Source organism: Chrysemys picta, chromosome 14 (genome assembly GCF_011386835.1).
Source record: "Chrysemys picta bellii isolate R12L10 chromosome 14, ASM1138683v2, whole genome shotgun sequence".
Classification (NCBI taxonomy): domain Eukaryota; kingdom Metazoa; phylum Chordata; order Testudines; family Emydidae; genus Chrysemys; species Chrysemys picta.
In genome coordinates this window covers 31,829,733-31,973,911 of record NC_088804.1, presented here as the reverse complement: position 1 = coordinate 31,973,911, position 144,179 = coordinate 31,829,733, and the positions used below count along the sequence as shown (strand labels likewise).

At 41.0% G+C, this 144,179-nt stretch overlaps 1 protein-coding gene across 3 annotated transcripts; it reads left to right on the top strand.

Moving 5' to 3' along the window:
* Positions 1–24,994: 24,994 nt before the first annotated feature.
* On the top strand, positions 24,995–129,208 carry ADAMTS18 (ADAM metallopeptidase with thrombospondin type 1 motif 18). 3 transcript variants are annotated; one of them, XM_065567260.1, is made up of 23 exons: positions 24,995–25,341; positions 25,486–25,573; positions 27,420–27,736; positions 63,673–63,955; positions 69,053–69,252; positions 70,290–70,373; positions 71,235–71,394; positions 72,413–72,518; positions 77,603–77,740; positions 79,102–79,255; positions 80,344–80,439; positions 81,385–81,533; positions 88,157–88,329; positions 93,804–93,934; positions 94,067–94,190; positions 95,895–96,139; positions 110,343–110,484; positions 111,871–111,997; positions 115,796–116,000; positions 119,624–119,815; positions 120,420–120,632; positions 122,562–122,709; positions 127,155–129,208. In XM_065567260.1, exons 1-23 carry the CDS (start codon positions 25,219–25,221, stop codon positions 127,268–127,270), a joined length of 3,714 nt encoding a protein of 1,237 aa, XP_065423332.1. In that variant the 5' UTR covers positions 24,995–25,218; the 3' UTR covers positions 127,271–129,208. The 3 variants fall into 3 exon arrangements, with proteins under 3 accessions (XP_065423332.1, XP_065423331.1, XP_008168703.1); XM_065567259.1 differs by having other exon boundaries at positions 24,995–25,392; XM_008170481.4 differs by lacking the exons at positions 24,995–25,341; positions 25,486–25,573; positions 27,420–27,736 and having other exon boundaries at positions 63,753–63,959.
* The last annotated feature ends 14,971 nt before the right edge of the window (positions 129,209–144,179 follow it).

The following is a 144,179-nucleotide window of genomic DNA, read 5'->3' as shown; positions in this document are numbered from 1 at the left end:
TACTATATGATTCTATGATTCTATATGTCTGTTTGACATCGCTACAAGATTAGTGAAGACAAATTCATAGAATGATTGTGTTTATATGTGAGTTACACTGGAATGAACCAAGTTGTGGACTCTGTACTAAGACTCGTTAGGTTTCCCATTATGATTTTAATACCCCAATAAGAATATTACACTGTATTAATTATTTTTCTAACTATGCATTTTATGTAAAATCCTTTAAAAAAAATCCTTTGAATTTATCTCCAGTCATTTGCAGGGGGATTTTAATGGCGAATGAGACATCATTTTAAATCTCCTTTTGTGGTTCTATTACCTAGGGCACAAGGAGGCAGTGTGCTCTTTGCCAAAAAGCAGAGAACAATGCCCCAGGGAGGCAGGAACAGACTGTTATTCCTAGGGATGGTATTTTAAATAAAAGGCTTTTATTGTACTGCATTTTCTGATTGTGTGAGAATGGATTGTGTATTGTGTGAATCTGGTTTTCTGCTATTATTTTCTCAGCAATGAGTATTTTCTTTAGTGTCCTGCAGGAATAAGTAGATCATGCATGGTGCCTAAAGCTAGGAAGAGTTGAATGTGGCTTGGAGAGAGACAGGGTGGAAATGGAGTGCATGAAAGCCTACTTGTCTTCTAATGTGGGTTAAGGGGCAAAGTAGAGTGGGAAAAGAGTCTTCCCCACTATTATGTTATATAAGACTATTTGGTGAAAGACTGTTCCTTTTCCTTTTCTCTTTTTCTGTTGCCCACCCAAAAATTGAAACATGTAAAACCTCAGTTTGAATAGCAAAATGTGCATTGCATTCTTCTCCTGCCTGGTGGGACAATATGTGGGATTGCTGTGGTAATTATTTATTGACCTTGAGTAGCTCTGGGAGCTTATTGTAGGAAATTCCAATGTAATGTATTGTGTCAAAACTTTGGTTAATTTATTATTTAACTTATCAGTTTCTACCCCTCTATCAGTATTGAAGAAGGCTAAGGAAACACTTGATACCAGCACATGTATTGTGAGGACCACTCTTTTCCTCCAGTGTTTTAATAGAACTTTAAATCATGATTTTTGTTTCAGAGACAAGAGTTTTCCCCTGCAGCAAAAGCAAGTCTCAGAAATGATGGCTCATTATAATACTAGGAAATTAAATTAAGAGATAGTATATTGCCAAGCATAGCTGCTGCTTCTGTTGTGTTCCTTTATTGTAAATGCATAACTATCTTTTAATTTTTTCTTTACTGTGACTAAAAAACAAAAACAAACCCTAATCGAACACCCATTTGTGTAGAAAACATCTTTGGCTGGAGTTTGTTCAAATTTCAATTTTCCAACATTTTTCATCAAATTTTTGAACTTTGATGGAAAAAAGGAAAAACAATGTTGCCATAATTGTCTTGAAATATTTTCCTGTTTTTGTCACCAGTTATAGAATCACAGAAATGTAGGGTTGGAATGAACCTTGAGAGGTCATCAAAGTCCAGTCCCCATGGCAGGACCAAGTAGACCTAGACTAGCCCAGAAAGGTGTTTGTCGAATCTATTCTTAAAAACCTCCAGTGATGGAGATTCCACAACCTCACATGGAAGCTAGTCCAGTACTTAACTATCCTTATAGTTAGAAAGGTTTTCCTAATATCTAACCTACATTCCCCTTGCTGCAGATTCAGCTGATTACTTCTTGTCCTACCTTCAGCGGACATGGAGAATAATTGATCACTGTATTCCTTTTAACAGCCCCCATGCTTGTGGCTGATGTTTTTCAAATTTCAAAAATTGGATTAAAATATCAATATTTCAAAATTTGATGAAAAAATGAAGATAAAACAAGAGAAAATAGTCCAGCATTTCAAGACTTCCCCCCGCACGCTATACATTTCTCCCCCACCCTGGCAATACATCTGACTGATGCAGCAGAACCCTCAGACAATTCCACAATAGCGCCACATTCTGCTTTGCAGTGGACACACCTGGTGTCCATTGAAATAAGTGAGAATTCCCTCATTCCTATTGCTCTTCTGTAACAAAGTCTCCTCCAACCTGCCTGCCTTAGTTTCCACACTCTCATGTAAGGTGGTGAGTCAACTCACTGGCCAGTGTGCCATTGACGTTCTCACCAGTACCAGTATTTCATTTTCTTCTCCAAGGGGTGCATTTACTGTTCAAATAGAACTCAGTACCAGTCAAGACATGTCCTGCTCCTTCGGTCACTTTCTCCTAAAGACTCTGCCCCTGCATATCCCACTCAGGACTTTCACCTACCTCTTAAGGCAAGCCCACTTTAAGATCCTTTCCTTGACTCAGGGTCTCCTGCAAGAGCATTCCCACTCCCTGAAGCTGTCACCATTAAGTGAGCTGCTTGTTGGCCTTCTATCTCACCAGCTGATCAGTTACAGGTGGAGGCTAAGCCCATCTGCCTTAAAAGGCTGTTCTTTATTGTGGCACTTTCCAACAGTTATCTGCAGTTGTAAACTTCATTCTCTTGAGATGAAATCTACTGTGCCTACACTTGGAAGAAGGGGGTCAGAGAAGAGAGTTAGGGGACACCAATTTCACAATCTATCCCAAAGTTGACAGGTTGGGAATCACTAAGAATGGTCAAGCAGAGAAATTTGCTGTGATCAAATTATTGATGATTTTGCAAATGTATGTAGTCAGATTTTTTTTTATTATACAAATTAGACATGATTTTCATTCGCTGTACTAGAGCAAAAAAGTAATTTAATGATTCATATGCATGCAAACATTACATAAATGATGTAGAAATTACATCCACATATCTCAAAGATGTACAACTTCTGTAGTACATGTGGTCAAATTTGGTAGATAATTTAATTCATATGTTTTGTGGTCATTCTTAAACAAACAAAGACCACAAACAGGGAGAGGGGTCTAAATATACCCTCATGATTTATAAGGAAAACTTTGAGCCTACATAAGCAATACTATAAATTTGACACAATAGACGTACGCAAAAACAGACATTTTTGTCTTTCAGTTTAACGTAACTGTATCCTATAGCAACAATCTGAAAACTCAAGCAGCTGTTCTTCAAATAAATTATTTCATGAAATCTGCTTCTCAATTCTTTTTAGTCTTTGGAGGGGAAATGTCCATGTTGGCTTGATTCAGAAGGAATTCCTGCTGAGGAATACACACATGGTCCCAATGGAGTCGAGAGAGCGGTTTACGGAATAAGGTGCTACCCGTCATGTGAAAGGGGATCAGAATCTGGCACTTTATCTCTAGAGGAAAAGGAGAAATCGACTTGTGAACTGGAAATCTGAACTTCTGTTTTGTAGGTTACCCTGTTCCATGCCAATGTTTCCTCTAGGTAGAAAACAAGCGCCTTTTAGCTAAAGAGGCTAAGTCATCGCTGCTGTTAGACATATTAACCTAGGGGTGGATATCAGCTACCTCTGCAGAAAAGCACACCCAGATATCCCTTTGGACCTATCCCCTTAAATACTTTGAGTCCCGTCTTGTAATGTAGAGCTCATACAGATGGATTTGCAAGGGTTACGAGGCAGATGGTTACACTGCAGCAGAGCCAACATTCTCCCCTACTGCATCCCTCTCCTCCCGGCCACATACAATAGATTTAGATCTCCTCTCCACCTGCAGACACAGAGGGAACAATCACACTTGGATTTTAGTTTCATTACTAGCTGAATATTAGATGTTCAGGTGAGTAGTGCAGCATTTTGTTTGAATATTGGAGTCAGTGTGCCAAATTCTGCTCTTAGTTACAACTGACTTCAGAGAGGTTGCAAGGAGGGGCAGAAAGCAGAGCCACTGTGGTTAAGGGGGACATTTTCTGCACAAAAATAAAAAAGAATGAATTAGATCTGAAGACTCCAGGCTAGACAGATTAAAATTAGCTTCAGAGCTTCTCATCAGCAGAGCTCCACAACCCTCCTTTGTTCCACAGCTATAACTGTGACAAGCAGTAAACCATTTTCCCATTCTTTGGTGGCTCAGAATGCAGTCCTCCAAGCCTCCAATACTAAAAAAAAATCGAGCCATTACCAGTGGATTTAGGGCAATCCCCCAGGATATTCCTCAATGTCCTAACACTGTGCTTTGATTGTTGCTAGATAATTTGATAGGTGTGTCTTAAATGGCACCATACATGGAAAGATACATATCCATGTCTGCCTCTCTGATTTCATAGTAGCAGTCAAGGCACAACAGTAGGATATACAGATCACCCTGGATATTTTCAGGGAAATATATAACAGCGAAAAAAGGAAACATGAAGTGGCCTAAGCCACCGCCCTTTGAAGTCGAAGGAAAGAATCTAATTGATGTCAATGAGCTCAGGTCCTAAGGGATCAATGGTCCTGAACATTGAATAAAAATAACAAAGAGCTTTAGATTGTTTTATGGATTGAAGGAAAGGAGGTGGTAAATAACCCCTTAAACCAGGAGGTTTTTTGTTCCATGCCCACTGAAAGACAATCCTCCCTTGTTAACAAAAATTCACAGGACAAGATGGAGTTAACACAGTCTGTAAAGTTCTGTGTTGCGAGCCATAGATCCACTCAACACCTTTCCATGCCTCCAACATTTTTTTTGAAAAGCCTCTGTGGGCAGGTGGATTTCAAGCTGAATCAGCCAGCTGTGCATGAAGCCAATTTTTTAAGACCTTGCACACCACTGAAGCTGCAAAATACTTTTGTCTGGGTAAAACTCTTAGAGTCTAGTGAAGGTTTTGTTTTTTATGTTTTTTTAACCTCAAAAATTAATAAAATGTTTACAGACTCCTAAGATTATTGGCATGTTGAGACAAGTAAGGAGTTATTTAAGCAGTCAAATTGCAGAAAATGTTTAGCTTAATCCACCTGTTGCTTAATTACAGCCCCTTCAAATATCAAGTGCAAATACTTTTGGGAAAGATTGTGCAGTTAAATGTTTTTTTCATTATATGCACGTACTGGGCTTAGCACCATGTGAACCTCATCCTTGATCAGGAACTCTAGGTGCTACCAAAATGCCAATAATAATAGTGACAAAGAGTCCTGTGGCACCTTATAGCCTAGCAGATGTATTGGAGCATAAGCTTTCGTGGGTGAATACCCACTTCGTCAGATGAATATTGTAGCTATGTTGGTCCCAGGACATTAGAGGGACAAGGTGGGTGAGGATACTTTTACTGGACCAACTTCTGTTGGTCAGAGAGGCAGGCTTGAAGAAGCCTGAAGAAGAGCTCTGTATCTCTCACCAACAGAAGTTAGTCTAATGAAAGATATTACCTCACCCAACTTGTCTCAATAATAAACAATGTAGTATTAATTACTAAATAATATTTAATGATTGTTTGTCAGCCACTGCAATCCCCATACTGGAAATATGGGAAATATTCAGCTTACTCTAAAAGAGTGAAACTCACCCCTGTTATGAGGACTTAAATGGGACATAAATGGGATGCAGCCCTTAGCCTGGGTCTCTGTGAAGGGGTGAATTTCATCTGGATTGTGTTAATGGCTAAGCAAACCTCTTGCATTACTGTTTCTGGGAGAGTCTGACAGATACTATTTGTTAAGAGCTGTGTGATCTCAAAGGTATTTGCAGTGCACAACAACAACTTTATTGATCCTACAAACTATTCAAATGACTGGGCCCTAGCTGGGGGAGAAAAAACATAGGAAAATTGATTTGTTGATAGACTCTCAGGTTCAAGCAGAGAGAATTTCAGAGATCCCTGGCCTGATTCTTGACAAGTAACAATGCGATTGCTAAATGGTAAATTTATATTTAGTCTTTCCAAAATATCAACTTGTGGGAAAAAATTCAGAAAACTCTAAATCCGGAAAAAACAAAACTAAACAAAAACCCAAGTTTTTTTTCTTTAGAAATGATTGTCTGTTTGGAGGACATGTTTGTTTAATTATCAGCATCAGACATCTCTTTCCTGTTTGGCAAATGGGTACCATTTTTGATTCATTTTGATTTGATTAATTAGACCACAATGAAGACCCTGGAATAAAATGGACTAGTTACTTCTTTTTCTCTTATTTGAAAAATAAACATTTGGTTTGAGTCCACATTCTTCCACTAGAGCACATGAGACTATATTTTCATAAGCTTTGATTTTTGAAGATTTATTTGTGAAATGTCAAGCATGTTTCTGCTTAGCTTGCCTTGTTTGCAGTTATGATTTCTGTTTTATTAATGTGTATTATCAAACCATGGCTAGTTTTCTTTAGAAGTAATGACTGAACTACACTGTACATGAACTCTCAGCTCCTGAATGCTCTGTTGACGGGAATACATTCAACAATGTTAGAAGAAAAAAATAAAGAACCCATCAAAATAAAATGCTCTTCAGAGACTTTAAACTTTCACATCTTAGAAGTTATAGCTGGCATCTCTAACAATTGTTAGGGATTTTATTTGTTTTGTCTGAAGACTGATTTCATGCTCTGGATGAGAAAAATCACTTTTTTGCTGATCTAATAGGAGTCAGTTAGTTCCAATGTCAGTCCTTCCATCCAAACTTTAGGTGCTCATTCATATACCACAGTGATGATGGATGCCTAGATACTCAGATAATGGAGGGAAAATCCTGACTCTGTTGAAGTCAAGTGATTACATGAGAATCTCATTTTTCATTTAACAATGAAATTTTAAAGTTTCTAGTCCTTGTAGTTGAGGAGAAAAGCTTGAAAACATGAACCCTAAAGCTTGAAAAAGCATAAAAATATATTTTTTAAAAAATCCTATGACTTTTAGGGTTGAATGACTGATTTTTGAATGTTTGGCGAGAGTGGATAATACTATAAGATAAATGTGGCATAGACCTTATACTAGCTCTCTGCACAGCAATGAATTTCATTCATAGAGACTATGGATCTGTAGTTTGTAATAATATCAAAAATTCCTAGCACCAAAATGTACCCTACATGGAAATGAGTCATTCCCTCCATCTATGCCCCAGACGGTAGCCCCGAAAAGCTCTGTAACAACCAGCCGATGAAGTTTCCTAAGGTATCTCAGAAACATTTATTCCTAAATAAAGGAACTAGAAAGAGTGCTGATTATTTCAGCAAATGAATTGCAACTGAATAAAAATGTTACTTAGCCACAGCCCCTAGCAATTCTGCTGATATAGTGTACGAGTTCTCAATATTTGCTCTCCCAAGGGGATTTGAAAGAAAGCCAGAGCTTTGTTCTTAAGAGTTCATCTAGCTCCTGATGTTTAGTCCCCAGCAGGATGTCACAAAGCTGATTGTGACATTGCAATTGGTTTGGGGACAACTGGCCAGGCCTCCAACATACCTCCAGCCCTATATCCAGGGAAGAGAATTGCCTTAGCGTCTTCTGAATTGGACAAGGTGCTGCAGATTTCTCTAATGTGTGTCTTCAGCTGTTTTGCTCTTCCGTTCTTTAGGCTGGTGCTGGAGCTGGAGCTGGCTCTAAGTTTCAAGGTTAATCCCTTAGTTATAATACTCAGGATCCAGTCCAAATCCCAATCAGTCTTTCTGCGCTATTTCAAGAGAGTTAGATGGGGTCCTTAGAGAGAAAATATGTCCATCAGTTATCTCCATTTACTTTCAATTATTAATTTCTACTCTTCATTTATATTTCATTAGACTGAAGAAAACCTCAAATCACCACAGCAGCCACTTACATCTCTTAACAGTGTGAAAAATATTTATTAAAATCATTAAGCCCAGTGGTCCCAGTAGCTAATTACAAGAAGTAGATGTTTATGGAAATAAACCCAACCATGAAGATTTAATTTAAATGTGCTAAAACCCCCTTGCCTTTGGAGATTTTTGTTTTTCATTTTTAAAATTTGTCATGTTGGTTTGTAAAGCTTCCTCGTTATTCGGGTAATATTGGCACTGTTGATAATAACAGACACTGTTTGTCTTGGACAAAGGCCAGTATTCTAAGTATGTATATAATTTGTCCAGACAGTTTTAAATTCTCTTGAATTAAAATTATAAATTTAACATAAAGAGTTGTAATCTAATTACAGATTACAATGCCAAAGGAGAAGACTCAAAAGAAATAAACTTTGATATTAAAGGGGACTGTACAAATGTAGGTTTCAGAGTAGCAGCCGTGCCCACGAAAGCTTATGCTCAAATAAATTTGTTAGTCTCTAAGGTGCCACAAGTACTCCTGTTCTTTGTACAAATGTAGTAAGTATAAATGTATACCATAAATAAAGAGATTCAAATAGGGGTTTCAAAGAATTTGGAGAAGTTCATTGATAATTATTTACCTAGGGGAAAAGGATTCAATGTTTTTCTTAAGGAGTTCACCCAATCTAAGATCATTAATTTTGCCTACACAACACTTCAAAAAACTTGACAAGTAATGCTACTGGCTTCTTGGAACCTCAGAATGAAAATAAACTGCATACAGAACCTCATTAATTCATGACTGCAGATTGCTAGGTTTTGAAAGTTAAAGAGAGATTCTCTCTCCCGCACTGAGCAAAACTCAGCTTCACTGGAGGGGGGCTCATGTAGCCAGCTCAAACTCCTTGATCCTTGGGGCCAATTCTGAATTTGATGCCATTTAAGGCTGTTGACAAGCAGCTTTAAGTTGTCTTTGAGTTCATTAATTGAGTCCTAAACTAGTGCAGGATTGATATGGTAGAGCAGAGCTATGCAACATACCATACCTGTCTTGCTAGCTTTTCTCTCCTCTACCATTTCCACTATACTGGGAAGATATGGGCGGGGGAAGGGGAAGAAGTTGCTGGGCTTGGATCCTAGTGCATTTGTTCTAGCCTGGAGTTTCCCTCTGACAAAATAATTCTGTCCTTACAAATTGCAGCATGTCTTGGTCTTGTGCTTTCTGAATAGTGTAAAGGTTCCAAAAACTGATTAGAGAATCTAGCCCTTTGGGTGGGATTTTCCAAAGGGTCTTTGCTTTAGATGCTTTTATAAATACAATCCTAAACTCTTCACCACTGATATCAATGGTAAAACTTCCATTGATATCAGTGGTGGAGGATTGAGCACTTGAGTGAATAAACCATTACAAAAAATCAAAGGTCCTGCATCCCTCAGCTCCATTTGTTCATTTATTTTTACAAGTGTAGTTTAAAGTTCTTGTTATTTATTTGTTACAGTATTTCACAGCATCAAATGGATGCATTAGTAAATTCTGTCACAAGGTATGAGCTCTTGCCCTTCTCCAAGCCTCACAATCCAAGTACATGCATAGTGACGGTGACCTCCCACGTGTCATTAGCAGAAGTGTGGATAGGCAGCCTTTTCAAATTAAACTCTCTATTGCAGCACTTTCCCCTTTCACTATTAGAGGGAGTAGAGAGCTTTTTGCTCTTTGGAGCTGCTGGTCATCGCGCTTACAGGATATTACAGGTTGTTTGTTGGTGCAGCCAATACAAGATATCTGGGATGGATTTGAATACCCCCTTAAAGTTCTTTGCAATCCCTGGCTAAAATTATCTGCTGATTTACATTGCTCCAGCTCCATTGTTTCATCACAGACTTGAGCAAGTGTGAAATGTGACTTCAGTGGAGCTGTTCCAATTCACACCAGCAGAGAATTTGGCCCCATGATCTCAGAAAAAGGCTGCAAGGAATGAGGGCTTGTTTGGAGCTAGGGTTACAACTCCTATGGGTAGGGCTCCCTGCCCTAGGGTTTCAGTAATGTGACACTCAGCCCTGCTATGAATATCAGGCATACGGATCAACAAAACATAAATCAGGAAAATTCTCCGGCACAAGGAAACTATGTAACAAATACTGGCATCCTCTTCATACATGTATACAATCCCCGTCCATATTAGCAGATGTCATGTGACTGCAGCAAGGGTAGATTAGCATTTCCTGGGGATACTCTTAAAGTTCTCTTACATGCATCATTGCCAACTCTTGTTTGCAAATCTCATATCTGGTGTTCTTAAAGCCACAGCTCCTGGAGTCATGTTATTTCATGAGAATCTCAGCTTTCATTTATTTATATAAAAGCAAATTCCTGGCCCTTATACTTGCAGACAAAAGCTTGAAAATGTGACCAATGTGAATTTCAAAAGCTCAAAAATCAAGAGGGAAATAAAAAAGAACCCCAAATGTGTGTGTGTGTGTGTGTGGGGGGTGAGTTGTTTGTTTGTAAATCTCAGTATTTTTGAACAAATCTCTTGATTTTGAGGGCCTGAGTCATTAATTTTGAATGCTTAAGATTGGCAATACTGCACTTGCCAAATTTCATGCTGACTTCAATAGGAGTTCCAGAGTTGGAACATCTGCAGGATTGAGTCCTCAATTGCTTTGTGTTGGGTGAGACCCTAATGCCACACTTAAATGCAGGGAAGTCATACATGGTACTATAGAATTTCTATGATTCAGAGCAGTCTTATAACAGTGTGAAAACCTACAAAGCTGAACGAGTACTGAAACTATCAGCAGAACTAAGAAACAAGACATACAGAGTAAATGCTACAAGCTGAGACAGTGGTTTCAAATAGCATCCTGAGGCTTGAGAGTTTAAAGTTGGAAGACAGCCAATGAAAAGGACAAAAGGTCTTCTATATAATCACCCTTGCAGCTGAATATTTATTAATCTTTCAATAGAGCCATTTTACTTTTGATTTTTTTATTATATGTCCATCATATTTTTTTTTGGCTCCTGCCTTTTTTATAAACTAAATTTAGTGCCTTAAAAAGAAAGGCAGAACAACCAACAACATGTAACATAAAAACTAGTGTGTAAGGGTCGCCAGATGGAATTTCAGACCTGCTTAAGTGTGTGAGTGTGTCGCCCTCTAATGGCTGAATCCTAGAGAGGCCAGAAATCCCAGTACTATGGCATGTACTGGAAAGTATCCTTTAAGTGAAGCATAGTCATGTGATATCTGGATGGATGGTTGTGAGTTCTTTCCATGCTGACAACCATGAAGTCTGTAAAGCCAGAGGGTGCAGATGAGGTGATGAGCTAGGCTGGTTGGTTGGTTTTGATTGATTGGTCACGTAAGTCATGTGGTAGTGGTTCTGGTTCTCTGAACAGGTGAGCCTACCCTATATGGTTTGGAATGTTTAGTAGAAACTATTTCCACTTTGTTTTAGAAGGGAGAGAATACTCCACGTTGGGCCAGTGAGAAAAACGTATTTACGATCATGTTGTGGCTTCTGTGCTGCTCCATGCTTTGGTGTGTGTGTATGAGAGAGATTTTTTAGGAGCATCCCCTTGTCTGCACACTATGGGTAATGTTCTAATGACCATTATAACTGGAGTATAACAAATAAGTATTTATGCTAACTGTTGATGCCTATTTGAGATGGTATCCTTCAGCCACACATGGAGTATGTAGGGTTTAATTCTTTCCTTTAACTTCACTCTGGCATTATAGCAATGGCACACTCGTGAGCATAGAGTTACTGTATCATTTGATTTTACCTCTTGTTTTACAATTCACCTTTTGTGAATGGCGGTTGTACAATAGATAGAGATGTCTCAGTCTGCCAAAGATTTCAGCATATGGGACCATGGGAGACTAACTCTCACCTGTGGCATATTTCAGCTGGCTTTAGGCTGATTCTAACTATGAATTAGGTGGGGGCCATTCCTATCTTTCTTGAAAATTCAACTCTTGGGGTCCATGTTTAAGCCCAAGACTTTTAAAGTTACTAGATGTGAAGAACATCTATTTCCCAGTTTAGAAATAATAAGGCCCTTAGTTTTGATTTTTTTCATGAAACCTCCACAACACACGTTTTTGCCCAGCTCTTAAACATGAAGGAAAGTGGTGCATACTTGTAATCCTTCTGCATAGAACTCTCATTGATATAAAAGGGACTTCTCCATGGGAGACATTGTGGATTCAAACCCCTTTATTTTGATATGGTGAGATTGTCATCATCAGACTTTTCATTGGAATGGAAGAATTGTGATCATGCCTAGTCAGAACTAATAATACTTTGCACTAATGCATTAGTAAATAGGTGGAGTCCCCATCCTATTCCCAGAGCAATACATACATACTAGATTATGTCTCACTCATTCAACCCCTCTTGGTTTTCCTTTATTCTTAATTTAACAACAATGCCTAGGTCTCAACCTAAGTTTCCTCCTGAGTTTTGCTGTTAGTAGGGCTTTTCCTACAGGACCCACTGTCCCTAGTCCCTTCTGAGTCACTCCAAGCCTTCTTATACTTGTAGGTGGGCGCTAATTGGGTCCACTTGTTCTGACTGTGAGGATGAATCAACAAAAATGTATGTAAATTTCAGTGTAGGGTCTTGCATCTGACTCCCTGTTGAAAGCAACTTTCTCAAAACTGGGCACAGATTTCCCATTCTAATACTCTGTCACCTTTTGTAGGAAATTTGCTTTGGTGTAAGAAAGTCTTAAACATACAGTATTTAAATGAATCTAACACTTGTTCAGCAGTTTCAGATCACCACATGTGAGAGAATGGATCCAAAGGGAATTTTCTTTTGTCATATGTTGTAATAAATATTGGTCAGTTCATTCTTTCTGGTCTATTTTAATTATACAATGTTTGCAGTCACAATGAGGCTACAGGACTCAAAGAAAGTTTTTTTCTTTTTTGTGGCACCTTGGGTGCCACAAGTACTCCTGTTCTTTTTGCGGATACAGACTAACATGGCTGCTACTCTGAAACCTGTCAATTTTTCTTTTTTGCATTTGAAGCTTTGGTCTGTAAGTATGTCTGACATGGTATTCTGAAAAGGCCAGCAGTCTTGAAGTCCTGTAATAGTTTAGTTTCTGAGCAGACCATAAGCAATAGATTAGAATAATCTGATTTAAATATGAAAGCCTGAACTTTAATAAGCATTATGATAATTCAGGGGCTAGCATATACAAGCCATATTTTTTACTTAATAAAAAAGCAAGTTTTAGCCATTACTACCTGGTTGCTCCCTTTACATCTATAAAGATAGTTGCCTTAAAAGTTTAGTGTTACAGACACTTTATGAAATCTTTGAATCCACAGAAAATGTATCCTGATGTGTTTTGTCAGCAACAAAAAAGCTATTACAAAAAACCTCTGAAGAACAACAAAACTCACATACTAATAAAGAGTTAAGCTCTACGTAGTGAATTGTTCTAGCAGGTTTTTCCTCAACCTAACAGGGCAAGTGTCTGCAGCTCCAAAATAAAGTGGGAAACCGAAGAAAGCTTTGGATTTCAAACATCTTTCAGTAAGGAATTAGTTTAAAAAGACATGCAACAATAAGCCATGAAATGAGTCCAGACACCATAATTCAGGGATGGAATATGCTATAAAACTGGCAGGCTTCCAGCCCAGAGCCAGGTGCCTATTTTGGATTAGATTCAAGTGGCCTTAGGCCACCTAGCGAGCTTTCAGGTAGAATCTGGAAGCTGCTCACCTCAGTATGCCCTACTTTAGTTCTCTTTCAGGTAGTTGTAAAGGATTCCCAGATGGCTGGGCCCCCATCCAAAATAATATGCTTTCAAATCGCATCATCTATATACTGTGATGAGGCAGGGTTGAGAAAGAATGTATCTGGAAAAGAAATACTGAACATGATGCTTTCTTTCTGCAGTTTGTAGTGTAGCTGGGAATGGTATTGTTTACACATGATTACAGTATTTGTAACTCATTATGCCTGATACACTTATCATTGAGGATTGCAAAAGAAGTGCAGTTCCAGGGGGGAAAATATAACTAAATGGACACTGATGTTAAAAAAGTAACATTGTTTAGAAACAAGTATCTCTAATTTTGTTACTTATACTGCCATAGATTATTAAAAGGAAAAAACATTTTTACAATCTAATTCACATTTTACATTTGTGCTCTTTGTTTACCTGTTGCATTTCAGTCCCCTTTGGACAATGAAATTAGGCTAGTCAGTTTCATGTTTGTATCTAGTCAATTTAAATTTCTGGTTTTCAGAACTTTCCACAATGCTGTAATGCTTGCATTGTCAATGCTACAGAGAAAGGTTTTTTGCTTAGTTTTAATCCTGTCTTTGTTAAAAATAAAATGATTGAAAAGATAATGAAATCACTTCTATTAATATTAGGCTTGAACACAATTCATCAACAGAGTAGAACAGTAGTGGTTCCACTGCTTTTTGGCTTTGCATGTTTGCAAAGGAGAGGGGCAGGATTAGGCTATTAGGACTCCCCAACCCAGCAAAACATTTATGCACGTGCTTAAATTTAACCACGTGCATAAGCATTTGCACAATTAGGGGTCTCATGCTGTGAGGCTGGGGTTTTCAAAAGGAGCCTAAAGGAATCCATTTGAGCCTAATTCCCTTAAGCACTTTTAAAAGATAAGTGCTGAATGGAATACTTATCTTAACATGTAAGGTCCTGAACTATCACTATGCGACCCATTCTGCTCCCATTGAACTCATTTGGAGTGCTGCTGTTAATTTCAGTGTTGTAGGACTGGGCTCTTAATAGCGGAAACTAATTTTATTTCTTATTCTTCTACCCTCTGCTTCTTATGAATATTAAGATCTCAGGCTTGTTGAAACAAACATTCACCACCGAATGCCCATGCACTAAGAAATTACTAAATACACCTCTACCCCGATATAACGCTGTCCTTGGGAGCCAAAAAATCTTACCGTGTTATAGGTGAAACTGCGTTATATCGAACTTGCTTTGATCCGCCGGAATGCACAGCCCCCCCCCCCCCCCCAGAGCGCTGCTTTACCATGTTATATCCGAATTCGTGTTATATTGGGTCGCGTTATATCGGGGTAGAGGTGTACTGCCATTGCAACACTGAGTTGACAAAATAACTGCTCCAGTCATCAACATGCCCAAAAAAATCACTTTGGAAATCAGCAGTGCACAGTCAGGCGATAGTTTTGTTTGCAAATTAGGAATTTAAAGAAATGCTGTGGTAAATTAGAAGCTCTTTGGGGGCAGGGGCCATCTTTTGTTCAGTGTTTCTAAAGTAACTAGCCCAATCAGGTTCTGGTCCTTGACATGGACTCCTAGATACTACAGTAATGCAAATAAATTAGTAATAATAAAATAATAAACAATAATTAGTACTACTACTAATAACATCCACAGCAAAGCAAACGTTGGCAAGACACTCTCCTCTCTCACGGAAACTAAAAATGAGCCTGAGTTAATGTAAGGTCACATAGCATTATTATTATTTTGATGGAAAAGGACCAAACTAAACATTTAAAGGCTGATTCTCATTTATAGTTGGGCCCTAAAGTGAGTGTGTAGTGGGGCAAAGGGGCCGTAGTGAAAATGACAATCAGTCTTCAATTCAAAACAATTCTGCCTTTCCAATGGCCAATGCAAGTTCCTCTCCATCCTAGTAGTGAAAGGGTGTGACTCTTTCGGCACATGACCAATGGAACGTCTATGCAGTTGCACCAGAAAAACTCCCTCTCCATGTAGTAGAGGCCTAGAATCCATGTGAGCTGTTGTAACTCATGGGATATAGTAGCAATTGGGGAACAGCTCTGTGCTATGATTCATTCCCCCGCCCCTTGTGAGATTAGGATTTGACTCACGATCCTTAGTTAGCCAGAACTCTTCTGAAAGGATTGGGAGTTTTTCCTGTGTAAAGAATGAGAATGGAGAGTGCAGTCAAAATCATTGTCCAAAAAGGACACACTAAGAACACATCAAGGCAACAGAGGGGGAATCGCATTCCTATAGGAAACAGACTGCTACTTAACTGAAAAGGGATATTACAGATTATTTGTGGTTACAGCCACTAACAAGTATCTGGGCTGGCCTGAATAGACTCATGAACTTCTTTGCAATCTATGTTCCCAGCGAGAAGTCTGGAAGTAACAAAGATTCATTGATGTGAAAGAGAGGGAAATTTTTAATAGAAGAATCTCAGGAGCCAGCCAAAGAAGCATTATATTGTATTTATTAAAAAAAAATCCGCAAATGATGAATTCAGAGGAGAGAGAGAGAAGCGAATTTTCTTCTTTGTCTGGCCTGTGAAACTAGTAACAAATAGAAGAAAAAACACATGTAAAAATGTTTGGAGACGAATCCAAATGGTGCTGCAGATTTTCAGTGCTCCTGAAAATCAAGCCGTCTCAGGACACTGAACTTTTCATCCTAGAATTCAGACACCCACACCGCTACTCAATAGATACAAGCGATCCCCTGCAAGAGAGCACATCAGGCATTCCGGTGTGATTCTAGAACTCCAGTATTTAGTGATACTAGGCACTAGACCACATGGCTGTTACAAATGGAGCAGGATTGTATAAACTTTGGACAGATCAGGTTAGCAAAAGTGGACTTTCCAATCTGGAAATGCAATTGAATAGCAAGATAACAGCTCAGCCATGAGCAAGAAGCAACAAAAAGACTGGCAGAAATTGGTGGGAGAAGAAACACTTTGGGCTTCTGTTTGTAGGAAGCAAGTACTGTATATGGGCTACTCAGGGAGGATAGCCGTGCCCCCTTCCTGCCTAGTACCACCCATTTTGGGGCCTGGGCTGGCCTCGTACATTCAGAAAGCTCTCCTGGGGTTTTCTGTCTGGGGTGTCCTTGTCCAGGGTTTATACTAGTGTAGATACTGGGTGAATGTAACTGAGACATTGTGCCTTCTTTCTGGCCACCTTACGCTGAAGCATTTTTGGAAATTATACCAGTGTCTTATAAGTAAATTGCAATGTTTGAGCTGTATCTTTGTGACTCCTGACGCTGAAGAGCCTTCAGTATATGGTGCAAATCAGTATTTAGGAAAGGTGTTTTCAAAGCGGATCTTTCAACCTGCTGGACCACGTGATTTCTCCTGTGCCATTTGGATCCATTATATAAATACGGAATTTGGCGTGTGCACGACACTATAAACCATATAATTGTTTTTATTAGAGTTCTGAGAGTTTGGAGGTACCTGTTCTTTAATTACACTTGGCAAACTTCCAAGAAAACTCTGCTAAAATGTACTACTTGCAAAGCCTTAACGTGGACCACCCACAATGACAGCTTTTATTTTCCTCCTATTAGTGATGGACATTTTTATTTAATTTTTGTCTGCATGTATGACACAGCCCGCGTGTACTGAAGCGCAGCTTCTCCCCTGTGCCTTTTCTGTCTATGGGTTGTGTCAGTATGCTACGGCAGCAACTTGTGATATTTGGCACTAGTCCAAATGAATGGTATTTGCCCACTTTCTAGGTTGTCTTTTTTGCTTCCTTGGTTTGGAATTCCCCTTTTAAAAAAAGGTGGTGACACTGGAAATGCAAGTCAGTTAATCTCTTCTAAAATCTAAGCATTAGCCTTCAGCAATCACTGAAAGAAAACTCCAGACGATTGCTTTGTGAAGATTCTGTTTATCAGCCACAAGTACCTAGAGGTACAGTCTTAGTTCTGGTCCTGAGCTCAGATCTCCTGTGTATCAGGCCATAGCAAGTACAATACTAACATATCAGCAGGATGACTGGATCTTTTCTCTCAATGCCAGAAAGCGGGATATCCAACAAGCACAAATAAATGTGTAGAACTAATCAAATTAGGATGGACATGCTGTGCAATACAGTGAAATTCATGGAAGCAGAAAATTGCTTTTAATATTTGTAATCAAAAGCTTTTATTCTGGACAGTAACAGCCGAGTGCTACGTGCTAGTTAGACGAAGGAAAAATGTAAACACAATCTCTTTGATTCCACTGGGAGTTTGGGGTGCAGTGGGAATGTGGAATCAAGTCCCTTTCCCGGTCACCATGATTCAAAAAATATGCAAAATTAATTTAGGGGTTTATTTACAGAAACTACTACAGTAAATGGTGGTGAAAGCCTATTCCACAGAGATTGCTCTTTGCTGCTTGGAGTTTGTCAGGATTCATAGGATGCAATCCTAGAATTGTGGGTTTAGAGCTCATTCGAGGAAATAGATTCACTTCTAACATGACGTTTTTGAGATTCTGCAGAGTGTAGAATTTAATACAGAGACTGGGGAAACAGTGGAATTTTATTCTAGGAATCTTCTGGCCCATCAGGCTCATAAATTAATAGAGGAACCATATTAATTCAACCAGTAGATGTTTTTGTTACTTATCTGGTTTCCGTGTCAGCTGAAATATAGTTATCTGTAAACAGAATAGCCAGTGCCATATTGTAGCCCGTGCCATATGTCACTAAAGAATGCAATTAGCCATAATGCAAAAACAACATTAATACAGTGGCTCATGTTATAAATGGCACAATGGCAAGGACTCTTGAAATATGCTTTTTTTGTGCTTTTGTCAATACACCAGGCTACCTTTTCCCTTTCTCGAGATTTTCATAGATAGATTCAGACTCCATGAAAGTAAACAAACAAACTGAAAAACGCATCGCTCTCACTAAGAAGTACCTCTCTTTTAAAATTCAGGGTGGGAATACAGACTAGAAGTGGATGTGCTCATAACAAAGAGCAGTAGAACCGAGGGTAGAGGAGTGGGGGGGTCTACTGCAACTTCTGTACTTTGGGATCATCTGGGGATCATTTGAGCTTGCCTGGTGGAAGTTAGAGCAACTTTAGTGTTAATCTGACCTTGGCTGGAGGTGTCCAAAGCCTCTGGGGATATGTCTACACTGCAGTTAAAAATCTGTGGCTGGCCTGTGCCAGCTGACTCAGGCTCGCAGGGCTCCGCCTGCGGGGCTCTTTAATTGCAGTGTCGACGTCTGGGCTTGGGCTGGAGCCCAGGCTCTAGGACCTTGCGAGGTGGGAGGGTCTCAGGGCTTGGGCTGCAACCCGAGCCAGAACGTCTGCACCGCAATTAAATAGCCCCACAGCCCAAGCCAGCTGACACAGGCCAGCGGCAGGCATCTAATTGCAGTGTAGACATACCCACTAAAGGCCATGGCAGCCAAGAATAGCCAAAATGCAGCATGTTCCAGCCACGCCCCCCTTCATATCTAGTGTGTGCCCTCTATGTCTGGGGCTGAGAGGGAGGCCAGCATCTCTCTCTCTCTCTGCTGGTGGAGGAACCCCCTTATTTTGGGGACATTCCCCAATGGAATATGCCTTAGGCCAGATCCTCAGCGGGTATAAATCAGCACAACAATGGAGCTACATTGATTTATATCCATTGAGCATCTGGTCTCCTGCCTTTAAAGTGTGGTATGAAATGGCCTTAGGTAACACTGACTGTATTCCTGGCACTAGCGTTACATCACTGTGTAGCTTTCCTTTCACCTCTGTGCACCTCAGCTTACTCATCTGTTGCTGGAGTCGAATAATATTTACCTGCCTTGCAGCAGTTTTGTGTGAATAAACTACATAAAGTTTACAAATTGCCTTGAGATTCTTGCGTGAAGGGTGCGACAGAAGGGCAAAGGATTGTGATTAGCTGTAGTGTGTGTGACTGTGACTGTGTCTCTTCCGAGCTTGTGACACAATACTACAAGGACTCCGGAGGCAGCCCAGCAGAGGTTTATTGAGGGTGGTCATCCCTGTTGGTAGGGGAGTGGGGGGAAGAGCATTGACTGCAGTAATCCCATTCAGACCAGCAGCAAGTCTGAGGTAGAAAAAATGCCCCAGGTCAAAAAAGAAACACAATAGTCTTAGGTAACAGAGTAAACACAATAATCCCACCTTCCCTCAGGGAGGCTCTGACATCTAGCACAGTGATTCTTAATTAAGGGTCTGGGGCTACCTGGAGGGCCGCGACCAGGTTTAATGGGGTCCGTCAAGCAGGGCTGACATTAGACTTGCTGGGGCCAGGGCAGAAAGCCAAAGCCCAAACACATGGGGCTGAAGCTCAGGGCCCAAGGTCTGCCACCCAGTGCTGAAGCCGAAGCCTGAGCAGCTTAGCTTCACGGAGCCCCCTGTGGCATGGGACCCAGGGCAATTGCTCTGCTTGCTACCCCCTAACGCTGGCCCTGGCTTTGATTTGCAGGAAAAAAGAAAAAGGTTGAGAACTCTTGATCTAGCAGTCTTTGGTTGGGTCCTGGCCCCAGCCAGGCCTTCTTTCAGTGAGCTAGCACAAGAAATCTGCTCTCCCTCACAGCCTCCTCTCAACTGAGCTGTCTCTCTTCTTTTAATGCCCCCCTCCAAGCCTGACAGCTCTTGCAGATGAAGCAGGATGGGGCTAATTGAGCCCAGAGCATCACATTAACCCTTCCCTGGCCAGTGTGGGGTTTGTACACTCTTATATCACACACTTTCCCCCTCATAAAAGTTCCCAGGGTCAGTTCTCTTCCCCGCACTCCTGGGTGAAATTCTCTGTCCTGTGTCATGCTGGAGGACAGACCAGATTATCAGAATGGTCCCTTCTGGCCTTAAAATCTATTAATCTATGAATTGATTATAAAGAGAATACTTTTCAAAGCCTTCACTTTTCAGGATGCCTAAGAGGGTCTTGACTAAGACGCTGCTCTGTGCAAAGGGCTTGATTCTGCAAGAGTCTGGAGCCAAAGAGTGCTTAGCACTTCATGAAAGCGCCCCAAGCCCTGAAGCATCAAGCCCAAAGAGCTCTTAGAGAAACACCTGGGAGAATACCTCAAAAAGTTCTCCCAGTATATTGCCCTTTTGAATACAAAGCCCACTTGCTTTATCATTGCTCATGCCCTGGTTGTGTTTGACTACCAGGAATATTCCAGCCAATGTGTTTCCTAATAGGAAATGATCATGGAAACAGCTGATTGTAAGTAAAATTTGCAGAAAACAAATGCTGAATTAGCAAATGCCAGTCTTTGCTGTGATTCTAATAATTACAGTCCTCCATTCAGGAAACAGAAACAATACTATGTGACTTATGTGTCCAATCATAAGTAGCCATCATTGCCCCATTTTCAAATTTCATCACATCAAACTAATCACAAACAAGAAGAACAAAAATTAATGGTACAAGTAATCCAGACAGATTCTGAACAACAAATACACACATGAAAAAAATCAAACTCCTAGATAAACTGCTGAAAGAGGAAGAGGCTAAGACTGTAAAATAATGTAGTGCTATGAATTATCACTCAGCTCCACTCAGTGGCAATGCATGTGTTGTATGATAAAGAATTTGGTCTAACAAAGAAGCCAAAGCAAACACAATGGCACTTATAGTCAGGGCATATTTGTTCTGCATGCTTGTCAGTCCTGTTCCTGTTAATGTGAGTTCTGAATGTGTTTACAGCCCGTTATCATTACCCGACTGCTAGCACTCATGCATTCTTAGGGGAAGCGTTAAATAAGCAAAAAGTCAAGAAAAAGGAATATTTAAAAACGAGGAAAAAAGAACCAATCGTTTAAAACCAACCAACCAGTCCAATGGACTAGACGGTGACTTGAACTTCCTTTGTACACTAGGAAATATTTGTGAGTAAGAATCCCCTTACATCTCTGCATTGGCTACCCAAGGTATTGGGTGTGTGTGTGTGCGTGCAAGAGTAGACAGAAGAGCAATTTGGAAAATTTTCATCAAAACAGTTTTCTGTGGGAAAATTCCATTTTGACAAAAACAAAATTGCGCTGATTCTGATGAAATTGCATTTAGAAAAAATGTACTTTTTGAATGTCAAAATAACCTGTTTTGACATTTTCAGAATTAAAGGTTTTTTATTTGTTTAAATGACTTTTCATGGTAAAGTTTACTATATTTTATATTAGTGTGTATACATATATATATAAAATTAAAAAGTAAAATGGGTCAACTTGAAACATTTCACATTTATTGAAATGAAATGTTTTAATTTACACAAAATTATTTCTTTTAACTTTTTTGCACTTTTTTTTTAACTTCAGCTTTTAATCTGGGACAATTGTTTTCCCCCAAATTTGATTTTTTTTTTTTTTGGGTGGGATGGAAAATCCATTATCTGCCTACCTCTAATACACATAGGTAGGCATCCTCTTGCACCTGCCCAAAGCAAATAGAGGGAGAGACCATGGGGAATTGGTGGAAGCTTGGCTCTACCTCCACAAGTTGTTGACCAGAGCAGCTGAGGTGGGAGTGCGGTAGTCACTGACAGCTCGCATAGGCCATCAGTAAACTACTGCTCCCCAGAACCAGGGAGAATTGTGGTTCACTGAACTGTGGTATGTTCCAACAACACTCTTCATTATGGGCTGTATCCTTGTGACAAAATTTACCCCAAGGACAGTGTTTAATTTGTAATGAAAGAGGTACAGGCACTCAAGCAATGTTTTACATTCATAACTGATGCAACAAGCCTAGAGATGCTGGGGCTAAGCCCTGGCACAAATTAAGCCTGGCCCCAGGACAATATTGTTATTTGTATTATTGTAGTTCCTAGAGGTCATTGTACACACAGGCAACAAAAGATAGTTCCAGCCCCCAAAACACTTACAATCTAAATAAGAGACAAGAGACAACAGGTGAAGACAACAAATAGTCAGGGGGAAAGCAAGGTAATAACGAGACAAAACCAGGGAGCATGAAAAGTAGTGGTAACTCCAGCTGCCTAAACAGAATAACAAGTTCAATAACTGATTACATCAGTATATATATTATATACACCGCATATAATTCAGATATGGGGAGAATATGGGTTGACGATATGAATTGAAAATTACTGAATAGTCACTGCAAAAGTGTAGTGAAGTGATCATCAAGGGGTTAACTGAGTTACGAAGTGTATTACATGTTGGACACATGCGCCACCCTTTCCTTATTTGAACTTCCTGTTTAGTTAGTGGATGTTTGTAGTTCAATAAAGCAGCATGTTCCCAACCTGCAGTAATGTGCAATTCCTGTGCATTGGGCAGTCCCTTTACAAAATGAAACTGGTATGTGTCCTTAATTTCATGATCCCAGAAAGATGTAGGTTTAGCAAGGTGCATCATTTTGCTACCTTGAGTCACAGTGTGATGTTTTTCTTCTCTACCTTATTATATGGTAATTCTGTTTGCCCTAATTCCTCCTAATATTTGGGAAAATTGTACATACAGTCACACAATGATTGAATCAGTTCTCTTCTTTTATTACTATTACAAACTGAATGTGCTAAATCCCCAAGGTGAAATCCTGTCACCATTTATATAAATGGCAAAACTTCAATGGGGCAAAGATCTTGCACCTAGCACTAGTGGTTATAGGTTTTTATCAATTCCCCTGCCTGCTGCAAAAATTGTATTTTTTAACTCTGTAAATAAAATAAATAAAATTCACAGCAGCACAACCTACTGAAAATAACCAAACTCACCTGTACAGCCAGAAGACACAGTAGGTAATGGACAGTTGTACATAACTGGTCAAATGTATATCTTCTTCTATAGGCCACAATTCTGCAAGGCACTTAAGCATGTTTTTTAAGTGAATTTCTGAACTGGGGCCATGGAAAACTTGCATCCAATGATTTCTTTTGAATGTTCCCAGCGGGAATCACAGAAAGATCTTGAAGGTTCAGACAGAAGAAAAGATTGTGTGGTAATATATTTAGCAAGGTGATAATGCAAACCACTGGGAAATATAGAGAGGTGAAGGGGAAATTACATTCCCTGGCTGGGGAGTTATGTAATGTTTATAGACAGGAAACAGTCGGGGATATCCCCCTGGTCTGTGTGTCCAACCTCCTGCCCTCAACCAATTACAAAGAAAGCTCTGGTGAAGAGGTAGATAAAAGGCATGTCTTCTCAGATATAAGTTTTCTCCTTACTATGTATTGGTGGTACTGCCAACACTCACCTCAGACTCCATGTTGCTCCCTAGCCTGTGTGCCAACCTGAGCAGCTCTTCCTCTAGGAGTGGCACAAACTACCAACTGTTTAGTCTCACAATGTGATCTTTGAACAAGGCTTGAGTGAGATTTTGGATGTCCCAGTGAGATAGAAATTGGAAAACCATCCAGCACAAAAGGAAGGTCATGAGATGAGAGATGCTTCTCAAAGTGCAGCCAAACACATCATAAACGAGTTTTGTATCAATGACGGAAGTCAGCTTCTTTATGGAAATCAGCATTCAACATTACAGTCCTCTCTTTCAATACTCCTGTTGTGGCTATATTTCTCTTCTCCCTCCCCCCCCCCCCCCCCACCATATAGTCAAATGAATGAAAAATAAGGGTATTCGCCCTCCAAATGAAGGAGACTCAGAAAACTGGATTGTTATTACGGTGCTCTTTCTCCTAAACCAGCCAGGTTAACCGTGTGCTTGTGCACAATCCCAGCCCAATGATCTCCCCCCTCCCCTGGCTTTTTTTTTTAAATTTGGAAATAATTACAAATATTTGTGCTAATGCTGATAACAAATAGCCCAGTTACAAATCATAACTAACAATAAGGCAGAGACGGTTGTATTACCCTAGCCCAGGGGTCGGCAACGTTTGGCACGCGGCTCGCCAGGGTAAGCACCTTGGTGGGCCGGGCCAGTTTATTTACTGCTGATGCAGCAGGTTCGGCCAATCACGGCCCCCACTGGCCGTGGTTTGCCGTCCCGGGCCAATGGGGGCGGCGGGAAGCCACGGCCAGCACATCCCTCGCCTGCGCTGCTTCCCGCCGCTCCCATTGGCCCGGGACAGCGAACCGCGGTGGGTGGGGGCTGCGATCGGCCGAACCTGTCATGTCAGCAGGTAAATAAACTGGCCCGGCTCGCTAGGGTGCTTACCCTGGCGAGCCGCATGCCAAACGTTGCCGACCCCTGCCCTAGCCCCTGCGAGCCCAGTCAGGGACCCACATTGTGCTAGGTGCTGTACAAATACAGAACCAAAAGACAGTCTGGGATTTGCACTGGGTGTAGGGATAATCATGCCTCACGCTTGTGTAGTTGCCTCTGCCTGAGGCTCTCAGGGTGGGTTTGGTGGGGGCACAGCGGGGTAAGCTGGCATGGCAAGGGTAAGGATCCAGGCTAGCTCCCACCCTCGGGCCCACTGAAAATCAATGGGGGGGGGGCTTCCTGTTTATGCCAGAGCTAAATTTTTCCACCCCCTCAGTGAGTTACCGAAAGGGTCACCCAGCAGGTCAGTGCCAGACTCCAGCGGAACCCAGGTGTCCGGGGCATCCCCCCGCCTCTCCCCCTTTACCCCGGCAGCTCGGAGCACACGCGGCTCCCGCAGCTGGGGAGGGAGGCTCGCGCAGCCGCTGCTGCCTCCGGATTGGCCCGCGCCCGCGCTCCCCCTCCCGCGTCCCCCAGGTCTGAGCCGAGCGGGGGAGCTGGAGCCGGGGCTGTCATTTGTCGGCAGCAATTTAAACCCTGCGCGCCGGCCGTGGCTACCCGCGAGCCTCTCCATGGGAGCCTCCGCCCCGGGGCACGCTGCGGGCGAGGCGGTGGCTCCGCAGTAAGCGATGCGGGGCTAAGAGCCCATGTGACCATGCGGGAGACCCGGCCGCTCCTGCTGGGTATCTGTGGGAGCAGGTAACATGCGAGGTGCCCGGAGGATCATGGACTGGTTCCTGCTCTTCGTGTGGACGTTACCTGTGGCGGTTCTCAACAGCAGCTCCATGCAATTCCTGACCATCCTGTGGCTTGGCGGCATTGCAAAGGCAGGTCGAGAGCACTTTCTTTTGCAGTCGCCTGGAGTGCGTACATGCCAGGTCGCGGAGCCGTTTCTGGTGCCGTCTCCCTCCCCTTGTCCAGTGACTCTCGCCCAATACCCCCTTTTCTCTTTTTTTCTCTCTCTCTTGCAGACCCTTCAGTTGTGCTGCCTCTGTTGCGTGTCTTTTGCAGCAGCTTTAACCAGTGACAGCAGCAGCAGCCTCAATGGAGTGAATCATGGTTTGTGTCTATATCTATGTCTATTTTAAAAGTGCATGCAAGCGTCTTTGTGAAACGGAACATCCAACCTAACCCACAAATGTTGGTCCTTCTTTTCAATGAATATAAACGGAACCCAGGCATGCTGCTGTAAGCCTACATGCAGATTTAGTATCTCTGGAGCATGGGCAAAATAAATAGGGCACAAGCTGAAAAATTAACAATAACAACAGAGACTATTTTTAAATGCCAGGAAAATAAAAAAGAAATGGCAAAGAAACAAAATTTCCATTCAGTTATGGAAAAAAATAATAGAAAACCAGGGGGAAATAAACCATGCAACCCAGGCTAAGGGTTTGTAGCAATCCAGGAAGGAAAAACAAAAAAACAAAAACAACCACCTTGTATAAACAGGATTCTTTTGTTGTTGTTGTTCCCACGTGGCAAAAAATAGTGTTTTGATGTTGTTACCTTTTGGAAGCTTGCAATATCTCTCTCTATATATATGCACTTGCTGAGAGTGATAAGTACAGTGCAGTGCGCACAGGTTTCAGGAAGGGAAAATACTGCTGCAACCCATGTCTGCTGGGGGATTCCCTTCTTCCAGCAGCTGCTTGCATTTTTGGCTACCAGCCTGCTTAGTATCCTGAGCTTCTGCCATTGATTAACACCACTTAAGGAAAGTGAAAGTCCTTGATGTATTGTTTCCACTGTCTAGAGCAAAAAGAAACCTATCACTGGCTACGTTTTCAGTGTAATATGCACCCAATAAAATCAGTTCAAGGCAAGGAGATTAATAGTATGCAACATCGGCTACTATATAAGAACATATTTTTGTTCTTTATAAGGATGTATTTCAGTTTAAGAAAAAAAAATTATCATCAAAGATATGGATATCTTTAGGCATTCTGGCCAAGATACACATCAAAAGGTAAGCAGTGTTAGGAAGTAGGCTACTTAATATAGTGTTTTAATGTAAGCCATGCTGTCACTTGCAGGAGTACCTGCAGTCCTGATTCAGCAAAGAACTTAAGTATGTACCCAATTTCAAGAATGTAAGTAGTCATCACCCTGTGAGGAGATCAATGGGACTACTCATGTGTTTAAAGTTAGGCACATGCTTAAACACCTCACTGAATCAGGCTCTATATTCTTCTCTTCTCCAGATATTTTGAGTTGATCGTATTTTTCTTCTCCCAGATATGCACAGAATTTCTTTCACATAATTTAGCCAAAACAACTGAACGACTAAATAAAGGTTATGAGGTAGTATGTAATCTCTTTCGGCTGAAGGTCAGTTATGATTTGAAACCTAGTCTAATCATGACACTACAAAGAGATGAGGTCTGACTCTGTTAAGGAATTAATAAATTAATCCTTTAATCCAGTTGAACAAATGGAACAATTCTACATAATCTGTTAAACCAATACCAACACTATAATATTTGCTACACTCTTGGAAAAAAATAACAACAACATACAAAAACCCACTCTTCCCATGTGACAGCAATTAATATAGGGGGAGGGGGAAAAATCTATAGACTTGCTGGCAATGACAAATGTCTTCACAAGAGTGACTGTGGGAAAGTTCACAGCTATGATAGTCTGTCCCTCTCAGTGGGGCAGAAAGAAAACAAACACTGTATTAGAGTCTGTGTGACTTACACGGAACAGCTTGGAGTTGCTTTAGATGAATTTATGCATGCGTTAGATACATATAGCCCTTGGATCCTTGGTGCCATGCCCTAAATGAGGAAACTTCATGCCACAGTGAAAGTCTGCTGCATAAATGAGCGCTATGTTAAAAAATGACATACGCTTTATTCATTGAGTACAAAGGCTGATGGTCAACATTTTGCCATTACAGATTACGTATTTGTGACACCTGTCGAAGTGGATTCCAGTGGATCATACATCTCACATGATGTTTTGCACAGCATTAGGAAAAAGAGATCAACTCACAATTCAAAGAGTTCCTTGCACTACAAATTTTCAGCATTTGGACAGGAACTGCACTTAGAACTTAAACCTTCTACCATATTTAGCAACAACTTTATTGTCCAGGTACTTGGAAAAGATGGCGTCACAGATTCTCAGGAACGTGAAGTTGAGCGGTGTTTCTATCAGGGATTTATAAGGAACGATAACACCTCTTCAGTAGCAATATCTACATGTGTAGGCTTGGTAAGTGTTTCGTTAAAGCAAATTTAGCATTAGATTTTCATATGCAGAAAATACTGATTTTGATTAAGTTGTCAGATTCCTGAAACATACAGCATAGTTTTCATGCCATGGACTATTTTACAGATTTTCCTAACATCATTAGCTGAACTAGCAACATCATGTTTAACAAGAGAGCTTTAATTATAGATGATAAACTCTGTCTTTGTCTCATTACTGGTGGGTTTTTTTTTGGGGGGGGGTCACAATTTTAAAGAAAAAAACCCAGTTTGATGGCAGATGTGTGTAATAAATCCAGGAGAATTTTCATCCATTCCCCTAGCATGCATGATAGCTGTATACGGTGTCTAAATGCTCTGATTAAGTAAATGCCCTTCTTGCATTTGTGAGTAGTCCGTATTCTTGCTTCTGTGTTTGGACTACTTATGCAGTAAAATTTGCAAGATCAGGCCATAAAATTATGAGAAAATAATAAACATTATGTCTAGGATTGTCAGGTGCTTGAGGGAGAAATCTGGCACCCAACTCTCATTGAAATCCAATAGGAGTTAGGTGCTTAGCTCCCTTATACTACTTTTGAAAGTTTCAGCCTTCATTGATTAAAAAGTCTTAATTGGTGAACCCTGTTCTGAGTGTAAGTATTTTGCTTGCAGTATTTGCTGTTTACCACTGTGTTTTCCAAAATGATGAAAAAAATCTTACTAACAAACTTTTTTTAGACTACATTCTACATTGTTTTATCCCTAAGGAAGTCTTCATTGATTCATTGGTACAATGCAAAAGAACATCAACAGAGTTGAATAGCTCTTGTTATGTCCTAGGATAAAGGTCTTGCTTTCCATGCAATCCTCCTAGAAAAAATGGCTGGTGTGCACCATGGTAAATATTTGGATTGAAGCAATAACATTCATGGCATTAGAGTATCTGAGGGGATACATGGCTTATGAGGTCAGTTAAGATCTGAAATCCAGGTGAGGTATTGAGTGAATCTCCAATTCCTTCATTGCAAGGATACTTGGATATATGACAGTCACTAATGTATGACAAGACAGAAGAAAGATGCATTGAAAACATTCATTTACTTTGAAAATAAATACAGTTTCATTTAGCATTTTTATATTCATCTCCCTGGAAATGGTTGGTCCATAAGGAAGAACTGTAGGATGTTGTTGAGTGCTGCTTGAAATGGGCTGGATTATACTTTGAATGCCATGTTGCTTTTTCTTTGTTAGTAACAGCTACTAAAAGGAGTTAGCATCATCTATGTCATCCAAGCAGTTGGGACAGGGGCTTTTGCAGCAGGTGCTGGGAGTTGGAATGAAGTTTTCTTTGTTTTTTGTTATGTTTGTAGTGCTGATGATATCAACAATGACTGAGGTGTTGGTTTTGTTCTATTAGAGTGGCTTCATTTCTATGATCACTAACTTTCTTTATATTTCTTTGTAAACCATTTTCACTTCCCGTCATGTTTGTGGTTCCTCTGAGGTAGATCCCATATCACTGACCATTCTTACATTTTGTTATTACATTGTTACATTGGGTAGGCTTTGTATTTAACAAATGCATTATTAGAACTATGCGGAATAATGTTGAAATGTGTTGATTCTTGTCTGGAGAACCAGGGCTCAAGTCTGCCTTAGGTCACAGGGAAACTGAGTTTAGCACTTTTACCTTAGTCTGAGATAGACCTTTGGTCTTGTACCACTGTCTCGCTGTACAAAGTGTCATGACTTGCAGTCTTTGCTTAGGAGACACCCAGAATTTGAACAGAAGGGAGTAAATATTGTGATTGAATTGATTTTTATTTTGGCAGAGCATGAGGTGCTTTCCAGTACCAGGCTGTCTCCAGTCCTGTCCATGACTTTTCTGAATTACAAGGCTCACTAGATTTGCCCTAATAATAGATATTTTAAACTGACAATTGTAATTCATCTTCACTCATAACCTACTCCTAACATGTTATTAAAACTGCAACCATGCTTTTTTCCCAACCATATAATAACTTCTACACAACAAATGAATAGTAAAAATAATCAACAAAATTCTCAGTTCCTGAGTTTACTGGGCTGCTTGGCTTAGAAATATGCCATCATCTGTCTGTAATGAAAACACCAAAATCTTTGATTGCAATCCAAATTCAGTAATCATACATTACGTCTGGACGCTGTGCTGTGATCAAGGCTGCCTCGTGAATAGCCTCTATATCCTCTTTGCACCAACTACTTTTGTCACTTGGTTGCCCTTCTTTCCTATTTGCTTTGTTCACTGCAATTAAACCGAAAGTGGTGTTTCTTCTATATGGTTGGTAGCACTAATCTTTCCATTGTTCCTTTCATTAGCAGTAGCTTCCCTACAATAAAACTGCAGTGACCCATTCTTTCAAGCCTGGAACACCACAATGTGATTTGGAAGCAATTGCATTTCAATAGACTACAGGGACTCTTTGATCTAATTTTGTGGATGACCTACAGTATTCAGTCATTCAGTTGTCTGTTATGTGCCATTGCCTGCGGAGTGGCAACGGACTGTTAGGTTGAGTGACCCTAGTCGAACAGTAAAAAGGAGCAAGGATTTGTTGCTTTGCTGTAGACTTGCTAAGAGAAGTTTACATGGAACTATATGTACCTCAGCAAAACCTTGGCATATAGCTTAGCAAGTAATAAAATAGTAGACCCACATATATTTTTTTCATGTTATTTGTAGACTGTGACCAAATTTTGCCTGCTGTATTAAAGTCAACTCAGGTACATGGATGTGACAGAGGGCAGAATTTGGCCGATGCCTTTAATTTGAAAAGATGGAAACTCCTATGTTCCTAATGTCTTCCTCTTTGACCTCCCTAATACCCACATTGCCCTCATCAACCTTATGCGCGCACGTGCTCTCTCTCTCTCTCCAGCTTTGCCCAGCACTCTGATGACATCACCCTGTCTTTAATCCTCCCCCTTTGCTCCCCATTATGTATATACAGATTGTGTGTACTTGTCTGTAAGCTCGTTGGGACAGGGACTGTCTGCACTGTCTGAAGAACAGGGAGTTTAAGTGATTCATCTGAGGTCACCCAGTCAATCAGTGCAGAGTAGAAGAGAATCCAAGTGTTGTAACTCCCAGTCATGTCATTCTTAGTAATCCGCTATATTTGTCACATGTGGGTTTACAGAGTAGGACACATTCCCCAGCTACGCCAGTCCCCTTTTCCCCTATAAAGTCAAACCACCATAGAAAGTTTACGCTGTTGTCCAATACACGAGGCACTGAAAGTAGGGAAGGTTGTGAATGGCTTACTCATTTGTAATCACTTCTCATTTCTGTGGCTGTTACTTTCTCTGTTGGGAGATACTGCGTAAGAAATGCAACGTAAATGCCTCTGGAAGAGAAACCTGGAGAGAGAGATGATTTTTATATTGGTGTCTGACTAATAGGAGTTCTCCCACGATTGGTCATTTTGGCTGTTTCCCACAGCTAGTTTAAGTTAGTGAAAAGATTGCCTTTGACTTCAGTGGGCTTTGGATCAGGACCCTATCCTTGGGCCAAATTCAGCACTAAGCAAGTGTGACATCACTGAGGCCAGAGGAGTTGCACCTGCTTACGCCAGAGCTGAATGTATGCCTTTCTCTCCCTTTTATTTACGTACCTCAATTAGGGTAGCGAAGAGCCAGCTTCATGCATTAGCCAGTGCCCTCCTTTGTTTTTGGTAAGATGTGATTGAATCTTTCATTACGAGGGGCCTCTTTCTCTTGTCTCAAGTTCTGTTGTGTTTGCTGGTGTCTAGTCAAGGGAAGAGAACAAGGAGGAAAGGATGAATCATGTTACAATCACTGAGCTGTCAGCGGAGTCTGTGAATAAAAGGGTGGTTGTAACACTGAGAGATAAACAGGAGATGTATTAATTCAGTGGGAGTTGTGTGTGCATGTCTGAGGGCAGGACTTAGTTCACAGTATCAATGAAGCCACAAAATTAAAGCTTCTCAGTGCAGTCTGGCCACCAAAGAGGCTTGCAGGGAGAGTCATGCGCTTGTGCAACTGAATGACTGAGAAGAACCCCATATTAGCATTATTGAAGTGACTCCAACAACACCTGTTACTAGTAAAGGTTGCGTTTTATGTCCAATTAAATATACCAAGACAAATCCCATGGTACTTATTCAGTCAAACTGCCAGTGGAATCGATGGGCCAAATTCTGCTTTCACTTACACTGGTGTATATTGAAATTAACTGTTGATTGCATGAAGTTGCTTTAGGCTTATACAGGTGCAAAAGGACAGAATTTAGTCCAGTAAGAGGTTTGGATGATTAGAAACTGAGGAAGAAACTGAGGATTTGACTCATTCCCAATAGCATTATTAGTCTATCCACAAGTCAGTAGCATATACTATAATTATTTCTCCATTATACCAGAGCAACATGAACAATTTGAACTGCACTTGAAATGTACAATGTCCCCCTGAATTCACCCCATGCTATAATAGCATGAAAGAGGAGGAAAGAAATTTTCATTTGTCAGGGAAATCTTCCTGACATTGAATAGAAGCCGCATCCTTGGAGACATTTAAAATTGCACTGGGCAGATCACTAGACAGTGCATTGCAGGGCTGAGGGGGCTGAGCTCGATGTCTGGGCCAGTAACTGGCCTTTCCCATCTGTGTGTGCTTGACCCTGCACCCATTGATTTCAACAGTCCAGGATAAGGCACTCTGATTCTTCTACTGCTTTCACGGTGCTTATAACAAAAGTAATTGAGACTTAAGGTTTGGTAATCTGCCCTCAGTGGGCAGGAGGGAAAAATGTATACTGTAACTTCACAGTTGGGGGCACAATGGCCGGGTTACTGCTGTCATTGTACATGAATATGGCACAATTCTACATGAAGTTCCAGTTGAGTAGGTGCAGGCTCTACATAGGGCTCTACATGGACAGAGTGGTCCTTGAATGTGGCACACATTCAGAGGACTCATGCTTATAGGAACAATTTAGCCCTCTGGGCCATATCTTTTCTTCACTACCTTTGTACTGCAGAAATGGCCCAGAGAATGGAAATCTGCTGCAGCTTCTCCTACAGGGGTGTAGAGCAGGCATAACTAACTTCTGTGCCAATTCTCCTTAAGCTCCCCGAATGTAGGAGGTGTGTTGGGGCAGGGAGAGGCCACAGCTGGAGTGCACTGAGCTTCCAGCAGTCCCTGAAACATTGGGGGTAACCAGTGTAATTTAGAGAAACCCTTAGGCTGTTCTGAGTTACACCAGGGACACATTATAACTAGTTTCAGGATTAGGAAGCAGCACTGTTTTTGCCCACCGTCTCTCCCTTCAAGAGTCTGGCCCTCAGTCTTGATTTATCATTACTTCAGAATATGTGAAGGGGGTTTATATGGATCAGTTTCTCTGTCTAGCCACAAAACAGTGTTTCGCTAGCTATATCAAAGACTTCCCTTGCAACTTTGTTCCCACAGTTTTCCTAGCTAATTTCAAGGGAGATTACACTAAAATACCATACTAAAGGTCAGGAAAGGATGATATGTCTGGACAGAGACTTGACCTCCTAATGACGGGATGCCTTTGATGTAAATAAGGATTTTTATTTTAAACTGAATTTTTTTGACTTGGACTGTAGCACTTATTATCCATTGCTCCTGAGACTTGGGAGATGTTTTTATCTGCTCTTATTGTAAAAGATTTTCAGGAAAATAAAAAAAAAAAAAAAAAAAAAAGCAACAGTGTTTAATTTTAAGTGGCAATTTCTACAGCTCACACCAATAATTGACCTATACAGGATTTCATTTTTCCCACTTTCAAACAGTGAATTTAGTGCTTGAGAAGGAGCCAGATTAACAAAGCCAGAGAATAAAGCTGTCTATTTCCTCAAAACACAGAGACAGCCTGGGAAACAGTTGTTTAAGTTGCCCCTGTCACCCATTCCAACCTTGAGGGCTCTGTAAATGACACAGTGTGGTGCATTTTCTGCAGCAGCGTGTTGGAATCACGACAGAGCATTGGTTCTGCTCCGTGCTCTTAAACAGATTTAGTGGTGTCTCAGGCCTGGCCTTGGATGTAGCCCTTCCCAAAGCATAAGAGGGCAGTTCTTTCCCCAAAGGTATTAATTCCTTAACCTCTCTGTTAAGCCAGTTCATCAATTATGATGCTAGGTTTTTGTGATTTGGACACTTAATTGAACTGAGAACATGACTTGGTTTCATATATGCCACCCAAGGGAGGGCATGTCCAGTGTGTGCTGTGATTGACAGTTCATTACCAACTCCCCGAGTCATCCAGTCCTTTTGGGGACTTATTTCTTGTAGTCTTAGTCATAGTGTATGTTTAAAAAATATATACCGTTGCCATCAAATCTTTGGATACATCATTCAAAGCTATACATTGTGTGAGCTCTTTGGGACAGAAACTGTCTTCTTGTTGTGTGAACAACACTGAACATAGTGGGGCTCTGATTCCTGATTGGGGCATCTAGACACTATCTAAATAGTGTTAAATGATTTATTATTTATAAGATTTGTTTGAACTCTGCAATGTCAGGATAAATCTTGGGACGGATGCCCAGCAGGTGTAAATCTGCATAGTCCCAAAGGTGCTGTAGATTTCCTTTTCTGTGCTGCTAGTCGCACATCTGACTAGTCAAGCTGGCAGAATTCGGTGTTTCAAATTGATTTGTCATGGTTTAGGCTCATTGTTTACTGCTTCCACTGCGTTCAGTAGCGAGAGTAAACAACATACTAAGTCGTTTCCACACCCTTTATATTTAATTTCACATTCTGGTTCTCATGGGTAAACTCAATGTTGCTGGCGTTTCCATTCACAACTTCTCAGGGGATTGTTTAAATTAAAAAAAAATCTATTTTCAATTAATTTGTTTTTCATGATTGCAAGACAATATTTCTTTTATTTTTGGGCCAAATCCTTAGTTGGTGCAAATCGATATTGCTCCACTGAAGTGGAGCTTGTGTTTGCTACAGAATTAACTTGAGTGGTGCCCCAACTTGAGTTCCATCCACACAAAGACCCTTAACTTGAGTGTAGTGGCACTTTTCACTTGCATTGGCTGGCCCATCGGGGGGCATAGGCTCAACCTCAAGTTGGCACAACTCGTCAGGCGCTAACACAACCAACCTGTGGAGCTCCAGTGAGGCCTGATGGAGCTCTGCTCATTGCCATCATATGAAGATCTGACCCATTATATTTTGGATTGGGAGAGCTCCATCTACTAGAGCCTCCCCTGGGCTAGTGCTTGGGGTGTGCTAGATCACAGGGATCCGATCTGGATATGGATAGAGACCTCTTTAATGGTTTTAATGAAGTAAATACTAATGGGAATTGTGTGATCATGGGCGGGGTGAAAGTAACTGAGGACACTTACCAGTATGGGGGGGGGGTCTCAGGTGGAAGGGGCAGGACTGGGGGTCAGCATCCCCCAGCTAGCCCTTGGCCCGCGCCGCCCGGGGCTCCTGTGTTGATTTAAAGGGCCCAGAGCTCCGGACGCCGCTGCTGCAGTAGTGGCATCCAGAGCCCTGGGCTCTCTTAAATCTCCGGCCCCAGGGCAGCGGCTCCCTTTGCCCCCCCCCACCCCCCGCCCATCAGCAGCTGGGGGGAGGGGGGGGCTAAAGGGGCAGGGACGTTAAAACGCTGCAGGGTCCTGCCAACAGGGGGGGTGCAGCAACATTAAAGTGCTGCTGCGGCAAAGGACCATCCTTAAAGCACTGCTGTGACAGCACTTTAATGTCCCTGCCCCTTTTGCCTCAGGGCCCCCGACAGGGGAGGCAAAAGGGGCAGTGCTTTAATGTGGGCTGGGTATGGTAGTAATAATAGGGATCAGATTTTCCTGGATGCGATAGCTGATGGCTTCCTTCACCAAGTAGTTGCTGACCAACAAGAGGGGATGTCATTTTAGATTTGGTTTTAGTGAGGACCTCATAGAAGAAATGGTTGTAGGGGACAACCTTGGTTCGATCAATCATGAGCTAATTCAGTTCAAACTAAATGGAAAGATAAACCGAAATAGATCTGTGACTAGGGTTTTTGATTTCAAAAGGGCTAACTTTAAAAAATTAAGGATATTAGTTAGGGAAGTCAGTTGGACTGAAGAACTTGTGGATCTAAAGGCGGAGGAGGCCTGGATTTACTTCAAGCCAGGGGTCGGCAACGTTTGGCATGCAGCTCGCCAGGATAAACACCCTAGCAGGCCAGGCTAGTTTATTTACCTGCTGATGCGGCAGGTTCGGCCGATCGCTGCCCCCACTCGTCGCGGTTCACTGTCCTGGGCCAATGGGGGCAGCGAGAAGCGGCGTGGGCAAGGGATGTGCTGGCCGTGGCTTCCCGCCGCCCCCATTGGCCCGGGACGGCGAACCGCGGCCAGTGGGGGCAGCGATCGGCTGAACCTGCCGCGTCAGCAGGTAAATAAACTGGCCCGGCCCGCCAGGGTGCTTACCCTGGCGAGCCAGGTGCCAAACGTTGCCGACCCCTGCTTCAAGCCAAGGTTGCAGAAACTATCAGAAGCCTGCATCCCAAGAAACGGGGAAAAAACTCATAGGCAAGAGTTGTAGACCAAGCTGGATGAGCAAGCATCTTAGAGAGGTGATTAAGAAAAAGAAGGCCTACAAGGAGTGGAAGATGGGAGGGATCAGCAAGGAAAGCTACCTTATTGAGGTCAGAACATGTAGGGATAAAGTGAGAAAGGCCAAAAGCCATGTAGAGTTGGACCTTGCAAAGGGAATTAAACCAATAGTAAAAGGTTCTATAGCCATATAAATAAGAAGGAAAACAAAGAAAGAAGAAGTGGGACGCTAAACACTGAGGATGGAGTGGAGGTCAAGGATAATTTAGGCATGGCTCAATATCTAAACAAATACTTTGCCTCAGTCTTTAATGAGGCTAATGAGGAGCTATGGGATAATGGCAGGATGACAAATGGGAATGAGGATATGGAGGTAGATATTACCACACCCAAGGTAGAAGCCAAACTCTAATAGCTTAATGGGACTAAATCGGGGGGCCCAGATAATCTTCATCTAAGAATATTAAAGGAACTGGCCTATGAAATTGCAAGCCCATTAGCAAGAATTTTTAATGAATCTGTAAACTCAGGGGTTGTACCATATGACTCGAGAATTGCTAACGTAGTTCCTATTTTTAAGAAAGGAAAAAAACATGATCCGGGTAACTACAGGCCTGTTAGTTTGACATCTGTAGTATGCAAGGTCTTGGAAAAAATTTTGAAGGAGAAAGTAGTTAAGGACATTGAGGCCAATGGTAATTGGGACAAAAAACAAAATGGTTTTACAAAAGGTAGATCGTGCCAAACGAACTTGTTCTTCTTTGAGAAGGTAACAGATTTTTTTAGACAAAGGAAATGCAGTGGATCTAATTTACCTTGATTTCAGTAAGGCATTTGATACGGTTCCACGTGGGGAATTATTAGCTAAATTGGAAAAGATGGGGATCAATATGAAAATTGAAAGGTGGATAAGGAACTTGTTAAAGGGGAGGCTACAATGGGTCATACTGAAAGGTGAACTGTCAGGCTGAAAGGAGGTTACTAGTGGAGTTCCTCATGGATCGGTTTTGTGACCAATCTTTTTTAATCTTTGTATTACTGACCTTGGCACAAAAAGTGGGAATGTGCTAATAAAGTTTGTGGATGACACAAAGCTGGGAGGTATTGCCAATACAGAGAGGGACCGAGATATCCTACAGGAAGATCTGGATGACCTTGTAAACTGGAGTAATAGTAGTAGGATGAAATTTAATAGTGAAAAGTGCAAGGTCATGAATTTAGGGATTAATAACAAGAATTTTTGTTATAAACTGGGGACACATCACTTGGAAGTAACAGAGGAGGAGAAGGATCTCAGAGTATTGGTTGATCACAGGATGACTATGAGCTGCCAATGTGATATGGCCGTGAAAAAAGGTAATGCGGTCTTGGGATGCATCAGGCGAGGTATTTCCAAGTAGAGATAAGGAGGTGTTAGTACCGTTATACAAGGCACTGGTGGAATATTGTGTGCAATTCTGGTCTCCCATGAATTCAAACTGGAACAGGTACAGAGAAGGGCTACTAGGGTGATCTGAGGAATGGAAAACCTGTCTTATTTAGAGCTTGGCTTGTTTAGCCTAACCAAAAGAAGGCTGAGGGGAGATATAATTGCTCTTTATAAATAAATCAAAGGGATAAATATCAGGGAGGGAGAGGAATTATTTAAGCTTAGTACCAATGTGGACACAAGAACAAATGGATATAAACTGGCCATCAGGAAGTTTAGACTTGAAATTAGATGAAGGTTTCTAACCATCAGAGAGTGAAGTTCTGGAATAGCCTTCCAAGGGGAGCAGTGGAGGCAAAAGACATATCTGGCTTCAAGACTAAGCTTGATACATTTATGGAGGGGATGGTATGATGGGATAGCCTAATTTTGGCAATTAATTGATCTTTGACTATTCGTGGTAAATATGCCCAATGGCCTGTGATGGGATGTTAGATGGGGTGGGATCTGAGTTATTACAGATAATTCTTTCCTGGGTGTCTGGCTGGTGAGTCTTGCCCACATGCTCAGGGTTTAGCTGATCGCCATATTTGGGGTTGAGAAGGAATTTTCCTCCAGGGCAGATTGGCAGAGGCCCTGGGGGTTTTTCGCCTTCCTCTTCAGCATGGGTCACTTGCTGGAGGATTCTCTGCACCTTGAGGTCTTCAAACCACAAGTTGAGGACTTCAATAACTCAGACATAGGTTAGGGGTTTGTTACAGGAGGGAGTGGGTGAGATTCTGTGGCCTGCGTTGTGCAGGAGGTCAGACTAGAAGATCATAATGGTCCCTTCTGCCCTTAAAGTCCATGAGTCTAGTTGACAATACTCCTTTAAATAAAACCCTGAATCTGACTTGAACTTCTTTTGATAAATACATTACAAGCAAGGTTTTCCTCTGTCTTTCTGATTATGTCACTGGGAGCAGGAGCTTTGGTTCTTTCTTGCCTTTTCTTATCCCATTTCAATCCAAATTCTGTTGCAGCAGGTCTAGCATAAATTACGATGTGCTAAAGGCATTTTCCATTGATTTGCACTGACAGTGATTTGACCAGCTATGTGATGGGCTGATGAAAGCAAAATTATTTTTGTTTCAAACAGTAGAGCCTTTTTGAAAATTTAGATGTAGAATTTAAAGAAGCTTGAAATCATAATACTTTGCATTAATAGTGTTTGTTAAATGGAAATCTCACAGCAATTTATAAACAAATTAATTAAGCCTCAATACATGCCTATGAATTAGATGTGTTATCTAAGAAGGTAATCCTGGCATATTGTTGTTTGGAAAAAGTCATGTAACATATTGTGTGCAGTATTATAGCTGTGTCGGTCCCAGGATATTAGAGAGACAAGGTGGATGAAGTAATATCTTTTATTCGACCAGCTCCTGTTGGTGAGAGAAAGAAGCGTTCGAGCTTAGACAAAGCCATTCTTCAGGTCTGGGAAAGGTACACAGAGTGTCACAGCTAAATAGAAGATGGAACAGATTGTTTAGCACAGCGGTTCTCAAACTTTTGCACTGGTGACCCCTTTCACATAGCAAGCATCTGAGCGCGACCCCCCCCTATAAATTAAAAACACTTTTTTATATATTTAACACCATTATAAATGCTGGAGGCAAAGTGGAGTTTGGGGTGGAGGCTGACAGCTCACAACCCCCACATGTAATAACCTTGCGACCAGGGACAGCTCCAGGCACCAGCCCACCAAGCTTGTGCTTGGGGCGGCACCTGGAGGGGGGCGGCGCGGCGCTCCGGCCGCTGGGGAGAGCGGAGCCGCAGTGGGCTCGCCACCCTCCCCCCCACCCCCCGGCGCTCTGGCCGCCGGGGAGAGTGGGGCCGCGACCGGGCTCGCCGCCCTCCCTGTGGCGCTCCGGCCGCCAGGGAGAGCGGAGCCCCGGCCGGACTCGCCGCTCTCCTCCTGGGGCTCCGGCTGCCAGCGGAGCCGCGGTGGGCTCGCCACCCTAGCCCCTGTGCTCTGGCTGGGGACAGCGGCCCGCGGCCGGGCTCAGCGCCCTCCCCTGCTGCGCTGGGGGGGGGGGGGGGGCACAGCGGGAGGCTTTTTTGCCTGGGGTGGCAAAAAAGCCTGAAGCCGGCCCTGCTTGCAACCCCCTGAGGAGTCCCAACCCCCAGTTTGAGAACTCCTGGTTTAGCATAAGTAGTTGTAACAAATATGTAACAAGTTAGTAACTCTTAATTTACCTCCTCAGAAGTCATTAATATTGAGGGCTGGAGAAATGCAAGCCAATCAGATCATATATTCAAAGAAGAGACTCTTGAATGGCTGCTGCTGGAAACAATTATTACCCTATCTTGTGATTCACAATTGTTTTTCCGCATCCTGTAAGTTAATTTATCTTTTATAATATTCATCTATAAGGAGGGGAAATCTTTCCAGCAGTTTATACAGTAAGATGTAAATTCTAGTCTACCTGTTTGAATGATTACAACACTGAAATATATATATATATATATATATATATATATATATATATATAGTTTTTATAAAACAATATATATATATATTTCAGTGTTGTAATCATTAAAAACAATAATACTTTTTGTCCCTAAAGGGAAATATTGACCAAGGAGAATATCTGAGGTCAAGAAATATTAGTATTGACTTCTATAGAAGCCAGTATATACTTATTATAAAACAAATGGAATGCTGCAAGTCAAGTGTAGCATCTGAAATAGTCCACATCATACCAATTTTAATCAAAAAGTAGCTTGGCAACATGCCATTGGCTGACCTTGCAGGGCTCTTGGCTATGTAAGCTGGCGGGATGTTGTTTTTTTACCCTTTTGTGGCATTAACATTTCCTGATTCTCCATCTCTGTCATATGCACACAATTTTAGCACATGTGGCTTTATCCTTTGAGGTGTTGGGTCTCTTTGTTCACAATGGAACCACTTTAGTGCATCTGGTTGCCCTACATATGTTCAGTGAAGCTCTTCTGCATTGCAGCTGATTATTACTATTCATAGAAATGTATTTATAAGACTTTTCAATGGATTTACACAAAACACACTAGACCTACACTGTTTTCCTTTTGTTTTTGGAAACCACTGCACAGTATGGCATCCAACTAATTTAAGAGAGTAATAATACATTCTGTGCATAGCAGATACACAAACAAAATATGGATCACTCCTCAGACCTGTTATCTCTCTGCCATGAGAGAGAATTGTTTTATAAAACTGAAATAAAATTAGATTTTCAAAGACAAAATTAAAAACAGGTCTGATTTTTTTCTCTACATATATAATTATGTGAGTGAAAAATATGAGTTCTAGGCATTTAAAAATAACTATGTCTGGAACAGGCTTGTTTTATGTACCACATCTTCATTATTGGTGTGTGTTATTTTTGGGTTTTTTTGTAGGAAGTCATTATCAGACTAAGTTTTAAATTAATCTAGTCAAAACCTCAGGAAACATTTAAAGTTAATATTGTAATCGGAAATGTAGTACTGTAGGTAAAAATGAAAATGGTCACAGTGAAGGAAATCTGTGAATGATGCAAAACTTCGAGAAAGTAGAGCGGTGGGAAAGTTTGATTTAAAGGAGCAAATTTGGGTTCGCAACACTTGTTGTTTTCACTTTTGACATCTAGGAGTCCGGTGGCATTCACTGGTTCCAGTGAACATATGTATGGAGATTAGAGCTCCAGTTCTGGGATGTGGTGGAGCTGAGCTTTCTGTAGCTTAGTGGGGGTGGTAGAGGAGACAGAGAGGACTGCATACGCTTGCACTTCCCAGACTGTACCGTCTGCAATAGCTCCCTATGTAGTCCTCCTACAGCCCAGGCTAACCAGAGCACTCTCTTCCGCCATCTGGCTTCTCATTGTTAGGAGGGCAACATAGTTCTGCTGTCCCTATGTCATCAGGGATATTGCCCAGTGTAGATAATTGCTGCCTTTCTAACTCCTGTATGCCCACAGAGCTCATACTGGGTTGCAGAAGACCCCAGAATCAGGGCACTAAATGTATCAGTAATCATAATTGAATTCCTGCTTGAAAGCTGTGCCATAGTGCATCTTTGTCCAGCAGACAGGTCATGATCTAAGACATCAGAAGATGTGGGTTGTATTCCTGGCTCAGGCACAATCTTGATGAGTAAACTTGGGCAACGTGCTTAAAGCTTTATAAGCCTGATGTTCAGAAATTCTGAACACCCACGACTCCAGCTGAAGTCAGTGGGAGAGCTGCAGGCACGCTCCAAACTCAGACCCTAATCTGGCTCAGATTCTCATTTGTAACGTGGAGATAGTGATGTTTAATACTTAGTGCATTTATAAAGTGCTTTGAGAGCTACACATTCAAAACAGTCTATCATCAATGGGAATTTTTTGAAGTTTGCCATGAGATCTTGGATTCGACCAGTACTGTCAGTTTTTCCAAAAATAGGGCATTCTTATTGGGACAGTTCCTTAGATGGAAACCTCCACTAGTATGAGTTTAAGCGTAAAAATACATTAGGACACAACAAACAATTAAGCAAAGCAGTTATATTTTCTCTGCACAACAAGCAAGCATGAATTACATTTCCAGAGATAGTTTAATAATTCTATTTGCAGTCATACTGCAACTATGATGATTTGGAGGTGAATTTTTTTTAGCTTACTCCTGCACTGTACTTTAGGGAACAGTACTGCACTGACTATCTTTTCTTGAATTTTTAGAATTCTGTTTTTCTTGAGCAGGCTAATTCACTTACCAGTCACAGTTGTAAAAATATCAGTAATCAGTAATACATTTCCAAGTTATATTATATGCTATGAAATCAACATTAGCAGGGAAAGTGTGTTGGGGATATTCAGTAAAAGGTAACTACAGCCCAGCTAAATTCCACACATAAGGCAGATCCTCAGCTGACATAAATCAGTGTAGCTCCATTGGCTATCAGACTATTTGTCCATTAAATCTGATACCTGCCTCCAGCAATAATAGCCAGTACTGATCACAAGAGAGGAAGGAAATGAAAAACAAAAACAAAAAAAGCCAAACAAAAAAGTGCATCATTTTCAAAGACTAGGGTAGATACCTAAATAAGTGGTCTGATTTCTAGAGCTGCTGGACATCTACAGCTCTCGTTGATGTCACCTGATCTATAGTCCTTTCAAGTCAGTAGCAAGACTCTTGTTGATGCCATTGGATTTTTGGATCAAGGCCTACATAGGGAAGGGTTTTTCCTTCTGACCCTGCTGTGATCATGTTACACCTTGAAGCAAGAGATGTACCGTTTCTGTAGCACCGATTATTACCTGTATTATTTGGTTTAGCAGAGAGATATTGTGCACAGCTGAAAAGATTGCTGACTCATCGAGAAGGTGTGGAATGCTGGTAGAAGGACCTGACACAGGAACCTCGTAAATAATCCAAGGTAGCACCTTATTTTCAAATTTCATTGAATCAGAAGTGAGACTCAGGAAAACAGCCTACTGAAGGACAGGGAAACCCATCTTGCAGGCTGACCCCATCCTGTTCTCATGGACTGTCCTTACTGACTAACAATAGGGAGAAGTGAAACCAGGCAGGAGGTCAGCCAGCCACCCTGAGAACCAGCTGCTGCTGCTACTATTGGTAGACTACACTGAAATGCTTGGCATTTGATGCCTGGCCTTGCCAGATACACTTCAGTGCATTACTGTCAATTGTATTGATGCTGCAGCCAGAGTATAGCGAGAGGGGGAGTGAAAGGAAATGCACTGAGAACCACCAGAAACCCTAGGAAGGGAAGCCAAAGAGTAAGTATAATTGTTTACAGGGCCAGATTGTGCCCAGCTCCTGTTCAAATCCTATTGAAGTCAGCACTCCAATTCACTTCCTTGGCCTTTGGATCAAGCCACAAGTGTACCAGGGCAAGGAAGAGTTTTGCCTCTGGACAGTTGTACTCACATGAGTACAAGGACTGCACAAGGCTATTATGCCTAGCCAGCCTAATGGGAAAATGGAGGCTGCAGGACACAGCCTCAACATCTTCCTCACTGGGCAGGAGAGCTGGATGGCTGCGGAGGGGAGGGATGTTGCACCCTCTAAAGGAGTGCTGCAGATCTGGCATTCCATGCCAGGGAGCTCTGGGTGGCTATTTTACAATCTGAGGCACAATCGCTCCTGCAGCTTTCTGTGTCCTGGGCTATTTCCTTCAGCACGGTGCCATTCACAAAGAGTGCAGAAGCATTCTTGGCCAAGTAGCACACATTCAGTGCACGTGTCATTGAACATCATCTTGCACCAATCAGATCGTGACAAAGGGCTGCTCTCTCCATAAGCCCATGTGACAGAATAAATACAACTGTAAGGACAGTCTGGACTGAGTCAGCGAGAGAGGCTGACAGACTACAATGGTGAGCTGAATCTGGGGATCAATCAGACTTGGGACATGATGAGCTTTACATTGCAACCCTTATATCAACATGTTTGTGGCCTTTGGGATGAGTCACCCTGACGACTGGTTTGGTTCTTTTTTTTTGTAATTTCCCAGCCTTTTCTTGAAACCCCGTTTTATGGTATCCAAAATAATAACTTGACAGTAAACAGGATGGCAATGACTTTGGAGGAGTTGAATTTGGTTGTTGTGGCTGTTCAGATGTATCACTGAATAATTGTAAAGATTACCAAGTGAAAAAGTAAACATGACTCTTTAATAAGTGGAGAGGAAAAACAGAAGGAAAGAGAATATTATTGCTCCCTTAACACTCAGTATATGAGTGCCTTAGAGAGAAGGACTCTGCTATATAAACCAGCATATATTCACGATATAAATCAATATACAGGGCAATATCCTTTGCCCTGTTTCCAAACTGGGTTAAGTTTGGGCACATTTGTGTGCAGACAAGCACAGGGCATTTGGCTGTGGTATTATATTTCATAATCATCTCCATATACAAAAGCATCTAGAAGTCCTGCAAGATGCTACATCCTCTTAGTTAACCATGTAACTGTGTTAGTGCCTCTGGATACTCTACATATATTCAGTAAAGGTTTAAATGCTAGTCCACACACACACACACACACACACACACACACACACACACACACACACACACACACACACACACACACACACACTGCATCTGGTATGCTAATTAATATGAATGGAGATATATATTTAAATGGCACCTAGTATACCAGATCAATGCTAATCCTTTACTTTTGCAAACCACAGCAAAGTGTTGGTATCCAACCCCTTTAAGACTCTAACATGGTCTGTAGATAACTCCCATGTAATGCTTCTCAGCACTGTTATCATTTTGCCATTCAACATAATTGGTATATCACCAGAATAAAATGAATAACGTTTTTAAAAATATTTTTTCTCTACACACATAATTATATCTCAGTTAAAACAGTGATTTGCTGGGCATAAAGTGCTCCTTGTAGTAATTGAATTGATGCATAGCCTGTGTGCATATTAAAAAAAAAATTACAACTGCTATTACTACAAGGAATACTAAAAATGTATATTAAAGGAATCATAAAATGTCCATTAATTAGTCTTATAGCACAGTTAATGGAATTTATGAAGAATTAGACACATTTAGGAATGGCAAATTCATATGAATTCGTAGTGATAGAACACACTTTTAAAAAGAATGTGATTCTGTGGCCCACCCTAATTCTTTTGGTGAATTCAATGTATAAATACAAACTGGAGACAGTCAAATATGGTATCTCAGGGTGAAACTTTCAACAGGATGGGGAGTGTAGTTTAAACCCAGTCTTATCTCACTCTACTCCTACTGCATGATGGTTCTCAGCGAGGAAATTTTTGATTGATTCATAGCAACTGAAGTGCAGTTTAAAATTACACTGCTTTTAATTTCCTTGTTCCTGACAGATAAGGAGGGTGGGCATTTCCTGATTATATGGTATAAATTCAAAGCATTTCAGTTCCCCTGGGTGCTATTTGTGACTAATTTACTTCCATAGAACTTTCGCATTGCTGGTTTTATAGTGTGGGAGGAGTGTATGCTGTGAAGAGAGGAAATGTTTCACAACAAGTGGTCCTTCTGGATTTTCCTCTGTTTATATTGCCACCTGGAAAGAAGAAAAGGTGGAATAAATGACGGATGCTCCAGATGGACTGCCTGAACAGTCACATCTTTAGTCATGACACATTAAGTTGAGCAAATTCATACTGTGAAGTGGCATGATGGAACAGAATTGCACTTTAACTTCTAGCAGCGCGACTAAAGATCACAGACCAAAACACACAGGGGCAAACACTGCTTTGTCTCTCACATGCCAGCAGTCCCATTGAAGTAAATGAGAATGGAATTCACTTTAGCCAGATAAAGACTGAATAATCTGCCTTTGGGTGGGTGGTGTGTTGGGTATTAGACTGAGGAGGTGAAATCCATCCAACCACCAACCTGGGCTGCAGGGCAGCTACCTTGTTGCTACTCCAGCCTATAGCTTGGAGTAGCAGTGGTAGCTTCCTTGTAGTGTGGGAGAGCCACTGAATCTGTGCAAACATGGATCCAGTGGCCTCTCTCCCACCTTGCTCCCAACCCACCTCCATTAATACCTGTTAGGCCAGTGCAGAGACCACCACTCTCCACATCCATTCTGCTGGCATATAGCCCCTTCCACATAGTGCCACTGCAGGGCTTAACTGGGGCATTGAATCTTGACTCACAGAGCCATTGAATTAACAGGACTGCCTGTTTGTCCACAATGATTCCAGTGCCATTGAACTACAATAGAAGGCTTGACATTGTTTTGTTACCTCAGCAATGTTGTGCAGGCACAAAGGCTGGTATTTTCAAAGGTGCCTGAGGGACTCTACTCCTAGACTATTACTATGAACACAATAGGTTAAATAGTTATGTTATAATATGTATTTGAGGTTAATATTCAGTTTCTCCAACAAGAAATGTTACGGAAGTGTAGTATTTAGTACACATCCAAAGAAGGATGCACAAATAAAAATGCTGGGGTAAATTTTCAGCTAGGCCTCTCCGAGGTCCCCACATTTGTGAAATTAGGCACACACATACTGGCACCCACATTTTGCAGGTGCATATACCCACTATAAAGCCAAACTCTTGCACACTTTAAATATTCTAGCATTTGCACACATAGAAATACTGGACTGACACCTGCAAAACATAGGGATGGCAAAGGGTTTTGTGAGTACACATAGGTTATTAATGGACTTAAAGTACACGTGAAAGTCTTAGACCCTGTCTATATAGAGTTTCTTGCAGCACAGTTTGAAACCAGAATGAGTCACACCAATGCAAGTTCTTTTTAACTCTAGTGTAGCACTCCCACCATGGGAGTTTGCATTGAAGCAGCTGATTATGCAGATGTGAGTACATCAGTGCACAAAGCCTATGTATGGACAGAGCCTTAGTCAATGCAGATGTTGGAACCTGTAAAGGGTGGATGCAAATATGATGTTGTTGTTCAAGTGATCTTTGCAGGTGACAAGCTGAGCAGAGCCTTTTTCACCTTTAAAGTTGGACATGCAATGTTATGCATGCACATTTTTGACATTTTGTCTGTCATTCGTAAGGCCACTGGAGTGCTTTGGCACACTGACTTTTTTTCCTTACTAGCACACCAAATACACCATGATTCACAGCTAGGTATTCCAGATGCTTCAGCAGCTAGGCCCTGCAGCACTTTTCCAACTGCCTTCAGCTCTCACAGTGCTCCAAAGCCTTCCAGACCTTGACCCCCATTCCCCAGCTGCATGGAATCTTATCCCTTCTCCTGACCTATGACTGTTCAGCAGATGGAAGGATAGAAGCTTTGGAAATTTGGTCTCCAAAGTGTTTCTGCTGAAGATTTTTAATTCTCAAGTGTTCTTAAAAGATACATTTTAATACATTTTCAGGGATGAGGAAGATATTGCGTAAAGCAAAAGGTGGAATCTCTTCATAGACTTGCAGGAGAGCGGTAAAGTTACATGAATTCACATTTCCCCTGTTCCCCTCCATATTAAAGAGTGCAATCAAGATGCAGTGTTAGGATTTGTGATATTAAACAACAAATGAGGGCTTCAGAATTGGGCCCCAAATAATGACATGAGAGATGGTCCTAAACCCCGAGCCTCTGAATACCCACTGAATGTTAAGGATGTTCAGTATCTGAACCTATGTCACAACTGTACAATTGGTAGAATACTGTAGGGAGTTTGAAATCTGGATCCTTCTCCAGATTTGACTATTTTGCCCTGAACCCATCGCTTTGCTACATCGGTCCTCACTGTGTTAAACTGTCCACAAATTCCACACAAAGTATAGATGGTGAGACTTCCATACATTTGTACTGAAGTTAGAAACCTTTCCAGTAGATCTCTCTTCTTTTTCTTTAGCCCAAACTGTTATTAGAGCTGGGCAAATAATGAATGTCAGCTGACAATTCTGAAAAATTGTTAACCCCCCCACCCCTCAAACAAAAAAAAAAATAACCAAACAACTTTTGAATTGAACCCAAACCAAAAATTTTTGGTGAAGCAAAATGTCTAAAAAAAATGTAAGTGTTTTGCTCCACCTGTAAATGAAACGTTTTGATTTCGTGTATTTAACATTTTAAATAAAAAAAATAAAATTAAAGGAAATTTTGAAATAAAAAGTTGTTTTGAATAAAAAAACAAAATGTTTAATTTCAAAAGTGTCAACATGATTTTTCTTCCCTAAACAAACAATTTAGTGAAATTGACACAAATTTGTGAAACTTTTCAGTTTCACTGAATCTGCATTAGTGTTGGTAGAAAAATGTTGCCTATCTCAACCTATTAGAGAGAGAGATTCCCTTGGAAAAAAATATTGCTTCCAACCTTTTTCCATATCATTCTCTTTCCATGCACTAGGAGTCTCCTGCACCACTGCAGGTTCCACAGAGCACCGGTGGTCCATGTTTTGGGAACCCAATATACCAGACAATACATTTAGAAACACTTTACTGTGTAAATGTTTTCATCAAAAAATGCAGTTTATGAACCAAACAATGTAACAAAGCTTTGCTAGATGCAACGGGAACTAAAGACTTCCCCTCTTGGACTGGCTTATGAACCTTTGTAGAAAAGGGGACTTTTATCTTCACCACTCAGCTTCTTTTCCATCCTCTGTTCCTCCCATCTTCAAATCTCTATAGGATTCAATGTGGCTGATCTCTTCAACTGAGTGAAAGGAAATACATAAATGCTCCCACACAGTTTATCACACTTTTCATAACAGTCCCAGCCAAACAGCGTGTTGTAAAAGTCGCAGAATGTCACAGACGTATACTCAGTACAATATGTTACACTGAACGTACCCTTTCATTACCATCTTAGTCTTGTGGGGCATTTAAAAAAATAGGCTATTATATGGGTCTGAATCACAACCACATGTCTGAAACCTGTAAACTTTCAGTGTTAGGAATCCAGAGATAGCTTTAGATCTGAATGATGTGGTTTCAGCCTGTCTCTAGATACTCTGGGCCAGATTCTCAGCAGGGATAGACTCTGTGGTTCAGTTGATTTCAATGAGACTACCTTGATTTTCACCAGCTGCAAACCTGGGCAGCTGGTGAAATCTAATAATATTGTTCCAACAACACAGAGAGTTGCAGTGCAGTACTAAGCAGTTATAAATTCTTGGACAGTCACCATGTGATCAAACTTCTGCCTACTACAGAAGTTGTTCACTGGCACTTTATTGAAAATTATTTCATAGAGAGTTTTCCGGTACACTAATATTAATATTAAAGACATCCTCAGAATAGGCCAAATTTACCCAGGGGGTAGCTTAATTGATTACAGCAAAATTGCACCAGGGATATATTTGGCTCATGTCATCCTGCATTTCAATTATTATGGTCAGTTTTTGCAGAGGGTGACCCGAAGTAGCATCTGTAATTTTGCACCTGTGTTTGAATTGTGGCAGCACATCTAATTACTTGCCAGTGGTAGCTACTCGATTCTGGGTTAAAATAAGGTCGAGGTGCAAGAACTCTTCTGTGTGCCCACAAATCATTTTGCTCACATAAAATCAGGAAGGCATACTTTAGGGGTGCAAATTGTTCTCTCAGAAATGAGGCTTGTTCATGACATAGAATCAAGATAAACATCTTATACATCCAGATTTTAATACAAAGCATGCACCGGAATAAGGGAGTTATTTGTTAAACTAAACTGGATACGTTTCATGTGGCTTACCATACATCTAAAAGCTACAGCTGTCATTTTACAGGGTTCTCATTTTGAAAAGCCATGAGAAAGGGATGAAATCTTATTTTAAATTAGGGGATCTTCAGCAAAATAATGGTGCTGGGCCGTGCAGATTTAGCACAACTTGAATTGCAGCCAAACAGAAATAAAGTTTTATCACTTTATCAGAATTCAAAATCAGAATGGCATTCAGCTGCATCTAGAGTTGTATGCTATTTCACATCGGTGATTACACGAAAACAGAGGGAGTGAAACTGAAGCCCCCAACACAGATACCAAGTAAGTAAGCTTTGTGTGGGGGTATGAAGTGGAATAACCTATCTTAGGTACATATATGGTTCCCATCATTGTAGTACAGGGGTCGGCAACGTTTGGCATGCGGCTCGCCAGGGTAAGCACCCTGGCGGGCCGGGCCAGTTTATTTACCTGCTGACGCGGCAGGTTCGGCCGATCGCGGCCCCCACTGGCCGCGGTTCGCCGTCCCGGGCCAATGAGGGCGGCGGGAAGCGGCACGGGTGAGGGATGTGCTGGCCGTGGCTTACCCTGGCGAGCCGCATGCCAAACGTTGCCGACCCCTGTTGTAGTATCTGAGCTCCTCACAATACCCCTATGAGGTAGGGAAGTGCCTTTTTACAGAGGGGGAACGGAGGTACAGATAGGCTAAGTGACAAGCCCAAGTCACATAGACTTTCTATGGTAGAGCATGGAATTGAATGTGGTTCTCTTAAGACCCAGGCTAGTGCCCTAATTTCTGAACCATGCTTCCCTTCCACGTGTCTTCTGTTCCGGGGAGGCAGAGTGGTGGTAAACCAGGTGTGCTTGTTTTATGGGTGATACTCCAGGCCTACCTGTTCTCCACAGAGTGGCTTGTGGCCATTGTCTGGTATAACGAACTCATCGCAAGGGGTGTTTCAGCGACAACAAAAATTTAAAGGTTGGGAACCACTGATTTAACCTCTTAATAAGTAGTACACCCAGACACACACATAACCTGAATTCATAGTCTGGCCTCTTTGTTAGTGGAGCTGGCTGAACTATTCATAGAAAAATAAAATTAGGTGAGTTTAGTTGGATGTGTTTCATTGCATGGAATAATTGCAGAGCAGACCCTGGCCCAGATTCTCTGACAACAGCTAGCAGAGTACCACTCTGGTGCTACATTGCCCACATCTTGCAGCCTTCAGTAAAGAGGATGTAGCTGAGGAAAAGGACACGGGGCCAAACCACCCTTGTGCTCTGGCGATCTCAGCTGCAGGAACAGCCCCTTAGTGCCCTTGCAGCTGGTGCAGTTTAAAGCAGCCCTGGATTGAGAGCCCCCTTGTCTTCACAGACAATGCACTGCTAGAAGCCACCTTTACGTTATATCCAAGGAGATCTAGTATGAGCACCTCTCCTGGTCGCATGTCATGGGGAGAGAGGCAGCCAAGTCACTTCCAGTTTTGCCAAATCTCACAATTTGATCATGAGTCTCATGACATTGGTTGTCTTTCTTAAACCCCCAACTGCTGGAATCATGTGTTTACTTGAGAATCTGAGCAGTCATTAAAAAACAAACCAAATACTAACAATAATAATAAACAAGTACATTTCTAGTCCTTCTGGTTGTAGAGAAAAACTTGAAAAAGCCCCTAAAGGCTTGGGAACCAGAAGGGAAATATGAAGAACCACTATTTTTTATTTGTAAAACATTTCGTGATTTATAAGCCATGATTCTGCAGAGCCTGACTCAGGATTTTCAGTGTCAGGGGTTGCATTTCTGATGCAGAAACACATTCCTATTTGGAAACATTAAAGCAAGCATCTGATGAATGCTAAATAGGCATTATGTAAAAGTATTTGCAACTAAGGTCTTTAACATCTGCCAGTAATTCTTTAGCCTAACTTGTTCATTTTCTATTTTATTATTTTCAAATAGTTTTGTTACTTTTATGTCTATAACAATGATAACAGGATAAAATTCACAAAGAAAATGTAACATTCATAGCACACATCACAAAAACCATTAGGACAGATGTATTCCCTCCATTTAAGAACGGTCAGCCATACACACCAAAGAAATATAATCCTAATAATACATTTTTGTTGCACCTATTCACTGGAGTGGATGGAATAATTCACAGCATATGCTTTATTGTGGGTGAAATTCAGCCCTGTTCAGAGGTCCAGCACAAGACCTACTCCTCATTTAAGTCCTGTTTGGAGGGCTTTAGTGGGACTTAAATGGTGCGCCAGCCTAGTGCTGGAACAGGGGTGAATTTTATAGTCTCTTGGAAGGTGGAGTTCTAATCATCCTGTTAGCACCACCTATAGGCCCTGATCCAGCAAACCACTCAAGCATATCCATAGCTTCAAGCACATGAATAGTCCCAATGATTTACTAATGTACATCCTTAAATGGGCTGCTGGATCAGGGCTTTAGCTAACCTGCATCCTTATGTCTGGTTTTCTTAATGCACCATAAGTAATTAATCAGCTGTAAGACAACACATGACAAAAACTGCACTGTCTCCAGGGCCGGCTCCAGGCACCAGCCGGCCAAGCACGTGCTTGGGGCGGCACCTTGTAAGGGGTGGCCAGTCTTGGTGGCAGGGGGCGCTTGGGTTTTTGTTTGTTTGTTTTGTTTTGATGGGACGGTGCGGGGGGGGGGGTTGTTTTTGGTTCAGCGGGGCGGCGATCAGGGTTTTTGTTTGTTTGTTGGTTTTGGTTCAGTGCGGTGGCGCTGGGGGGTTGTTTTTGGTTCAGCAGTGCGGCGCTTGGGTTTTTTTTGTTTGTTTGTTGTTTTTGGTGCGGCGAGGCAGCGCTCGGGGTTTTGTTGTTGCTGTTTTTGGTTCGGTGGGGCGGTGCTTGGGGGGGTTGTTTTTGGTTTGGCGGGGCAGTGGCGCTCGGGGGGGGGTGTTTTTGGTTTGGCGGGGCGGTGCTGGGTTTTTTTGTTTGCTTTGTTCTTGGTTCGGCGGGGCGGCGCTGGGGGAGGGCGGGGGGTTGTTAAGGCAGGGCGTTTGGGCGTTTTTTTTTTTTTTTTGCTTGGGGCAGCAAAAAAGTTAGAGCCGGCCCTGACTGTCTCCTTTCAGATAAAGTAAGTGAAGCATTAGTACATTCATATAATAATCCCACTGCTTCCTGTTTGTTTTGTGATGGGTTTCAGAACTGTCATAATGAATAGAATATCTAGATTTTATCTTGTCGACACTGGGGCCTTGCTTAAACAGTCCATCCCCAACCACCTGTATAACTGTCAAACCTAACTTGGATCTGTTGCTCATAGCTAATTGACTTCTGGATCCATTAGATTAGAACAAGCAAGAGAAACATAGGTTTCAGCGGGCAAGTTTGCTTGTGTTCAGCCTGCTGTGTTGGGCCAACTGTGATAGATTCACTAATGATCCATATAATCTAGGATGCAACCCGTCAGACTTTTTCACATTTACAGTACAATTTTTATAATATATATATATATATATAATGTCATTTCTAATGTTTAGTCTGCTTGTAAGGCATAAGAGGTGCAGCTAGATATGAGCAGGAATCCTAATTTGCATTTGCTGCAAAGCAATAATCTTAGTATTATTTCTGGAATATGTCATCATTACCTTGCAATAAATGTCAGATTAATATATTTAAACACTGTTGCGGCAGTTCAATTACCTTAACCAGAAAAGCAAATTAGACTATTTCAGTATTTGCTACATGTTGATAGAAGCAGGATGGCACAAAGATGTTTTAAACAAGTTCAGTCAACTGCAAAAATACAAAGGCACTATTCAGAGATAACTTTGCCTTTGTTCATATAGGAATAATTAAAGGCAAGCAATTTTGTTACCTTGGTTCAACAATTGCCAAACGTTCAGAATAATACTCGTTTTGTGCAGTTTAACTGAACAGAGTAGTCTTTCATGATGAACTCAGAATGGGGGTTTTAAGGTCCCACTCTCCAGGGACCATTCATTTGTGATAGTAAAATGCTATGTTGTTAAAATATCTTAACATTTTAAAGTTTAAAAATATAGGCAGTAAGTAAGCTATGTTATGCTTGAAGAAAGAGTTCAGTATTTTGATGATTCATCTGGATTTGAAAGAAAACTTGACTGCAGTCAACTCACAATCCAGAATCTGTGGCCAGTGGCTCTCATTTTAATTTCATGTTAAAAATATTTTAATAAGGCATGTTGGACATTAAGTTAACCTAAATATTCAGAAGGAGGGGGTAGATCCCCCAACCTACTGGAAATGAGCATAGCTCCACTGAGGTTATTTTCACCAGCTGAGGACCTGGCCCAAGAAAGTATCTTCTGGACTTTTTAATTTCCTAATTCTGGTATCATCATCAACAAATGCTACCCACAGTGCAAAAATCTCAACACTTTGTCTGAGGGATGGGTGAATTTGTTTGCATAACATAAAAACTCGGGCAAAGTTTAATTAACTTATACTCTTTGTTTCTGTGTTTTTCAATGCCCACATGCCTTAGCATTACCTGGCTTGGCCCGGGATCTAAATGGAAATGAAAATTCTGAGCATCACTCGTAGAATCTCTGACCCGAGTAAGACAAGTGTACTCTTGGAAATCTCATGAGAGTCCACTCCTACAAAACCCCGGGCCAGATTTCTTGAATAAATTGGTTTGACTACATTCTGAAAAATGATGTATGTGGAGAAGTCTGACTTCAGAGGGAGTTCCTGGGTGTTTGGTACTTTTAAAAGTAGCTCACTCATTTAGGAGCCTAAATATGGGTTTGGGAGCCTCACTTTAGTCGGCTATTTTTGAAAATCATGCGTTGTGTCCCTAACATTTAAATTTGTAACCATGGTTCAAAGCCTACTGAAGTTTATCCTTCACTTCCTTTTCATGTCACTTAATTGCAAAGTTCAGTAGCAATGACCGCTTGTTATCAGCTTTGGTGAGCCACCCCTGGTGCTTTGCTCAGGCTGCTTTGCACTGGCTAAACCATGCTTCACCTAACCTACACGTTCAGCAATTTAGGTTCCTACTTTCTGCTTTGCCAGATATGCTGCTTTTCATTTTCTTCCGCACCTGAATTTGCTGATTTGATTAGGCTAGCTAAAATGTTTATCTGTGGGCCCAGACCTGACAGGTGCTTAGCACCCCAGCCCTCATAATGCCATGTAAGGATTCCAGATCAGCTTAATCTATTTTTGTACTGTAATTTCATGAATTATTTCTCTTATGTCTGTAGTATCGGTTCAGTCATGCATATTTTATAGACTACCAATTCAGCCCAACCCAAAGCATATATAGACGTGACAGTCAGCTTGATCACAAACTCTCTAAAGAGAGGAGAGTTTGTTATTGGATTTCACACGTGGTGTTGGGCTGCTTTAAAGACCTTTGTGTTAGGATGGAGTGGCCACATGTCTGTGAGGGTCAAACCCAGAAGAGGAATGCTGGGTGACTCAGTGGGACTTAGCACCTCCCGCGGGCTTTCTGGGAGTGTGCATGCTCTAGTCATACCATCATCCTTTAAGGGCTTGATCCAGAATCTGCTGAAATCAATGGGAGTTTTTCCACTGACTTCAGTGAGCTTTTCAGGCCCCAAATGCATGCATAATGCAGTGCCGTCTTTGCATAGTCTTATTTCCTGGCCAGGGTCCTTCCCCATCTCTGTGAGGGGGATACCACCATCTGTGGCTATATCTTGAAGCAATGGCTCTCCTCCATTTCACATTATGGCTGATCCCTGCATAGAGGTACAAGTGTTATTTTGCAGAACTCTCCTTCTGTTTGCACACAGTCTAGCATATGGGGTAGGGGACAATGTTGGCCATAAGGCTAGTAAAAGTTGCTGGCAGGTAGCTTTAATTTGTGCATCTGGCTTAGGGTCCTATGGAGCTCCACCATGCCCCCATCCTGCCTCCCTCTTCCAGAGGGCAGACACAGGATCCAGACCTGTCATATCTGAGCCAGCAGGGAGTTCGCCTCTGACGAGGGAATTCTCTGATAGGCACTTGAGGCCCTTTGTGCCTTCTGAGTGTGCCAAAGGGCCAGAAACTGAGTAGAGAATCAGGCCGTAAAACTACAACTTGAGTGACCAGGATGAAGTGCAGCCAATAGCATTTCCTCCAGTCTGAGTGAGAAAGCATGCGAGCATTCTGTGATGTGTCAGTGTCCAGATATTATTATGATGGGAATTCAAGGAATGCATGTACCTTCCCAGCTAGATTTCTGCTCATTTTGGATAAGAAAAACTATATTTTTTAGATCTTTCCTCTCAGGAGGTTTCTATTGCAGGGAAGTTCTTCATTTATCTTTTCCTTTTACTGTAAGCACAACAGAAAGTTGTACTTTTAAGTTCAGTCTGTTTCTGTTATGGGCTGTATCTTTTGTTATGGTTAATCTAGGTTTGTCTCGATATTGTTTTGTAGGAACTGTACGTTGTGGGAAATAGCACAACAAAAGGCACTGGACTGATGCCCATTGAAGTCAATCGAAGTCTTTAGACTGACTTCAGCTGGCTGTGGATCAAGCCCCAAGTCAACTGCTTTTTTGAAATAGTGTGTGCAACATTAGAGAACATTTAATGGGTTCAAAAGAGCTCACACTTAACACTCCCTTAAGAAAGATTCTTCACGCTGATTGTATGCATCCCTATGCAATGTTAAATTGTTTATTCACTAAGTGCAGTGGTTGCTGTTAATAGATCAGGATTTGCTAACAGTTAAAACAAAGTGGTTATAGGCTTTTTAATAGCTTCAGATGTGCATGCATAACATAACATCAAATGAAGTGTTATAGGAAATAATTACTGTTGCTTAGAAAGTTTTTGTACATATATTTTAGTACTCTGGTACAGTCAAGGTGCTCCTGTTATCATGCAAAGAGTAATTGTACTTGACATAAGTCTGTGCTAAGTAGTTTTATTTGTTTAGCAGATATTGCAGCTGAGATGTTTGATTGTCCTCTGTCCTTCGTTTTGAATTTCACATTGTTTCGTTTTTTACCACATTATCTGTGTCTGGATGATGAATCTGATGTAACTCTTAATGCATATGGATGAGCTGTTGCCTGTAATTTAATTAACACATAATGAAGGTGGCTTTATGGAAATATGACATCCGTAGCCACAATGCTTTCCTCATGTGGGGAGGGGAACAGACTCCATCTCAAAACCTCAGTTTTTAAATATAGACAAGAAAACAACAGTTCTGAGAAGTCCACTCCAGGACGATGAGTCTTTCAGCTGCCTCTGCAGTGCATATCAACTAAGGGCTGGCCTAAACCTAAATATTAGATGACCTAGCTATATCGCTCACCGCTGTGAAAAATTTTGCTCCTATGTCACATAGTTAGGATGACCTAACCTCCTCTGTGGATTCATTTCGGTCAGTGGAAGATTTCTTCTGTCAACCTAGCTACCACCTCTTGGAACGGTGGATTAGCTACATCGATGGAATCCCCCTTCTGTCAATGCAGGAAGTATCTATGCTGCAACAGCTCAGCTGCAGTGCCCTAACTGTGCTCCTGTAGCACATTCCTACCACGGTCCTACGGCATCTGTGAGACGGTGACCATTCTCCACTCCCTCTGATGTCACAGTGGAAGTGGAGGATGTTTGTAACCTACTGGAAGTGTTCCATACCTTGCAAGATCAGACATTAAGGGCGCAGTCCAGCTTCAATGGGAGTTGATTCAGATTCTAAACACAGAGAATGCAAGATGTCTTGCATGCTATTTCAACGAGATGCAAATCACGCATTCTTGGAGAGAAAACATTTTAGGATGTGATGTTCAAACACATTCAACTTCGGTCTAACTCTTCTACTGAAAACAGTGAAAGTTGTACCAATGACTTTAATAGGAGTGGAGTTAGACCGATGCTGAATGTTTTTGAAAATCCCACTCTTAATCCCTACATAGTAATATAATATGAGTGAAGAAATCCTAAAGCACATTTGCTTTCTATAATCACCATCTCCAGCTTTCTTTATGAGGTTCCCCTTCCTTTTGAGATTTACCAGGAAAATCTTGGACAAATGCCTCAGTGTTAATACCCCAACAATATAAAATTTTATTAAGAAACATCTCAAACTGAATTTCTTTAATGGATCAAAGAACTAAGCAAACAATGAACAACAAATAATGTTGCCTTTGTCTTGTAAATTATTTGCAAATAGACTGCAAGTTTCTGATTGACTGATTAAGAATTTGCTGAATAATTTCTATGAATGATTCTTGGTTTTAAGCTTGTTCACAAGCTAATACTGAATGCTTGAAATTTGAGCTGTTTTATTTAAACACTTAGGCCAACCTTCCCGCCTTACATATTCCATCCTAAATCCTATAATCTACCTTTCCAAAGGTCTGGGAGAGAAGATAGGCCTTACAGCGTTTCCAGAAGGATAGCAAATTTAGGTTCCGGTGGACCAAGGTGGTAGCATATTTCATTCAAAGACTTTTTCTGGGTCTTGCCTAGGTAAGCATTTTTCTTCAAACTTCTCAACCGGTGCCACTCCCCTTGTGACAGAAACAGTGAAAGTGTAGATCGTCTGCCGGGGACTGGGGACTTTTAACCACTGCTGTTTGGACTTGGTGAAAATGTCGACACTTGTAACACTGCTTCCTCTGGTGGGGCTATGACAGTGGGAAATTTGAAGACAAACTGTAGTGTAGTCATAGCCATGTAGAATGCCCTGCCCCTTCTCATCTTAAAGGGTTGGATCTAAAACACACTTAAGTAAATTGAAAGACTTCCCATTGACTTCAGTGAGCTATGGTTAAGCTAAGATTGGGTATGCACTTATATTAATGCTGGTCCTGGCAATACAAAGACCTAGCTTCCATTTATCCATGATATTTTTTACTAATTATACCCACACATCTGCTGAAGTTGCTAATGAGGAGAAACATACTGGATTTAATTCATGACTTCACTTAAACTTCATAGTTCTTTTGAAAAACTTCCAAGCTAATAGAGAGATTGGGCTAGAGTCTCTCCCCTTGTTTCTGTCCCCATTGCACTGCGCTACCAGTGAAGGGTGGCCAGAACCTGCTCTTAATTAGCCATCTGGGAATTATTCTGGCATGGGAGAGTCTCAGATGACATAAAGGTAGCATAGCTGGCTCCCCACCTTAAACCTGGCATAGCGGATCATATCAACAGCGGACAAATCAGGGGAAGGCATCTGTGCTCATTTCTCAACTGGCATATACCCTTTGAGGACCATAACCTACTAACACAAGATTGAGCAGCCCATATGCTACTCTCCTTTACATCAGGTCTGAAGCTAAAGTAGTTGCTGCTTGAGAATCAAGGAGTTGTAACCACATACCTAACTGACCACCTGAAATCCAGTCCAGTTTGTGCAACTCCAAGAAGAAGAGATCGGGGCCAATATTTTGTGAATTATTAGAGATCAGTTAAATATGAATACTGGAAAGTTGATCACAAATTGTCAAAATGAACCAGCAGCCTATCTTAGAAAGACTGATCTGTGCTGCAAGACTGCATGAAACTAGATGTTGTCAGAGAAAAGAAGATATTATTCATCTTTCATAACACTTTCGAATTGGAATAATCCTTTCTGATTTACTTTAAAACCCAAAGGGAGTACATCTCATTTGAGGATTCAGCCCTGGTCTCTGCTGGAGAAAAATTTGCAAGGGCTGACTGAATAAGGTTTTTAGGTCACTCACCAGCTAGTTACAGCACATGAAAATCATGCAACAAAATGAATTCAGCACATGGGCCAGAATTCAATTCATCACACATTTCTGGAATTCAGTCCACCCTTGTGATGTTAAATATAGAAATTACATTTGGGACTAAAACTTGATGTACATGAGAGATAGTTTCTTACAAGGAAAATGTAGAAAATCCTCTATTCCATATGGTTTGAATAATTTATTAAATGAATCCTGTAGGGGTAATTTCAGACATGGAAACCTTTAAAATGGAGAAATAAAAAACAGATTTACTATGTTTCTGTTTTCCAATAGAAGGCTGTAAAATCAGTTAACAGATGCCTAGTTATCAGTGCTGAATAACAGATGATTGCATGGAAGGTCTCTTCTTGCCTGAACTGCATTTGAATTGTGTCAGTTCTAAATATCTGATGATATAAATCATAAGGATTAAAATATCTGTTCTCTCCTCTATGCGGAAGTGCTTTGGCTTGTCCTCTTGTGATCTGACGATTGAAGATTGCCAGTCCATTGAATTGGGCAAGCAAACTAGCTAAATTCTATATAAGAACTTCCTCAGTCCTGATCTTTCATTGACAGACATGTTATTGCCTCTTCCTTATAATATGTTGAGCAAATATAGGATGAAAGTTTGTTCAATGTATGTTGAATTAAGGAAAGAAGAAAAATGTCTATCACCATATGATCTGTTTATGTTCACAGCAACTTTTGGGAAGCAGAAGATTCTCACAATTAGTGTTATAGGGAAGAGTTATTGTTAAAATCCTGGTTGAGCTGTCCATCTATAATAATTGGTAATTGACCACAAAGGGGAAAGCACTTATTTTCCCTCTATTTGGAAAAAGACAGTAATGAATGTCAATCAGAGGGTTGGTGTCTGATTGGTGAGCAGTAAGGACCTGTGTAACTAAAATTCCTGATAAATCTGTTTCTTATGGATATATTTGATATCAGTGATAGCATTAACTTAGTAGCAAACACTACAGTTAAAGCAATGAGGATTTCATTTACAACTCCCTATTTTCTGAAAAATTCTCCTCCTGGAATGAAGCTGTGGAAGTGCAGAAAGGTCCACAAATCCCAAAGAAACCCTGGTGAAATCAGGTATTGGTTGAAGTCCCTCTTCCTCTTTATCCTCAAGCCCTAGCCAGTCTGCACATAGGAGCTCCTGTAAGAAAAAAAAATCAATTTCAAGATGGGTTAGATGGCGCATATCCAAAATGTGCAATGCTAGGAGCATAGCTCTACCATCTAACATCAGAAAGCATTCTTTGCAAGGAGCGGTGGTATCATGGGCTGAGCGCGCCAATATATCATACAGAGTGGTTGCACTTGCTTCTCTGCACATACTTCTGGAAGCTGTTCATAGAGCTGAGTGGTTCTCAGGGGGATGCCACTTTTGGCGAAAATGCCTCAGTGACCCAAAATAAACTTTGTAAGTAATATTACATATGTACTCATCTAATCAAATTTTTTCTTGCCACACTTGACTACTCATTAATATTTGCTGCCTCCATCTCTTGGGTTTTTACTTGGTAAAAAAGAGTGTTTATTACAACAGCTTTTACAAAACAAGGGAATGAACAGCACAACTGGTTTATGAGTTGAATGTAAATACTTCCTCATTGCTACTCACATTTCTGATGCTGCCTCTGATCCTGGAAACACTTAAGCATATGGGTAGCTTTATTCATAGTTAATGTACAAAAAATACAGTGTATTTCTCCCCAACCTTATCTCTGCCCTCTAGTCACAATGAAAGGGGGAAAATGTGCTAAACACAAAATGTGTTGGTAAAAATCAAGTTCATCTTCTCTGGGACCACAGTACTAAAATGACCTAATCATAATCAAACTGTTACTGAGTAGCATTTCTTCAGGGTAGTGTTAAGATTGTTTAGCTGCTTTGCCTTTCCATACCTGAATGTGCTCAGATTTCTTTAAAACATCACTATAAATTGGAATTTCCTGCGCTTGCAGTACTTTGGAATAATTACAAATACCTCTAGAAGTTTTTACTCTTAATTTACTAATATGTACCCTCAGCCTGAACACCATTTTAACTCAGAGGGTTTTTTTTTTTTTTGCCTTGGAAAATACATATATACTGGTATTCATTGTTAATATATGTTGTGTAGCAATCCTGGTTAATATTTAATGTGATGATAGTAGTTTAGTGCTGGTGAAAGGTGATGCACTGACAACCCTGCAGCCTGAACTCTTCTATGTATTCCACAGAACAAGAATTTTAGGGCTCGGGTTGCCCCAGTAACAGCTTTACAACATTGCCCCACTAATATGTCTACTCTATCTTGAAGGAACAGCCTGAAGGATGGAGAGGGTATTCCTTGGCCATACTGCTTTAATCCTGGGTTTCTGTGCGGAGGTTGAAAAAAAAAAAAAAGGTGCCAATTAGTGGCAGAGACTTTTCATATTTTAGGACAAAATTCTGCTCTCTGATCCACCCTAGTGGCTAAACTTCTACCATTAGAGACGAAGATTCTGAGATTCTTTGAGAGCAACTGCAGCATTGTCTTGGACTAGAGTCTTCTGGAACACAAGGAAATTGCTGGGGCATGGAGTTCCATGATTGGTCAGAATGCAGCACAGCAAGTGGAATGGAAGATTAGCTGCTAAGGAAATCTGTTGCTGTCAATTAGAATAGGGGGTTCAAAGATTTAATTTACCAGAATCTGATGTCACAGAGTGTTGTTTCCTATGGGAATCTGTTAATTGTATAGACCTCTTTTAAGAATCCAAATGGAATAATTTGCTTTGACAATATTCTAAGCTATGTTATTTTTTTAAAAAAAGTAACGCTGTGCTTCATAAAACCATCTGTAGAGGAGCAGACTCACCCCTGCGGCGCCTTCTGCTGGTCACTTCTGGGAATTAGCTCTTCCAGCCTCCGGAGCGCCCTCTGCAGGCCGGTGATCCGTCTGTCCTCTTCTGGCCCCCGTGTCCCTCCCAGGACCTGGTGCCCCTATTACTGGGATGCTGCCCCCCGGCAGTACCCCACAGATCTGGGTCTCCCCTCCCTGGGGAACCCCCACCCACTATCCCTACCTCACCTCAGAATAAGGCCACTGCTAGTCACCAACTAGCCCCCGCTCCCTGGGACAGACTGCAGTATAGGCCACTCATCACAGGCAAGGAGGGTTTGGACCTGTTGCCTTGGCCTAGCCCTGGACTGCCCTCTGCAACCCCCAGTACCCCTTGGCCTTCTACTAGGCCACAGCCTGGGGCTTTCCAGGCTGGGGCTCCCCAGCCTTTCCCCAGCCCTGCTCCACTCAGGTACTCTGTCTCAAGCTTGCTGCAGCCAGGCCCTTCTCCCTCTGAAAGGCAAGAGAGACTCCTGAGCTCCTGGCTCCCAGCCTTTTTATACAGGCCAGCTGTGGCCTGATTGGGGCGTGGCCCAGCTGTGGCTACTTCCCCAATCAGCCAGGGTTTTACCTTGCCCAGCCCCAGCCCTCTGCAGGGCTTTTCCAACCCCTCCAGGGCCAGAGCAGGTGTTCACCCCGCTACACCATCTTTGTTCCGTTCTTGTCTATGCTGCACAATCTCATTCTTCCTGGCCCTCTTCTACTGCTGATGATGACCATATATCCAGAAAACCAGCTTGCAAGCCTGACAATGTGCTAAAAGGCTTCTTTTTGTATAAGTGACTCCGCAATTAAGGGTACGTCTTCACTTACCGGAGGGTCCGGCGGCAGGCAATCGATGTTCTGGGATCGATTTATCACGTCTGGTTAAGACATGATAAATCGATCCCGGATCGATCCCGGAAGTGCTCGCCGTCGACGCCGGTACTCCAGCTCGCCGAGAGGAGTACGCGGCATCGACGGGGGAGCCTTCCTGCCGCGTCTGGACCCGCGGTAAGTTCGGACTAAGGTACTTCGAATTCAGCTACGTTATTAACGTAGCTGAATTTGCGTACCTTAGTCCGAAGTGGGGGCTTAGTGGGGACCAGGCCTAAGAGAATAGGATCAGCTACTTAGAAGGAACCTAGTGCTTACAAGTGGACATAAATATATTGTTGTCAAACTGTAAAATATAATGTTCGTTTTTTTTAATTTGCCCTTTTTTTTTTTTAGTCAGGTTTGATAAGAATGCAGGAGAACGAATTCCTTATATCTCCATTACCTCAGCACCTAGCACAGGAACACAACTACGCATCACCTGCTGGACATCACCCTCATGTATTATACAAACGGACAGCAGAGGAGAAAGTGCACCGGTACAAAGTAGATTCCAATTCCAATCACTTTTCCCCGGGTCATCACAGAAATCACACACACCACAAGTATCATGATCAGGCGAATGATTACCACCATGGAAGGTTTCAAAAGCAGCATTTTTGTGGACGTCGAAAGAAATGTATGTAAGGAAACTTTCTCTCTTTGTTTGAGATAGTAGTTCTTAGAGACTTGTAGGTGCTTCTTTTAGTGTGGTTTGCAACCACTGCTCTGATGGGGGCTGAGTATTTTAAATAATACTGTTAACAGAGGCAATGGCCAAAATAGAGGGCAGATACAAGGAGCTGGATCATGCATTTAAGTTTATGGCACTGTCCGTCACTATTATTACAACTCCACCACAAGTCAGAGAGTGACTTTCTTAGGAATGTGCTGCTCAACTTAGAAGATCCCTCGCTCTGGTTTTCTTGAGACTGATTTATCTTTTAATGGGCCATTCCTTTTTTTGCTGGTACTTTAACACCACCTCTTCTGTACAATTATTAGTGCCAACTCCCTGCTCTATTTTCTCTTCATCTGAGATATGTGATTAGTCTGGAAGATGGAGGAAGGGCAGTAGGAATCATTGATTTGGCAAAGGAGGGGGAATAGGTCTTTCACAATCCACCATTTGATAATGAAGTCATCAGCAATTGAGATGATTCAACCAGAACCTCCCAAGTAAATTGTTTAATAAAATTCTGGAGTCACCTCTTAAAAATGTATTGAAACTACATTATCCTACCAAGGTCCATTGTGAGGCCTTCATTAGGCCCTCAACTTGAAGAATATTTAGGAGCTCCTCAAGAATCCTATCGCTATACTTCTTATGTTCACTTGATTCTGTTTGAAAGCTGATCTGCCTCTGGTTTGAGTTTCAGAGCCCCACAATTGAAAACAATAACTGAAAGAGTTTCATCAGCTAAAATATGTCCTCCCCAATTCCTACTTGAGTTCGGGGACAACAAGAGGGTTCCTTTTTGAAAGGGAAAATCAAAAGGGTCTGGGGAATGGAAGGAGAGGTACACACAGAAGGGAAGAGAAGAAGAGAAAATGGGAGGAGAAAAGTAAGGGAGGAAGGAGTGAAAGTCTCTGAGCGTGTTCTGCAGGAAAATACTGATCTGGTTGAGAATTACCCTTTTAAAGATTGAGAAGTCTTTATATTTTCAATCACTTCATGTTTTTCTTCAATATTGCAGGTCTCTCTGCTACTTTCTTCCTCCGTCCTGCTAAATCTCCCCTAGTCTAAGAAGCCCCAGTACCTAATCCTTGTACAAACCATGGTCATCCTGTTTCAATCACCCCGTTTTTTTACTGCTATACAATGACTAATGTGAATTGCCGACAGCTTTACTTTAGAAAGTGAAGTGAAGAATATTTCATTAGCTCATGGTCTTCTCATTTTCCATGACCATCATGGCATTTTTTTTAAAGGTTGTTCACTGATTACAAAACCCATATGATATTGATGGCTTTGATAGAGAGAGTTCCAGGCTCTTCCACGTTGGCCATGTTATCTTATATGGTCCCTATTCTTGTAGTACCCTAGCACCTCACAATAGTCAATACATTTATCCTCACAGCACCCAGTTGAGGTAAGAAAGTGCTGTTCTCCTCATTTTACCAGCAGTGCAGAGGGTAGGTGATTGGTCTAAAGTCACAGAAGGTGTCTATAGCAGGGTAGGGAACTGAACCCAAGCCTCCCAGCCCCTATGCTAAAGTCCTAGTCGGTGGGCCTTTATCCCTTCACGTAAGGGACAGAAAGGACACACAACTCCCTGTACTTTCAAGGGACAACACAGCAGGAGTAATTTGGACTTGTGGCTAATGTTCTTGCAATTAAAGTTAACAGGATTTTGAAAGTAAAAATGGTACTTTACTGAATCTGTATCCAAACATGGTACTTAAAGAGGAAAGGTGGTGCTGTACGGGGGTTGGTTACACTTTGAAGGTACGTAGTTGCTTATATTGCTGAATAAGTTTCACTGGCCTTTCTCCTGTTTGTGAAAGCAGTGGTTTCTCTACTTTTTCATGTAGCTTGGATATAGCTACGGCTCCCTCCCATTTAGCAATATAGAAAGGGAAGGACGGCCATTGCTACTTGACATCTATTTGCGATCCCAGGTTGAGCACCCCTATGTTAAGTGCACAAAATTAAACTTTCAGTTATGTTGACATTTGTACTAGTGATTGAATTAAATTTAAGACTTTACAAGCACAATGACTTTAATAATGCTGCGTGCAGGAATAAGGCGAGTTACAGGAATCAGGAACAAGACCTTTATATAAATAACACCTGAAAACTATGTTAAAAGAACATTAAGGCTGCAAAGTCGAACACCCAGAAGTTAGGAAATGCTAGGACGATAGTTGATCAAACAGCCATAGTCCAGCCCCATTGTGCATACGCATTATGATGCAGTCTTTAATTATATGATCACTTGCTGTTTTTTCCATCAGACCCCTGCCTCATTCAGTGCACATGATGGACAGTGCTCACTTAATGAGAAGCTATTCAATATTTTGTTTTCTCCTCATTGTTCAATCCAGGGCCCCATGCCTTGTTCACTGTACACTATTCAAACCTTGCTCTGAAGACAGAATTACTAATTTTCTCATGGGTTTTCTATGGTGTTCATTGCTATAGTAGCAAAGTGCTTCACAAATATTAATTAATCCTCACAACAGCCTTATGAAACTGTCCCCATTTAGAAGATGGAGAGCTGAGGTTAAAAAATGTTCACTAATTTTGGTTATCCAAGGTGATGCGCCCATGGCCTGATTTTTCAGAGTACTTGGCACTGTATCAAGCTTTTTATATTCAAAGCGCAGCTTTCATTGACTTCAATAGGTGCTCAGCTCCATGGCCTCAAGATAGGCCTATGTAAAATGAGCAACACACAGTTAGTGACCACCTGTGAAAAGTTTGATGTAAGTGACTTTCCCAGTATCACACAGGAACTCTGTGGCAAAGCAGGGACAGGGGACTTCAGAGCAGGGACTGCAAGTCCACAGTTCTCCAGGGCAGCATTCAACAGCCTTAAACACAAGACCTTCTTTTCTCCTCCTGCCATCCCCTGCCTCATTCACTACAGATCTTCCAACTTCTGCAACAAATGAAGCGAGGGGTGCTACATACAACAGCCATCTTCATTATACATCCCCAGAACAGGTCCATCCAGGGCATTGAATGAGGCAGGGGTCCTGTGGAAAAAAATAGGATGTGATGATACAATTAAAGCCTGTAGCATAATACATATGCACAAGGGGGATGAATTAAGGTAGGGATTAGGGATTAGAGCTTAACCCTTCTAACTTTCTTTAGTATCTATGTTGAGCGTGCAGTTTGTAAGCATGAGAGGAGCCGGTCAGCCATCTTTCAGATATGTCATCACAGGCTAAATAGTTTGGAGCACAAGAGCTGAACAGATAACGTTCTGTAAATCATATTTGAGAAGAGCTGCTTCTTCTTAATAACTTTTAGTAGTAGTAAATCAGGTGCAAAGGGGAGGAGAGTCTCGGCAGTGTTGCTGATGAGAGCCACGTACAGTACAGGCAAATATAAAAGAGACTTTTTGTGAATCAAGTGCAAGCCACTTGTACTGCCTCCTAAACACGGAATTGCTCTACGTAGGAAATAAACTATGCATTTCGCTGGTAGGTGATGTATGTCTTTACATGCTTTCAAAAGAGGAAACTTCTCTACATTGTTAACAGGATAATAATTCTTGACTGATATTATAACTAAAACATCTTTCTTTCATTCATTCATTCGTGGTTTGAAATATAGTTCTGATTAAATGAATTCTCAGACGTAAAGCACTAGGGATATTGCATTGCTACAACTCATATCTGCTAAATACCAGCATATTGATGCCTCCATCTTGTTCACTTAGAATATTAAGGACCAGTCCAGCATTTATTACTATTATTTACTTTTTGTAATATCTGTAGTGCCTGGGAGCCCCAGTCATGGACCTGGACCCCATTGTGCTACTTGCTGTACACTACAAACACAGACCACAGAGACACTCCCTGCCCCCAAGAATTTACAGTCTAAGTAGCAACTAAACAAGTATAACTTTCCAAACACCACAAGCCCTGGGAGGCCATAGATCAAAGCTCCGTCTGAGCATAACTTCTTCAGCTTTGAGATGGCCAGCCTTAGAAGACTCTTAAATGAAACTGATTTTGGGATTGACAACTGATGCAAATAAGCTTCCCTACTTACCATCCTGTTTCCCTTGGATTCCTGGTGTCCCCGTGTGACCAAGAAGGAGGTAGATACCAACCTAGCTCTGTTGTTGGAGTAACTGTCAGACACAGTCATAGGCAGGGCTTCTAGACAAAGGTTGTTGTTACATTTTTTAATTACCTGGGGCTCCATCACTCATATCATGTTTCATCCCTTTTGCCATAAAGATTTGCAAGGACAACTGTTGTTAGCTAACTAGCATTTTCAAATAGTGACCAGTGGGCTGAATTCTGGTTGCCAGGGGCACATAGGCTTATGCGAGAAAATCCATAAGCAAGAAGAGTATGGAACAAAGATTTTCTGCCCTCATTCAGGCTTCCTCAAAACCCAGAGAGAGGGTTGACTCTTCAGTCCTTCCCTTCACAAATAGAAGGCATGGCAAGCTTTATTTCTCAAGAAGTATGGACCACATGTTTATGCACATGGCTTCTGATCCAGCAATGGTCATTATTTTTCACTCTCTGAATATCGTGCTCCAAGCAGGAGTAATCCATGTGGAGCTGTTGCCAGTCAAAATACAGGCACACAGGAACTCTGCTTTTGCAGCATATCTAGTTTCTGTACCTATTTGGAGGCTTTTATTAAGGGAAGCAGAATCTGGCCCCTACGCTATGTTTGCAGTCAATGCAGCAATGTGCAGGAAGGTGACAAAATGGTCAAATAGGATATAGCTATTCAGGCAGAAATACTAAGTATTTCCCCCTGCAGCACATGAAACTCATTTTACTAGATTATTTCTTTCCTCTGAATTGGCTTATTGTATTCAGTTTTTTTTTCTTAAAGAAGAATGAATCAGATCTTAATTAATAACGTATTAGAAGAACTCACCATCTTGCAGGCCATATTAATCAATACCTGGCTCTTGCACAATATTGTAAATTCATTTAGGGCTCTAGTCCCCAGGCGCTTTACTATCTAACCAAACTGCTCATAAAAATGACCCGTTTTGAACCCTTTCCAAAACTGTGTTCTGTTTCTCTTTAGACACACCTAAGCCACCCACCGAGGATACATACATCCTATCGGATGAATATGGAAGTTCAGCAAGGTTCAAAAGATCAGCTATTAAAACCCAGAAAAGTGGAAGTCTGAATGTTGAAACGCTTGTTGTGGCGGATAAAAAAATGTTGGAGAAGCATGGCAAGGACAATGTAACCACATATATCTTAACAGTTATGAACATGGTAAGAGCTGGTGTAACTGAAGTGCCATTGGTTTTGTACTCATCTACAGCTGTGGAAAACCTACAAGACAACCAGGAGCTGGGGCTTTAAGAAAAACACCCAACTTGGTGAGACTTGTGATAAAATCACAAAAGTTGGCAATACTAAAATCTCTGCTTGTTAAATCAATTTCTGCAAGTCCACATGTGCCAGCCTAGAAATCCCACCCTGGTTTTGTGGTGTGGGAGGAGTTGGGATTTATAATTATTCTGAATGTTTTTGTCAATTTTGCTAATGTAATTTCTTTTAGAATTAGTGGGGTTATATATTGCTCATCGCGTCTTTACTGGATAGCTTGTAGCTTTACAACCTGCTCTGAGTATAAGATAGTACATAGCAGATGGGGGCAGAGTGGAGACTTCTATCTCAAAGCATCACAGTTTCTCCCTGACTCCCCACTTCCGCTGGAAGGAGAAGTGAGAGTAAGTAACTTCATCCCTACTTCGGCTGATGAGAAGGTGGGGTGAAGCCAGAGCTCCCCATACTCCTCCCCCCCCACTTGTCTGCAGTGGGGAGTAAATAGGCAGGTAGCATGTCTTGAGTCACAATCTAAGCAGGGCCGAGCAGGGTGGTCAAGGGGACTCTACTCCCACTTAGTTCCCTGCACGGCTGTCCTAGTGAGCAGAGTGGGTCGGTCAGCTCTCTTCTGCCCCGTCACAAAAGCTTTGCTTCATTTCCCCTCTTTCCTGCTGCTGGAAAGAGGAGTTATTTGTGTGGGCAGACACAAGAGGATTACCTGCTGTGGCTTTGATCCTGCAGAACTAGGGCCTGATCCAAATCCCATTGAAGGCAATGGGAATTTTTCAATTAATTTCAGGGGGCTTTTTGTCGAACCCTTCGTGCACATTTCTGTTAGATCGAGGTGGGGCTAATCCTGCAATGTGCTGAGTTCCTCTTGACTGTCATTGAAAGTTGGGTCATGATAACTCATTAATTATCTTTAGTCTATTTTATTATAGATGTGTTTATTTATTACCCTCTCCTACATATTCATGCAGGTTTCTAGTCTTTTTAAAGATGGAACAATTGGAAGCGACATAAACATCATTGTTGTGAGCCTTCTTCTTTTGGAACAAGAGCCTGTAAGTGGTTTCATTATTCTTTTGTAGCAGGGTGTATCTGATATTGTTCACAGGGAATATATGGACAAGCCCATGCTATGCAAAGAAAATTCAACTGAGGGCTTGTCATGACATTATAAACCACAAGATTCAAGGGTGAGATTTTATGACATCACCAGAACCCTTGATGTTACATTTTCCATATTTCACTGCTCCTAGGTTTTTTTAATAATAGAACCAGGAGTTTAATTAACTCCCCCTTTACCCTTCAGTGTTTCTGACTATTACTATGGAATCCCCAAGTATTTTATAAGGGCTGTTGCCTTCAGTAGTTCTTCATCTAGGACATATTTTTATCAAGAAAACCAAATCAAGAGAACCAAAGACACTTGTACCTCATGCATGTTACCCAGTGAAAACCAAAATGGGCACAAATTCACAAGTGAAATAATTTCCAACAGGGGAAGCCAAGCCTTGAAATCATTCACATTGCAATTAAAGTTTAAAAGAGTTTATGAATCATCTCTTGCCATTGAAATACTGTGTGGGATTTTCAAAGACACGGTTAGGTGTCCAACTCCTACTGAAAGTCTTTGGGAATTGGGCACCTAATCTCCATCCGTGCCTTAGAAAATATCCCTGGGCCTGAGTTTCTTCAGCTTCATTTTCTAATTATGATTGATTGACTGACTTGAAATAGTCATTTCAGGCAGGTGTGTCCAATACATAGTGACATAGGAAATGGAGAGATGACATTTCTTCACATCTGGTCATATAACCAAAGTAATTCCCCTTCCCCCGACCCCAGTTCTTCTTTCTTCAATCACCTTCCTCAGCTGCCGGTAGAAGCATCTTATTTCTGTGTCTATGAAATATCTGTAGGGTGGATTAATGATCAACCATCATGCGGACCAGTCATTAAATAGCTTTTGTCAGTGGCAATCTGCTCTGGTTGGAAAGAATGGAAAGCGTCACGACCATGCCATCTTGCTTACAGGATTTGATATCTGCTCTTGGAAAAATGAACCCTGTGACACTTTAGGTATGGTAAGAAAATATGCTCTGCAAAACCGATGAATGTCAATTGACAGCATCTTGATTAATAAAAAAAAGAAAATCCCAGTATTGTGGCTAATGAGAATGTTTGAAGATGTGGTAAAGGAATAGTCAAGGTGGAAAGTAAGATGTTAATGAGAGGAAGGATGGTCCAGCCATTAGGGAACTAGCCTAGGACTTGGGAGAATCACATTCAGATCCCTGCCCTGCCACAGACTTCGTGTGTGACCTTGAGTGTGTCTTCTAGTCTCACTGTGCCCAAGTTCCCCACCTCTAAAATGGGGAGAATTCCCACTTTACAGATAGGAAACTTGGGCACAGAGAGGCTAAATGCACTTCCCTATTTCACAGAGGTGCTAGGAGAATAAACCCATTAAAGACTGTGAAATGCTTTGAGATCTACTGAAAAGCTCTATATAAGAGTGTTTTAAAAACTTTAAACAAATAAAAATAAAAATAATCAAATTGCCAGTCTTTGGGCCACAGCCAGAGAGACCTTCAGAAGATATTTTTTAGGATCTCCATTGCATTCGGGGAATTTTCTCCATCACTGATCTCATTTTGCATTTCAAAAATACATCTGGGCCACATGGACCTTCTTTGTTCTCCCTTCAGAAAGGGAGTGACCTTCAGAAAGGAGCTGTCCCCTTTTAAATGGCTTTCTCAGCTGACGTCAAGTCACCTGTGCTAAAAATGAGCCTGGGTTAAAACTTGTGTAGGCCAGCACCTGCGGATTGAATTCCTTCTGGATTGGGCCCAGTGTGTGCATATGGAGATGTGTGTATAGGCACATGTGTGCACTTCTCTATACACAACTCCCTTTTTTTTTGTTAAATGTAGCTCTGCCTACAATTCCTGTTGCTCCAAAATGACCATGGATGGAACTTTCCCCACACACCAAAATAAGCATGTACTCACGAAAGCATGTAGTATCCATCACAAGGAGATGTATGTATCTTACAGTATTTGAAATAACATCTCTTCTGCCTTTCCCCCTCCCCCAGGCTTTGCCCCTATTAGTGGCATGTGCAGTAAATACCGTAGCTGTACCATCAATGAAGATACAGGTCTTGGCTTGGCTTTTACTATTGCCCATGAATCCGGACACAAGTAAGCTATTTTTCTCGTGAGTCCTTCCCCCTATATATATTATAGATAAATAAGTTTATATATATTATAGATGAATCTTTTCCTCCTGTATCTATATTATAGATAAACATATCAATGAATGGAAATTGAATGTCTGCTGCGATTATGAAAAAGCTGATACCCCACTGAAAAATTCTGTAGATCATTTACAGAGAGGGGTCGTGTGGCTAGAACAGGGGACTGGTGGAACTCCTGGATTCTATTCCCATTTTATATGTGTATCCTGTTAGAATACAATAGATGTGTCATATTTTGTAAGCACCATAAGTCTAAATCATGATCATCCACTCAGCTGCCGTGAGTTGAGGAGACCCTACTGTGGCATATCTTGCCTGCGGAACACAAAAAGGGGGATCAATGCCACTTCCATGTCACTGTAGGATTCTATGGAATCTCCTCTACTGAGTAAGAATTAGGGCTCCCTGGGATGTGAGGGGAGTATCCTGGAGTGGTAAGTGGAGGAACTGATGCCCATGATGCTGTTCTTCCTTCTTGTTGTGGCTATTTTAGTTGATAGCTGTGCCAAAGTGAATCTTGCCTGAAGTACCTGAAGTAACTGTATGGCATGAGTATACTCCCCCAGGGAGGGAGATCTTGTCCCAGTGGAGAATTGACTGCCTGGGTCTTGCCAGAGAAGGAAGGGACACAGCAGATAACAGTGCGGAGGAACAGCCCCTTTGTGTGTGATTGGATCATCTCTGTCCCAGCAGATCCTGGGATTCATAGGGTTTAGAAGCCATTTCCCTACCATCCTCCTTTGCCTCTTACTCCTCCCCATTTAGGGGATGATTTGGTGGAAGGTAGTCTTTATAGAGGTTCCCAGGCCACTTGTCACCTTCTTGCATGTATTTCCACTGGACTTTGATTTCTATAGTAGTAATTCTTCCCATTTTTCTAAGATCTGTTGATCTTCTGCCACTAACATTAGGTGCCTGCCATTGATCTTCTATTCTCTTAGATGTTGACATAGAGCATCTATTCAGAACTTTTCCTTTGTCAATGACAGTGCTACTGGATTCTGCTGTTCACTTGTTACATGAATCCCTCTGATTCTGCATGACTGAACTGGGGCTATTCAGTTTTCATTGTATAAATATACTCTACAGCATACACTATGACCTAATGTCTACATGAGCGGCCCTTTCACAGGTTTCTGTACATCTAAAGGGAAACAAGGAATTAGGGAATAATCCGTCTCTTATGGAAGTCAGTGGGAGTTTTGCCAGTGATTTCAATGGGACCAAATAAGTAAACTATATAGGGCCTGATTCTTCTCACTTACATCAGCACAACTCTATTGACTTCAGTAGAGTTCCTCCTGATAGTCACAAATGTGAGAGGAGAATTAGGCCCATGGCTGCTGTTCTAGAATTATTCTTCTCATATCTTACTTCTCTTTCCTTCTTGTTTGTTTTCTTTGTTCTCTTTTAAATAATATATTTGTAGCTGTTAAGTTTTGCTCATCATCTCTACTGCTTTTCTAATCCTTATATTCTTTGGCTTCTCTTTGATTTACTTCTGTATTGCTGCATCCTGACAGGAAGGATGTCTTTCCAAACTAAATAAATATAGCATCCTGGAAAGACTGCCATCTTTACTTTGCAATAACAGGTAGAAAATTTCCCTGCTGTCATTCATCCAAGCTTGTGTTCCTGAAAGAGCTTTGTATGGGAAAAGCGGAATTTGGCAGCAATGGTGCCTGGAAGCAGACCATCCTTAGAAGTATTGCCTGATGATCTTATTAACAATCAGGTGGCAATACTAGGTGGGAAAGTGCATTTGAAACAAATACAAGATTTCATCATATAAATGCAATATTAGGCAATATTAAATTAAATATTAATATTACTTCCTTCTGAAAATCAATGTTACTACTAATGTAATCGCCATTTAATTAACAGCTCCAAGTACACTCTAAAGATTTGCATTTGTGAAATGGTGATTCACAGGTATGAAAAATATCCATAAATGAAAAAGTGTATCTAGTTTAGTTTTACTTTTGGGGCTCATGGGCATGCATTGCACATAACTTGCAAAGCTGTGCATCACAGGAATGAGTGGCCTATATCACTCTGTGAAATGGGGCTGAATGAGATTATGTAAGAACAGAATGTGATCCTTTACATATGATTGACCAATGCAATGGAATTTCCCTACCCTGTACAGGGAGAATACGCCTGTAGCGGGATTCATCAACTTTAGGGCAGGTTTGTACTGCTAGAGAAGTGCAAAGCACAAATATAGCTGAGGATCTGGCCCTGTAATTCCCAGTTTATAATGGTTTTAAGCAAGAATCTTCATTTATTTTAACATAAGTTTTATATGCAAATTTCCATTATTCAAGACTACTGAAAGCAAAAAAAAGAAAACAATACCCCGTGAGAACATCTGTAGGTTCTGGTCATTTCAAATATTGCTCTCATGACAGACCAGTACGCGTTCATAGGAGTCAGCACAGTTCCTTATTTATTCAGTGTCTTTTCAAGTCACTTATTATCTGACCCACCCCTCTCCCCCGATCTCGGTCCCATTGAAATCAGGGGAAAGTACTGACCCAGATCTAGGTCTGAACTTCATTTTTGCTCCTCTCTCCACAGTGAACCTCCAGACTTGGGGAAAGTTCAAACCTCTGTCCAAAACCTGCTGCTTTTCTAATCCCTAATGATCCTCACTATAAATATTGAATTCATTAAAGCACACAGTGTGTATCTGATAAACTGGTGTGATTGTTCTGAAGTTGTTGAGGTTTATTCTGAAAATACTAAACTAAGGATTTCTTACTATGTGTATTATATACTCGGTAGATCACACTGGCTCCTCGAGAATGGCTATTATTGTTATACATTTTTATGGTCTTCTTTAAATAGTTTATGTTTTTACCTGAGCGTTTAATAGCTCTTTGGGGAGTCTATGGTCTATTGTGTCATTGAGCATTAAATCTGTGGATTCTTTGGCTGCAAAGCAAGTGAACTAAATTTTTATTCCACTAACTATTAATAAAATATTTACTCAACTGGGATTTTTTTGTCCATTTGCTGAGTGAACAATATTTCTCAGCAAGGCCAGATCTTCAGCGGGTGGAAGCAGTATGGTGGGCCTGCACTGATTTACAGCAGCTGAGCATCTATTCCTCCCTCCTCCCTCCCCTGCACAGACACACAACCGCCAATGCACTAACTGAAGCAGGAGACCATGAAATTTCTATTCAAAACACAGTGAAATTCTCAGATGTACAGTATATAAAATAAATATAAAGCAGAGAAATAGAAAGATCTGAAACTGTTAACTTTTGTGTAGCCACAAATTCCACATTTAGCATTTTAATGGATGTTTTATCATTATTTATATGGGGGTAGTACCTACCCTATTCAAATCAGGACACTGTTGTCTAGACATCTGGCAGAACATCTAGTAAGAGACACTCCCTTCACCAAAGAGGTACAGTCTAAACAGACAAGATGTACTACGGGAAGAATGGGAAAGCAGGACAATGAAAGGAGAAGTGAATCGCCCAAGGTCCCAGATTGTGTCAGTGGCAGAGGCACCCTAAGCCAGGGCTCTGACTCAGATTTGAGCCTAAGCCTCCCTTCCATCCATGCACAAATCAGTCTGACTCAGGTTAGCAAGCACTCCAGGCATGGGTGCTAGGACCCTGCTGGGGGGGTGAGTCAGAGCCCAAGTTCTACTGTGACTCCGGTCCAAGTCGTGTCATTTTGAAGTATGGATGCATTAGCACAGCCATGAGACCTGAATCCAGCAATTGTAAGCCAAGTTTACAATGTAGTGTGCACGTGCAAGCAAGTTCCCAGACCCGAGTTTACAATGTAATGTACATGTACCTAAATAGAACAGGTCTCCTGACCCCCAGTCCAGTGCTCTATCCACTAGACACACTGCCTCTGTTGCATGCTGGTTCATATTTGACTGTAGTTGAATATGTTTGGTTAACCCCTCAAATTAGAGTGGCAGGATGAAGGTTCTCTATAAATAGACTGTGAAGATTCACAATCTTGTAAGCTGAAAAGAGACATATGGGGTGAAATTCTGGCCCCAGTTAGTGGGAGTTTTGCTACTGAATTCAGTGGGGCCAGTACTGCACCCATGGATTTGTGTTGCAGATTTAACATGTCCACTTGTGAATGAGAGTTCGATTCGCCACTAGCATAACTCAGTCCACATCAGTTGTGTTGCATTTGTTTAGCAATTGCAGCAGGTTCTGCGGTGTGAGGAAAAAAATAATCTCCTCTGAGTAGAGCAGGGGTCGGCAACGTTTGGCACGCGGCTCGCCAGGGTAAGCACCCTGGCGGGCCGGGCCAGTTTATTTACCTGCTGATGCGGCAGGTTCGGCCGATCGCGGCCCCCACTGGCTGCGGTTCGCCGTCCCGGGCCAATGGGGGTGGCGGGAAGCCGCGGCCAGCACATCCCTCGCCCGCGCCACTTCCCGCCGCCCCCATTGGCCCGGGACGGCGAACCGCGGTGAGTGGGGGCCGCGATCGGCCGAACCTGCCGCGTCAGCAGGTAAATAAACTGGCCCGGCCCGCCAGGGTGCTTACCCTGGCGAGCCGCGTGCCAAACGTTGCCGACCCCTGGAGTAGAGGAATGAGCCCACCACCTTATTTCGCATGGGCCACCAAACAGCTGGTAGATGATAATTGTTTCATTAGCAAACTGATGTGCAGGAAAGAGAGCTTTATTAAGCAGGCTGAGACACTGATGTTACATGATGGTGTTCTGGTGTTTGTGTACTGGCAGCCTGGGGGTTTGATTTATGTTCCTGAACCCCTGATGCCTCGCCAAACTAGATTTCCCCTGAAACTCACCCTTCTTTGTCCAGTTCCATGTATTGTACTCCAAGAATAAATTTCAATCTCTATTAACCTGGGCTTGACTAGTGACCATTGGTTGTGTTCATTTATTTCTGACTTGTGGATTTTGTTGACAGAATTACTGCTATAAAATAACAGCGTTTCTTTCCCCCTAAAAGCTGTCTCTTGTTTCTGGCATTTTGTTTCGGGTGCCCCTCTCATTTGTGGTTCTCTTTCTAGCTTTGGCATGATTCACGATGGAGAAGGAAATCCCTGTAGAAAAGCCGAAGGTAACATTATGTCTCCCACGCTTACAGGAAACAATGGGGTGTTTTCCTGGTCCGTATGCAGCAGGCAGTATCTCAATAAATTCCTCAGGTAGGTCAGATATAAGTCAGGAGCTTCCAGAGGAGGGTGGCAACTCTGAGAATTGGCTTTCTCATGTAAATACTCATGATTAGAAATTAAAATTTTACTTTGGTTTTGTATTGGCCTTTTTCACAGAGATGAAATCCAAACCAATGTACTAGATGAGCCCACAAACTTTGGTTTGTGTGGGACATAAGTGGTACTGTAGGCCTTTGTGCTGGCTCTCTTCATAGGAATGAATTTCATCCTCCGTGAATATGCTGTAATATTCACTTGCATTTCGTTCTTTCCCCAAACGTTCTTGTCAAGCAGGTTTATTAGAATATTAGTGAAAAGTGAATATAAAAGGGGTGCTGACAGGGGAAATGAATGAATATTTGTGGATTTTTTCCCGACCTAGTCATATCTGATTGTCATGCCTTCAATAAGCATATTTTACAGAGCTGCTGAAAAAAAAGGTATTCCATTATTTTCCTAGCACATTGGTACAAACCATGTATGCTGATAAAGGAGCAGCATTTAGTTTTAGCATTTACGATCAGCAGAATTGCAATCTCTGCAACGTAAGTTTTTGCTTTTATTACATGAACCCCACAATGGCATAATATGCATACATTGCCATGAAATATAGGAGTGGACACTTAGATACCAAATTGGTTTACCTGACTAGGGGAAAGGAAAGATGACAGAATTTGGGGTGATTTTCTCTGCCACAGTGAGTAATATTGCTATAGGAAAATTATTAATCCAAGTTGGGGCATTCAAGCATTTCGTATGGCCCAACAAACGCATAGTTGGAAGGCAAATTGTAGGTAGATTGAACTTCCATACTCATGGAACCACAAGCACTAAGGAGGAAGAATGATGGATAATAATATGCAATTTTGGCTTTAACATGTGCACAATCAGCCAAAAACACACAATGCTGATTGGTCTCTCAACTAAAACTCTGTGGCCTTTTTGTATGGCCTTTCACATGAAGAAAATGCAGAAATGAGACACTGCACATGTGGGTTCTGCATCAGATCCTGTGTTGCACTTCTGGAAAGCGTAGTCTAGGGAGATCTTCTTGCTCTTGGTTATCCTCACATAAGGAAGGGAGAATAGGAAATTGACACCATTTATATCTAATATTACCATAATCCTAAAGCCTGGGAATTCCTGCTTCCTAAAACTTTGCAGGTCAGGCTACCAACAAGAAGTCAACATCTCTTGGCTTCTGCAGCAAGTATTCTCATTCAGTGCATGCCTACAATGCTCGTGAAAGGTACTGTATGCAATAGCATGTTTTTGGTGTTCTGTAGCAAATAAAAGTCTTTTTGATTAAAAAGCTCAACATCATGATTAATAAATATACGTTCTCATTATAGTACAGCTCAAGCCGCTTGCCTGATTGATGAACCTAAACAAACAGGACAATATAAATACCCTGATAAACTGCCAGGGCAGATCTATGATGCGGATACCCAGTGCAAATGGCAATTTGGAATGAAAGCAAAACTATGCAACCTCAGTTTTGTGAAGGTACCTGTTAATATCTTTTTGACAAAGTTAGAACTGACATTAGAAGACTGTAATGTCCTATAACTGAGTGCGAGTACAATGAGCAACAAGGTCTGGATTATTTCTAAACCTGAAATTGCTTGGCATGCTTGTCATATGCTCTGAAGGCTCTAGCCTGTTAGGGAGTTTCATAACCCCAGAGGGAGCTTCAGAAGGGACTGTGCCTCTGAGATGCAAAATCTTTCCAGGATCCACAAAAAGCCCAGGCTGAATGCACAAGCTTCACCATTCATTAGGATGCTACAGCATGCTCTTTTCTCCAGTGACCAGGGTGGTGTGGCTACAACTCAGGGGAAACTAAGTGCTCCAATTGTGTCACTTGTACAGAGGGTGCAAGGAAGGGAAGATTGTATATGTTCCTTCAGTCCTTATGCATTTGCAAAAAGGCCTGGCACAATATAGCTCCTCTTGAGAAGATTATTTCAGAGTAATAAAAATGCAGCTTTCCATCCTTAGCTTTTTGATGTAGGATGTAGTCATATTAACCCATTATTTATGTAGGTGGCTGTTCTGGCCCCTTCGATTTCTTTAAGAAAGGTGTTCTGTTAAAATCACAATATGGTCATTCTGACGATGTGTTGTCATTATTAATTATTAGTATTATTCTTATGGCTATGCTGCAACATTTGGGATTATTTTATGTTAACCAGCATTTTGCCAGGTGACAACAATTTTTTTAAACACAGTCTTTCCAAACATTTCATGTGTGTTTCAAGAAAATTGTTTCCCTCCACATTTTTAGAAGGCCTGTAGAGTTGTTCTTGTTCTGCCCTTAGAGTTTTAATAGCTAGTGGTTCTTTTATAGTCTCACCTTGAAAAGACAAGAAAATAATCAGAGAACCAAACTTGAAAATGTTCTAGAAATATGAAGTCAGTAGACCAGCATGTATCATTATGCTATAAAATGTAGAACTAGTTCTTCTTTGTTCAGAAATGGGTCTAATTCATAGGGCTTTTGTGATCGCAAAGGAATGCTTTGATGAAGTGTCACTCATGAAATACTTCTAGACATCAGCATACAATGGGGGAATTCTCTGATTTTTTTCTAGGATATATGCAAATCACTCTGGTGTCATAAAGTGGGTCATAGATGTGAGACAAAGTTCATGCCAGCAGCGGAAGGGACAGCTTGTGGCTTAAGTATGGTAAGTTATTTAATTAGTGGAGCTATAGTATTCTAACTTGTATTAGAATACAGTGGACCAAGGGCCTGATCCAACTCTCATTTAAGTCATTGAAAAAAATAGAATGCTTTTAATAGGAGTTAGAGCAAGGCTGCAAATTCATTCCTGGCAGAAGCAGATATATTTTACTGTAGCTGCTTCTGCCAGGAATGAATTTGGCCCATAATCTATAGATGTATTATCTTTATTGATCAGCCTATTGGAAGGAGTCTGAGGATATGTTCATTTGCTTTATCATGACACTGTAATTGCAAGTATGAGAGATAATAATAATCGTTGCTATTGGTGCGTGTGATTCAATAATTACTGATATTTTATTTTACTGTAACATGTAATTTGTATTAGATATTGTAATTTTCAAGAGCCTGATTTGTTTCCTTGCTGTATTTGAGTATTTTTCTTCATTTCCCCCTTTCTCTTATTGCAATAACAGTAAATTAATAGCTAGAGGGGAAAATGGCCTCTAATTTTTATATGCCCAACTCTGAATGTCTGGGGCTGATTTAGAGGTGCTAGGCACCAACAGCAGCTGTTAACATCAGCTGGAGTTTTTGGTACTCATCACTTCTGAAAATCAGACAGAGTATCTGAAGTTGGCCATCCAAAATTGAAGCACCCAAAATTAGAGACCACTTTTTAAAATTTGGTCCTCAGTCATTTCGACATAGGCAGAGACTCAAAGCTAGACAAGTGCTAGAGTTTTTCTTTTTACCTGTCATCTTATTTATCTTGTTACTACCCAGGGCCCCAGTCCTGCTAATACTTCTGTGAGCCATCCCATTGAATTCATATAGAGTTAAATGGATGCTTAAGTGATGGCAGGATTGGCACCTGGGTCTTTTCTTCTCAGCAGCCTACTAGGTAGCACCAGCTGTGATGGGACATTTGTTGACATTCTTTTGACAGTGGTGTCGAAGAGGTCAGTGTGTCAGATATGGAGATCATGGACCCAAGCCTGTTAATGGCCAATGGGCTGCGTGGTCTGAGTGGTCCAAGTGTTCTCGGACCTGTGGAGGTGGAGTCACCTATCAAGAGAGACACTGCAATAACCCAAAGTAAGACATTGATGTGGAAAGGTATTGTTTTTATAATAATTATTTCTGATACAACAAAAAAGGGGAAAGAGTAGATTTTGTTGCAAATTCACATGGGGATAGCTGCTTCTGAGACTCTCAGAAAGCTCCCCAGTACACTGTGAGTAGTCAGTTACAAATCAGTAGGATGGAGAGCTCTGAAAGAGGAAGGATATTCCGATATCAGGGACGAAGGGCCTGTCTAAAGCCCACTGACATAAGTGAATAGACACCCATTGACATCAATGGGTTTTTGATCAGGCCTGACTGAGTTTTAAATAGAACTGGTTGAAACATAGCAAAATGTTTAGAATAAAAAAGGGACAAATTTTTGGCAAAATAAATCCCATTTTTTGACCAGCTGTAGTTTTAAAGTAGCTCTAATGTCTATTTTAATCTATACATTTTACTGTAATATTGTGTACATGCTCCCACACGGCCTTCCCAGCTTTCACTAATGTATACCTTAATTGGCATTTCTGTCCAAAAGGCAAAGATTACATTGCTTATAGATTGAAAAAACCCTCTCATTGCTTAGAATTACCATTTCAGATGAGTGATGCAGTGCTATCGATCCAGCATCTTTCCCAAGCATTCAGTTCGGTTTAGCTTGCAGGGAAAAAAAGGTTCACTGGTTTATTCTGGATACATCTCTAGACAGGCATAGACACACATGCTCTCCATCGTAGTCAATAAAATGATTATTTAAACCATGGCCAATAAAAAGACAAAATATGACAGATTTTATATGAAACTGTAAAGTAGCATACACACCTACTATATAATGTTATAGTAGCAATATTCACACTTCACATTTTATATTATGGGAACATGTGGGTTAGTTATAACAGTCTCTGTTGCCCTTCAATTAATGGAACTAATCCTTAAAAATCTATGGCGGGGCACTTGCTTAACTTTTTCTGTTGTGTCTCAGTGTTATTGGATAGACACAGGATTCGTGGTATATATGAATTCACAGCAGTCTCTAGACGTGCACAAATGGGTTCTCAATGGAGAATCACATATACATTTGAATTTTTTTTTTAGATTGGTCCATTTGTGTCACAATTTTAATGCAGGTAGATAGATTTTAGTTTTTATGTTGAAGTTTCCATGGGATCTATGTATATACTATCTATCTACTTAGTGCTCTTTTCTCAAGTTCTTGTATGGCTATCTCGGCACAGCACAGAATACCGAAGGGGGACCTCTACTAATTGAAATGTTTCAACTAGCTTGAGTACTTTGATTTACATTTCAGCCAGTGTTATAAGTAAACCATTCCAATAGGAACCGTGTGTGACTGCAATATATTGTATTTAAACCATCATTAAGAAATGTGTGTTATGGATTCTGGTATGAACACATGTTATGTTCAATGCCAGTACTTGATCTTGTCTCTGCCTACTCTAATTACATTATACTAATGATAATTCACTTAGAGCCAAGAGGAGTAACTATAAATCTCTATCAGAATTAGACTTATGAAACCCCAACACTATAAAAAACACTGTCTACAGAACATCCTGTTCCAGGATGAACAAATACACATATAGATGTATTTCACATCCCTGACCAATAGTGCTTTTAAAATAAAGGTGAATGCATTGGAAAGTAGTCGTTAACTAGTTGCAATGTGGAAACTGTATTCTGTGCATGTGCACATGCACGTAATTCTAATGATTCAGACTTAAATCTTCAAAATTCCTGACATTCATTTCTGTTTCCCAAATCCAAACTGCATGTGGAAAACTAAATTTGTTTCTCCCACTTTGATTTTTCAAAGGTTTTGGATGACACCAAGGCATTCAGCTAATTTAGCCTGAACTGTTGGTGAAATTCAGTCTTCAGCATCATGAGTATGCCCCTCTGAAGATTCATTTCAGCCCTCAAAATAGGGCTTCTAAATACATGGCCTGATTTTCAAAAGCATTGAGTCTCCAGTGACTTCAGTAGGAACTACTGGATGTTCAGTGAGTTTAAAGACCAGATCACTTATTTGGAGCTTAAATATGAAGTAAATTTAGATTCCTGGTTTTAAAAACCTTTTCCTGTTTGTGTGCGCACATCTGTGTGTGAGTATGAGTCTCTTCCTGTAAATAATACCCAACCAATTCAATTTCCTTTTTGTTGACACTTGTAACACAGTCACTGTGGTCCTGCCCTAGAGTCTTTTGAAACAGTCTGAATGACAGTCTGAGTTAAGCATGAATTTACACTACCAAACACCTACTGAGGTCAGCTATAGTACACTGAGAGCTATGCAGATTTGCTAAACTCATTACGCTTGTATAAATTGCCACAGCATAATTTTAGAGATCTGGTTTTCATACATCACAACATTTTACAATTAAGATAGTTTCCCAAGAAATAGATTACATAATTTAATAGTTCAGCTGGTAAAGGGCCTAAATAGTGCCCAAGAGATTTAAGTTAATACCTAAATCATATCAGTGGGATTGCGTCCTACCTGCTTCATAATTGTGCACTGGTTGCTAAAATATTAGAATACAGTTTTAGGCATGTGCATAATAAAAAGACTAAAATAAAATAATAATAATGTATTAACTAAAACAACTTTTTATTCTTTTGTATTCAATTATTTTAAGAATGATCACAAGCACTGAAAATTTAAAGTAATGATGCAGTTTGAAGCAGTAACTAATCAAATTTTATAAGGACCGTGAAAGAATTCTATAGACCATTGACTTCATATAGGAAAAAAAGGCACGTTAGCATTGTAATACTATTAATAGCATTTGGGCCTATGCTGAAGTGTGCACATCTAGATGTAAGCTATTCCAAAATTTGAAGGAGTTTGGAGCCAGCACTTCGTGGTCTAGTTCAGGGGTCAGCAACGTTCGGCACGCGGCTCGCCAGGGTAAGCACCCTAGTGGGCCGAGCCAGTTTATTTACCTGCTGACACGGCAGGTTCGGCCCATCGTGGCCCCCACTCGCCGCGGTTTGCCGTCCCGGGCCAATGGGGGCGGCGGGAAGCTGTGGCCAGCTCATCCCTCGGCCCGCGCCACTTCTCGCCGCCCCCATTGGCCCGGGACGGCGAACCGCGGCGAGTGGGGGCCGCGATCGGCCGAACCTGCTGCATCAGCAGGTAAATAAACTGCTCTGGCCCGCCAGGGTGCTTTCCCTGGCGAGCCGCGTGCCGAACGTTGCCGACCCCTGGTCTAGTTACCATTATTAACTGTACTGCATTGAATACCATCTCTGTAAAGAGCAGTGTACAGATCATTGCAGTATATTGTTTGCATTCCGTCTGTCAGCTTCAAGTGAATAGTCATCCCAGATCTTTTAATTGTTGTCACATCTGCTCCAACAAGGTATTGACTACATGTCTATTTGTTTTTGTTTTTTGCAGAAGATGTGACTTCATAATCAATCATTTAGCTACTACTGTAATGATGGAATGTGCATATGGTAACACATATATATATATACACCAGTAGGACTGCTTAAGATTATTTTGGAGTAGGGGCATTGGCTTTGCTATCGGTATCGCAGACGGTCAAATTCAGTTAAGCCACACGAATAGTATTGTAATACCTTAGGTCTTTTTTTAAATGTGTTATTTATTAGTACATTTACTGGAGTCTTTGTGCTTGGACTCTTTGAGATGGTTTATAAATTAGTCTTTGGAGTCTATTCTCTGCAGCCCCTACTTCAAAACTTCTTGGGTGGTTTGGTATTCCCTTCATTCTTCCATTGTCTGAATCCAGAAAACACCTAGACATGTGAGAAACTTTACTCCTATGTGTGAAGTTATGAATGTGTGTGTGTGGATCAGGGCCTTCAATTGTAAGCACTTCGGGACAGAGACTGTGCACTCCTATTTGTATTGTGAGATGTGTAGTACACTATTTGGTTCTGCTAAATAAACAAAAACAACAATAATATCATTTGATTAGTCACATAGTAACAGCTCAGGGTTAGATTGTGGTTAGCCCTAACTTAACACCTGAGTCCTCTTGGACAGCCCATATAAGGGCTTCCCAGAGGTGAAGAGTCTTCTAATTAGTTTCTCCCCTTTGGGAGTGACTCATTGATAAGGGGCAGAGACAGGTGAGGGGTAAGCAGAACCCTACCCATACCCTACCTCTCACTTACTCACTGACCAGCAGTTTGGTAGAGAGTTGAGTATTCCGCACCATTTAAAGGTCTGTAGCACAAATGGAAAACTAGAATGCTTCTCTCGGTGCTCCTCTAGGTTGGTGGAGCTTTTTACCATCCTCAAATGCAGGGCTGGGGCTAAAAGCCACAATCTAATCCTAAATTATTCTGTTATTTCGCTTGTTTGGTGACTTTTACTTGGGCAGGGACTTGCTTCCTTTCCCCCACTTACATATAGAGAGTCTTGTTCCCTAGGCCAGAGGAACTAAAATAAATCATACATGCTGTAAAGGAAAGGCATCTGAACAGAAATGAGAATGAGCCCAACAACTTTTCCTACTTTATTCAGGCAAAACTGCCATCTATTACACTCAGTCAACATGTATGCTCTCTGAGCTGAAGAATAGTTTTGGCTGAATTGAACGGCTGCCAATCAGGATGGGAAGCATGCCTTAGTTCACTATAGGCCCAGTGTTAAGATGGCTAGTAACGATTCTAGTCCATCCCTGGGTGAGGTCAGTGCAAGATTGTTCCCTAGAGCACATTTCCCTAGTGCTCTGCCCAGTTTTAAATGGGCTAACAGATGGATTTCCACCATTTCCTTTGAGAGACTGTTCTGTAGTCCAGTATTCACTAAAGACTTCTGAAAAAGCCAGCTATTGTATTGCCTTCAAAGCAGTAATGCTGATTCAAGACATGAAAACAGACTCCAGCTTGTTTTACAAATGTATGAGGATTAGAATGTGGGAATAAGCAAATAGTATAAAATATAATTGCAAAATGCACCTGGAATCTCTTATCCATATTTTACCTAGATGTCCACTCAGCATCACTCTACAATGGATTCAACAGGAAAGTGTGTTAACATAAGTTACAAGATATACTGGACGTTTATAATACAGTGTTTAGGGATTTAAACAAACTGCTCCCATTATCTTCGTTAGGAACTGTGCAAATACTGCACCAGGTACATTATTCTGAAAGTGTTTCCCATGATGTTTGTGTAACTTAGCCAGGCCATTCACTAAAAGACCATAACATGCATTCCAAGTGTGTATTTTCCCTAACCTCTTAAACCATCATTAGACAAATGTATGCAGGTGCAGAATTGGAACAAAAGTCTACTTACATCTTTTTCACTAGAAACAAGGCTAAGTGGAATAATACAAAATACTTGACAATGGTTAGGCTGCTGGTTTGCTGAGAACACAGCTTATCATACTGACCAATACAGTCAGATTGTTTCCTTGTATGTCCCTGTCCATCTGTCTATATCCATCTATTTTCTCTTATATTATATTTAGACGGTAAGCTTTTTAGGGTAGGGACTGTTTTTTTGTTCTGTGTTTGTACAGCACCTAGCACAATGGGGTTCTGGTCCATGCCTGGGGCTCCCAGGTACTATGAAAATATAAATAATGCTAACAACAATAATAAAATCATATAGTTTTGGGCACAGTAGTATACTGGAACACTGCAGAATTGTACATTGAAACCATAACATCAGTAGATTTCTATGTAGATCTGCAAGGAATAGAGAGGTGAGTGAATACAGTAATCAACTGATCAGCTCTGTAAACATTCTGAAAAAAAGCAAGGCTAACATTTTAAATTTGTTTATATTTATATACGCCCAACTAGCAGTTAAAAATCTGATTATATAATTAATATATGAATACTAGCAAACTAATGATATAGTTTATTTTCGTACTAGTCCAAATTTAGCAAAGCATCACTATTCAGAAGGGTATTCAAGTGCACAATTAAAGTCCATTGAAGTCAGTGTGCCTTAAACATGTGTGTAAAGTTAAACATGTACATAAGTGCTTTCCTACATCAGAACAACTGTGCACAATCCCTTGTTCTCCTGTAAGAGTTGAGCTGCTGGGTAACTATTTAAAGGAACATTTCTACAAATCGTAGTTTTAACAATATCAGAATGCAATTGTTCATTCAGTGTATGTTTGATTAGTTTTATGTTATCTGTTATTTTTTCCTTTATTAACAACTATTATGGTAAATAATTATTGTTACATACATGAGAATTCCTGGATCACAGTAAACTGAAAACTGGCATATAGCAAGTCAGTACATTGATACTGTTTACTTCCGCAGGTCAGTAATTCTGAGATCTGTAATTGTGTTGACCGATCAGATGATACATGCAAATAAAAATACCCTGACTGGCGAGAGTTTAATTCAGTGAAAACAGTATTTACTTCTAGATGGGCACATGGTTCAATTGATATATAATGATCCAAGCAGATAGTGTTTGTTGACTACTTTGCTTGGTTTTGGTGATAATTAAAATTAATTGTATCTTGAGAGAAATAGTGACCTTTTGGGTCAATAAGTTGTGCTGTTTAGCTCAACAGAAGTCAATAGAATGGTGCTTCTTAACGAACTGTCATTGAATGTATTTAACAGGTGTCAATCACATCCACTTTTGGTTTTGCAAAATATTCTTTTTTCTTTCTTTGTAGGCCACAGTATGGTGGCAAGTTCTGTCAGGGCTCCAGTCGTATTTATCAGCTTTGCAATATTCAGCCATGTCCACCCAATAGTCTGGATTTCCGTGCCCAGCAGTGTGCAGAATTTAACAGCAAGCCTTTCCGTGGATGGTACTACAGTTGGAAGCCCTATACTAAAGTTGAAGGTAATTTGGCCATGGTTCTGATTGACAAAATAATTTGTGTGAGGCAGGCTACCTTGTCATAATTCATTGATATTTTCTGGGCCAAATGCAGCCCCTCTGTGAGTGTGTGGAAATCCAGGGAGACTTCTGTGGAGCTGCACATGCTTTCTAGCAGGGTTGAATTTGGTCTTCAGTGTAACATCACATGTAAGAGCCTGCAAAGTTGGCTTTGATCGTGAATTTAGATCTCTATCCTCTGTTCCCTGACCATGCTGTCCCTCACTTTTGTTTGGGTTTGCTTTGGTTTTTTATTTTTGTTTTGTTTTAACAAAAAAAAAAGGCAATATAAAACAACAAACCACCTTTTCCCACGAATTTCTCTATATGGGAACCACCAACTCCTACAATAACATGCCAGAATCTTCATTCATTTGGAATGTTCTCAGATTTCTAAATGTAACAGTAAATCAACCCTTTCGAGTTTCCTACTGGTATATTCTCATGAGAATTGTTGCTGGGGCTTTATAAGACTCATAGCTCAGTAAATATTCCTTCTCTGTTGCTCAAGTTTAAGTTTATTTTTCCTGCATAAGCCTCAATTTTGTAAACATCCAGTATCATTATTAGGATTTTATTGGGTAGTTAATAGCTACAAATGCTTCCCTGTAGTTTCAAAGCACAGTGAATATTTGTGATTGCTATTTCTTAAATTAAAGTGGCGGGTATATGTCATATTGTGGCTGTTTTGTCTACAATTCACAGAAGTTGCCTTCAAATATCTTGAGAGGGCATACTTTTACATACATATATATTTTAAAATATGCTTTTATTTGTGGTCTGTTTAAATATTCTTTAGAGGATAGTCAACATTAGCTGGGAATACAATGATTTAAGCCATCTTTATTTATACAGACATGTTATAAGTAGTTTGATTACTGGCTAGAAGCCTGCTTTCTGATATAGCCGTTGTGGGTGGGAGGAATGTGTAAAGTTAAAGAGGAGTGATCTAGTTGGCGTGGGTCTCAGAACTAGGTGGCAATGTCTATTGCATTAAATCCTTCATATGATGTATCTTGTTTAATATTTACTATCATGGTGACACATTTATGTTCAACAGATGGGCCAAGATTTTCAAAAATAGGAGCCTACTTTTAGGCATTAAGGAAGTTTTTTTAAAAAGCACCAGAGGGATTTAGGAGCACAAGTACTGTTGAAAGTAAACAGGACGTACACACCTAAAGCCCCATATGTGCTTTTCAACATCTCCCCCTAAGTCTGTATTTAGGCAGTGGACTGATTTTCAAAACTGCTGAGCAGCTTTGATCTTCAATGGAAACTTCTGGGTATTGAAAATTAGAATACTTGGGGTATGTCTACACTGCAAAAAACCACCCACCTCAGCAAGTCTAAGAGCCTGGGTCTACAGACTCAGGTTCACATCACAGCACTAAAAATAGCAGTGCAGATGTTCCTGCTGGAGCTGGAGCTTGAGCTCTGAGACATCCCACCCGCCTCTGAGTTTCAGAGCCCACGCAGGAATATCTAACACTCTATTTTTAACACCGTAGCATGAGCCCTGTGAGCCTGAGTCTGGAGACCAGGGATCTGAAACTCACTGACGCGAGTGTTTTTTCGCAGTGTAGACATACCCTTAGTTAGAAGCCTAAACATATATTTAGCAGTCTAACTCTAGGCTCCTGTTTTTTGAAATCTTGGCCAGAGTGCTTAATATTGATAGTTAGTGACTCAATAATACTGTCCAGTCTATGAAAAGCAATCATTATAATATAATTATTGAATTTTCCAATACAGAACCAATCAATTCCCTTGTAGGCATAATGTGTGTTCCGTGTATAAGAAGGACTTGATTGCCAGCTAACTGTGTGTAGGGATGGCCCTATTTCAAATGGCACCCCAAGCGAGGAGTGTCTTTGGCGCCCCTCTCCCCCGTTTATTAAACTTTTGAATACCTTATTTTTTATTGCATTTGTAGCCCATTTCACAACTTCGATGCACAACTTGCATGCATGATTTATCCCTGTCATATAAAACAATACATTTGCATGCCAGGATCTGTAAATCTGTATTTATGCATGCCATATATAAGCAAATAAAAAAAAAGTTTCCTCTAATCTTATAGAAACTTTTTAATTTTAAGAATAGCTGAAATGTACTAACATCAAGAAATTGAACTATGCATCAACGTTGGATGGACCAGTATTAAATAGTGTTACAGTAGGTGACAGCCTTAGAATGTTAACCCTAGTCCTTTAGTTCAAAAGGTCTGTGTTATTCTGTTTGTTATTTTCCCTTGCTGCTAACTAGATTGCAACTGAACTTTTCGCTTCCTATACTGAGCTCCTGAAGGCTTCTTTGTAGGCATCTTTTACTTTCTACAGGGGAAAACAGACAGCATTACGGAGAGCAAAAGTCTGTGTTCCGCTGTCTTAAAGTCATCAAACATTACGTGTTAAGCATGGCAAAAGTAGTAACAGTATTTCTTTTATTTTGTTACATAGATAGAGGTTCAATAGAGATCTCTGGTGTCTCATTAAATATCTCCTTTATGAGTCACTATTTGCACTCTTCAAATTTTAAAACACAAGTACACTTTCACAATTACACAGTAAAACAAGGTTCACAATATCACATCTGGGCTCTCACTTCACTTCAGTTAGTAATTATATCTCACTGACTGACTGGCTATTTCCTGCCCCTTGTATACCTATGAGGGGATGGCTGACAACATTCTAGGAGGTTTACTCCTGTGGGAATTCTGCACCACTGAGCATGCACAGAATTCATGTCCCACCACTGCGCATGCACAGAATTCATTGCTTTCCCACAGAAAAATGACTTTCTGACAGGGAAGCAGCAAGAGCAGTCACGCACCACTCCCTATCAGCACAGGTACAATGTTTCAGGCACCCAGAGCAGCCGACAGAGCGGTAAATCACCACGGGGCTGGGGACATCCCAGCCAGGGGCTCCTACCTTGAGCCAGGATCAGCTGCTAGTCCCGGCTGGGCTGGAGAGGATAGGACTTCCTCTTCCCCTGCAAGGAGTGGCTGGAGCTATGACAGACCCACCCCCAGAAATCTCCCTCAGCTGCAGGACGCTCAGCATCCACCCCCCGCTAAGCCTCAACTGGTACATCCAGAACCCCCTAGCCCTCCATACCTGAACCTCACTCCAATGAACCTCAACCCCTGCACCCAGACCCCCCTACCTCTGGACCACCCACCACTGCACCACCCCCTGCACCACCCTGAGCCCCCACTTCCAGACCCCCACACTACTGACCACCAACTAGCTGCACCCAGACCCCCACCCCACCAAGCCCCACTCTCCCACACCCAGACCCCTCCACTGAGCCCCAACAACCTTCATCTGGAACCCCCTGCAGAGTCCCATTACCCCTGCACCTGGAACCCTCCAACGAGCCTCTGTGCATCCAGATCCCCCCACACCTAGACCCCCTGTGAGCTGCCTGCACCCAGATTGTCCCACACAGAATCCTCTCATCCCACACCTGGATCCCCACACACTCCACACTTGGATCCTGCCTGTTTGAGCCTACCTGCCTCACACCTGGTGTTTCTGGGATAGGCCCAGGTCTTGTGCTGTGTTAGGGTCAGGTGCAGCCTCACCGCTGAGTCCGTGTCCTGGGGGTGGGGAGGGCTGCAGGGTGATCTTCCACCTTCATGCAGCCAGTGACCTGTGCTCCCCATTGCCATGCTGGAGCCTCTGAATTGATTTATTAACAAATAAAACTTGCAGAATTTTGAAATATTGTGTGCAGAATTTTAATTTTTTTGGTGCAGAATTTTTAATTTTTTGGTGCAGAATGCCCTCAGGAATAGAGGTGTGAGGAAAATGTAGTTCTCAGAAAGTCTGGAAGGTTCCATGAGATTCTACAAAGGTCCCCAAAATTCTAGGAGGTTAGTGAAAAATGAATCCAAATATGGAACACCTGAAACATGTTACTTCAAACATTCTATTTTCCCTTTTGTATCTAACAAAGCCCGCTGTCCCCGCCTCAAGCCCAGCACCCCAGGTGGTCAAATGGGTCACCTGCCCCTAAATCTGGTGCTGGCTGTGTGGATTCCTTTGGGGGAGAAAATGTCTTTTGAATTGAAATGCCAGCCCGCAGTCTTAGCTTCCAAATAGGCTGATCATTTGTGCCAATTTACATGCTCTCTGTTTTTAATTGAAAAGTTAAATGAAAATATTACAAATCCCCAGCCAATCTTTCTTAATAAAAAATGAAACTTGAAACTGTGGACAAGTGGCTCTGAAATTTGAAGCCACATCAGCAACAGAGGCTGGGGAGACTGAAGCAGAGCTAATGGAATTTACATGTTTTCATAATGGTATTGGATTTTAATTATATGTCCATGTGGATTGCCAAATCCATGTGTTAATTTAAAATAACAACATATAACCTTTCGTATTTGTCTGTTCTACCCATTCTGGGGTCCTAAAGACATGATAAACCACTCAAGCATGATCCTTATGGTTTCAATTGTCACCAAGACTGCAGGGTGGAATTCAAGCATTATAGGTGTATAATAAACATTCCATTAAACCCTAATATGAGTTAGATCAATACAGTCACACAGGAAATTCTAATAACCCACCATAGTTATACAATAACTTTTCCTGACTGACCACATCACATGCAGAGTTCATAAAATGTATGCATAGCTGCATAGCAGCTCCATGTCTATCAATAGTACTTTGTACCTCATTGTGTAGAACATAAGAACAGCCATACTAGGTCAGACCAGTGGTCCATCTAGCCTAGTATCCTGTCTTCTGACAGCGGCCAATGCCAGGTGCCCCAGAGGGAATGAACAGAACAGGCAATCATTGAGTGATCCATCCCTGGTTGTCCACTCCCAGCTTCTGGCGGTCAGAGGCTAGGCATACCCAGAGCATCGGATTGCATCCCTGACCATCTTGGCTAATAGCCATCCATGGTCCTATCCTCCATGAACTTATCTAATTCTTTTTTGAACCCCATTATAGGTTTACTCTTCACAACATCCCCTGGCAATGAGTTCCACAGGTTGACTGTGCATTGTGTGAAGTAGTACTTTCTTTTGTTTGTTTTAAACCTTCTGCCTATTAATTTCATTGGGTGACCCCTGGTTCTTGTGTTATGTGAAGTACATAACACTTCCTTATTCTCTTTGTCCACACCATTCATGATTCTGCCATCTCTCCCCTTAGTCTCCTCTTTTCCAAGCTGAAAAGTCCCAGCCTTTTTAATCTCTCCTTATATCGAGAAGCTGTTCCATACCCTTAATCATTTTTGTTTCTCTTCTCGGCACTTTTTCCAATTCTAATATAATCTTTTTTGAGATGGGTCGACCAGAACTGCATGCAGTATTCAAGGTGAGGGTGTACCATGGATTTATATAGTGGCATTATGATATTTACTGTCTTATTATCTATCCCTTTCTTAATCTACTTGTCTCTTCATCTTTTCAGAGGAAGATAGATGTAAATTGTACTGCACAGCTGAAGACTTTGACTTTTTCTTTGCAATGTCCAGCAAAGTGAAAGATGGAACCTTATGCTCCCAGAACAAATACGATGTTTGCATTGATGGAATTTGTGAAGTAAGATAAACTGAAGTTTCTTTCAGTAACAATGTCATTTTTAAGTGAACAATTGACTCCTTAATAGAAAATGCAGCTGTTACTTGAAATTCCCTTGTGTCTGAGTCCTTCACTTCTGCCTTTTGCTTTCAGCAAGTAGGGTGTGATCGTGGACTTGGTTCAAAATCTGCTTTGGATGCCTGTGGAGTTTGTAAAGGAGATAATTCAACATGCAAGTTCTTTAAAGGCCAGTACTTGATCCAGCACAAAGCTAATGGTAAGGAAAGCTTTTCCACATGATCATCAGCTCATTGCTCGGCTGGATCTCCATGTAGTATATGACTCTTCGCTCATTAGGTCAGTGGCTCAAGGTCCAGATGTAAACTGAAACTCACGGGGAGAGTGAGAGGAGAGTTCATATCTCCGCTGTTCCTAGGCTACAAGAAAACTATGACCATAAGTTTCCTTAGTTAAATTGCAAGTATTTTATTGTTACTTAAGCCACTTTCCACACTCACCTGTTTTTTAAAGCAGTGGTGGGCAACCTGTGGCCCGTCAGGGTAATCTGCTGGTGGGCCGTGAGAGAATTTTACACTGACCGTCCGCAGGCATGGCCGCCAACAGCTCCCAGTGGTCGCGGTTCGCCGTTCCTGGCCAATGGGAGCTGTGGGAAGTGGCGGCCAGTATGTCCCCGCGGCCCGCGCCATTTCCTGCAGCTCCCGTTGGCCGGGAATGGCGAACTGCGGCCACTGGGAACTGCGGGCGGCCGTGCCTGCGGACAGTTAATGTAAACAAACTGTCTTGTGGCCCGCCAGTGGATTACCCTGATGGGCAGTGTGTGGCCTGTGGTTGCCCATCACTGGTTTAAAAGGAAGAGGGTTTAAGGTCACAGGTGAGTGAAAAATATCTGAAGTATTTTGTCTTGAATGAGATTGTGGAAGATATAAAAAGTTGTTCATAGACTAATGACAAACATGCAGGTGCTTCTTGTTCTATTAGGAACCAGAAAGAATTTATGTGTATTTTGTGATGTACCTTGATTGGAACCTTTCAGCTGGGTTCTGTGGATGGGTCAGTATTTAGTGTGCAAGTCTGGGACTCAGGAAAGTCATCTTCAGTTGAGAGAGGAAGGATGGGCCAGTGATTAAGATCCTAGTGGAGGGGTTGGGGAAACGCAGGTTGAATTCTTTGCTCCCCCACAGACTTCTTATGTGACTTTGGGCAAGTCACTTAGTCTACCTTAGTTTTGCCATGTGTGAAATGGGGATAATAGCACTTCCCTATCTCACAGGCATGTTGTGAGGCTAACTACATTAAAATTGTGAAGCGGTCAGATGGGACCATGTCAGTAAGTAACAAGATGTAGAGATATAGCATTCAAATGGCCTGAGCAATTACAGAAGCAATAAGCCACTGGGAGTTTATAGACCAAGTGAGTTGTAGTGTGTGACCATATTACAAATGGGTGAAATTTTGGGTGAGGGCCAAGCATAAATCCTTACTGTATGCATAGGTAAAACACAAATTCATTCCAATTGAAATGGCCTGTTTATAAGGCAGATCCCCAATAACTGGAAGATCTAGTTCTGTATAAGACCTTGCACAAACTCTCTGCATTTTGTTGCATTTCACCCCAAAAGTGTATTGGTCCTGTTATATTATAGGTATTACAGAGAAAACCTGGTAAAACAACTGAAACAGATTGATTGTTCCTGATATGTATTTAAAAAGAATTTAATTTTTCTTGTCTTCAGTCAAGAAGAAAAAAATAATAGAATTCCAGGGACTCATTCACCCACTGAGTTGCTCTAATTATAAGCTGGTGTAGAACCTTTAAAATCAATGTTGTTACACCATCATAAATCTAAAGCAACAATTTGATGGATCAGGACCGCTGTCTATATAATCCCTGGTTTACTCAAAAAAGGGAACTTTGTATTATTACAATTGGAAAAAATATTGCTTAATTCTTTCATTGTAGACTATTATCCAGTGGTCATCATTCCAGCAGGAGCACGTAGTATTGAAATCCAGGAATTGCACATCTCCACCAGCTATCTTGCAGTTCGCAACCTGAATAAGAAGTATTATCTAACAGGGGACTGGACAATTGACTGGCCAGGAAAGTTCTCCTTTGCTGGGACAATTTTTGATTATCAACGCTCTTTTAATCATCCAGAGAGTCTATATGCAGCAGGGCCAACTAATGAGACGCTAGTCTTTGAAGTAAGCTTTCTTCTGTTTATTCTATCATTGATGTCTATTACAGAATTAGCCACGACAGCTTTAGCTCAGTGCTGTAGCTCTCAGACAGATTAAAGAATAGCATTGAGTCATGGTACTATTCAGACTTAATTGTATAGTCATGCTAGACTGAAAGGCCTTTCACCAGTGTGTCGAGGTCTGGGATTTAGTAAACTGTCACAAGGCTAGTGAAAAGGAAAATGTGTAAAACACACTACACAGCATTATTTCTCAGTTGCCACACAATTGTAATGGAGATTATAGGTTCATTCAATAAATGTTATACAATAAAATTCAGTGACGTGCAAACTAAATACCAAAGAGCATGGTAAAGCGTAATAGCCACATTTTGAAATATTTCTTCTGAAGCTATATGCACATACAGGCTTTTGTGCATGTGGATTAGGTCATTGATTGTCTAAACCCTACTTGTGGGTGCCTATGCAATTTCCATTCATGCAGTTTTGTAGCTAACACCATGTGGGAAAGAGGGTGAAAAAAATATTTTTCACAACCAAGTCATTATCTCCTGGTCTGTCTGCCACATGTCCTGAGTCAGAGATCAGTGCAGCAGAAAGTGAACTTAGTGCTCATATCATTTTTGGTTTGGTTTCGTTTTAGAATTGCAGCACTTTTGCTCTGGGTAAGGAAAATCCTTTTCCGACCGAGTTGCTTTACCAGACTTTCCTTTAATGTGTCCCAGAACACTTGATGGCCAACTGCTAGTTGATGATAGTTACAGAGGCCCTAGCTACATTATTTTCTCTCTTTCCCTGGAAATCTCTGACAACTCTCTGGAACCTCCAGCTTGTCCATTTGGCATGTTTTGACTCATCCTTCACTGTCAGAGAGGGGAAGCAGCTCTTCCCCTAGGGAATTCAACTCTTTCCCACCCCGTGCACTAGTGCTCAGATTAGATCACTACCAAATGCATTATTTTGCCTTCAGTGCACATGTGGAGGATGACGTTCAGTGTTGTACATCTTTCTCTGAGGCAGCCGTGTCTGGTCCTACACTCCATTACATTCAAAATACTTGTAATTTGAAAAAAGTGGTATCCTGCTGAAACTTTGCAGCGATGATTAACAAGTCTAGAGCTTCACATCTCACCTCTCCTTCATTCCTTTGTGCAGTAAAACGAAGCCACAATAAAGTCTCTTTACACCACAGTGTGAAATTGCTGCTTTCTTGGCTTCGTTCAGTATTAGCCAGACCTTTACATTTATTTAGTATAGTTTTTATCTGGAATATTTGATAGTTGAGTTAAGTCTTACTTAGTCTTTAAGGCTCTAATTCAGGGAAATATTTAAGTCTGTGCTTAATTTTGTCCTTAAATCCCATTGAAGCCAATGGGATTTAAGCCCGTGTCTGAGTGCTTTGGTTTGGGAGGGATTGCTGAAGGGGGCCAAAAGAATTTTCTTATATTACAGTATATCTTGATATTTTGTGCTTTTTAAAAGCTACTAATTTCTTTCATTCTCTGTATGTTTGTCTATTGACATGAACGTTTTAGCCTTAGGAGTGAAACATTTCAGACGCGAAGCCCGGTCTGTGCAGTCATGTCCAAAATAGCCTTATACCAAAGCTACTAGTATATGTACAAATACTAAGAAATAGTACACTGAAATCTTGGGAATCTAATCATCATAACGCAGTGTAATTTGAGCTATATTGTTATAACCCTGAAGACTGAAGTATGAATAGTAAATTGACATTGCATAATCTGCAACAAAACAGATCACTTTCTAATACTCTGCAAAAATCTATTTTAAAAACCTGGTTTTAATGCCAGATAACTCGTCTATTTTCATCCTATCAAATTATGCTGAAGAGCTTCATTTAGGATTAACATTTAACTTCAGGCTATTGCTCCTATGAGAGCTTATTTAAACTTCCCATGTATTTTTATTGAAATACCTACACTACTAGCATTGGCAACCAGGGATTTTAATGACTAGAAAAGTTACAGTGCATGTAGGGCTATGTATTCAAAAATAGATAACCTATGGACTGTTGTTAATATATATATATATTTTTACCCTCTATAATTTAAGTGACATTCAATGGACTTTATTCTTAAGCAATGTGAAGCATGTTGCTTTCAAAGAGGTATACTATTTTGGCTCCATCAATTACTCTAAGCTATGAAAAAGCCAATCCAAAATATAAACAAACACAAATCCATTATTAGAAACCAAGCGTGCCCCTAAAATGTAACATGACAATTTACTATTTCAGTACAAATGATGAAGCAGATCCTGCTTCAACTATGAATACCTAAGATAGGAGACAGCATATCACAAGCTTGGGGGCCCAACCCTGCCAACATTTTTCTCACAAGGGTAGTTTTTATTTCCATTAAATAAGCATTTGTAGGATCAGGCCCTTATATATTGACAACTTTTTGTCTAGAAAATTGAGTGTTCTTTTTAAAGTGTATATGATACTTTATATACAGTGGTGTTGTAGCCATGTCAGTCCCAGGATATTAGCGAGACAAGGTGGGTAAGGTAATTTCTTTTATTGGACCAACTTCTGTTGGTGAGAGAGACCAGCTTTCAAGCTACACAAAGCTCTTCCTCAGATCTGGGAAAGGTATTCAGACCTTTCCCAAGACCTGAGGAAGAGCTCTGTGTAGCTCGAAAGCTGGTCTTTCGCATCAACAGAAGTTGGTCCAATAAAAGAAATTACCTTACCCACCTTGTGTCTATGATGCTTTATTATTGTCAGTATTCTTCCAAGACCCAAGAGCAATTCAATTACTAGTTTCTGGAGAAGATTTCTGTAGGAGGGCACAATGGGTGCTCTTGTAAAAACCCACAGTGCATGTATTACTGGCATTTGCATGTATAAATTGAGTAAATGTATGCACATATAAAGGAGTGAGGTTCCTACATCTGTGCATGCCAATGCAAGGTTTTGTGAGTGCACCAGTTGCATCTTCAGTATGATCCTTTGCATGGTAGATCCAGATTGCTTGAGCTTACTTATCTGTGCATTCCAGCACTCTCCAAAATGTCTCTATGAGATCCAGTTTGTACAGCATGAACCATGTTTTAAGAGATGGGAAGGTGATTGAAGCAAGATGAATTCATATTACATTTTTTGTTTGCTGACAATTTTTAAGATCCCTGGATTGTTTTTCTGTCACATACATACATTGTTTCCTTTTTACTTTCAGGAGATAAAGTATTAAAAATCACTGAAGGCCACATTAAGGAATTACCACATTCCCTCAGTAAGGGGCATCACACACTTGCACAATTTGGTCCATAGTTCTCCTTCTTCCTCTAAACGGGAAGTATCTGGGATCAGCCCTTTATCCCATTACCTTAACCTGTGCCTGCCTGGCTGTGCTGGCTGCAGCCCTGTGGGGCCAGATAAAGGTTCCATCCACTCCTTGCCCCTGCCGCCTCATTCCCAGCTTATCTATTTAGATAAGGAGTAGCAGAAATGTGGATGCTGCTCTCCCCTTGCCTTGTGATGTGCAAGGAGGCAAGTGGGACCTTATGCCTCCTTACTTCCCTGCCTGGATACATTAAACAGTGACAATCTTGCCCTAAGATTCCACTAAATATTTCATGAAAAATGCACCTAAGGGATTTTGGTTTTCCAAAATCAGACTTCAGCTGAGCACCTCATTTAATCTAAAACTTTACAGTATTCATTAAAATACTATTCAAAAATTGGTGTAAGGCAAGAAAAGCATGATGCAGCGCTTTTCATATTTATATTGGAATATTACAAATATATATATAATTATGGGAACCAGTCATACCAAGGAAGACAAAGGGGAGTGAATCTATAATTTAGCTGGGTTGCGGGGGGAAAAATACGAACTTGCATGGCCAACTATTTTTTGGTGGAAGAGAATAAAATTGGGATGAGAACAAGGAATGAAAAGCATGAGGGCAGTGGTGTTTCATTACACGCTTTGTTAAAATTGCAAGAGCTCAATGAGATTTCAAAATCCACCAGAGCTTTTCCAGATAGGGCAGTGCGTGGAATCTCAGGTGGTAAAGTGCGGCAGTTACTCTGTTATGCCAGTGCTTCTTGGAATCAGTGCAAAGTCCTGAAGTTACAGCTAGTAATATTTATAGTCTGCTGATTGTGGGTTTACAGAAGCCAATGAAAACTGAAACAACAAAAGCCCAGATTCACTGTGGATTCACAACCTAGTTCCCCAAATGGCCAGATTTTGGCTGGATGAAAAAATAGACAAAGCTTTATGGTGGTAGAAATGTGATAGTTAAATGATAATCTGGGATCAGGAATTAATACTAGGCTTTTAACATATGGTTTTGGTAAGGCAATTGTGTCATCTTAAGTGGAGACATACTAGAATATTTTTAAATGAAGTTCAATGCTCGACATTATTACATTTGTCTGAGATTCAGACATAGGTAATTTAAGGTCACCTGGTTTCAATTTAAAGAGGTTGTCAGCGTTTTTCAAAGAATTTAGCAAGAGATTTAGTTCAAGAAAGAACTTATTGTGGGTTCCACACTCCATTTGCCTAGTCTTAGAAATCAGGCCTGACAATGGTGGGAAGTAAGCATTGAAAATATGTTCTCCGTATTAGGTTAGCATCAGTAAGCAAAACAGCAAGGAGAACTTGGTCATCAAAAATTATGCAGCTTTCCAAAGGAGCTTGCAATGGGTCACTGACTTCCAGTGGCTCAAAACACTCAGTCACTCTCCACCATTGGCTAGAATTGTGGGTAAGGGTTTAAACTAAATGCCACTATTTAGTGGGAAATTTATCATAGATGTCAGAGAATAAAGTAGCTTGACCATGGATGGATAAATTGATTGGAATTCAAGATAATGTGATAACACATTTGCCTATTTATCAGTGAAATGTGCTACCGTATCACCTGCTTTATATCCATATGTGAAAGCACAGTGACTTTCTCAGGATGATATGACATAAAATAATCGGGAACATTAAAGTCTTCAGCAAACATACCTGAGATATTGAATCAAGGAAAAAATGAAAACTCTGTGAAAGAAGATGGGTTTCAATAGCAATAAGTAGCAGATGGATGGGATGTTTTACAAAGAAGCGAACATTCACAGGAAGAGAAGGTGAATGTAGCTTCAAAGCAGGAAAAGATGTCTAATTAAAACCAGTAAATCACTTCCTCTTTGTTGGATGGGGAAAAGGGAAAGGAAGCCAGGTGGAACGACTTTACTGATTATCTTGCTGCCACTGGGAGACAGCCAGGTTGCAGTTATAAAGCGTTACATTTGTTATTAGCTACTAGATGATAAATTTGTATTGATTTCCCCTAAAGAGAAAGTGAGTTGAAGAGAGCAGAGATGTGCTTATAAGATACAGATGTAGATCCTACATAAGGGATAAAAGGATCCTGCTTTAGTGAAAAGAGATTAGCTGGACAGTATCCCTTAAAATCTTGCATTTAGCATGCAAACAGTAAAAAGAAGGAGACACAATAACAAAAGAAGATAAATCTGAAACAGCTGCAAGTAGGAATGAAATCATACAGGACTTTCCAAGGATACCTCTTGTTGATTTTTAAATGACCTTAGAGGAACTGGCTGAAGAGTCCTGATTTCTCACAAGCTAATTGTAAGATATTATGATGCTGTCTAGAAATTTTTAAAAGGATATAAACCCTTGTGTTTCACAGCTTAAGCCAACCACCAAATGACAGGTGGAAGAAAGACCCTTCCCCTTCTGTAGTTGTCCATTCCAGGGTTCTTGTGCTTTCCTCTGAATCATCTGGTATTAGCCACTCTCAGAGACAGGGAACTAGATGGACCACTCCAGTATCGCGTTCCTGTATTCCTAAGAGGGTTTTTTGGCAGAGTCCCCCAGCATACAGTACATGAGATTCTGGTCTCCTTTACACCGGTGAAAACAGAGTAAATTCTGTAGAAATCAGTGGAATGACTCAAGATTTATCGAGGTGTAAATGAAATCAGAATCTGGCTCGGTATATTGAAAATTAACAGGAAGTCAAGTTTTTTTGTATAACTAAGCTGCCAAAGAAATGTATTCGATTTGTAACCTACTAGGAATGCCAGTCCATTAAATGTCAGATTGGTTCATGCTAGGTGAAAACTGCAATGATCTTTCCGAGAACACCACCAGTTCAAGAAGATACTAATTTTCCCCACACAGAAGCCTGCAGACTTATTGGTCTACCATCATTGGTGATACCTCACCTATAGAAATGACCAGTCAGTCCCAGAGATGGAAGTGACCACAAAAATCTAGATCCATACTTAAAACTTCTCAAAACTTGAATCAGCATTTTGATTCAAGCCCATCTTTGAACATTACACAGATGCAGTATGAGAAAATATCAAAAATATTTAGTGATGCTTGCTGGTTCTAAACAGTTGACAAAATGAATGATTATTTCCGTAAAGGGCAGGTAGGCAATAACTAGCATGATAGCTTTATTTGGTCCTTGTTTTAAAATATATTTATTACTAATTACAACTTTTGTCTACCTGCCCTTCACAGAAATAATCATAGTTTTCTCGACTAGCTACAAGCACCCTTTTAAGTTGTCTTGTATATCATGCACTGTTAGGCTTTTATCTTAAGTCAATGAAATTAATAAATATATTACCAGTGGCTTAATTTATGTTTGTTACATGAAAACCCAGTTTAAAACTAAAAAAGCCAGTCATAAAAAGGATGCGTTGATAGGCATTTAAAAGGTTTGACTCACAAATTTAGGTATTACATGGGAAACCTGGGATAGCTATGAAAAAAGGGCCTTAACCAGAGAGGCAGATGCACAGCTGGTTTAGAAAATTTATTGTTTTAGCTTTGAAATCAAAATTAGCAGTAAAAGAAAAGGTTTATTTACTCAAGAGAATTCAATTTATCCATTGTTTTAACATTTTATGCCCTAAGCAAAAGCTGCAGTTCTCGTTCTTCAGAATAGATTTGGCAGATTCCAGCCATAGAGCCTGTGGTTTTCAGACTCAAGAAGCTGTAAATTTTATAACTCTGCGCCCTGCGGTCCGAGCTGCTGAGTGTTGTGTCTGAAGTCAGGTGGTTGGTGTGTTAAAGGTAGACATTAAACAGTTCTACAGAGGACCTGGAAATGTTTAAGAAGGTTGTTTGCCAGCTGTAAATTTGGGAGCAAATGCCAGTTGGCTGAAAAGTCTCTGGAATGAGTCCAGTTAAGTAGACTGAAGCTGGAGGTCTTTCCGAATTTGTAGGTCTAACAACTTGGCTATATATGCAGACTTTAAATATTGGGTTACTAAGGAAGGGCTTTATAGCGAATGTTTGAAAAGATGACAGAAGAGCTATGTATATGCTTGTTTCTTTGGCAAATTGCAATTTTCCTTGATGATAATTTAGATGAACATTACACAATATGTTTAACATGAATGCCATGGAATATAAATTATATTTATGCAATTTTCAGTTGTACAATACCTGGTCCATGATATTTTAATATAGCTAGATTATGTCCCCTGTTACTAGGCTGAGCAGGGGTATAAGGAGGTATTAGGTCCCTCTCTCCCCTTGCTCAGTATACCCAGCTCTTACATCCAAATCTGATGCAGAATGCAGTCCCTGTTCTCCCAGTATCTCCTCCTGTGATCAAATGATTAAGGAGGGTTCTAACTTATGCGGCTTACTGGCCAGAATAGCTGAGCAGATATAAATAGGGAATTAACATGTACCTTTTCACTGGCTGCAGTCATTTGTTCTCCTTTATTCACCTTCCCCAACAGCTTCTAACACCTGTTTTTAAAACCATCAGCGGTCCAAGGCTGCATGTAAAAAAAAAAAGACTCATTTGAAAAAGCAAACATTTGTAGAAATAAATAATATGTGATTAGTATTGGCAGTGCCACTTAACATCAGGGTCCTATTGTGCTGGGCACTATATTATTACACAGTGGACATGATCTTGTGTCATTGGCACCTTTCCTCTTGCAGGAAGGTCAGACAAGGTATGCTATTGTTACAAAAGGGGCATAAAGCCTTTATGAATCATTTTACATGTCATATGGCAGAATTTGGTCACCTGAGCAGGGTCACTGAATGGGCTAATCAGAGCTATTTCTGGAGACTGCAGTAAATATAAAACATCCCTATGTGTAAGGTCTTTGCGGTAGGGACTGTCTTCATTGCTTGTAAAACATGTAGCACAGAGGAGTCCTGGTTCATGACTGGAACGCCTACATGCTACTGCAATAGAATTAATAAATAATAATATTTAGTATTATTGAACTGCTTTTGTATGCCAACAAATCCTTCACAGTAGCCTTTCAGTTTCTTTTATAGGCCAACCTGGTAGCAGTCAGTGGCCTGACATGACCCATTGTAAGACCCTTACTCAGTTGCTTATATCTTTGCTAAACTTTAATCATTTGGGCTGAGGTTTCTACCTCAGGATTTGGGGGAGGGGGGAAGGTTTGTGTTCTTTTTTGGAAAATTTCAGCCAAAAGAGTTTAGCCCAGGGGTTGGTAACGTTTGGCACGCGGGCCGGGCCAGTTTATTTACCTGCTGACGTGGCAGGTTCGGCCGATCGCGGGGCGGTGGAAAGCCGCGGCCAGCACATCCCTCGCCCGCGCCGCTTCTCGACACCCCCATTGACCCGGGACGACGAACTGCAGTGAGTGGGGGCCGCGATCGGCCGAACCTGCCGCGTCAGCAGGTAAATAAACTGGCCCAGCCCGCCAGGATGCTTACCCTGGCAAGCCGCCTGCCAAACATTGCCGACCCCTGGTTTAGCCATTTCTGAGTGAGGATAGAGGCGAGGGGGAGAGCGGGGAGAATAATGTTTTGACCATGTTAAAAATTTTTGGTGACCTTTACTTGGAAAGCTGTAGCACTCCCAGGCTTTGGAGCAGGGATTTGAAATTTGGCATGGAGGGGGCCTTTATGTCAGGGATTTTCCCTGTGAAAATCTGCCCAAATTTGGCCAAGTTATAAACCTTTGAAAAAAAAATCAGTTTGTGCATGCTCAGAAGAGACTGTAGCTAAATTCTCCAAAGATTCTATCTGCACTGAGCATGCTTCAGCCAGGGCTGAATAGGACTTTCCCTGCAATTGTAGCTCTAGGATGCTGTGGGTGGGACATGAGCACCAGAACGGAGATCAGGATTCTCAATGCCTCCTTCTGATACCCAGGCAGCAGCGTGGTCAGTCGCACATTCCCAGAACACCAGACCTGGGGTGCTAGTGGATATGGCATTGGCCTGCCCCTACTGGCATGACCTCACACGCACAGTACATGCGAGGTCACACTGCACGAGGAATGCCATTTTAAAGACTGGGCATACCACTGGCATGGCCATGCACACATGCTGTGTAAGAGAGGTCATGGTGGCAGGGATGTGGGAGCGATACATTGTACATTATGGTGTCCCCCACGTCTGGTTTTGTCTCAGTACCAGATGAAGGACAAAGATTACAAAAGCAGGACTGTCTGGTTTAAGACTGGATGAATGGCCTGCCTACCAGGCAGTGAGAAGGAGGAAATTGCTTGATTCAAATGCAGATGGGACAAGATTCAGACCTGGGAGTGGTGATGGAAGTAGATTGAGTCAGGGAGTCTGGGTGAACAGGAGGGAGACTGCGACTGGAGGTTGATAAGAGCGTGAGATTGCACATAGGAGTTGGGGTGGGGAGTAGACTGGGGCTTCCTGGGCAAGGAGACTGGGAGTCAGTGAGGATGGAGAACATGGGTGAGGGCAACTGGAGGTTTGGGGGCAAAAGAGATTGAATAAGGAGCCTGGAGGGGAGAACTGGGAGTGGTTGAGCATCAAGACTGGGGACAAGAAGCCAGCAGGGCAGGGAGAACTGGGACTGGAATGAGAAGCCTAAGGAGTGGAGTCTGGCACTGGCAGGGCCGGCTCTACTGTTTTTGCTGCCCCAAGCAGCGCTCCGAATTGCCGCCGCGGATGGTGGGGGCAGTCTGTGTGCCATTAGGGCGGCACGCGCATTTCTGCAGCAGCGGCAATTCGGCAGCAGTTTCTGTCTTCAGCCAGAAGACAGAAGCCGCCGAATTGCCGCTGCGGGCAGCTGAATATAGAAGCTGCTGCCGAATTGCCGCCGCTGCAGAAATGCGCGTGCCACCCTAAGGGCACATAGACTGTCCCCGCTGTCCGCGGCGGCAATTCGGCGCGCTGCTTGGGGCTGCAAAAACACACAGACTGCCACCCCTTGCAGATTGCCGCCCCAAGCACCTGCTTGGAATGCTGGTGCCTGGAGCCATCCCTGGGCACTGGCCAAGTGAGGAGAATGCGACTGGGATGAGGAGCCAGAGGTGGGAAAGAGACAGGACTGGGTCAGTGACAGGTTGGAGGGGATGGCTGAAGGGGTCAAGCTTGGGATAAATGGGCCCACTAGAGTACACTCCCTTGCAGAGGCTGGAATAGAACCCAAGATCCCTGCATCTCAATTCCTCTGCTGTCAGCAAATATTTGAGAAAACCACTGGAAAAGCTGTGTCTCATCCCTCTGTAGAGCTGGTCTACATAGCAATTCGAAACCTACTATACTCTGGTAGCTGAGGTGACAAGGATCTTTGTGGTGGATCTAAAGGATCCAACCCTGCTGGTGGCTCGTGCAGGTGTCAATATGATGCTACATGATAGAATTTCTGTTTATTCAGTTTGCTTTTTAAAAAACCTAGCAAATTATACACATCGACACATTACAATAGCGTTAAGATTGCAAAGTCAAGCACATGAAAGTTAGGAAATGCCAGAAATAAGGTTACAACACTAATTTTTCCCTCCCGCACCCACCCCGTGCATGTGCATTATGATACAGTCGTTAATGATATGATCATATGCTATCTTTTGAAAGGACCCCTGCCTCATTCAGTGCACAGAATGGACCGAATAGGGCTGTACCGTGAAGGAACGCGTTGTCTGTAAGACTCCTGCTTTATTTGTTACAGAAGCTGGAAGGTGTGTAGTGAATGAAGCAGGGCAGTGTAGGAAGAAAAGGGATGGTCTCACATTAAAGGCAGTAGAATGCTGCCCTGGAGAATTGGATTCTATCCCTGCCTGTGCCACAGAGTTACTTTGTGATGCTGGGCAAGTCACTTACACCAAACATTTCACAGGTGGCCACTAATGATGTGTTTCTCATTCTATGAAAGTCCAGCTTGAGACCATGAGGCTGATCTCTCTCCGCTGCAACTGAAGTCAATTGGAATTGTGCTTTCAACATATAACGTGCTCTATGATACCTACAGTGAAAAAATCAGTTCCTAGGTGTCTCACATCGGCACCAAAAATTAATGGACATTTTTGACTTAAATCTCTCTGTGCATCAGATTCCTATTAGTAAAATGGGGATGATACCACCCTGTGATTTTACTGGGGTGTTGAGAAAATTATTTAATGTTTGTGAAGCACTCACATGCTATATTTCAGAGTAGCAGCCGTGTTAGTCTGTATCCGCAAAAAGAACAGGAGTACTTGTGGCACCTTAGAGACTAACAAATTTATTAGAGCATAAGCATAAGACAACTCCCACCTGTTCATGCTCTCTGTATGTGTGTATATATATCTCCTCAATATATGTTCCATTCTATATGCATCCGAAGAAGTGGGCTGTAGTCCACGAAAGCTTATGCTCTAATAAATTTGTTAGTCACATGCTATAGCTATAGAAAAGTCGATGACAAAATGAATAGTTCTGCCTTCTGAGCATGGTTTGATCATTGTGCAGTAAATAAGGCATGGAGCCACACATTAAACAACGAGGATAAAACTAAATATAAAATAGTGGCTCATAAAGCAAACATCACCCGTTGTGTGCACCAAAAAAGGCAGGGGTCCTGTGGACAAATAGTATGTGATCATGTAATTAAAGACTGTCTCATAATATATATGCACAGAAAGGCCAAATTAAGATTACACAGACAACCTTAATTCTAGTATTTCCTAACTTTTGAGTGTTTGACTTTGCAGCCTGAATAACGTAGTTTTTCTGAGTATTATTATGAGAAGGTGACACTTGATTCTATCTTCATATATATACTATAAACATTAATATTGACTATTCTTTAAAATGTAACAATGGATAATTACTTTAAATACTATTACACACATGCATACAAAACGTATCTTAGTGTTGTCATGAATCAAACTCATAGCCATATGTTGTTTCCACCACTGGTTTCACATAAAATACCCAAACTGAAACTCATCTGAGTATTAGGTGTTTTGTATCTGAATCTTGCAATAAACCAGAGTATGCTATTATTCTGCTGGATTAATATATTTTGCCTGTTACAGTCCTGAACTCCTATATTCCCAGTTTGGATCAATATCAAGATTCACAGACTGAAATAAAATATCTGGCTAGTAGCAATGGAAAATATATCATCCATTTTTTTCCCCTGCAGATGTAAATAGCACTCTGTCCAGATCCTTCATATGTTCAACGTTATTGCACTGGAGTTCGTGTACATTCCTTCTAAATTTTTCACTGTCATGGGTCATTTCTTTTTTCCAATATATACATTTTCAGAATAGTTTAAATCCCTTGTCTTCCTTTAAAAATTTTATTATGTTGCTCTTGATCATAAAAAGATAAAATAAAAGTTTGCTGCTGGTTTTTGAAACCCCTCTGTTTAGCAACGACTTCTACCTACATAGATCTACTTGTGCAGACATTTGGCGATACTGACTGCCCACCATATTTTACTAATGTCCCTGAAGTAAGTTATTAACATAGACTGGAATCCTGTTTTAAACTGTAATGCTTATCAAAAACTGTGGTTAGGAAGTGAAGTTAACTGCACCTGCTCTATATCTTTGTAGTGGCCCTATTGTTCAAGGAATAAAACTTAATAGAACACTGTAATTTTAGAAGTATTACATGCGAGGCACAGTTTCTATTGAACATGGATATTAGTGTATTTTAGCTGCCAAAACTCCCCGATCTAAAAGAAATGTTATAAAATGGAAATTTCTGCTTCAATTCAATTTTGAGTTCAAATATGTGTCAGGCTTTTATGAAGCTTGTAATTTTTGTTGTTGTTGTTGTTGGAATGACTGCAGTAAATTTTAGGAAGTTGTTCCCATGAAAGGTGCAATGTAATTCACCAGTAATACATTAAATATAGTGAAAACACACATTGAGGAGCACCACCAGCAGCCAGACCACCTGAATGAAGTGGCCAGTGCATTATTGTAATCAAAAGACATGTTTTATATAAAATGTCTACTGTGGGCCAGGTCTTAGACCAAAAATAGAATGGGCGATATGCCAATGCACAAGGGAGCGATACAGACTTCCCCATCTTAGACATACTTGGGCAGCTCATTGGCTGGTGTAATTGTCATAGCTCCATTGACTTCAATCACCCTCTGCCCCACAGACTTCTCACCAGCAACTGCATTTGCTGTGGATTTACTGTGTGACTATAAGCATGCAGGAGTACCCGTTTAGCGGCAAAATAGCTATTTTGTGTCCCCAGGATCCAGAAGCAAGAGAGACATCTTCAACCACATTGACTCCAACCCTCACCCACATTCCTCCTTCACTCACTCAGATTCTATTTCAGCAAGGTATTTAGCACTGAAGCAATGGGACTTAAATGCCTTGCTGAATTGGAGTTCAATGCTGGAAAGAATCAGCTAGCTTAACATCCTGCATAGCACAGGGCATTGAGTTTCACCCAGCATCAGAGCCTGTGGCTTCAAGCAAGCAGCTGAATCACCACAAGAAAAGTCCAGTACCCGTACAGAGCCCCAGTGGATTCAGGGGTCCATGTTTTAAAGAGGCATTTATTCTGTGTAGCCAAAGAACATGAGGGGCAAGACCATACTGAGAAAAATATTTGTCATGGTGCTCTTGGTGTCACCTCATACTAGCAGATGCTATTTCCACTTCCTGAATCTGATCTAACTCCCACTGAACTCAATGGGCTCTTTCCATTGATTTCCAAGGGTGTTGAATCATGGCCCACATTGCATGCACTATTCCACTGTGTTCCCTGTTACATGAAGTGCCCCTCCCGCCAAGGTTTGGAACCAGGACATTTCAATGTTACAAAGGTGCATTGTATCCGCTGGAGTTAGTTCTGAATACTCTTTCAGAAATGTAACGTATAAAATACGCCATATAGACCTCTTTAAACGTTCTCAGCTACCTTAGGTCTTCCAGAATTTGCATATTTTTAATTCCCCTCTTTTTCCCCCCCTAAACTCTTTAGATCCTGTTACAAGGCAAAAATCCAGGTATTGCTTGGGAATACACATTCCCCAAGATCATCAGTGAGAACAAGACATCTGCCAAAAGACATAGCTACTCCTGGGTGACAGTGCAGTCAGACTGCTCAGCTTCCTGTGGCGGGGGTAGGTAGCTCGCCGACATCCCATCCTTACTTTCTTTCATTCCTTTTTAAAACACACTCCACTCCAAATCTCTGTAGCTTTGTAAAGGTCTAAAACATCATGTTCAGGAGGCAATATAGAGCATGTGTAAATTTAATCCCAAATAGCTGAGTTCATCAGAGTCTATCTCTGAAAGTTCATGTAGCTGAATGATAAACTTTTTCTCTTGTTTTCCAGGAAACATTTTATTATACATTTATTTATTTTTTCTAAATCCTGGAAATTCTGTCATTAATCCTAATTCTGGGACAAAGAGTGGAGACAGGCAATAGGCATGGGAGAACATGTAGAAAGAAAATCTAAGCGAGGCTCATGTAAATATTTTGTAAGTTTCATTGACATATTTACCAACAAATCAGTGGAACTATTCATGGAGTAAGGTGCTATTCAGCATGAGTAAGGGTATCAGAATCTGCCCCCCGGAGAGTAGCATACAGGTAAAATCTCTATTTAAAAAATAGATAGCAGTAGCCAGAAATGCCCCTATTTCCCAGATTTATCTTTGTTGGGCCCACAGACTGTATGTGAAGTAAGTTACAAAGTAGAAAAGTAAATCTATGGAATGCTCTTAAACCATTTGCAGCCTCAAAATCTGTATATGGAATGAGCCTAGTATATGTTCCACAGAAAGTTTCAATGGGATTATTTGTGCGAAGTAGGGTGAGAAGACTTTGGCTCAGAATAAATTCACTTGCAATCAAGAGCATACAGCTGTTTTGCACATTTACCAGAGTGTGTGTCAGAATTGCTTCATCAATTCAGAAGGCCCTGAAGTTCCAAATGGTTTGGGTTCAGACAAATGCAGTTTTCCTATGATTAACTCTTAATATGTTGAACTCATAGGGAAAGTTCCCAATTGACTTTTTCCAACAAATATGGTTCAAAGTAGATATGCATCAGGAACAGCAGCCTCAAAGAATGTAAAGATAGCTATAAAGGTAGAATAAAAAGTTGACAAAAGAGTTTGATGGACAGTTTCAAAATACTCGAGAAAAGCTCTAAGAAATTTTCTCTGCTTGTTTCTGCAGGTAGATGGAACTCAAAGAGTGGCTTGGTGTTTGAGTCTTACATTTTGCAGAGATCCACCTGTGGTTTTAAATTCTGCCAATACACTGTTTGTCATAAAAATGTTATATCTGACTTCAGTGGCAGCCGTCACACCTATATTGCAGAAAAGTGAATTAACATTAATACAAGTGGCCAAATTGGCCCTACCCATTGATATCCGTGGAATTGTACTAGGGATGAGTTTGGTCTATGTTATTTAACCTTCTACACTAATACCCTAAATATAAGAAGAAAATGTAACAATTTATTTTATTGTATTTCTTTTTGATATCTCCTTAGGGCACATTACAGCAAAAGCTATTTGTTTACAAGATCATCGTACACGAGTTAATTCCTCCTTTTGTGGCCCAAGGACAAAGCCTTTAACTGAAACAAAACTATGCAATGCTAATCCCTGCCCAGCATAGTAAGTGTTATTTATTCCTGTAGCGTTACTGTGTGTTTGTGTTTGCCATACTTTCTGATAGGTACATAGAACTGTATATCCCTCTAATTGGTTGAACCCACCACAACCATGATTGTTATATGAACTCAGCACATTTAGTGAAATTTAATGGGATTTGTTTCCCCATCCAGGAATATGTTGGTGGGATAAGTCAAAAAGTTTTGCACTGTGGAATGGCCTTGTTTTAGTTAAAGTCTATAGTTTGTAATAAATTTAACACCCTTAAAAGTGGTCCAGTAATCGTTTGAAATTTCCTGCAAAATTTTAAAATTATAACACAGGACATTAAATCCAAATGGCAAATTATACAGTAGAGGCACAAAAAATAGAGATAAGGTTTAAATAGCGGTAGCGTATCACATGAGAGCCCCATATGCCTGCTTCAGCAGTTTCTTTGGGTTGCCTTTAGCCACACTATTGTCTGAATACTAATTTTAAGTAATCTTCCTAACCAAACAAAATCTGTTTGTATGTGACTTATCTTCTGCCAAATGTATTTTTATCCAATGGACTCAATTTCTTATAGATGGAAAAAACAATCTCTGATGTTTCCAGCAGTTTTTTTTAGTTATTTATAAATGCCTTCATTTTGACTTGGCATTGTCTTCATATAATGTTTCTAAAATATAACATTTATTTTAATCATGCAACAGGGCCACGTATGCAACTGCCTTACTATTAATGGGAGCTTTCCATGTCCTTTGAAGCTAGTATGTCATACATACTGCTAATAAGAATTAATGGTGAATAAAAAACATTTTTGACATACAGCATCATTCGTCCATGCTGCATTAAATTGATATGCTCAGATTCAGTAGTTTAAGATTGTATAGGGCCATATCTTCAGCTGGTGAAAATAGCTCCCTTGAACTCAGTGGAGATTATATCATTTAAGGATGTAGTCCATAATGTTACAGTGTGCAATAGCTTCCAATCCACTCATGCTGTAAATGCCCTTAGTAATACATGACATTGAGAAATCAAAGAATAATAAGTGATAAGCAGCAAATAAAACATATATAAATTTGGTAGGCATAATAGGCAAGAGAGAAAGACAAATGTGTCTTACTTATCATTTAAGTCAATATGATATTGCCATGACATAAAAATGAAGACAAAATTTTAAAGGTTCAAGGACAAATCTTTACTGCACAATGAGAACAAAGACTCATTAATATGAGAAGGAATAAAATTACTACTCAGTTCATGCGGTAAGAATACACAAAGGCATCGGAATTGCATACTATTATGATTGGAGTAAAGGGCTGCCAAATCTAGTCATAATTATTGAGCTTATTTGAACTAATGGATGATACTCTTGAAACATAGCCAAGATACTCTTGGAAAATGGCAGTTTACAAGAGGGCACAAAGCAGGTTTATTGCACTCTTCCATATGAAAAGGTAGATTTTCTAAACAACTACTGTACGTAAGCTTTTAAAACTATTTATTTTTGGCTGGTTTACGTATCAAACTGATTAGCACCATTAGTATAACTAATTAAAACATATCGAATTGATTAGACCCAGGACTTTTCCAGACGCAGTTCTTGAAACCTAGTATTGACCAGATTTACTTGAAATAAGTGTTGTATTATTTTCCCAATTTGAAAAAAAACAAACATTTATTTCCTGACAATGCTATTGTCAAAAAGCAGAGAGAAAACCAGGCTGAGTGAAAGCAGGTTGTTAAGCAGGATGAAAGTCTCAGGTTTTTCAGATTCCCACTAGAGAGAGTTAAAAGGCAACCTCCATGTTTCTTTATTGCTTCCTTAGAAAAGCCTTCCAAGCTTTCCATATCTGTTTCCATATGTAGTCCAACAGCAGCAGACCACCACAGTCCTGAAATTGTATGGAATGCCTAAGGTGCATGACATGTGTGTTAAAATTCCTTTGTCCTTAGATTTGGTAGCTTTAAACTTCCCATAGATTTTGGTACCTAAAAATCTGGATTGTAATTCAGGAATTCTTTTCCCAGAGGAAATCTTCCAAGGGAGGTGTCACGCATTTTTAAACATGCAAATTAATTTTGATTTCACGCAGATCTGAAATACAGTCCAGTGATATGGTGCTCAACTTCCACATAGTTACAAGAGTTCAAATACTTTCTGTTTGATATAAGCAGCTGCTCTGGTTGCTTTAGAGCTTGTGCTGTGATAATGATTGGGAGAGTTGGTGGCCCATGCAGTTGTGAATTAAAAGGGACAATCTCCATGGTTCATATAATGAAAAAGTATGAGAATTCCTGTTTTAAAAGATTCAGTTTAAAAGATTCAGTGCTTGATATTGGGAGAAGGTTTTGAAGACTCATTAATTTGATTGGATCAGTTCATGGTTCTCCCATAGGCAGAGGATTTGTTTATATGTTTCCTTGTGCTCCCTCCATCTGTTTGTTGCATCCACTTGCTATCTATAGTCTTTCACGTAGATTGTGAGCTCTTTGGGACAGGGACTGTGTCTTTGCTATATGTCGTACACCTAGCACAATGAGGCTCTGCATTCTAGGTGCTACGGTACTACAAAGAATATTACTCATTTTCAAATGTGAACCCCGACTGTGCAGTTCAGCAATACATCTGAGGACCCTGTGTGATTTTTAGTGACGATGTGCATCAGTGGACCTTGTCGGGTGATTGGAGGATATATTTGCCCAGTAGTAGTCAGCTGGTTACTTTGATATAGTTTTATTTAGATTTCAGATAATCTTGCTGGTTAAGCTGCCAAAAGTAGCTTGTCTCAGAACATCATCTAAATCCTCTGAACTCTAATGACAGGGTTGTTGAATTTAGCAAGCCATTTCTTTCTTGCTTTATTTTAAAGATCCACAGAACTTTGTAAACACATTTATTATCCAAAGCAAAGACAAGATAACAATTGAAAGGAAGACTAGAATTGGGCAGCACCAAGAATATACGTAGGTCCATGTGCATTAGCCTCCATGTCTTTATACATTGGAGGTTGCATGCATAGAGGCTGAGCACCTGCAAAACAGTTTTTGAAAATTTGGTCCTTAGTGTTCTCCTTCTGCCATACTGGCTTCTCCTTCAGAGTCTGTTTTGGTAGGTCCTCTCTTTCTTTTCCTATACTTCTTTAGGGTTTCACAAGGTTTTGTCCTTGGCCTCCTCTTCTCTTTCCAGTCTCTCATTTGCTCACAAGCCTTCAACTAATATCTCTACCTGGTCACATCTGACCTGTTTTACTCTACCATAACTTGTCCCTCTCTCAGGCTGCTCCTGCTGGAAGTCTCACCATCAACTAAAGCAGAACATGGCTTGAACCCACCAAGTTCCACAATGTCCACCTGTGTAACACAATGAGAATTTAGCGTGCCCTTTGTTCCTCTCCTCTCTCCTTCTGTTTGTTGCACTCACATGTTGTGTCTTTTTTCATATTAGATTAAACACTTTTGGGGCAGGGAATGTGTCTCTCCATGTGGTTGTACAGTGTCTAGCACACTAGGATCCTTAATCCTGATTGAACCTTAGGGCGTTGCCACACTGCAAATAAAAATAATAATTACTGGAAGTTTTTCCTGAGCAAGAGCTACAAGATTTATTCTTGTTGCATTTCAGAATGTTCTTTGCAGATAGATTGCATGAATCTTGCACAGGAATCTTGTCAAATTATCTAACAGCAACACCAGTCAAATGGATTGAATAGATTGGATTTTGCATTTGAACTTAGTCCTTGCTATACTGATTGTACAGGGTGCATTATAAGACATGTGTTTGTAAGAAATAAATTCATTCTCTCCTGTAAGCTGGTCGACAGGTGAATGGAGTGTATGCAGCAAGTCTTGTGGTGGAGGGCAACAAAGTCGCCCAATTCAATGTGTCCAGAAGAAGACTTTTCAAAAGGAAGAGGTGGTAGCACATTCTCTTTGTCCAGTCAGCACTCCAGCCCAAGTACAGATATGTAACGCCCAAGACTGCCCACCTGAATGGAGCCCTGGACTGTGGTCTCAGGTAATTTAGAGAAATAGTCAGAATGTTTCCTTTTGCCAGAATAATAGAAATATTGGTACTGAGTCCAGTGACAGAGGTAGCTGGAATGAACGTGTACAGAATAGTTTTCTTCACATCGTTATAGCCTGCCTACTTTGGAAGGTCTGTGTAGGAAAATAATAAGGACAATCTAATTTGTTTTTAGATAGCGACCTTACTAAAAGAAAAAGCATGGCTGGTATAAGTGGATGCATAGACTTGCATCTGCCTACCCTAATTTGGGATTTGTCCCTCAATCAACAGAGGGAAAAGGAGGAGCTTCCTAGTACACACAAACACAGCCACAGGATTCTCTGGTTTTCTGAAGGACAAGACTCTGGTTTCCTTACAGTCCTAGCCCCCGTCCCCCACCCCTTTCTGACATTAATTCATACAGCAATATTAACATTTCTCAGAGAAGAAATATCAACAGAGGTACCACTAATGGAAAAAGAATGGGGTTAGAATGGCACATGAGTGCACATACACATTTTTGAAATGCGGGCAGATGAAGTTATGTTTTACTCAATGATACATGTAGTAATCACATATTTACTTTTGTTAGTGTAGCCCATTCCAAGTAAGTAATTTAGTAGTGCAGTAAATTACTATTAGTGGCATAAGTCAGTAGCAATGGGCCCCCAGGCACATTTCTGTGTGTACACACCCTTTTTCAGAAATGTATGAAAAGCATGAACACTCTGAAGTTAAAAACTCATTTCTGCTACTTTTGCAATGATGCTGGTGCTGGCACATAGTGAATGTTAATTTAAGGGTAAATGAACTGCTGCGAGAACTGATACTGTGGATCTATGTCAAAAGAAGCAAAGTCCATTTTAAGTTCTTCTGTCTTCATTTAATGAGCTACAAGAGTGATATAAATCTGTTGTAAAAACTACTGTTTTTTAATTCTAGTACTCTTTGTGAGAGTTAGAGAGGACTAGATCTAGGTGGTCACTGTCACAGAAGACATAATGCCTTTTGAGGAGAACAGAACTTCTCATTATCCTAGCACATTGCAAAAGAAGAACAAAGCTACTCAGTGGGCTGCAGTATTAAAACAGTCAAAAGGAATTACTATTTGTTTTTCAGTGTATAGGCAAATCTCTGGAATTCACTGTTGCAGGAGCTTATGAAATCAGATATTATGGCTAAATTTTTAAAGAATATGGACAATGTTTTCAACACTAACAAAGTTTGCAGTTACATAAACAAAAATAAAGGAAATAAAATATCATCTGACAGGACTTAAATTGAGTCCCTGCAATGAGTTGAGAAGGAAATTGGTCCACAGATACACGATTCCCTAATTGGCAAGATATATGATAGAGGTTTCTGAGACTTTAAGGTATATGGATATCACCTTTTCATGCTTTTCTCTGAAACCATGAGGCTAGAAACTTTCTTTATTAAAAAAATGAAAGCTGAGCTCCTCATATATTCATGCAGCTCCAGCAACCGGTTCTTTAAGAAAAATCACCAGTTATCATACAAGTTGGTGACACTGGATTGGAAACTGACAGAAACTGCAAATATGCAAGATCAAATGAGCCAGTGGTTAAATGTAGTGGCTCTTCTGAATGATACTTCAAAGTTGGATCCATTTGGCTTTTCAGATAGATATAAAGATATTGGGTCTGATTTACGCTGCAGTACTCTGGTTTTATGCTGATGTAACTCCACTGTGCTCAGTCCCATCTTTTTACCCTTTTCAATCTCTTAACATCCAGGCATCCCAACTGGGAGACAGGACAAATATACTGTAAACCTGTAATTTATCTTAATTTTAAAAATAATAATGCTCTTCTCCCTTTGAATAATCTAAAGACAATTATGTTTAAAACTTTATTTAGCTTTGGTCCTGAGACCGAAGGAAAATATTTATAACCACAAAGGTATCAAACACCAAAAGACATGTTAAAAGGTTTCATATTTGTAGAACTATTTTGTAAATGGTTTGTTTCTGCATCTTTTTCTTAGAAATAAAAGTGTCAATTCTAGTCCCCAATACCACCACCAGCTGGGAGTCTTACAGGATGTATCTCTGATATCTTAATGAAGGTTTGGGGTGTTCAGTCTTTAACAAAGACTTATTTTGTCCACAGTATTCATTAGTTATTGATGCTAAACAGTTATCAACAAAGATAAAAAAATCGAAGAGTATTTAACAGTGGGACCTTTCCCTTCTCACTTATTCATCTTTTACTTTTGGCTTTGGTGTTGTCATCTCACTAGTCATGCAGTCATCAAGGTTATTAAGGACCTGAATTTTTAATGTTAAAAACAAATATAAAAATAGCTTTTCTTTGGGGCAAGGAGGAGGGGTGGGCAGGGCTTGAGAACCTTTCAGATTTTCTTTTACATCATACAGAAGCAAAAAGAAAAACCCAATCTTTCCCCCTTTGCTATACATCTGTGAATTTGTTGTTTTGGTTTGGGATTTCCAAAGACACTTAGGAGTTTTGCCTAATTTTCTTATCAAAATATAATGGCAGTTGGGCACATAACTTCTTTAGGTCTCTCTGAAAAGCTCAGCCTCCGTCTATCATGCTGCAAACTCCAAATAAATAAATAAATAAATAAATAAAAGTGTATCCCTCACAATGTCAAATCTCTTCACAGACAGCTAGGGAGAACGCAGTTCAGTTTATGGGAAGACCATAAATCCAAGCTTTTCAGCGAGCACAGGTTTTTGCGCACTGAGTTTGGTTAGAATGTTTTTAAAATGTCCATGCACTTTGGTAGCACAGTCCACAGGCTTTTACATGTATATTACTAACCCAATGAACTCTGGTAAAAAAGTAACAAACAAAGCAAGTACAGGATGGTAGGAAATCTGCAGTTATCTCAGGGCTTTCACAATTCTGCAATTTCTGCTCTAGCATATATTCAGTTGGTCCATTTTGTTTCAGCCACAAAAAGCATATTTTAGATTTTAAATCAACATAGTAACACAAAAAAATAAGAATAACTCAATATTTATAATGTTTTCTAACCACAGCCAAAATGTCCCACGTTCCAGTCATGGCTTTGCAAAATAACTTGCTTTGTGGCTTTGGCTAGCGCTGGCCCTAGCATAAATTGGAGCAGCTGGCTGTGGCCCTCAAGGGCCCAAACACTAGTCGAGAATTGGAAGAGTACAGCTGCCATCTACCTCCTCCCATCCTCTATGCCAGGGTGGGTTCGGGTAACATAGGAACCCACAAGTGTAGCTTTACACGTGTTGAGAGCTCCTTTCATTGGGGGGATTCTCAGATAGGTAGTTAGGGCCAGTTTTCAGCTCCTTTGTGTTGCCAAGGGCTGAGAGAATCTCTTTCTGTGCTTCAGTTCCCCATGTATAGGACAGAGAATGCTTATCTTCCTTACTGGAGAGCTGTGAGGGTTAGTTAAGGCTACACAATAAAATGTTTAACTCCAGGTTTGAAAAATGAAAAGTGCCACAGAAGTATGTTTATTACATTACATTTTCCATAACAGAATTACAGGTTTAAGTTAACAGCAGTGGCTACAGATAAGATTCATTATGGCTTCTGTGTTCTGCTGTAAATACAAAAATGTCAATTTTAAGTGCCCCAAACGCAAATGAATATTTCTTTCTGCCAAAGTGTTCCAAGACCTGTGGGAGAGGCATTAAGAAACGGGATGTCCACTGCAAAAGCACCAGCTCTTCCAAGCTGAAAATCTTACCAGAAAGTATGTGCAGCAGAGATCCCAAGCCAGAATCCCAACAGACCTGTGTACTAGGACGATGTCCCAAAAACGATCGGCTCCAGTGGGTGGTTTCTTCTTGGAGTGAGGTACAGTACCACAATCTGAATGACCGTCTTGCTCTCTGCAGAGCTCATAAAAGAGTACTGAAACACTAGCATGCACGGAGCATATGAGAGAAAAAAAGTGCTCTGGATTCAGTAAGGGTCATGATCTGATGAAAATACAAACTCTGGATCATTTATAAGAGCTTTGCCTGTAACTAATATTGTCTACATTTTAAAAAATGACTAGTAATTTGTAGCACCTTACTTTTTAGATGCCCTACTTAAAACATCTGGAGAGACCTGATCTTCAGAACGTGTTAGGGCACCTTCCTTCCCTTTAAGGTGTTTTCATTTGGGCATTTAAAGATTGAGGCACTCAAAGTCAATTTTGAAAATTTACGTCTTCATGTCTCAAAACACTTGGCTGTTTCCTGCTGTCAGTTTTTATGCCAGACTCCCCCTGGCTTCACAGTGGTTTCCAAGATGGCAGAATTCATACTTGTATAGAAACATTTTCCCATAATCTTTATGCTTTTATTTTCCACGATGCATTCATATTCCACAAAAGTTTGTCCAGGCTTTATTGGAACTGATATTAATTTACGGCAATGTATTATTTTAAAAGCACCCACTTCATTTTTTTTAGTGCTCAGCCTCCTGTGGCCCAGGTATTAAAAAGCGGGAAATGAAGTGCAGCGAGAAAAGCATTCATGGAAAATGGATCACTTTCCCTCAGCGAAGATGTCGGAATATAAAGAAACTAAACATAGAACTAGAAGAAGCATGTAACAGAGGAGTTTGTCCATTGCAGAGGTTATACCGCATGGTGTCCGGATGGTACTCCTCACCCTGGCAGCAGGTATGAGAAAAAAAGTCAGCCTGGGTTATTTGGAGAAGGTTACTCCTTTCCCTCCCACGTCAGTGCTCTCCATTCCCAATGCTACTTTCTCTTCTGGCATTCATGGAGTCAGTAGGGAGTGTACTGTCCCTTCTGTGTGGTAGATCTAACATTGTTCTCCCACTATTGGTCACTGTGGAATGGAGAACCTCACATTCACCATGTGGGTGAATATACCCTTAATGACCAGACCAATAACCCTCCCAGTTCAGTCCTCTTTGAACACAACCACACATTGTAGTAGGTAATGTCAGAGTTAGAAATATCAGGCCAAATTCTGTTCTCCATTACATCCATGCAGCCCCATTCGGTTAACATGGTAATAGGGCATGATGTAACCAGTGGGTGGGAATGGCTGGTATGTAGGGCAGTCAGTCCAAAAAGTCCACTGGGGCATGATGAAACCAGTTCGCAGGCAGCATGGGTGTTTGGTGAAACACCTTCTGAATCATGGGTAATGCCCAGGGAAACTGCACAAGCAGACCATGCAGAGTTGTGCAGCCATTCCAAAGAGAGGGCTAGAACATAGTATAATCGGCCATAATGGGACTGTTGCATCTTAATGTTGATAGCCCACAGGTGTCTTCTGCATATAGTCATAAGAACATAAGAATGGCCATGCTGGGTCAGACTAATGGTCCATCTAGCCCAGTATCCTGTCTTTCAACAGTGGCGGCGTCAGATGCTTCAGAGGGAATGAAAAGAACAGGGCAATTATCAAGTGATCCATCCTGTTATCCAGTCTTAGCATCTGGCAATATTCCATAAAAAATCTTGGACCATGCCGATATTTTGGTATGATGTAGCTGGTTCCATATTCCTGCATTTTAGTGTAGCTAGTTCCTTTATGCTAAAATTAAAGAATCTCACCTGTTACTTGTGGTGTCCCTAGCCTCTTACAGAAGCTGGGAATGAGCTATAGGGGATGGATCACTTGATGATTACCCATTCTGTTCATTCCCTGTAAAGCATCTGGCGGTGGTCACTGTCGGAAGACAGGATACTGGGCTAGATGGACCTTTGGTCTGACCCAGTGTGGCCATTCTTAAGTTCTTATATGTGCTGCAGCTACACTACATTCTATGCCATTTCCAAATTCCATCTTTCCATTCTTCTTGAAAGTGCACTGTAGATGAACTATATCTATATTCTCAATGTATTAGAGCATCTGCACAGATTGTCTGCATTCCTTAAATACTATGATTAATTACTGGATCAGCCTGTATTTGTTTCTACATTCTTGCAAACAAGCTTCTGTATTTCTGGAACTTATCTACTTTATGAGTCACATATCTATGAGACACATATTTGTTTAACATTGTATACTTGTTGTATACTTGCAACAATGTATGCCTGACAGTTGTAATCAGATGATACCCATCACATCTTTTCATGAAGCTTATGCAAGTGAAAGACTCACTCACTTCATAATACTTCAGAGATCTTCTTGAAAATACTTGTTTTTTCCCCAGATATTTCCACAATTATGGCTTCACTGAGAATTTTACCTGCGTTGGGACAGCATAACTCGGCCCAGAGAATCAAGTTTCAAAATAGATCAGCACACAAAATAGGGGCTAGATTTTCTAAAAATCTCATCTCCCATTTAGGTCCCTAAATAAGTAACCAGATTTTCAGAGGTGTTCAGTGCAAGTTGGATACTGGGCTCTTTTGAAAATCTGGCATTTGCTTTAGTGGCTCAATGGGAGCTGAGCTCACTTGAAAATCTGGCTCTGTGGGTGCTGAGCTCTTTTGAAAATTTGGCCCTTAGGCTCTTTACAATTTGTAGGCCTCATCCAAAGCCCTGGACAGTCTTTCCATTGACTTTCAAGGGCCTTGGAAGACCATCTGTGTTATAGAATGTGGCATCTCATCTTTCCTTTTCTGCAGTGTACAGTAACGTGTGGTGGGGGAGTGCAAATCCGGAACGTGCAGTGCCTCCGGCAGGGGCAACCAGCAACTGGGTGTCTGCCACATCAGAAACCAGCAGTGTCGAGAGCCTGCAATACTAACTTCTGCCCAGCTCCAGAGAAAAAAGGTAAAACACCAAACTCTGTGTTGTAAATTACATTCAATGGTGGGTTTGATTGCTTGGAATTATATAGCCCAGGGGTTGGCAACGTTTGGCATGTGGCTTGCCAGGGTAAGCACCCTGGCGGGCCGGGCCAGTTTATTTACCTGCTGACGCGGCAGGTTCGGCCGATCGCGGCCCCCACTGGCCGCGGTTCACCGTCCCAGGCCAATGGGGGCGGCGGGAAGCCGCGGCCAGCCCATCCCTCGCCGCACCGCTTCTCGCCGCCCCCATTGGCCCGGGATGGTGAACCGCGGCAAGTGGGGGCCGCGATCGGCCGAACCTGCCGCGTCAGCAGGTAAATAAACTGGCCCGGCCCGCCAGGGTGCTTACTCTGGCGAGCCGCGTGCCGAACGTTGCCAATCCCTGGTATAGCCTGACAAACATCACCTTTGCCAGGAATAGGTGTGTGTGGGGTTATATCTTCCTCTGTAAATCCCACATTTTTCAGTATCACCATTGCGCTCTGCAATATATTAAATTCGGAAGTGCATCACCTCTCTTTTCACAAACAGACATAAGGGGCTAACTTCTAGGTCTGATATGTTCAAGAGGGGACAGATATTTTTAAAAGCAGGAATAATAAAGGATATGTACTTTTTTTTTTTTTTTTGCGCAGTTCAGGTTTGAGTTGTTTCTCGGTCTCTGGTTAAGTAACGATCGGGCTGCTCTGTGCATTACCTGAACTTCCACCCTCTTACAGTGCGTTCTGTTGATGGGAGCATCCCATGGAGACATTGGCATAAAGTTAAAATAGTGACTTTTCTATAGAGCAGCGGCAAACTGTTCTTGCTGCTGCTGTGCAGAGGCCCCTCATAGCTTCAATTTTCTTTCATTTGTCTCTCTTTGGCTCCCAAGCCATGATGCATAGTCACTTATGGCCCAGTTATGCATTGTAGGCCCAGCTTACAGTGCTATTCATCCCAGCATCCCAAAGTACTTTACAAACAATTCTCAAAAGACCCCTGGTAAGGAATTTTAGCATTATTATACCCATTTTACAGATAGGAGCTGAAAATAGAGGTGGTGTCCTGGTTTAAAAAAAACAAAAGCCAGAGCCAGGTCATAGTTGACTTTCTTCAGGTCCTAGAGCTAGGTCATAGCAGCACTTGCACAAGAACACAGGCATCCTTACTCCCTGTCTCCTGCTCTAACCATCAGACAATATTCTCTCTCATCCATATTGACTCCTGAAGCTTCACTGTGTGTGGAAAATCTGTAAAACACATTGCTATGTCAGCCACCAGGCCTTTGGGAAACATAATATTGCATGAGCCCAAGAAGCAAGACAGTTACAGAAATAATATCAATACTGTTGTATTTGCGGGGTGTGCAAAGTACATCCTCAGGATTCATCAGTCAACTGCAACTAGCCTGGGTTGGAGAAATGGATGAATCAGGCCTAAAAGGGATAAGTAAATAACTGAACGAGTTTGAAAAGTGACTAAACAGTTCTAAAGACTCAGAAGTTAGTTCCAAATCTTCTGGGAAGTTCTGCTGTGCTTCAGAATTTGTTTTGTGAATTTATTAAATCACTTTCTGTCATGGTATAGCAAACCCATCACCCCCCAACATGCCTCCCCTCAGCCATATTTCATGTCTGGGCTGGTATCTGTTATTCATTTTGGTCTTGGCCACTTTCTCTCCCTCCCCACAGCTGTAGAAGCTCTTTCCCCTGTTTTGTAACTGGTTCTTCAGACTCTGGAGATCAATTATCTCTCCACTGCTCTCTAACTCTCCATCCAAACCCACGCATGGAGAAGGAGCCAGCTGTGCTGCAATCACATGGAAGCAAATCACTCTCAATTAACAGCCGCACAGCTCCAGCTCTGTGAGCCATTAGGGAGAGATCGTGGAGAAGAAATAAACGTTTCAGGGAGTGTTATCATGCTCTCCTAGACAACTTGGATCTCCCCTCTAGCAATTTTTTCTCATTTTCATCACTCTACCAGAGGCAGCAACAGGTACTGTAACATGTAGCCAATAAATCCAAGATACTTGGAGCATCTTAAAAGGAAAACTGCATTTTTTAAAGAAATTGACATTCATGAAAATGAGGGACCATACTAACTGGAATCAATGGGAGTCTTTCCGTTGACTTCAGCAGTTTCTGGATTAGGTCCTAAAAGTAATTCTTTTCAAGTGCCTAAATCCCATCTTCAAAAGGGACTTACGTGCCATGGGTTCTGTTATGTTCCATTGACTGTGAATGCTCCCATGTGCCCAGGGCACTTTTGAAAATGAGACTCAATCACTTTTTAAAATTTACCCTAAGTGACCTAGGAGCCTGACTGGGTTGGAGAATGTGCTGTGAGAACTTTCCACTCATAATTCTGCATATGCCTCTCAGTCATCACTTGCAATGCCCTTCCCCCTCAAATCATAGTCCTCTCTTGAGCATTCACTGTCAGACTTGGTAAACTGTGTGGTGGTTTTGTCTTGGTATGGTGGATAATGGGCCAAAAGATGCAAAGCTGGGACCATCTCCTTCCTACTTGACATTCAAATTGGAATTTGAATGCTGGTCTCTAGCGGGGAAATGCTGCAGCAAGGTATGTGCCACCTACTTCCCAGAGTGCAGTTTGTCCAGCACCAATCTGTTACTATGTGATGTTGCTTGCAATGTGTTATTGGGGGGGGGGGAAGCATTTTATTAGACAGTGATGTCTCATGTCAGATTATGTGCCTTATGCATGCCATCTTTTGAGGGGGTTTCAAAACAAAACACTTAACCCTTCTTTAAAAAGAAGACAACACAGGGAAGTGGCAACTAATAAAACAGAGGGGTGTGTGGCTGTGTAACTCTGGTGTTCCAGATATGAGGGAGTCTGTATGGTCTGAGAGTGAGATCATTTTCTCTGTGCCACCCCTTTAGTAGCTGATCTGAGAACACAGGCAACAGTAGCTAGATTTTTTGAGTAAGAATCCTTGTAAATTCCCTTTACTGACCATGTGTACAGTAGTTGTGAAGGCAGAATGGAATGTTTTCCCATGCTCATTTAAGACTTTAGTTTAGCTATAAATTTTTCTAAACCTCACTTAAAAGTCTTCATGCTTCTCATACGTTTTGAATTCGTTTATAAATCATCCATATGAATCATCACTATGTACTTTAAAAGAAGCATAAAGCAGCGACTGCAAACACATAGAATGGGATGGCCATGAAATATTTTTTAACCAACTGGGCTGTATGTGTGTGAATCATATACAGAAATAAATGATGCAAAAAATTCATCTGCATTTTAGTGTCTGTTTTTTTTTTTTAAATTAAAGATGGGATTTTCAAACGCACACAAAATTGGCCTAACTCTGCTCCCATTAAAGTCAATGAGAATGTCACCACTGAAGTGGGAGCAGAGGAAGGCCAATGTTAAGCATTTTTGAAAAATCCCACCCTAAATTACCGTGTCATATAATCTGATAAAGAGCTTGATTATTATATTGGGGCCCCTGTTCAGATTTTAATGAATGAAACATGAATATAAATGACAGAATTTAGATATCTCCCCATTTGAAGATGCAAACGTGGGGTCTCAAAAGTAGGGACCTTACCATAGATTTTGCTTTGTGGATGCAAATGTTAACCCTTCTGTGCACTTAGGCTTAGATAATTGAAACTGAACCCTCCTCCCCGCACCCGTAAAATGTGGGTACACATATGTACACAAGGAATTTTGTGCACACACATACAGAGCTTGTTGTCTGAACATTTAGATTTATTTCTGTAGAGTATGTACATACACACACTCTCAGAGCCTGAACTATTTTCTCTGCAGATCAAAGAAAGGGTAGAGTAAGATTCATTAGCATAGGGCTCAGAGGTGGACCCATTTGTGTAAATAGTGGTTTTATTGCAGTGGTTATAATCTGTAAAATAATATAGTGATAAGGGATGAAATCTTGGCTTCAGTAAAGCCAATGGTGAAACTCTCATTGACTACAGTGGGCCAAGAATGTCACCCTAGGATATTTTTAAAGTGTTGTGTTATAAACTATTTCATTTACCTCTCATAATGCCAGTGTATTACATCAAAAGTAGAGCTAATAAATTAAAAAGAAAGTGATACACCTCTACCCCGATATAACGCGACCCGATATAACACGAATATAACGTGGTAAAGCGGTGCTCTGGGGGGGCAGGGCTGCGCACTGCAGGATCAAAGCAAGTTCGATATAACGCGGTTTCACCTATAACATGGTAAGATTTTTTGGCTCCTGAGGACAGCGTTAGATTGAGGTAGACGTGTACTAAAAAAGAAGAGTGCACAAGGCCTCCTTCTTCTTTAACTGGAATCATCCCTCGTGTTTATATCATCGGCAAGTGTGTACAAATCAATAAATTGAAGTACTGCCTAATTTGCAGAATTGCTGAAATACACGCTAAACATATTGATTGGATTTCCCTCTTTCAGATGATCCCTCTTGTCTGGATTTCTTCCCTTGGTGTCATCTGGTTCCCCAGCATGGTGTCTGCAACCACAAATTTTATGGCAAGCAGTGCTGTAAATCATGCACAAGGAAGAACTGATTGCAATATTTTATTGCAACCTTGCAAGGTCAGGATTCTCCCTTTTGGTTTACATTGAAATTCAATTGACTTTAAGGCAGGACCTAGTGCCACATAAGCCACTGATGGAAGAGAGACGTACGGCAGAGTAACTTTCTAGGGGACTATCTGAGGTACAGTAATTGTTAGATAAATGGTGATCCAGGACTGGTTTTTTTGCTGACCTCCCTAAAGTACAGAGTAGTATGGATCATTTGAACACTCCCAAGCAAGGGTCATTTCTTCCCATCACTCTTTAAATATGTCATTTTGCACTGTCATATGTGATAAGGAAGAAAATAAGGTAAGCAATGCTCATCTGGATAATTTATCAGAATGTGAGCAAAAGAGATTGAGAATTCCGTGCCGGAGGTTACAGTGTGGCAGTAGAATATATCTCAGTCTATCACCATTGCTTCTTTTCAGTATTTGTTATGATAATGTCCGTTCAAAGTAAGGAGGAGGTTTACTACCGTTCTCATGAGAGAGAGGTCCATATGGCTGTTGCTCGGAGCATGCAAAGTGTCACACATCACAGGTGTTGTGATTACAATAAGTAAATAGTGCACTACTAAAGTAAATGGTGCTTCTGTATTACACTTGCTGCTGGAAAAGCAAGTTTGGCATCATGCTAATGTTTTTATTGTTTTGAAAAATTACACTTTCTGCTTAGTGTAGAAACTCAGAGGTGGTTAACTAGCAACTTGAAATGTATTCCTAGAAATATTCAGCCAGTAGAATATGTGGAACTTTTAGTATTGCTGTGTAATACAAGTAAAATAGAATTTCACATTTTGACTAACTCAAGGAACTCAAAGATTTATTGAGCTCAATGGTTATATTGTTTTCAACATTCTAAGCACGTTAGGTAAGTTATTTTATGGTTTAAACTTGATTTTTTTAAATAATAAAACTTCAAAATATGTTTTTCAGAAACTAAATTGTTTAAATGCCAATATGCTGAAGAATAACTTATTTTTATCTCAACTTTCTCTGCAAATTTTGGTTCATCAGTTGGGAAAAGAGAAATAGCAGGAATAGGATAGTCTGTTAATTCACATACACTTCTCAGAATGGTTAACTCTTGATACATGAAATATCATCAATTGGAAAAAATAGTAATCTAATCAGAAAAATCAAATTCAATCATATTTTAGACATTTTGATAATCTTCAAAATACACTTTTTTAGGTCAGGCTCCTTAAACATTTTATAGCACTTGCAATGATATTTGTAGTCATTCAGTATCCAGCAGTCAATAGATATCATATATCAAATGGTACCATTTAAAATGTTTCTGCATTGGAAAAAACACCCAATCTGTTTGCCAAAACCATTGTAACTGAAACAGGGCTGTGTCCTACTGTAATTTTCTGGGGAGTGGCTATAAGGGACATATTTATCTAATTCCACCCAATCCCACAACTTCTTTTGATGAATGTAGCTCAATTTTCCTGCTTTTTAAAGTATCATTTCAAACTAGGATTAGCCATCTCAGCACTAATGCCAGACAGTGGTCAGTTAAAATTAGCAGTTCCTTTTGCAACAATTTAAATGAAAAACATGTATTCTCTGATACTTTAAGAAATGTTGATTGGAAACATATCTCAATCAGCTAGGCTCTGTCTTGATATTGGACTTTGTATAATTATAACTTTTTTTTCTTGGAAAACTGCAAGGGTTTTTGTTTTGTTTTTATAATTGTGTCCTTTTATTATTTGATGTAAAATAATTAATTTATTAATGCATAGCTTTTCCTTTATATTTCATCACTTACTTCCTTAAGTAAGTGACAACAGTTCAGAAGAGAAAATGATAGTGTCAGAAAGTATGGATTATGGTGTAAAAAAAGCAAAAATATAAGTGTAATATTTAATTATTTTATAAGTTTTATAATAAAGTACTCTAACTGTTTCACTATATTTGGAATTGTACAATTCTTGAATAAAATATGGAGGCTATAAATAGATGCAGAGTAATGTAAATGGTGTATGTGTTTATCTGTACTAATGCAAATAATCCCAGATTGTTCTAGGTTAAGACAAATACAGTATCCTAGGCTGACAAGACCCATGGCCCCTCCCTAACGCCATAGTCCCACCCCTGTGCTGTTGACCCGCCTCATGCTGTAGATTTACCCAGGCCTGCTGTGGTAGAAGAAAGGCCCGCCCTTATAAGAACTGTCTACTGGGCAGATGTAGGGGGAACAACCACTGCTGGCTGGGCCCTTCCCATTCCACACAGCATTGCTCCCTATCTCCAGCCCCTTTTATCCAAGACTGTGGAGGGGTGGGGGGGGTTTGGGAGAGACTCCCAACACCACTCTAGCAAAGCCCTGATGGGGTGGCTGGAGAAAGGGCCCTTGTCCAAGTGTCCTGAGTCAGGATGATGTTTGTGAGGGATTCCCACAGCAGTGGGTTTGAGTGTTAACAACTCATTATGATGAATGGGGCACAGGTCACTCCTCTCAGAGGTATAGTTTCAGGCTTTGCAAAGTCAGGTGGACATTACTGTATCAGTAACATTTGAGTCATATTTTCAGGCTTTCCTTTGCCAAAATGAGGGCTAGAAACAGTCCCTCCTCCCACCCCCCATGATGCCAGATAAAGCATTCCATTAATTCTGAGGACCTGATCCTGCAAGTAATTAGCATGTACATAAATTTACATATAGGTATAGTACCATAAAGAGAGACAGGGTTTCATATTATGTTACAGACATATTAAGATAGAGTGTATGTCTAAGTACCATACAAGAGAGTCATGGGAGAATGGCTGGATTTTTTTACCCTTTACTTATATCCAGGACAAGCGAGAATCTAGAAGTCAGCTGCCAATATCTTAGAATCATGGAAGATGAGGGTTGGAAGGGACCTCAGGAGGTCATCTAGTCCAACCCCTGCTCAAATCAGGAGCAACCCCAACTAAATCATTCCAGCCAGGGCTTTGTGAAGCAGGGCCTTAAAAACCTCTAAGGATGGAGATTCCACCACCTCCCTAGGTAACCCATTCCAGTGCTTCACCACCCTCCTAGTGAAATAGTTTTTCCTAATATCCAACCTAGACCTCCCCCTCTACTGCTTGAGACCATTGCTCCTTGTTCTGTCATCTGCCACCATTGAGAAGTGGTGAGCCGAGCTCCATCCTCTTTGGAACCCCCCTTCAGGTAGTTGAAAGCAGCTATCAACTCCCCCCTCATTCTTCTCTTCTGCAGACTAAATAAGCCCAGTTCCCTCAGGCTCTCTCAAGTCATGTGCCCCAGCCCCCTAATCATTTTCATTGTCCACCGCTGGACTCTCTCCAATTTGTCCACTGTGTAGTGACTATGGATTACACTGAGATTCTGAGATAAAATTAAGAGAGTTGCAACTAGGACATGATAGTGGGAATTCAATGCAGCAGGATTGATGCATAACTTTCAGGAATTAGGCCAGATATTAAATTCCACTTGAAATTGGAAGGACGTTCACCTTTCTGGTTGATCCATTTGAAATGTACCATAGTTTACGCAACAGAGTGAGCACAATGTTTCTGCCAATTTGACTATGTAGGGTAAAAGGTGCAGCTTGTTTGCATTACTATTGTGCAATGAATGGAGTTTAGATTTCAGACATTAAAAGAGCCTGAACTGATACAGCTTCATGGTTTTATTAGAATGACGGCAGGCCAATCACAAAAAAACCTCGTGTGTTCAGGAGGTCATGTTTGGTTCATTTGTTCTCCTTGGACTATTTGCTTTTTCATCAGTTAGCAGTTGCACTGGGTAAGAAACTGCATTTGCTATCAAGAAAAATCTCCCATTATCTTACTTTACTTGCCTGTAGAGCATCTTAATATTTTTCAGTAGGAACTTCCAGTTGTTGGGACAGAAGTAGCACCTGCGTGTGCTCAGTTTACATGCACAGAAATAAAATAGGTCACTGAGGTACAATTGCACACTTTGATGAAAGATGAAGTTGAATATAGTGACTCTCCCTTCATCACCATAGAGGACTCTGTATTCAATAGAACGTTATGATGCTCCAGTGTGTGTGTTTATCTGCAAGGCTGGGGGAGGATGGTGGGTGTCAGTCCCTTCTCACCAAAAAGCGATGATCACCAGTATCTCCCTTTGCACCCCAACAGGCCCAAGTGTTAGGAGAGGGGCCAACAGATCTGCTGTCTATACCTCCAATAGCTGTTGGGGCTACTGCCATCTAATAGCTACCACTGAACGCTTCAGAGATGTTCCAAAGTTCTGAGTCCCCTAGTTCACCACTCAGCTATTCGGGCTGAGCACTATGTACAGGATTTGTTTCAGATGCACACTGCACTTCGGAAGAGACTGCGGTTTGCTCAGGGAGCTTTCCTGTTTTAGCTTTTTCTCATTACTTAGTCTTTGATAACATCTCAGGGGGAATAAGAAACTAAGGCCCACCAAGCCTTTCCCATGACAATAACTTGTAGGCTGATGGAGATGCTGTTTGCATTATTTTTGTTACTATAAATTACCATAATCAGGGGTTTCCAAACCATTTCTTAGGGTGGACTCTATCTGAATAGACTGTCCCATGGACCTCTTTCCCCACCCAACTGTATAGGCCGCCCCCTTGCCTATTCACCATCATATGACATCCCTGTCAACACTTGCTTACATGGAACATTTATGTTAGGATGATATTTAATGTGCTGTTACTATCTTTTAATATTGTTTAGGTCAGGAGGTGAAAATAAAGGAGAGTTAGAATAACGTGACCAACCATCTCTTGAATAACCACCACCAACTGCTCCATTGAGCACAGTTTAGGAGCCACTGATTTCAGTTATTTATTTCCACAAAAATTAGGATGCTGAATTGTGCTCTACTCTGGGACAGCCATTTGGAATTAAAATAGACTGACAGCTGCCAAAGAATAACAGTGCTGGAGCCAAACATTGGAAAAAAGACAATATTGCATAAATGTGTTTTGTTATGCTGCTGGATAAACCCCACATTAACATATATCAATATATAGAATTGCTGAACCCTCATGCTGATATTTGGTTTAAGCTTGGCAATTTTCAATGAGTTAGTTGCTCCAAGGCGCACTTTACAAAGCAGAATGGCGGTTTTTGAAAGAGGAACACCTGCGTTTCCTATAGTCAGATTTCATCACACTGCTGAAACTGAACAGATAGTTAATCAATGGCTTGATTGTTTTAATCAAACTCAACTACCTGAGGTGCATGGAAGTCATGAACTGTTGCTGGAGGCAGATGAGCATTTTGCTGTATGTGGTTTTACAGCAACAGGAGCCAAATTGCTGGTTTCCTTTTTAAAGTGAATCCTGTTCAAAAGCATCAACACAATAAATTACCGTCTTTATTATTTCTATTGTAATAGCCCATGGGTGCTGCACAATCAGTGACTGGGGCCCTACTGTGCACTGCACACATACAATGAAAAGACCGTCCCTGACCCAAAGAGTTACAATCAGTTACATGATGAGAAATAAGGAGTGGATGCACCAAGCAGACAGGAGGAGCACAAACTAAGTGAGATAATGATGATTGTGTAAAAAAGCCTTGGTCGTAGTACACCAGCTGCCTGGCCATCGTTGAGCATTTTGTGGGCCTCACAACACAGGTGAATTTTAAGTGGGGATTTGAAAGAGCACAGTGCATGAACCATTGAGTAACGTAGCTTTGTCTTTAACTTTAGAAAGCAATGCACAACACTGCCAAGGTCTGAGAGGATAACTAAGGAGAGATGGAGAAACAAAGTGAGATAAGCAAAGGAGTGAGTCAAAACAAGAAGGGAGTTAGAGATGAGTGCAAGTTAGGTGCTGAGTCATAAATAGAGGTAATGACTATCAGGAGTGGAAATTAATAAACTTAGAACATTCAGGGAGTTATCCTGTCAGTAAACAGACTGCAAAGAGCTCTTGGCATGACAGGATGTCTCAGTTCCATGAAAAGACATTTGAAAATAAGAAGTTATAACTGCCAGAAAGAATGCCCTGAATGCTTCACTAGCCAATCTCATGTGAACAAGAGCCAAATCAGTCTTGATTTCCTGCATAATGTATGACACTCTTCACAGAGATTCTCAATCTGTTATTCTTCAAAACTGCTGAAGAATGTTAGTCAATGCTGAGATGTCATGCCTGGACCTTCACGTCTTTCAGAAGTTTTACTACTTGGGGTTACAAACATTACTTGACTCCCATCAGCATAGCCATTGACAGACAGAATATAGGGCAGATCTGTACTTTTGTCTTGCTTCATCTGTCTGCTGAATTTCTGCAGAGTCGGATCCAGCAGGCCTTTTTAATGTTTGGACTTGCTTTTGTTTAACCTCAAGCCACTTTAGCGCATCAGCCCATAAAAGTGAAACTAAAGCAGAAGGCTAAATTAATCAACTCAATAGCTAACAATTTGATTTAAATAATGCAACTGAAAGACTAATATGGTATAAATAAAAGTGGCAACATAAGATGGCAGAATAAATAGTTTAGACAATTTCACTCGTTAGTAATGGCCATCCATTGTGGCTGCTTTCTTCCACCACTTATAGTTATGCGGTTAATTCTAACTAGTAAAAATACGTTTTTTGTCCCTCCAGACCATAGTGTGCATTCATTTTAAATCTCTCTTTAAAAAAAAAAGCAGCCCAAACCCAAGCCTACATGTAAATTAAGTTAGAGTCTGAATTAAAAACACAGTGTCAAAAACAGTCAGAATTCAGATAGCAATTCAGTCTTTAAGTTTTCCTTTTGTGTATAGGTATTGTAATCTGTAGGTGTGATACACTGTTGGGAGCAGGAACGGGGAATTAAAATGTTTTTGGGCCATTTCATGCAAAAATGGTAGACAGGAGGAGAAGGCTTTGCATTATCTGGAAAAGTAAAGGTATTTCCTTAAGAAGGAAGGCTTATATACCAGACCTCAGCTACGGGTCTCAAATTCAAGCACAAGGGAAAAATACTTCAATAGTTTCTAATGGTTCATGCCAAATAATGTAAGTAAAATGGTGAAACATAGTTTAGAAAACCACCTCCCATAAAAGAACTAGACAACCTCATTGAAGTGATTTGAACAACCACAAATGAGCCTAGTGGTTTGGGCAAATGATGCATATGGGAAAAAGAACACATCTGTAAAAGTGTCACTCAGTACCTCTATCTGCTCCCTATCGGAAAGAGATGAAAAAGACTGTATGGGTTGCAATGGACAGATAAAGAAATAACTGTACAGGAAACAGTCTTCTGGACCTTCATGGAAGAATATTTCAGATTGTGAATGACACAAAATTCAGTTGGTATTGATATTTGTCATTATTCATTTATATTGCAGTGGCTCCTGGAATCCCCCACCAAGACTACTTTCCCATTGTGCTAGACACAGTGTTTGTCTCAAACAGCTTACATTCTAAATAGACAAGACATGCAAAGGAAGTAGTCAAATTTCCATTTTACAGATAGGGAACTGAGGCACAGAGAGCATGAGTGACTTGCCCAAACTCACACAGGAAGTACATGGCGAGGCTGGGTTTGGATCCCAGATCTCCTGAGTCCCAGTCCAGAGGGTTAACCTTAAGACCATCCTTCCCCTTACACACCATGAAAAATAAGATCTATCTTTCCCATAGTAGCTATGTAATATTTCATGCAATGAAATGATACATTACATATTTTTATAGCTGAACATAGATAAAGTATTCAACCACAAAGTGACTCAGTTTTAATGCCTGAATTTTGCCCACAGAGGCAAAGACATTTAGATAAGCCTCAACATTTGGACTGATCCTCCAGGATTAAGTCAAGCCACTGTCACCCAATATTTCAGCCTTAACATGGAATTTCTGTGCTTGTCAGGATTTAAAATGGTCTCTTAGCATCATTTAAATGACTTCAGGTGGCTGAGGATGAATTTAATTTTGTTTTGGTGTGACAATGTTCATTAATCCTCTCAGAATGATGTATGAGAGCTGATAGCTTCTTTGGAAAAGGTTTATGGGGATTTTTATAATAGAAATATTAGCTCAGATCATTGCTTTCCATGGAAAAAACAATCAGGAGGGAGGGTGATAGGAGGAAGCTTCTAATAAGATTCCCTCCCTGAGATCTCCCCAGGTCATCCTGTCTAACAGGAAAGGCCTCGGCACCCACCCCAAATCAGGTATGCACTGCACAGGGATGCCTCCACATTAGCTGTGGACCACAGGTACTCTATTGCAATCATGCTAACAGCGACTTGTCCAAATCACATATGAGGCTAGGATTGCAGAAGGGCCCCAGGATTTTCTGGCTAATTTTCAATGTGATTCAGCCAGCCTCCAGCGGTAGTCTGCCCACTCCCTGCTCGCTACCATTGTAGGAGACCATGTCAAGAGTTCTCTGCAGGGGCCCCGAGATGGGGGACAATGATATGGAAGCACAAAGTTCTCCTATGTGGAAGGGGGAGAGAAATCAACTCATATACTGTCCTGTCTGGATGCAGATCTAGGGACATGACCCAGTCCATTAAGAAAAGCTACAGGACCCATTGAGAACTACAATGTGCCTATCCATATTGGAAATCTACTAGGGCAGGTTGAAATCTTTTCTTTTCTTTTCTTTTTTTCTTTCTTTTTTTTTTAATTTTCAAAAACCAAAATTGTTTTGGTTGTTTTTGGTTTCCCACAAGTGAAAAATGTTCACTTTATTTCTGTCAGAAAAGCCAGAAAAAGTGTCCAAAGAAATGAATTTTGATTAAAAGTAGACCAATTTTCCTTTTAAAAAACAATATATTTCATCCTGCTCTACGCAAGAGAAGACGCCTGCCTGGGTTAGTCACAGTGTTAATGACCTATTGTTCTTTTTCTAAAACAATGGAATCACAACAAGACATTTACCATCGATTTTTCCCTCCTCCTCAAATAAGTGAACTCATTAAAGAGATTGAACTTTCAAAGCAACAATTTTAACAGTGTAATTCTCTGGGGATGGGACCTCCAGATCATGTAGTCTAACCTCCCGTATATCACAGGCCACCAACACCCCCCAGCCACCTACACACCAAACCCAACAACCAGAATTAGACCAAAGTATTACATTCTTCAGGAAACTAAACTACTGTATGCCACACACGGAGAACAGATGGAACTAAGATGCACTAATGTCCAGTTAATAGGACTGTCTCAGCATCAGCAGTTGCAACTTTTCCATCACCTGTAAGCAGAAGGGCATCTTCTTAGATTCTTTTTAAAATTAATTGTCAAAGGTTCAACTACTGTCTAACGTATTACTGGTAGGGATACTGACAGATCCTCAGTTGGTATAAATGCTATACCGACATCAGCTGAAGATCTGGCCAGTAATATTAAATATGCAGAAGAATATTAAGTGAAGTAGCATCAACAGCTTTCTAGCTGACACAACTGCACTTTTCTAGGGTTAAAATCAGAGCAGTTAGGGAAGATTGTTATTCTTGGGGCTGACTTTTATACATCCCCTTTCCTAATTTTCTCATTAATTTTCTGCACCCATTGCTTGTTGGAGCCCAGCCAGCTCCCTTCAACCACCAAAAGGCTGCTCTGAAAGGCGAGTCTGCGCTTCCGTTTTCAGGACATCTTTGTTCTTTGTGTCATTGTAAGGCTCTAAATAGATGGACGAGACACAAACTGGAGGCAGTTTCTTTTTGCATCTAGTGGTTTAAAACGTATTTGGCTGCAAAGAGATTTGTTAATAATCCATGTGTCGTCCAGTCCTTAAATCTTCGTGACTGTTTGGCGCAGAACTCTGTATATCTCTCTTTTAGTTCCATCCCTTTCTCAGTGCATTCCCTCCCTCCCTGACCCCCTTGAAACCGTTGGAGGGGGTGGGTTCAGTAGTGCAGTGTTTTGCAATAATCCCCTTTGACAGAGGAACTATGCTGATTTAAAGTCATGGCTTTGGAACAGTAAAGCCCCCACTGCCATTTATATTGGAATCCATGTACAAGACACTGCTCCCCGTTTAAATCATAACAGTCACATCTAATCAAGAGAAAAGAAGAAATTTTTTATGAATTCCCTGAGAAAAAATTCCCCTCAGGTGTAGCTTGTAAGGGTTGATTGGCTCCAGTATCATGTTTTAACTTTTCATAGTAATCCTGCAAGTTTTGAGCCAAGAATGCTGGCTTTTCATATATGTATGGTGGAGAGACAAAAAACAACCCTGTAACTTACCACAGCTCCACTTACACTTGCAATAGGCAAATTAGTACTCATGGCAACCAAAGGCATTTATGTGTATGTGTAAGAGAGGAGTGCAGGTGGCTGTGTCATGCCAGGAAATGAACTAGCTGGTTGAAAATCAGAATTTCCTAAACGACTTCTCTCATGCTGCACCACAGTCAGCTATAGCGCATTGGTTGAACCAGAGCGGAGACCATGGTGCTTCACGGGAGAGGCTGTCAAGGTAGGGCGCCCTGTCCACAGGGGAGAGAAAAGGCATGAGATACCGAAATTACAACTCCTATGAGCACCATCACAGTTCAGACAAACGCAGATGAAGGTTAAAATGACACAAAATGAAACATTTAGATTCAGCTTGACAAACTGAAAGGCTTTGATCTGGGTCAACCCCCCTCCAAAATGGAATATTTTGTTTAGAGGGAATATTGAAAACATTTCAGCTAACTCATAATTTCCATTGGGAAATTTCAATTCTGCAGAAGCTTCATTTTCCTTTAAAAAAAAATCTCAAACACTTTGGCAGAAAATTCGTGACCAGCTCTAGAAAGAACCTTTCCTTTTGCTCCACACCAGTAGCAGACTACTACCGCCTATCAACTACCAACCCCATGCTGGTTCAGCTGTGCCAGCCAGCACTTCATGGGGAAGAGGCAAGACAGTGCACATCCCTGGCCCAAGTGCATGTGGAGATAGTGCAGGAGATGAAGCTCTTATAACTCTCCTGTGCCTGCAACAAAGACGCAGGGAGGCTGCACAGGGTTGCATTTGCATGTGGTCATGTTTCCCCTTTATGCTCCTGTGTCACTGGATTGAAGTCAATACGACACCTCATGGTTTTACACTTAGGTGCATACAGAAGTTCCTTGATGTGCTAAGGCCTCCATTCAGAAAAGCTCTCAAAAGTGTGAATGTTTATCCAAAGTTTATCTGAACTCTCTTGAGCCTCTGGGGTCTGATTCTCATCTCAGTTACATCTCTGTAAATCAGGAATGACACCACTGACGCCAATGAAGTTATACCCATGTCAAACCAATGTGTTTAAGGTTGGAATCAAGTCCCTGGACACTGCCAAGTTAGATTTCCTCCAGGGTATTTGGGATTTCCTTGCTTCTGGAAGGGCTGGAAATAACCACCAGGACAACTTTCTTGTAATACTTTGGCTCTTCTATTTACACATATGGCTCCTGTAGTGACTGTCCCTTCAGCTGGGAAGAATGGGGGGAGGAAGATGGTTCAAGAGATGGGAGATAAGTCTCCCAATCCCCATTTCCTGATCTGGGCAAGAACCAGGGGCAATTACAGTCTCTGATTCTAGGGACTCACAGGGACTTCTCCCTCCATACATTTCCAGTGGTAGGAAGAGATAGGACAATAGTCCAGACTGTGCACCAATGAGTGATTGTGGCTCTCTCTCCTTGGAACCCACATCCTCAATACAGGGCCGTGTCTTAAAGGACTAGGTTGGCTGAAGGCTGGCACCCTGATCTATAGTGGGGGGAGCAAAAATGAAAAATTATGACCAATGTTTAGTAGTCAAGAAGGGCCAGCCAAAAAAATTCATACTCAGTAATGACCAAACTCTTCTGTCCTCACAGTAGGTCCTATTCCACCTGGGTGCCAGTCAAATGGCTGGGTGAGTTCAGATTTTTCCAGGGCCCATCCCTACGTGCAAGCCCACAAGTTGCAATCTTTGAAAGCTACTTGTTAACTTACTGTCGCTGGATATTATAAGAGTCAATGTGCACTCAATATACATTACTTTTTGCCTTGCCCACAGTTTTCACTTTAATATGTCATAGAATCCTGGAAACTGGGAAGGCAGGGAAACCACAGCCAGCTCACCAAACACCAGCCTTTACAACATGGGAGGCGAAGGGTTCTTATCCTTTATAATCAACATGCCTATTCATTTTAATTCTGCCTTTTACATTTTTTCCCTGTCTTGATAGCATGCAAGACTTCATTCAAAGGAATTTAATTTAAACTATTACTAATGCTCAGCAAGAGACAGCCAGTGTAGCTGGCATAATCTGTACCTCTATGTGATGCTTTTGATGGGAGATTGCACTCTAGTGTATGATCAGAATATGACACAATGTTAAACCCGAATATATTTTGCCAGCAAAAAAGTATGTGTGTTCCTAGACGGCCACCTAGTGGACATGATTAGAAATGACCCTGGTGAGGACATTTAATAAAAAACTTTTTTGTTAGAAAGTTGGAACTAGTCTATAAACAAAGTAATATAACGAGAGATGATTTTCAGTGATTTTCTGCACAAACACAGCATAAATTATTTTGAATTCTTTGAAGTTTAGAGACAGGATTTCTAATTTCTTTATGACTAACTCAGATTGTTTTTTCAGCAATTTATTACTAATAGGCAAAACGTTTCTAGACTTTTAGCCTAACTGAGGGTTTACTAGAAAAAACTAAGATAAATAGACACATCTATACTAGTTGCTGAAAGTAATTTTGTATCTAAGGTGCCTATCCCAGAATCTAAGCCCTGATGTCAGTTAACTCCCACAGCAGATTATATAGCCAACATTTCAAAGGGGTCCTGCTCTGGCCTTCAAAATAGCCCTTTGTGAATTTGCATGCATACTATGTTTACATCTGCATATTTTTCATGTCAACATTTTTGCAACCATAAACCTCAAATATGCATGTGAAAACTGTAATAGTTCCCGTCAATGTTCCCTCTAATTTTTCCCACCCATGTGTGGAATCAATTTTGTTATGTGAACCAATATGAAGGTGACACATCACCTCCATATTGGTTCAGATAACAAAATTCATGTGGTGGGGGTGTGGCCGAGGGGTTCCACGTGTGGGAGGGGGCTCAGGGCAGGGGCAGAGGGTTGGGGTGGTGAAGTTGAGGGCTCCGGCTGGGTGTGCGGGCTCTGGGGTGGGGCCACGGATGAGGGTTTTGGGGTGCAGGGTGCCATGGGGCTACGGCGGAGAGAAGCGGCAGGTCCGGGGCTGGGGGAGAGGCATCTCTCCCCACCGCAGCCTGAGCACCTGTGTGGCACTTAATAGGCTGCTGAGCGGCCACACAGCTTAGAGCAGGGGTCGCAACCTTTCAGAAGTGGTGTGCTGAGTCTTCATTTATTCACTCTAATTTAAGGTTTCGCGTGCCAGTCATACATTTTAACATTTTTAGAAGGTCTCTTTCTATAAGTCTATAATATATAACTAAACTATTGTTGTATGTAAAGTAAATAAGATTTTAAAAATGTTTAAGCAGCTTCATTTAAAATTAAATTTAAATGCAGAGTCCCCCAGACCGGTGGCCAGGACTGGGCAGTGTGAGTGCCAATGAAAATCAGCTCGTGTGCTGCCTTTGGCACGCGTGCCATAGGTTGCCTACCCCAGCTTAGAGGGAACTCAGGTTCCTGTAAATCGTGTAGTGAGACTTCTTGCAATGGATACATCAGTTCTAGCTAACTATCCCTCCAACCTCCCTCTCCCCCCTTCCTGTGTTTACCCCAGGACCTGGAAGTGAAAATGCTTTAATGCCACTGATGGTTGACCTCCTCCTGCCAATGGATAAAGACCAGACATCCATTCTCATCCTCCTGGATCACTCTGCAACATTCACTACTGTCAACCATAAGATACTGCTGTCTCACCTAACAGAGCTGGGCTGGGGGTCCAGGGTGATGCACTACAATAATTTGAGTGCTTCCTGAAGGGATCCACCCAAGGAACAGTGTTGGTAAACGGTATCTCCACTACTAGACACCTCACTTCTGGAGTCCCACAAGGATAGATTCTCTCCTCAGTCCCTTTCAACATCTACATGCAACCAACAGATGAACTGGTCAGATAATGTGGATGAAAGAGACTGCAATATGTAGATGCTATACAGTGTGACCTATACTTGTGACCATACCACTACCACTGAGATGGCTTTTATGAGATCAGCTCATGGATGAAGAACAGCTGGTGGAAGATGAACCTGAGTAAGCCAAAGGTGATGCTGGTGGGCAGAGGAAACCATTTTGAAGAATTTGCAGCTAAAGTGCAGTCTCTGTGGGTTGAAGATACACTCCCATGATTGGTCAATTCAATCTGTAGTTTAAGATTACTCCTGGATTCTTCACTGACACCAAGCACTTGCATAGCAGCATCCACGAGTAACACTTTCATCTCCATTTGGCTAGGAGACTCCATTCCATCCTGGAGGACAATAACCTGGCCTCAGTTATTCACACCTTCATCAGCTCTTGGCTAGACTACAGCAGTGCAATACTGGAGCATGAAGCCTCCACTGTCTAGGTACCAACTAGTGAAAAACTAGTCCAACTAGTATAAAATTCTGTAGCATATTGCCCCAGGACTACAGGCAACTGTTAGCAGATCAAACTTGTCCTCCGCTTCGTACACTGGCTTCCAATGGGATACCGAACCAAGTTCAAGGTCTTGGTTCTTATCTTCAAGGAGTTCCATAACCTAGGCCCAAGCTATCTAAAAGACTGCATGGAGCTCTTGGATGAAGACTGTGGTTAACAACTGCACTCTGACACAATGGAACGCTCTATAATTCGGGCAAAGCTCATTTGTGTGGGAGACAGAACTTCCTCGGGGCAGTGAGACTGTGCAAGGAATTAAGGACCATCACAGATCTCACTGCCTTCTGCTCCAAGTGCAAGATCCATTTCTTTGACCTGCCTTCTGTAACAAACACAGAGCAACAGGTATATTAAACAAACAAACCCAAACTACCAAAACAAGACCTCCATTGTACATGCTTCTCCCACAAGGAAAGTATAAGAGAGAAAACAACATGTGACAGATACGTAGTCACATTGCTCAATACACCACTGAAAGGTGCTCAGACACCGTGGGGAGAAGCACAGTAACAGGACCTCTATACAAAGAATAGAACAGAACAACCCGTTCACACGAGCAAATAGTTTTCATGCACCCATCTGAGTTTTTGAGTATGCAAAATCTTAAGTAAGCCTGGGAAAAAAAGTGTGTGTGTGTGTGTGTGTTTAGATAAAAGCTTGTACATAAAAGTATGCAGCTGCAGTTCTAGAGAATTTGGCCCATTATGTACATCCAACAAAGTTGTGCATTTAAGGCTTGATAGCACTGTGTGGCCATTTTACAGCACTGTCTACTATATATAGGTTCCAATAAGCATGCAACTTTATCCTCATATTATACGCACTCAGCAAAAACAGTATTAAGATGCAGCATCCCCAGAGGTTGCAGTTTGTTTCTCAAGCAGTTACAGTTTCTGAGTCTGGGGCAGTAAAGATCGTTCTCCATTTGCTAAAGCACTTTTGCTAAGAAACCTTCTTGTTATTTGAAAATTAAAATCTGAAAGTCAGATAAGCTCTCAGGCACTCCCACTGTACAGAAATGCTCAGTGAGCCAAAGATGCAGTTGAAATGAAATATAAAAGTAATGGAAAACAGCATGTGCCTAAAATTCCTCAGAGTCTAAAAGAAAAACACAAAGATCCCCCATGTTTCACCCTCTATTAATAGTCCCTGCCAAAATACTATTGATGGAAGTTTGTTCACAACAACTAAAACATTAAACCCAGCTAATAATGTTATCATTATAGATAATCGTTGAGAACGTAGAAATTAAAATTTCAATGCTTTGTGGCTTCAAAAAAGCAGGTGGAGAAATGCTGCTCAAACTCCAAAGCTATTTTCAAAGCACTGGAAGTACAGCTTCTTTGTCTCTTTAGCCCTGAGGTTTTGAATGGTTAAGTCCCTGGATATCACTACTGTACTAAAAATAGCTGGCAAATGCACTTTTAATTTTAATCCCACTGAGAACGATCAGCACTCTGCACCTAATTAAATGCACTCAGCACAAAGAAGTGCAAGGAGAAAGTCATCTCTCATGTGGATCAGCTGATTTTAATTAGGGCTCACTCTTCAGACCTTCCGACCCTCCTATGGTGCAGAGGGCTACAAAGAATTCAACCACAATGAGGTTGAATAGTCACAGTGCTCCCCCCACCCCCACAAATCTTCCTGTCTTCACTTCTGTGTCTCTCTCTCATTGGTTTCTGATCTCCTATCCTATTTGCCGTGTCTTTGCTATTTAACAGCGTTTATTCTGACCAGTTTCCAGAACTGGGATTCTTAGCAGAAATTTCCTCTAAAGCTCCAAACACACCAAAGCTGCTGCTATTTAGATAGAATCCAGCTTCCAGCACTGACTAACCAATATGGCAATACAGATTGTTTCTCACTGGTCCCTGCCCCTAAAACAATTCTCCCTCACGCAGGAAGTTTTCTCAGTGTGACAGGGGAAAGCATACAAGTCAGTACTGACTGCCAGTGTTAAATATTCTATGGGATCCCCACACTCAAGATTAACCTTTGTGCTTCCCCCACATCAGTCCCACTATTCTTCATCCTTCCTGGGCACAGAGAGGGAACTTGTGCACAGGCCCAGGGAAGGGTGAAATAACCCCCTATAGTGGACTCACTCCCCTTCACAGTTCTCCATCCAAGCATGCATACCTAGTAGTTTTTGTCTGTTCTTGCACAGGCGAGGAGATTGTTTGAGCTTTTGTTCCTGTGGTGCTAATATTAATAGATATCCACACTGAAAGAACATGTCTCTTGGGAATGCTCAGCCTGATTCGGATCTCACATTGGTTTTACTTTGCCATGACTCCACTGATTTTACACATTAGTGTAAGCAACAACGGAATCAGACCCAGTGTATGTGGGCC

Excerpts from the sequence above, each read along its gene's own strand:
- ADAMTS18 (XM_065567259.1), top strand. The coding sequence starts at position 25,219 with ATGCGAGGTGCCCGGAGGATCATGGACTGGTTCCTGCTCTTCGTGTGG. Across the intron at positions 110,485-111,870 it reads CTCAGCTTCCTGTGGCGGGG|GGCACATTACAGCAAAAGCT; the intron begins GTAGGTAGCTCG and ends ATATCTCCTTAG. Across the intron at positions 120,633-122,561 it reads ACTCCTCACCCTGGCAGCAG|TGTACAGTAACGTGTGGTGG; the intron begins GTATGAGAAAAA and ends CCTTTTCTGCAG.